The sequence below is a fragment of the Ictidomys tridecemlineatus genome, chromosome 15 (genome assembly GCF_052094955.1).
Source record: "Ictidomys tridecemlineatus isolate mIctTri1 chromosome 15, mIctTri1.hap1, whole genome shotgun sequence".
NCBI classification, from domain to species: domain Eukaryota; kingdom Metazoa; phylum Chordata; class Mammalia; order Rodentia; family Sciuridae; genus Ictidomys; species Ictidomys tridecemlineatus.
Genome location: NC_135491.1, coordinates 17,787,043 through 17,925,175, shown reverse-complemented (window position 1 = coordinate 17,925,175; position 138,133 = coordinate 17,787,043). Strand labels below are relative to the sequence as shown.

At 53.3% G+C, this 138,133-nt stretch overlaps 6 protein-coding genes and 2 long non-coding RNA genes across 16 annotated transcripts in view; 5 read left to right on the top strand and 3 right to left on the bottom strand.

The window, feature by feature from the left end:
* Positions 1-2,784, bottom strand: part of Znf792 (zinc finger protein 792) — a 7,616-nt gene extending 4,832 nt beyond the window's left edge. For 2 of the 3 annotated variants that reach the window (XM_021730039.3, XM_021730041.3), the window contains exon 1: positions 2,215-2,784. In XM_021730039.3, coding sequence (XP_021585714.1) covers positions 2,215-2,247 — 33 coding nt within the window. In that variant the 5' untranslated portion in view covers positions 2,248-2,784. Of the gene's footprint in view, positions 1-465; positions 1,900-2,214 lie in introns of all 3 variants that reach the window. The other variant, XM_078033104.1, reaches the window with a different exon arrangement.
* A 40,894-nt stretch (positions 2,785-43,678) lies between these two features.
* Gramd1a (GRAM domain containing 1A) lies at positions 43,679-63,590 on the top strand. 3 transcript variants are annotated; one of them, XM_078033106.1, is made up of 19 exons: positions 43,680-43,843; positions 50,416-50,626; positions 50,714-50,734; positions 51,189-51,273; positions 51,389-51,492; positions 51,565-51,660; positions 52,535-52,615; positions 54,027-54,139; positions 54,305-54,455; positions 54,925-55,123; positions 56,259-56,402; positions 57,910-58,028; positions 58,107-58,249; positions 59,581-59,684; positions 59,764-59,937; positions 60,037-60,124; positions 61,210-61,317; positions 61,398-61,518; positions 63,129-63,590. In XM_078033106.1, the coding sequence occupies exons 1-19, from the start codon at positions 43,836-43,838 to the stop codon at positions 63,225-63,227; spliced, it is 2,169 nt and encodes a 722-aa protein (XP_077889232.1). In that variant the 5' UTR covers positions 43,680-43,835; the 3' UTR covers positions 63,228-63,590. The 3 variants fall into 3 exon arrangements, with proteins under 3 accessions (XP_077889234.1, XP_077889232.1, XP_077889233.1); XM_078033107.1 differs by lacking the exon at positions 50,416-50,626; XM_078033108.1 differs by lacking the exons at positions 61,210-61,317; positions 61,398-61,518; positions 63,129-63,590 and adding an exon at positions 60,866-61,186 and having other exon boundaries at positions 43,679-43,843.
* Positions 63,591-65,369: 1,779 nt separating this feature from the next.
* On the bottom strand, positions 65,370-66,356 carry LOC120887949 (uncharacterized). 2 transcript variants are annotated; one of them, XR_005731367.2, is made up of 3 exons: positions 65,960-66,355; positions 65,652-65,734; positions 65,370-65,542 (listed from the first exon to the last, which is right to left on the bottom strand). It is a non-coding gene; the product is annotated as an uncharacterized LOC120887949 (long non-coding RNA). The 2 variants fall into 2 exon arrangements; XR_013431196.1 differs by having other exon boundaries at positions 65,652-66,356.
* Positions 66,357-66,413: 57 nt separating this feature from the next.
* On the top strand, positions 66,414-74,918 carry Scn1b (sodium voltage-gated channel beta subunit 1). Its single transcript, XM_078033220.1, has 6 exons — positions 66,414-66,805; positions 68,367-68,533; positions 69,296-69,536; positions 73,696-73,837; positions 74,139-74,210; positions 74,295-74,918. The coding sequence occupies exons 1-5, from the start codon at positions 66,766-66,768 to the stop codon at positions 74,203-74,205; spliced, it is 657 nt and encodes a 218-aa protein (XP_077889346.1). The 5' UTR covers positions 66,414-66,765; the 3' UTR covers positions 74,206-74,210; positions 74,295-74,918.
* A 775-nt stretch (positions 74,919-75,693) lies between these two features.
* Hpn (hepsin) lies at positions 75,694-91,678 on the top strand. Its single transcript, XM_005330613.5, has 14 exons — positions 75,694-75,713; positions 76,096-76,252; positions 76,811-76,880; positions 82,123-82,224; positions 82,310-82,351; positions 86,967-87,096; positions 87,164-87,286; positions 87,399-87,439; positions 87,711-87,876; positions 87,963-88,153; positions 90,457-90,552; positions 90,734-90,876; positions 91,007-91,171; positions 91,357-91,678. The coding sequence occupies exons 3-14, from the start codon at positions 76,865-76,867 to the stop codon at positions 91,393-91,395; spliced, it is 1,254 nt and encodes a 417-aa protein (XP_005330670.2). The 5' UTR covers positions 75,694-75,713; positions 76,096-76,252; positions 76,811-76,864; the 3' UTR covers positions 91,396-91,678.
* Positions 91,679-106,078: 14,400 nt separating this feature from the next.
* On the top strand, positions 106,079-107,560 carry LOC120887954 (uncharacterized). The gene is made up of 2 exons (XR_013431198.1): positions 106,079-106,488; positions 107,380-107,560. It is a non-coding gene; the product is annotated as an uncharacterized LOC120887954 (long non-coding RNA).
* A 17,858-nt stretch (positions 107,561-125,418) lies between these two features.
* Fxyd3 (FXYD domain containing ion transport regulator 3) lies at positions 125,419-130,730 on the top strand. 2 transcript variants are annotated; one of them, XM_021730036.3, is made up of 8 exons: positions 125,419-125,590; positions 127,761-127,813; positions 128,925-128,957; positions 129,049-129,072; positions 129,873-129,947; positions 130,027-130,063; positions 130,349-130,386; positions 130,509-130,730. In XM_021730036.3, the coding sequence occupies exons 2-8, from the start codon at positions 127,774-127,776 to the stop codon at positions 130,526-130,528; spliced, it is 267 nt and encodes an 88-aa protein (XP_021585711.1). In that variant the 5' UTR covers positions 125,419-125,590; positions 127,761-127,773; the 3' UTR covers positions 130,529-130,730. The 2 variants fall into 2 exon arrangements, with proteins under 2 accessions (XP_021585711.1, XP_077889359.1); XM_078033233.1 differs by lacking the exon at positions 125,419-125,590 and adding an exon at positions 125,842-125,955.
* A 911-nt stretch (positions 130,731-131,641) lies between these two features.
* Lgi4 (leucine rich repeat LGI family member 4) overlaps positions 131,642-138,133 on the bottom strand; it is an 8,317-nt gene continuing 1,825 nt past the window's right edge. For 2 of the 3 annotated variants that reach the window (XM_005330611.5, XM_078033147.1), the window contains exons 4-9: positions 136,965-137,036; positions 136,668-136,739; positions 136,310-136,479; positions 133,927-134,091; positions 133,335-133,840; positions 131,642-132,679 (exon numbers count right to left, since the gene is read on the bottom strand). In XM_005330611.5, the coding sequence (XP_005330668.1) occupies positions 132,365-132,679; positions 133,335-133,840; positions 133,927-134,091; positions 136,310-136,479; positions 136,668-136,739; positions 136,965-137,036 (1,300 nt within the window). In that variant the 3' untranslated portion in view covers positions 131,642-132,364. Of the gene's footprint in view, positions 132,680-133,334; positions 133,841-133,926; positions 134,092-136,309; positions 136,480-136,667; positions 136,740-136,964; positions 137,037-137,311 lie in introns of all 3 variants that reach the window. The other variant, XM_078033148.1, reaches the window with a different exon arrangement.

Here is a 138,133-nt window from a genome sequence, read left to right as displayed (position 1 = left end):
TGATGGACTGAAACCTCTAAAACCATGAGATACAACAAACGTTTCTTCCTTTTAAGCTGATTACCCCAGGATTTTGTCACAGCGATGTAAAGCTAACTAATACATCCCACCATCCCACAGCAACAATTGTTGCTGGCAACAATTCCAACTAATTACCTACCCCTGAGCCCATTCCTCAGCCTGACTGAAAATCCCCAGGTTCCATTAAGGGTCACTACAAAATTCTGGTAAGATCAGGGGGTGGATAAGGACAGCCCAAACCTCACTGGAGCGTTACTTCTCTGATTACCAACTCTCAATATCCATCTCCTATCTATGTCACTTGCCAGATGCTTTTATCCCACACAGCACCCCTCGCCATGACCACCACTCTTCCTCATCCATTTTTGTGATGCCAAACAAGCCAACCCTGATGCCCAAGCAAGATGTCCTACTCTCAGTTCTCCAGCCACACCTTACTCTTACCAGGATTGTCACCATGACCTGAAGATTCCATCCTCTTAAATCTGCCACCTATCTTCACTCTTGTTGACACATGGATGCCACAATTTGGATGTTTTGGAGAGGAGAGAGAGAGAGAGAGCCCCCCCCCATGAGAAAAGCAAGGGCTATTTCTTCAGAGCTGGCTAAACCAAAGGAGTCAGCCTCCATTGCTGAGGGTTTGGCAGAGGCTCAATGGGAGGCAGAACTGGGGGAAAGCATTATAATGGAGAACAGGGAGAGCTGCAGGTATGCCCTGACTAGAGGCAAAGGGCGAGGCTGGTGGATGTTGTTTGTAAGTGGACTCAACAGAAGCAGGGCGGTATGTATGATGGGTCGGGGGAACACATTTGGCTTTTTGTGTTTGGTCCTAAGTTGGACACAGGAACAACAATCACAGTTGTCAGTTATTAATCAAGCCTGGACCACACAGGTGGCCAATTGTCACTGAAGTTGTTACTTAATTAGCTGGACTAACACTAGAGATGGCAATCTGGCTTCCTGCAAGTCTGACTTGCAGCAGGCTGGCCTCCTGGGGTGTGTATGAACATGAGGGGGTGGTTTCCTGGGCAGGTTTCGGGACAGAGTGCCACTTTTACATATGGTCTGGCCATAGTTCAGTTTGCATATTGTTCTCATGCCCTTAATTAACACCTCCCCCCACCCGAACATATATTATCCATCCACTCAGAATCTCAGGAACATCAGAGATTCAACATGGCTAAAACCTAACCTATTTCCACCAAAAATTCTCGCTAGAACCAACCTTCTCTCTCAGTTAACAGATCATTCATCCTTCCTGCAGCTAAATCCCAGAACCATGGTGTCATTTGTCCTCCTTCTCACCTGCCCATCAGAAAGTCTGCTGAGCAGATCCAGAATCCACCTGCAGTTCTTCTACTGACCTGGACTACTGTAGTGGGCTACTCCTTGGCCTGCCTGATGTCCATCCTCACCACACATTCAAGTTTCCATTCTGAATCCACAGGGAGTCTGGTTAAGATCCAAGTCCTACCACCTTCATCTGCCGCAGTCGGCCTGGGCAAAATAACCCAGAGGTGACAAGCAACTTGAAGGTTATAAGGGGAACTACTTTATTGCGAGTGAACTCAGCAGGAACTGAGCAAGAACTCAAAGTAGCTGGCACCCAAGGTGGAAGGAGCCGCTTCTCTGCGGGACAGCAGAGGTACATATACCCAAATAATTACACACAACTTAACTCAGTTAACATTATCTAGATACAGCAGTCAGCCAATAAGGAATCCTCATCATCTTAATGGCTCCCTGGCATTGCTTCACAAACCACTCCTCCTGACAAACTGCCAGGCACCATCTTGACTTGATTTGCATCCCCAACATTCATCCTCTGCTCTAAATCCTCCAGGGCTCCCAGCACCTTCTGAGTGGGCTGCCTGGTTCCTGCAGACACAGAAACAGTAACCTCACATTTCCTGGCTCCCAACTCACTGCACACAAATACACACACCGACCCTCACAAACACTTGTACATGCAGGTTCCTGTGGGCTGAAAACCCTTTCTCCCTCACCCTTCAGAATGCAGAAATGGAAACTGCTCTATGTAATTCCTGGCCTGCATTCCAGGACCCTAAGCCTGGAATGACGTTCCCTGCCCCCCCCCCCCCCCCCCCGTTCTCTGACTCAAGCAGGGAGAGGAGCGCCAGGACCAAGAGGGTGGGGATCCCACCACAGACGGGCTGAAGACCACCTGCTCACCTGCCCGGGGTCCATCAACGCCGCCACAGCCATCGAGGCCTGGGAAAGGTCAGAGGCAGGTGACAGAGGTGGCTCTCAGGGACTCAGCCCCCCCCACCATCTATCCTGCCAGGCCCGGGTGAGACAGGACCCGGGCTGAGGGTGGCGCTGCGGTCCCCAGTGCCCCCTCCCTAAGCCGGTAAAAGGCGCACGCGGCCCAGGCCGCCTCTGCGGGTCGGAGAGCGCGCCGACCTCCAGACCCCGGCGGACACCCCAGTTCCAGGGGGTCCCGGCTGGTGCAAAGGCGGGACGGAGGGTCCGAGCTTCCCTGTCCTTCCTGCACGATGCGGAAAAGCCCCCGGGCAGGGTCAGCGGCTAGGCCCCACGTTCCCACCCGATCCAGGGTCTCGGGCTGCGGGGACTCAGAGCCGACACCGGGAAATGACTCGCGGGACGGTCGCGCAGGAAGTTCCGGCCTCCGCGTCCAGAAGTAAAGCCGCTCTCCTGCAGCCCCCGATGCACCAGCTGAGCCCCAGGACCCGGTCTCCGTCCCGCCCAAGGCCCCGCAGCGGGGGCGGGGCCCGGGGAGGCTCCGCCCCCTACGCCTTGCAGTCCGTGTTTTCCTCTTAAAGGGACCGTTCCCAGCGCTAGGTCGCACCCAGGACGGATCCCCCGCCCGTCCTGCCGGTGTGGGTATTGGTGAGCCCTTCACCCCTCACTCAGGGACCTAGATTCACATTGAAAACTGAAGTTAATACCTGATTGGCGGATCTTTGTGTACGAATATTAAGTATTCTAATTCAGTCCTTCTCAAACCAGGACATTGGCATCGCCTGGGAATTTGTTGAAATGCAAGTCGGAGACAACAACCCAAACTTAAAGACTCCGAAATTCTAGGAATGGGGTTCAATGCCTTAACAAACCATCTGGGGCGATCAAGCAATCTTTGATTGCTCCAATTTGAGAACAGGAACTCTTTAAAATCTAGTATATATAAAATGGGGAAAATAACACTACTCACATCTAATGGGTAACAGGATACATGGAAGGTACATGGTTTCTGCTTTATATAAAAGTTACTGCTATCATCATCATCATCATCATCATCATCATCACCATCATCATCCCAAGACTCACAAACAGGGCTGTGAAAGGGCAGTAAGAGACCCTTCTCAGCAAGGTCATTTAGAGTATTTGTCAAAATATAAAATACAATGCTCTCTAACTCAGTAAATACATAAAGGCATAAGGTTGTATTTTCTAATTCTTTTATGAGATGCATTTATTTTTTAATTTTTAAATTGATTTTAAAATGGTCTGTGTTTATTATGTACAGTATGATATTTTGGAAATAAGCATTGCAGAATGGCTGAATAGAGCTATCTGGCATATGCATTACCTCTAAGAAACTGGAGCTTTGGGCTTCATACAGTCACTCTAAATGGGTGCTGAAAATGGGCCACCCTGCCATGTTGTTGGTACAAAGGACCATCTTATGGAGGTTCAGGAGAGGAGCTTACATTGCCTGGGCCTTATCTAGCACCCTAACCATCCTGGTGTCCCATTAGCTTCACCTCCTAATACATGCCAGATTGTCCCCTTCCCATCACCTCCAACACTACCACCCTGGGCCAGTTCACTGTTAATGTACTCCTGAACAGGGGAGTGGACACTTCCCTGGGACCCCCATCAATTATTGTGTTCTTCATACAGCATCCAGAGTCATATCACTGGTTAAAACCCTTCCTTGGCCTCCAAACAGAGGTAGAATAAATCCAGATTTCTCATTGTGATCCACAAAGCCCTGTGATCTGGCCCTGCCCTTTCCTCTCTCCCTTCTGGACACACTGTTGTTCACCTGGACCCTGCAATAAACTAAGCTGTCACCTGCCTCTGCATCTTGGCATGTCCTGTCCTTTGCCAGGGAAGTTTTCCTCTTTGAAACCATCTGTTCAGGCATCAAATCACCTCATTTCCTGTCTATTCACCTCATTACTGCTCTATATCCCCTATGGTACAATTTAATTTTTTTTTATCTCTGTTCTTAACTTATTTTGCGTTGCTATAACAAAATACACTAGGCTAGATACTTTACAAAGAAAACAGATTTATTTGGCTCATAAATCAAGTCCTGGGAAATCCAAATAGCATGATATCAGCATCTGGCAAGGGCCTACCTGACAGTGTCACAAAGGGAAGCAGCCATGTGCAGAAGGGGCCAACCACATGGGGTGGCCTTGCTTTATAACAACCTACTCTGTCTGGAGAACTAATTCACAATTGTGAGACCCAACCTACTCAAGAAGATCAACACTAATCTTTCCTAAGGTTGGTACCCACATGACTAGTCATCTTCCACTGGGCTCCACCTCTTTAAGATCTATCACCTCTCTTTACTATTACAATGAGGACCAAGCTTCCAACACCTGAACCTTTGGGGAACCAATCATGTGCAAACTGTAGCACCACTTTTAACATGAGAACACTGAGGCCCAGGGATGCTGAGGGCCATTGCCAAGTAGGAATGACGCATCGAAATCCTTGCCAGCGTACCCCATGTTAAATGGACTTGCCTTGGAAATTTGCTGTGACCTTGCATGTGTGTTTGAGAAAGGTGACCCTGCTCAATGACCAGGGTGGATCCAGGATTAGGGTGTATCCTGCAGGTTTGAGGAAGTATCCGGGTCCTTGGATTTAGGGCGTTCCCGGTTTAAGACAATAGGAGTTTTAGGGAAGTTGGAGGTTGAAGATTATTGCTGCTGGGAGTAGGGCGTGCCTGCTGCCTGAATTCCCGCTGAGTTCTCGCGGAGAGAAAGTATTTAGGACGTGAATTGTGCGGGAGATTTGGGATTTCCCCTGAACGTGTTTGTAGAGGCTGGTGTGAGTTCGGGAATAAAGGATTGCTGTTTGAACCTACAAAGCTGTGTGGTGGCTCGTGATTCTGTGCCAAGCCGAGACATTGGCACAGGGAGAAGTGGCATGCAGGAGGCCATTCAGCTGGTAACCGTCATAATTGACACAGCTGGAATCACAGTTTACCCCCAAAGTATAAATTCTTTCCCATTAGACCATTCTTTGCCCTCTGCACCTGCCCCCTTCCATACCCAAGTTCCAATTCCCCTGTCCTTTGTGTTTCTGAAGGCCACAGGATTCAGTCCTAGTGGAAGTGCTGATTCCCTGCGCCTTCATGAGTGTTGCCCACACTACACAGTGAGTTCCCGCCCTGCTCGAGGCCAGGCCCCATGCTCCGCCCCCAAGTGTTCCAGCTCCCTTCAGTGTGCCCAGGACACAGCGTATGCCCATGTGTGTGAACAGAGGGGTCTCCCGTGATTCTTGTCCATTGTTCCAGCAAGTGCACAGCAGATCCCTTCAACCAAAGACAGGACAATAGATGGGGAGAACCAAGTGATGAGTCTTTTGTCCTGTGGGCATCTCACTTCTGCTTTCAGGACAAGTGGGAGCCCAGTTGTCTAAGAAGGGTTTACAGTAAAGAGATTATTATTTTTATATATTTCTGTGTAACATATTTCTACCTTGGGATAATACTGATCATATCATATATCTTGGCAAATACTTCTAAAGAAAATCCCAAGGAAAGAGCCCCCAAAATATTCCCTGGTAGAAACCTATATGCACCTACATATTTTTGTCTGGCCAGGCTGTTAAAATTCTGGTCACTTTATTTTACAGCAACACGTCACATAATCTTCTATAAGATTAAACCATGACAGTCTGGCCCCAGATAGCTGTAGTTTAACCCATAGAAAAGGAACAAAGTGAATTTGGAAAGAAGAGGTGAAGTACAGGGGGTTTTTAAGACAGTGACACTATTCTGTAGGATACTGGGATGGTGGATACAGGACATTATGCATTTGTCAAATTAAAAAAGTGCATGAAACTTTATAGTATAGAGAGTGAATTTTTTTTCTAGGGCTAGATATTGAACCAAGGAGCCCTCTACCACTGAGCTACATCCCAGCCCTTTGTTTTTATTATTTTATTTTGAGATAGGGTCTTGCAAAATTACTGCGGTTGGCCTCCAACTTGTGATCCTCCTGCCTCAGTTCCCCAGTTGCTAGGATTACAGATGGCACCACTGTGCCCAGCTAGAGAGTGAATTTTTTTATATACCTTTATTTTATTTATTTATTTTTATGTGGTGCTGAGGATCGAACCCAGTGCCTTGCATGTGCTAAGTGAGCGAGTGAGCGCTCTACCGCTGAGCCATAACCCCAGCCAGAGAGTGAATCTTAATGTATGCAAATTTGAAAAATCACTTAGGTGGTCATGAGATCCCAGGAAAGAATGCAGACTGTGATAAGAGAATAACTGCATTGCACATGTATGAAACAAGTTCATTGATGAGGGTGAGGGAATAAGTGCTGACCTAAGTCACTCTTAAAATCAAAGAAGTCTGTAAGACTAAACACTAAAAGAACTGCATATCCGCTATACTCTAGTTGATAAAGTTAGTTCCCACAGAGTATGGGTTGACAATCCTAATACCCTAGGTTTCCAATACATCAGTCAGGCACTCCTCTATAGCCTGTCTCCCACCGGTGTAGATGTTAATGCTCTTCTTCTTACCCTTGTGAGAGTGATTGAGTTCCACTGTCTGACCTGAGTTGCTTTCAACAGAGACTCATCCCATGAAGAGTCTCTTTAGAAATCCGCGCTGGCATATCTGCCTGCATTGTTCTTTCTGAAGTACAGAGATTGAGGTCTGGGTCTGTAAGGGGAATCTCTTAAAGGTCTGGATGAGGAGGAGTTAAAGTATTGATGCCTGCAATGCGGTCACGTGATTGCTCTTCTTGTTAAGAGAGAAAAGCAACAGGGTTAGGATTCTGAACATCGGTGGAAAGGAATGTGAGAGGGAGAAAGCAAAAGAATCCCAAGAGAGGTAAAGTGAGGGCAGGGCTTGTGGCTCAGGGGTAGAGCGCTTGCCTAGCATGTGTGAGGCACTGGGTTCGATTCTCAGCATCACATATAAATACGTAAATAAAATAAAGGTCTATCGATAACTAATAATTTTTTTTTAAAGAGAAGTAAAGTGAGAGGTCAAAAAATCTTGGGTGGGCTGGGCACAGTGGTGCACGCCTGTAATCCCCAGCTACTCAGGAGGCTGAGGCAGGAGAATTGCAAGTTCAAGGACAGCCTCAGCAACTTAGCAAAACCCTGCCTCAAAATAAAAAATAAAGAGAACTTGGGATGTAGCTCAGTGGTAGAATGCTTCTGGGTTCAATCTCTAGTAACACACACACACACACACACACACACACACACACACACGCCTTGGGTGTTTCAGTTAGGAGGAGGATGAATGTTTGAGACAGCTCAGGGTACATGAATTTCAGGCTAAGACAAGATTGGTTTGAACCAACTTAACTTTCCTGTTGCTTCCGCTACTCACACACGTGCTTCAGCTCTAGGGCTTGGAGATTAAAACAAGGGTCGTCTGCTTTCCATTAGGCCTCTGAGATAGGATGTTGTTTTCTCTTATAAATGAGTAGGGAACTGGGAAAGGAATCATTTGGGAGCCTCAAAGAGGGAGTAGAGAAAATGGGGAGAGGTTTTTCTTTTTTTTTTTTTGCCACCATAGAAGTGGTGAGTCCCGTCACAGGAGTTCAAGCACAGTGAAGGAGTTAAGAACACGCATCCCAAAATACACCAATTGGGCAGATTGATTATTTCAAGCTGAAAGCACCCGAAAAATAGTACTTCAGAAAGAGCAATCTGCACAGTCATGAAATTCATCTAGAAAAATAGGAGACCCAGAATAGCTAAAGCAATCCTTAACAAGAGGAGTGAAGCAGGTGGCATCACTATACCAGACCTTAAACTATACTACAGAGCTATAGTAACAAAAACAGCATGGTATTGACACCAAAACAGACTGGTACACCAATGGTACAGAATAGAGGACACAGAGACTAAGTCTCCACAATTTCAATTATCTCATATTAGACAAAGGCACCAAAAACATACGTTGGAGAAAAGATAGCCTCTTCAACAAATGGTGCTGGGGAAACTGGAAATCCATACGCAGCAAAATGAAATTAAACCCATATCTCTCACCATGCACAAAACTGAACTCAAAGTGAATCAAGGGCCTAGGAGTTAAACCAGAGACTCTGCATCTAACAGAAGAAAAAGTAGGCCCTAATCTCCACCATGTGGGATTAGACCCCAACTTCCTCACTAAGACTCCTATAGCATGAGAATTAAAACTAAGAATCAATAAATGGGATGGATTCAAACTTAAAAGTTTTTTTCTCAGCAAAAGAAACAATCTGTGAGGTGAATAGAGAGCCTACAGAATGGGAGCAAATTTTTACCACTTACACATCAGATAGAGCACTAATCTCTAGGATCTATAAAGAACTCAAAAAGCTAAACACCCAAAAAGCAAATAGCCCAATCAATAAATGGGCCAATGGGGCTGGGGATGTGGCTCAAGCGGTAGCGCGCTCGCCTAGCATGCGTGCGGCCTGGGTTCGATCCTCAGCAGCACCACATACCAACAAAGATGTTGTGTCCGCCGAGAACTAAGAAAAAATAAATAAATGTTAAAATTCTCTCTCTCTCTCTCTCTGTCCCCCTCTCTCTCACTCTCTCTTTAAAAAATAAAAATAAAAAAAAAAAAATAAATGGGCCAATGACCTGAACAGACACTTCTCAGAAGAGGATATACAATCAATCAACAAATATATGAAAAAATGCTCATCATCTCTAGCAATCAGAGGAATGCAAATCAAAACTACTCTAAGATATCATCTCACTCCAGCCAGAATGGCAGCTATTAAAAACACAAACAACAATAAGTATTAGTGAAGATGTCGGGGGAAAAGGCACACTCATACATTGCTGGTGGGACTGCAAATTGGTGCAGCCAATATGGAAAGCAGTATGGAAATTTCTTGGAAAGCAGGGAATGGAACCATCATTTGACCCAGCTATCCTATTCCTTGGTCTATACCCAAAGGACTTAAAAACATCAACCTGCAGGGGCACAGCCACATTAATGTTTATAGCAGCACAATTCACAATAGCTAAATTGTGGAACCAAACTAGATGCCCTCAGTAGATGAATGGATAAAGAAATGTGGTATATATTCACAATGGAATATTACTCAGCAATAAAAGAGAATAAAATCATGGCATTTTCAGGTAAATGGATGAAGTTGGAGAATATAACACTAAGTGAAGTTAGCCAATTCCAAAAAACCAAATGCTGAATGTTTTCTCTGATATAAGGAGGCTGATTCATAATGGAATTGGGAGGGGGAGCATGGAAGGATTAGACGAATTCTAGATAAGGCAGAGGGGTGGAAGGGGAAGGGAGGGGGCATGGGGGCTAAAAAAGATGGTGGAATGAGGTGGACATCATTCCCCTAAATACATCTATGAAGACAACAATGGTGTGAATATACTTCATATACAACCAGAGATATGAAAAATTGTGCTCTGATGTGAATATAAATGGTGCATTTTGCTCTCATATATAAAAAATTAGAATAAATAAATAAATAAATTTTGAAAAGAGAAAGAGTGATCTGACTTTCCCTGCAGCAGGCCACACTGAAGCAAGCCTTCCCTGTACCCAGATGAGAAAATAAATCTTAACACCAGAGACAGCAAATTGACGCTGCAGTGGAATTGTACGAATGAATTGAACTAAAATAATACTTCCTCCAGGAGCTTTGCATCTCTTCCCCTTCCCCATATATTTCTAGTGATTTCCACACTATTTAATATCCCTAGCCCAAGCCCCTTTGCCTTTCCAGTTCTTTATCATTTCTTGGTTTAAAAGGTATAATAATATCTTGTTAATCTGGTCATTTCTTTGGGTCTTCACTGTCTTGTGGAGGTCCCCAGGTATATGTAAAAATATATAAAACTTGTATGCTTTCCCCCTGTTAATCTGTCTTGGGTCAGTTTGGTTCCCAGGCTCAGCTGAAGTTCCCAAGTATGAGTTAAGATGGGTCAAGGGGATAATTAGTCTCCCTTACAATAAAAATGGCAGGGGATGTGACTCAGTGGTAGAGCATCTGGGGGGGGGGGTTCAATTCCCAATCCTCGGTATCGCAGAAAAAGAGAAAGAGAAAACAAAATACCTGGGAGAATCAACTTACAAAGAGGAAAAGTTTATTTTGAATCACAGTTTTAGAGATGTCAGTCCCTGACCAGTGGCCAGGCGGCACATCATGGTGGGGAGCATCGGGGAAGAAAACGGCTCGTCTCATCCTCGCCAGGAAGTAACCGCAAAGAAAGAGGAAGAGGCCACACACCCACAGTCCTCTTCAAGGACACACTCCTGAGGACCTAAGACCTCCTACTGGGCCCTGCCTCTTAAGGATTCTGCCTCCGCCCACTAGTAACATATTGAGGAATGAGCTTTTAACATGTGGATCCTTGAGGAACATTCCAGATGCAAAACCACAAGCAGAAGATTAGACACCCACTGGATGAGGGCTAGGTTTCTTTCCATTTCTTTTTCCCGTGTGTGTGTGTGTGTGTGTGTGTGTGTGTGTGTGTGTGTGTGTCCTTGTGCACATGATATGCTAGAACCTGGGGCCTGGTAACATGATAGACCATCACCCCACAACCAAGATACCGCCCCAGGCCCTCCGTGGGTAGAATAGATGTGTTTAGAAGATAGAGGTGGAAATAAGAAGTCACTCCAGTCTGAAACCATACCGTACCTCAGGTTGTAGGGACTACTGGGTTAGTTTAGGGACAGGAGTAGCGAGGTCGGTTTTCATCTTTAAACTCTGCTTCTCAGATGTGCCCTGTGCCTGTCATTCCATTAGCCCCAAGTGAGCCAGGAATGTGAACAAGCATGTCCTGCAAGGGGATTGCCAAGGACTGGGGGAGTGGAGAGGGATCATGAAAACCTGGATCATCTACTGGAGACGAGGGAGAGGGGAGTCGGGGACCTCAGGAGTCAGTCCCTTGGATAAGCATTCCAATTGGAAGTGGAATTTTTGCCCAATAACTGAAAAGAGGGTTGTAGAGCTTAACAAGAAAGCTATGTTGGACGTGGTGGGGTCTAAGAGGTACAGAAAGGGGTCTTGTGGTCAATGATCTAACCCCACCAGGGGTGGTTTGTGGACTTGAGAATTATAATGGGCAACTGTGGGATGTTGAGTATGGAACAGGCGGCCCTGGCATCCACCAGAAGGGAAGTGGGCACTCATTGGCTGAGTTCATGATTCCACCCTGTGGATTCAAGGGCATTGGACATCTTTACCGATTAGTCCAAGAAGGGAGTAAACAGTGGAGATTGTAACCCTAAAACCATTCGGAATTACGTAAAAAAATTTTTTTTTCAACTTTTTCATGGGCCAGGAAAGTCTTTAATATAGCGGGTTAGTCAGATTGAGACCAAGGCTGAGTTGCACGACTAGGAAGGCGAGTAAAATAGTCTGTCGGGTACAGATTCCTCAGAAGGGAATCAATGGGACTCCTACTAGACCATTACAATTATCCTTTAACTTCTTTTAAAATTCACAATCTTTAGCCCCAAATCCCTTTGCCCTGCAGTATGTCTGTAAGTATATCTCTATTGAAGATTTTGGTGAAGTTGAGGCTAGTCTAAAGGCCTGGGAACAATTTCTCTTTAGTTTGTCTTGGTTTGTTTTAAGTTGGAAAGACATACGTTTGCATTATGTAGATTTAGTTTTATCAGCCAGAGTATCCTCATGATTCTGTGCATGGATATCAGAGATAAGGACATTTTGCCAATTAAGATGATATTTTTGAAAGCTGGGAACAATGGTGCACACTTATAATCCCAGCGGAGAGGCTGAGACAGGAGGATCGCAAGTCCAAAGCCAGCCTCAGCAAAAGTGAGTACTAAGCAAGTCAGTGAGACCCTGTCTCTAAATAAAATACAAAATACGGCTGGGGATGTGGCTCAGTGGTTAAATGCCTCTGAGTTCCATCCCTGGTTAACAATAACAACAAAAAAAATTGATGTTTTTTAATAAACTCTTGTGGTCCCACAAGAACCTATGAGCAAAGTGAGTATTTAAAGCAAACACCATGTGACCACTTAAAGTTAGAACCAAGTCACTCTTCCAGAAGTTCTCTAAGAGGTACCTGCAGTCAGAAACTAGTTCTTCTCTTTGTTTTCTGTACTCTTGAATCTTGGATCAACCTATTTTAGTTGGAAAGACCCTAGGGATGGAATCCAAGAGCGCTTCTCCAATTTTCCTTAGCTCTGGGGTAGGATTCGGGTCTATTTTTATTTCATTGTTAACCTTCAGTGACACTAACCCATTGGCCTTTCCAAACTATAGGGAAGCATCTTCAGGATCCACAAGAAGGTGGACGAATTGATCAAGGTAATAAGTACCAGAACAAGACCTTGAGACTATTCTGACTTGTATAGAAAATTTCTCTTTTCCCTCTCTTTTTCATGGGGCCAGGAAAGTCCTTAGCTTCGATTGAGATGAAGGCTTTATAGTGACTTGTTTGGAAATTGAAGTCCTTTAATTGCCCCTCTCTGGAGTTTGACCACTAGGTGGGTGAATTAGTCTGTTTTGCCATGGTGTCTCTTGTCCGCTGCTCTCTCTCATCAGAGCTCGTTCATGCCTCTTGACCTTAAATACCACACATTTCCTGCTGAATTCCAAAGTTACGGCACCGGCTTGTTCCTGTGCCCTCTTGGCCTGTGATTCCACTGGATATCTCTCAGTCCTCTCCAAGTGAACATCTCTCCTCCCAATCTAGTCCAATGCTTTCCAAAGAGAGAGGTGAAAAGAGATAGTGAGACAAAGGGCGGGGGGAGGAGAGAGAGAGAGAGAGAGAGAGAGAGAGAGAGAGAGAGAGAGAGAGAGAGAGAGGGAGAGAGAGAGACTGTGAACCTCAGAAAATGACTTATTGAGGGAGTAGTCCTGACCCCGTCCTACAAAGGACAGCCTCAGTAATCCAGGCGCCTGATTCCAAGTACTGGAAAGGGGGTCCCCAGTTCCAAGTGCTTTCCTAGCTAGGACTGAGCCCTATGGAACACAACATTTAAAGATCAAGTGCCACACACACAAAGGTACCCTGCAGGCTGGGGGTTCATGTGCAATTGCCTGAGCTCATTGTCCTCACCCAAAGGGGCACTTGACTCGCCACCCCCCCATCCCTTTCCCTCCTCTCCCAGTGACCGTGCTCAAGCAGCGCCTGGAAGATTCTACATCACTCAGTGTCTGTGGGAGTCCAAGCTTCCATAATCTCCTGAAGGAATCCCTGAATCAGCCGCCTCCTTAATTCCTTACTCAATCTCCCAGCTCTCTTTTCTTCCATTAATAGCTTGCAACTAAATGTGCAATAAGAATTGTAATGCATTCCGCTGTCAAAAAATAGCTTGCAACTATTCACCATCTGACTGTAATGAATCCAGCGTGAGTCTCCCATGCCTTGTGCCTTCTGGGCCTCCCAGGCACAACGATCTCACACGCTGCTTAGCTGGCCATCCCAAACCCAGGGCCACTTTCCTCTGCCTCCCACTGCCATTGAGAGCAAGGCCACCCACCAGTGGTAGGCAGCTGCCGAGTCTTTGTCCAGTCGCCTGTGGGAATGCCCTTGTTGTGGGAGGGGGGCTGTTCCCTTCAGCCTCAGGGTGGAAGACTGAGGCCACAGAGACCTTCAGCCTGAAAGCAAATGACTTTATCAGCTCAAGGACGACCCCCAGGTCCCCTCTTCCCATGGTTGGAGTTGGACATGGGGAAAGTGAAGATGAGGTCTAACCTTATTCTGTACATTTACTGGGTGCCCGAACCTATGATGGAAATGCATGCAGGGAAATTAATTATTTGCAGGAAGCCATCTGTGAACTGTGCATGAACTAAAACGATGTTGAAGCCATTAGGCTGGGAAGCCTGGTATCGGGAACTCCCAGCAGCAACCCTGCTGGTTTGAGAACGCCTGGTTCATGTGGCGTCCTACCTGGTTCATGTGGCTCCGTCACAAGTTCAGTACAGGATCAGAGATGGGACGACCCACTGGAGCCCCCAGCCTCTAGGAGATGGGTGTGGCTTGCCAAAATGCCAATCAACCTCTTTACTGTGAGCCCCCCCCCCAGAAGCGAGCACCAAGACCCCTCCTACTTAAACCTTATCCCTGCCTTTGATGTCCTCCTCCTTAAATAAAGGATCAGAGCCATTTGTCAGTTGTTCAATTCCAGCTCCTATCAGGACTGGAAGACTTATCAGTGCTCTCCTTTTTATCTAATTTCTGGATCTGTCTCTATTTCTTTTTCTTTTTTTTTTTTTTTTTTTAGTTTTCAGCGGACACAACATCTTTGTTTGTATATGGTGCTGAGGATAGAACCAAGGCCGCACGCATGCCAGGCGAGCGTGCTACCACTTGAGCCACATCCCCAGCCCAAGTCCCTATTTCTTACTAATTATTTCAGACGTTTTACTTCCCAGGCGGCTCACACCTCCTGAGCAGGAACCTACCCTGGCGGGGGTGCTGGTCACCCGGCAATAATTATTTACAAGGGAAAAATAGTAACTTTACAGTAAGAAATCCAACAGACGCCACCTTAACCAAGTGATGGAGTTCACCGTCACTGGTAATGTCACGCCGACACCACGGAACCCTGGCTCTGATGCACCTGGAAGGTCCCTTCCCTCCACTCCCAAGACATCAGAACCTCCATCGAATCAAAAGAAAACATCAGATGAGCCCAACCAAAGAAGGAGCCCTCTACAAAATACTTAACCGAGACTCTTCAAAACGTTCAAGGTCATGAAGAAACAAGCAAAGTCTGAAGAACTATCACAGATTGGGACAAGGACAAGAAAAGGCGGTGTGGGATCCTAAACAGGACCTCAGCTGGTCAAATTGACACAAAGCCTAGAGTTTAGTTAACAGAGCCATACTAAGGTGAATTCTTTAGTTTTTGCTTAATATTTTTGTAGTCATGCATGATCAGGGAAGCAGAGTGAAGGGTACCTAGGAACTCTCAGTGTTCTGTTTTTTTGTTCCTTTTCTATAAGTCTAAAATTATTTCAGAATAAAGTGAGATACAGAAAAAGAACCTGTCGTGGAAATGTGACTGTGGGTGTGGGGAGGAGGGATGGTACCATATAAAGGGGAATGGTGGCGTGGGGGGATGTTTAGGGGAGTCAGGAGAAAGTCTGGCTTGGAGTTCACTTGCTGAGGGTGAACAGCAAGCAAGAAATCCTGGGAGAGCCACCCGGAAGGTTCTGGAGCTCTGAGGATGGGACTGAAGATGGAGACATGGGAGTTGTTGGTCTCTACAGGATAAACCCCAGAGGAGTGAGATGAACAGGGAGGATGGATGGAGAGAGGAGCCAGGAAAGGCAGGCGGAGCTGTAAGGAATACTAGGATTTAAACACAGGGTGCATTTAGTATTCTAGAAAATAAGCATCTATATTCGTATTTGCTTCCAGATGATAAAGAATCCAAATATGCTAATCGGTGCTCTTCCCGCCCACAGAAAGCCAGCTTCACACCACAGTGTGAACTGGGATTCATTTAACTACCCCCCATTAGTAATCACGTAAACTGTACATCGTTTTCAATCTTTTGTACCATGGGGTGTGGGGGGATGCTGAAGTGAATAGCAATACCTATGTTCTACCTCACATTTGTGAGTCTCTCTACAGGAAAAATTTCTAGCATCATAAGTCTTGGTTAAAATCCAAAGGGATGTATGAGTCAGCCTTTTGTTTCTCATCAATTACAAGAGAAAGCAACTTATCGTGTTATAGCAAAACCAGACCTGATTGTGAAATGAGATCATAAAAAGATTATAGCAAGAAACCAATGCCTGGGGGAAGGGGCAGTCCCCTCCCCTCTCTCCGCCTTTCTCCAGGAAGCCTCATTAACCCAAATAGCTGCCCAGGGAGTCCAACTTCTCCCTTTTGAAATGTGACAGATATCTGTGAAAAGAGCCCTTCCTTCTTATCTCGTTCTGTGAGTGTGCTTCATGTTAGAGACACAGCACCACGCCTTCAGCCTAGATTAGGAATTTTTTTTTTTAAGAGGAAAAAGTCTCAATGATAGGACGGGTCTAAGATGACACTGAATAACCTATCAGTGTTGTCAGAAACTGTGGATCAGAATTTAGAGTTGTGTATTCCTGGAGTTCTCCTCCTCCTCTCCTGAGCGCTGCCTGCTGCTTCTTGACCAGTCTGTGTCCCCCAGCAATAGGAGAAAGGTTCCTTTGGGCTCACGGTTTCAGTTCATGGTCAGCTAACTCCATTGCTCTGAGCCTCAGGGAAGGCAGAACATCATGGTGGCAGGAACATGGAGCAAAGGAAGCTGTTCAGATCATGGTGTCCTGGAAACAGAGAGAGAGAGCGAGAGCAGAAAGGGATAGGAAGAAGACCAGCTCTTCCAGGACATGGCCCCAAAGACCTACTTCCTTCAACTAGGTCTCAGCCAGTAGTACTGTCAGCTACAGACAGATTAATCCACCAAATGGGTTGATCCACTGAGGAGATTCAGAGTCCCTGTGACCCATGCCTAAAAGCCCCACCTCTGAATCTTTCTGCATTGGGATCAAACTTTCAACACAAGACTTTGGGGGACATTCCAGGTCCAAACCACAACCCTGCATTTCTAAATATTCCCACACTGCTTTCTCTGGAGGTACTGGCAAGTTCTGTTCCTAGCAGCGGTATACCATGACGTCTGTTGGCCCACACCCTTGCAGCAAACATTATCAAACTTTTTAAATCATGGCCAATCTGATACATGAAGAATCATGTCTTGTAGAAGTTTAAATTTGCTTCTCTTTTTCTTTCTTTTTTTGTTCTTTTTAATATACATAACAGTAGAGTGTATTTTGGCATATTATACACACATGGAGTGTAACTTCCCGTTCTCATGGTTGTACATGATGTGCAGTTACATTGGTCGTGTATTCATATATGGGCACAGGAAAGTTATGTCTAACTCATTCTACTGTCTTTCCTATTCGCCTCCCCACTCCCTTCCCTTCATTCCCCTTTGTCTAATCTAGTGAACATCTAATTTTACCCCTCCCCGCCCATGAGTCTGCATTTACTCAGAGAGAACAGTCGGCTTTTGGTTTTTTGGAATTGACTTATTTCCCTTAGCACGACAGTCTCCAGACCCATTCACATGCCACAGTTTCATTCTTCCTATGGCTAATAAATTTGTTCTTCTCTTAAGATGACTGACGTCAAGTGGCTTTTCTTATGCTGAAGAAACATTAGATTTTTCTCTTTCTGAAAAGAAAATATGATTTCATCATATTTTGATTTCTTCCTATTCTTTGCACATTTTATAACAGGATTGATAATTTTTTCTGGTTGATTTTTAGAAGCTCTTTATAAAGGTGGAAAATTAATCCTTTGTGCTATGCGTATCAAGTGTGTTAAAGAATATGTCATTTGTGTTGTATTTTGTTTATGGTATTTTTTTCAATATGAATAACTTTATGACATCATACTGAGGCCACTCCAAAGCTGAGATTAACTCTAAAAAGTATTCCCCCCATATTTATTTATACTATTTTGTAGTTTTCATGTTTGATGGATAGATCTTTGCAACATCCAATTTGGAATGGATCCTAATTTGTGCTGATGGTATACATGTCTTGTTCTCCTCTTTAACCTCACTTCCTAAGACACTGCCTGAAACATACAGTCACTCAATAAATACTTAAGTGTATGGGTAATTAACACCCAGATCTGCTGACACATTGTCCTCTGAAGCTGTGGCTCTTGTTGCTTTACTGCAACTCGGGGATCCCCAAGCTATGCATCTCCCATTTTCCTATTTCTCATAAGAAGACTCACTCAGAGCTTTTCCCCATAAGCATTGGAATTTTTCGGAGGGTGAGAAAACTACTGATAGCCTGTCTTCACACAAAGGCCTCTGACCGGGAGACCACCCAGGCTCCCAAGGTTGCTGTCTACGGTTATGCTGCTGCCTGGATCCTGGGACCTCAAGTGCCTCTAGCCTTGCTGAACCCTTTTTCATACTCTGGGGTGATAACTAAGGCATGCCTCGCTCCAGAGGACAGAAAACAACCTCTTCCATGTTTGGCCATGGAAACCACTGGACACATGAAGCCAAGGTCAGGGAAAATTTCCGTGTCTGTTTGAGAGCCGAGGCAGGTCTGCCCTTCTTGCTGCGCAGTGCTTGGTTCAGATTTACAAAATGTAAATTTAAAATGTGATGTGTGAAAACAAAAGGAAAGACAGATGGTGTGAAGGCAACTTTTGTGGGAAAAACAACTTGAATTGTTACATAATACAAGGTGAGGGCGAGAGTCAAGAAAGGAGGCCAAGAGACCACGCAGAAACACCCAGGTGCCTCTACTCTGCTCTCCTTCCAATAAATCGGAGCCTGGGCATCCACGGGGGCTGCTCCTGCACTCGGACTTTGGGGTCAAGATTCCTCAGGGGGTTGTGCTGGGCAAGACCTCTCAGATTTCCAAAGTTGAGAAGCCTAAATGGCCCTAATCGGGAGGTTCCTAATCCCAACTGCCACAAAGAGAGAAAAGGCAGGAGCGCTAAGGAAAGAAAGTTCCTGATGGGGAGGAAATGGCCTTTCCTGTCACCAGAAGAGCCAGTGCATCCTGAGGAAGCCACCAATTTTGCAGAGCCTGAGTTCAGCCCAGAGGACCAGGAAATGAATGTGTCGTGTTCAGGGATGGAGAGGGAGGTGGAGGCTTTAACGGACTCAGAACCAAACCCAGGCTGCAGGGGAGAAGATTCTATAGGGATGAGGAAAGGACTCAGTGTTCCACAGGAGGTTCAGCAAACACAGGTACAGGCACCAGGAAAGAAGTCTTGGGGTCCAGGGTGTAGCAGGAATGCATATTTCATGTGGGTTCAGACTGGTACACGGGGTGAGAAACCTGGTGTGTGCTGGGGGTGGGGTGGGTACGACAGGGCACTGGGCAAAGAAATGACTCAAAGGAGGATAGAAGAGAGGTGAGGTGTTATTCATCTATTACTGCACAACAAACTATCCTAAAATATGGTGGCTTTCAAAACACATTTGTTGCTGGGCAGTGTGGCGAGCACTTTCATCCCAGCAGCTGGGGAGGCTGAGACAGGAGGATTGCAAGTTCAAATCCAGCCTCAGCAGAAGCAAGGTGCTCAGCAACTCGGTGAGACCCTGTCTCTAAATAAAATACAAAATAGGGCTGGGGATGTGGCTCAGTGGTCGAGTGCCCCTGAGTTCAATCCCTAGTATCCCGCCTCCAGAAAAAAAATAACCCCCTTTGTTATCCCTCAGTTTCTCTGGGTCAGGAAGCCAGGCGTAGCTTTTTGGCATCTTCTGCCTCAATCAAGCCAGGACGGATGTCTTATCTCATGAACAGGAGGTGGGCATCAGAGGAGGCCTTCTTCCAGGTCTGCCTGTCACAGGTGGGGAAGCACCCGGAGAAAATAGCTAAAGCTCTACTTTTCCCTGTGTCTAGACTGTTCTTGAGCGCTACTTAAGGAGATAACCTTTTAAGTGAATTAAATGGCAAAAAAAAAAAAAAAAGAGAGAGAGAGAGAACTTACAAAAATGTTAATCTTTCCCAAAATTTTTAGAGTCAATTTCCAAATATTTTATAATAACCAGGATTGATTTCTTATGAAACCACCTTTTAAAAATAATGATTAATGAAACATAGGCAATTCACCTTGGTATGGTTTGGATGTGGTTTGAGTGTGTTCCCCAAAGGTTCATGTGTGGAAGTTTGGTCCCCAGTGTGTTGTTGGTGGTGGGAGCTGTTGGGACCTTTAAGAGATGAGTCCTAGGGGCTGGGGATGTGGCTCAAGCGGTAGCGCGCTCGCCTGGCATGCGTGCGGCCTGGGTTCGATCCCCAGCACCACATACCAACAAAGATGTTGTGTCCACCGAAAACTAAAAAACTAAAAAATAAATATTAAAAATTCTCTCTCTCTCTCTCTCTCTCTCCTCTCTCACTCTCTCTTTAAAAAAAAAAAAAAAAAGAGATGAGTCCTAGTTGGAGATAGTTAGGTCGTTGGGGGGCCTCATGAGAGGCAGTTGGTTCACAGAAGAGCAAGTTGTTATAAGAGCAGGATCAGCCCCTGGATCGCTCTCCGGCTCCCTGTCTCATGGTGTGATCTCTTGCTCTTTTCATTGTGATACCATCTGCCATGAGGTCCCCACTAGAGCAGAGCCATTGCCAGGCCATGTACCTGAACCTCCCAAACTGAGCCTCCTGTCTTTACAAGTACCCAGCCTCAGGTATTAAAGTACAAAGACTTTGGCCTTGCCTCCTGTTGGAGTAGGCGGCTGGGAACAGATCCATTTGGCTGGACTAGAGAAAAGTCACTATGCAAGGTCACTGACCAAACCTGTGCATTTGTGATTCTCAACTTTCCTGTGAAGACTGTAAAACTCTTCATTTTCCACTGCGGTGTGACAAATTACCGCAAATCTAGCAGCTTAGAACAACACCCATTTTTTATCTCCGTTTTGTAGATCAGGAGTCCAGGCAGGCTTGGCAGGGCACTGCTCAGTTTATTGCAAGGCCAAAGTCAAGGTGTCCACTGGCTGGGCTGGAAGGGATGAATCCGTGAAGATCCCAGAAATTGTTCCTCTATCAGGACTTCCAGCATCAGAGCTTCTCTGCAAGGGGCTGCTAGGAAGGTTCTGGCCACCAGAGGGCACCAGAACCACAATCCTGAGGCAGCTGTCTGTGTTTCTGCCCACTTTTGCCCAGTGTGTGTCTGGGTACCAGCAGCATCTGCAGAACCTGGGATATTGTTAGAAATGCAGAACCTCCCACCCTAAGACCAGACCTGCTGAATCAAAATCTGCATTTTATCAAGACTTCCAGGTGTCTCATGTACACATATAAAGGGCGCCAGAGTTCAGTAGCTCTCAACTTTGGGTTCGTGTTAGAATCCCCCAAAGAACTTTTACAGTTCCACCCTCTAGAGATTTATTGGCCTGGGATGTGACCAATTGTCACAATGCCCCTGGGGATTCTAATGTGCAGTGGAGGTTGAGAATGGCTTCAAGTCCAGCCTAGTGAGCTCTATCAGACTTTTGCATACACACGGAACAGAAGCGTGTGTATAGACAGGGGGAAAGAAAGCCCTATCCTCAGGGATCTCCCAGGATGCAACGCCCCAGACCTCAGGGACCTCCAGGCTAGAGTGAAGTCAGGGCAAACGTGAAATGCTGCCGAAGGGTTGTCTCATATTCCAAGATTCAAGGCACATACCAGCTGCTCAGCAGGAATTCCAGTTCTTCCTCTGGGTGATGGTGCTGACCACCAGTATCCTGTTTGCTTATCTCACCTCCCCATCTCCACTTTGGGCTCCTTGAGAGCACAAAATGTGTAAATCCCTCTGCATTGCAGTGTTTGCTCAGTGAAACCCCACCCACAACTGCTATGTGACCTGGTCAGACACCGGCTGGTGATGGAATGGAGTTGAGTGTCAAGAAAGAATGTGCCTGGAAAAGGCAGCTACGGAATGCGAGCAGGGACTTTAGAAAATATTTGTTCTTTCCCAATTATATAGCTCTTTCCCAATGCACATTTTTTGTACATTGTTTCGTTTTCATGATACCCATCTGCACTCCATTAGTGTAGGTCAGCTGCAACAGATGAGGAAGATTGAGTGACCGGGAGGTAAATGGAGGGACTGGAATTTTCAGGATGAGTCAGGCAGAAATAGAACAAGAAATCACTTTCCTGAATTTCTTAATTTCCTACATGCTATTTCCAAGAAATAGCAATACCCATCTTCTGACCTCTCTTTCCCCATCATTCGGGAGAATTTGTGGGTATTTTGACTTTGTATTTTCCTTTTCCATTCTCCTCCCCCAAGCAGAGGGTTTTCCTTATCATTCTGGAATTCTCTGTTGACCTCTTAGCAAATGTCCACTGACTTACTTGATTTCTCATTTTCGATAGTGGATTCGCCAGGTATGGAGTACATTCTCAATGTGTGCTAGCAACAGTGATAAAAGACTCATTTCAAGGGCTGGGGTTGTGGCTCAGTGGCAGCGCACTTGCCTAGCATGTGTGAGGCCTTGGGTTCAATCCTCAGCACCACATATAAATAAATAAAATAAAGGTATTGTGTCCATCTACAACTAAAAATTTAAAAAGAAAAGATTTCATTTCAAATTTTTTGAATGTGTCTTTATCGTGCAATTCCCATTGCGTCTCTAGTGCTGGACCCAAATGCTTGGGGAATGAATGAACAGTGAGTCTAGTAAAGGGATTTGTGAAGTTAAATCTGAGGGAGGGAGCAGATGCAGAAATTTTATCTGCAGCAAATCTGCAGGTCACGGTTCTGACCCCTGAACCAAGAGCTGGAAATATGGCGTGTGAAAAAATAGTGTCAACACCATGCGGTGGTTGCTTTTCTCTCCTCCAATAAAGGACAGCTCTTCTGCATCCTGTTTCCTCTTCCTGACCCTCTCTAGGATATATTTCCTGCTCAAAGGAAATGCTGTAATGTTCCTGTAGCAGTCAGTGAGACTTTGTAAACTGATTCAATAAGGGCTTCCCTGGCTCCTCGTGTTCTTCTGTCAGATGCCCCTCCTCCTTTTGAGGTCCCCCAACAACTCTCCTCCCCTGACATTTGCGGTGTAGAAAGGATATGATTAAGCACCCCACCTTCCACCACTGGTTTCTGCCTTGTCAGGATGCTCTTAGGCTCCGCACCTGCCCCTCACCAACCACCTACCCTTGTCCTTTCCCATTGCCCTCTCCATCATCCCCCACTTTCCTTGAGAACTGGCTCTGGGGCTTGCAGTGCATGTCCAGGGTGGAGCTGTGGCCAAGGGTATGGCTCCTGTTCAGCCCTGTCTGGCATCCTCCGTGCGGTAGACTTTCTGAACAGACCATGGGCCCGTATTCAGGGCCTGTGAGCAGCCAGTGAGGACAGGGGAAAGAGGCTCCCACGGGTAGACGTTGACGATTGGTGATAAGAAGGCTGAAGAAAGAGTCATGGGCTCTGGATGGCCTGCCTCAGGAGCTGCACACACTGTAAAGGTTTTATGTCTCCATTTTCAGATCACAAGGGAAGAAGTTTCCAGGAGAGTGTAGACAACGAGTGTTCTGACTGGATCAAATTGAGACAATTTGAGGTTGAGTCCCAAGATAATGAAGGGGTCCAAAGAGCCCCAATTTTTACCTTTATGTGGCCCCCAGGGTATTTAAAATCTCCTGATTCTTCAAAATCCAAGTCCTTTTCCTCATCTTGTCTTGGATCTCATCTGAATGAGGTAGCAAATATTTACTAAGAATTTTTAGACACAGAATTTCCCTGTGCCACCAGGGAAATGTGGGGGGTTGTGGGTATACATATTTGTTAAAAGTATACACTCAAAATGCATACATTTTATAGTATATAAACTATACCCCAATAAGTTGTATTGAAAGATTGGCAACAATATCGGTACTGTCAAAGATGGATAATGTACACAGGAACAGGTCATAATACTTTTCTCTCTACTTTTGGGAGTGTTTGAAAATTTCTCTAATGAAATGTTAAGAAGAATTTACTCTCGCTAGTACATTTAGTTTGGGAAAGCCATGGGTCACACTTGAATTTTTTAATTTAAGAATCACACTTGAATTTTTCTTTTTACCAAGCAATACACTGAACATCAAGTCTGTGCCCAACATTTTGCCAGGCACACAGAGAGTGTAACCAGGTGGCACCCTGTTCCTGTCCTGGTGGTGTGCATAGGCCGGTGGAAAAGATGGCATTTAACACATAATGGCCCAGGTAAATGATGACTTTCCTGATCAATAAAAAGAATCAGGATGCCACTAGATATTGGAGAAGGACCAGCTTGTCCAGGGTAGTCAGAAAGATTCCTAGAGGAGGAGTTAGCACAACTGGATGCTGAAAGATGAATAGCGTGTTCATAGACAAATATTTGAGCGTATTAATTCAGTAAAGTTTCATGACATTGTATCACCATCAGAGGAAAGGGGGACAGTAAAGCCCCATGTCCCTGGATGCCCCCTTTCTCAAAAACCTAGCCTAGTTGAGTGACTAAAGAGAACAAGCCCGGGCTGGAATGTCAGATACATATTATCTTGAAGGACACTAGCTTTGTCTTGTGCACATGGGAATGAGAGCAAATTAGTGTGATCTGTAGAAGGCTACTTTCTTGCATTTACACCGGGACAGTTGCTTCTTGGGATGCTAGTCAGAGGGCAAACTGAACAAGCTAATGCTAATGCTTTTGCTGCTTCACATCCAAAACGGTGTCAGTGCTGACCGCTGTGGAACTGAGAGCACTGGGAAAGTAGAGGGGTCTCTCGTCTAGCCTGCTGCCCCGGACAGGAGGAGGAGGCGCTGGTTGGCCAACACAGTGAGGGATGGAGGTGCTGTCTGTCTGGCCTGTCACCACCAAACACCTCTTGGAGCCGTCACTGATCTCTTGTAAACTTTCCCCAATAAATCACATGTCTCCCACGCTGTCTTCAGGCACTCTCTCTGGCCTTTCAGCAACAGGGATGTGGGCATGATAGGCATGGATGCTATGTGACTAATACCAACTATGTTTTCCTGGGAACTCTGATCAGGAGGTTCCAAATGGTGCTGAGCATTTATTATGACTCAAGATGATTCGTCCTCTGACACAAAACCTTATTTCTTTGGAAACTAAGGAGAGAGATATCTTGGAGAGAATTATTGCTGAGGTGTGTGCAGTGGATGTCACCTGTAAACTAGATGTTAAAACATAGTGAAGGGCTGCCGTTGTGGCTCGGAGATAGAGCGCTCGCCTAGCTTGTGAGAGGCACTGGGTTTGATCCTCAGCACCACATGCAAATAAAATAAAGGTATTGTGTCCACCTATAACTAAAAAATAAATATTAAAAAAACAGTGGATATTCACGAGGTATATTCAAAGGTTATGCATGAAGCAGAAATGTTGCAGCCATTCAAAAAAAAAAAAGTACTTTGGGAGTGGGAAAGAAGGTGGTGAGCCTGAAACTGGACTTTGAAAGGTGGGTGGGTTTTGCACAGGAACAAAGCGTACTCTAGGCAGGCTGCATCACACAGGTTTGGAAGAGGAACTGCAGTGATATGGGGGGGAGACCGAGTTTTCTCCCACACTGAAGACCAGGGGGAGAGATGGCTGGGTATTAAAATAGATTGGGGTTTGTACGGGGCCTTTGAAAGCAAGACAAGGTCACTGGAATTCACTGCCAATTGTCCCTGTCCCTGACCCAACGTTGGGTGTGTGAATGAGTAGGACCTGGGAGCCTTTCAGTACCAAGAAGCATCTTCTTTCAAACTTGCTACAGATCAGATCTGGCTGGGAAACTGCAGTCTGGCTGGAGGCGAATGTGGTCAGAACCTGAGCATCAAGTGAAACAGCGCTCACAGCTCAGCAAAGCAAGCGCAGCCGGGTGGAAGGACCGTTTTGCTTTCTGGAGGGATCTTCAAGCTCTGCCTGCTTAGGCCGCAGACAGGAAAGCTCACAGAGTCCTGCAAACAGGTTCAAACAATCTGCCTTCACCCAGAAGCCGCTCCTAAGGACCCGGACTTGGTGCATAGAATCCACAGTGACAGACGGGGGCAAAAAATAATAATAATGTCATCCACATAAATTGTCATTGTTCCTTTCTTTTCAAAATAAGGGCTGTCAGGCACCTGCAAGACAGAGGGACCTGAACTGTATTTGTTTTATAATATTTATCTTTTAGTCGTAGTTGGACACAATACCTTTATTTTATTGATTTATATATCTCTGTGGTGCTGAGGATGGAACCCGGGGCCTCTCACATGCCAGGAGAACTCTCTATCACTGAGCCCCAACCCCTGAACTTGTATCTTTTTAGTGAGGAGCCCACTCTAGAGATAGCTCATCCACTCTGGAGATAATGGCATTAATCCATCTCTTAATACTGTTGCAATGGTGATTAGATTTCTCATGGGTTTTGAAGGGTGTAATTCCTCTCCCACACACATATTTCCTTCCTCTCATCCATCCTTCCAAAAGGATGAGCAGCATCCTTTGTTATTCCATGACTTTTATTAAATCCATATTCAGTGATATTCTTGTGCTTAGGGTAATGGCAGAGTAGAGCAATGTAGGGTGCTATCCTTAGATTTTTAGTGGTAGATGGACACAGTACCTTTATTTTATTTTTATTTTTATGTGATGCTGAGGATGGAACCCAGTAGATCCTCAGAGCTGGGCAAGGGCTCAGACACTGAACTACAGTACCAGTCCCCTTGTGTTTCTTCATGATGCCACCTTTTTGTCTTTCTTTACAACTGGAGTTAAAATGTGCCCCTCCCCCACTCCTATGATACTGGAACTGAACCTCCCGTATCTCTGCTCTTCTGTTCCAAAGCTGTTCCAAAGCTGCTCTCTGAGCTCTCTGGGACTTCCCTCTGCCACCTTGTTAGGTTGGCCTTTGTTTTCTGTTTACTATCTTGTTTCGCTGGAAACATCCTCTAGAAGCTTCTTGAAGAAATAGTGCTTGGAGGCAATTTTTTTTTTGAGACATTGTTTGCCTGAAAATGTCTCATCTTGTTTCCATTTGATTGATCGATGCATAAGCTAAATAACACTTTCTCCCCAGAGCTTCCAGTAGCCTTCCATCCTTTACCTGTGATCTATTTTTCCCTCTCTGGAAACGTATACAGTGACTGTTCTGAAATATTATTGTCCTATTGTAACAATTGTGCAGAACACTCTGTAGGTCTCTTCCAATTCTGTTCAGCTGTAGTGAGTTTCCCAGTAGTATTTCTTTAATGCGTTCCTCATAACTGTATTTTCTGTTTTCTATTTTTTGTCATTTCTGGGTTTAGCTTCTAATTTTCTTATTGTTTTTTTTTTCTTACTATCCATTTTTTGTTTTATTATTTTTAGGGAGTTTTCCTTTTTGTTTAACATTGTAGTTCATACACCACTGAGGAAGCACTCTTCATTCCTAGTTTGCTAAGAGATTATAGTCATGAATCCATACTGAATTCTCTAGAATGCGTTTTTGGCATCTTTTAATCTATTAATGTGTTGGATTACTTTTATTGATTTTTCTATATCAAACCATCCTTACAAACCCACTGCAAATTTCAGTCTGCTAAATTGTTGTTCAGTGTTTGCATCTGCTTTTGAGTAGAATTCTCTTTTTCACAATGAAAATTGACAAATTTGTCAGATTTTGATATCGAAGTAATACTAGTCTCATAAAATGAGTTAGAAAATTGTGGGCTGAGGACGTGGCTCAGTGGCAGAGCGCTCACCTGGCACGTGTGAGGCACTGGGTTCAATCCTCACCACCACATACCAATAAATAAATAAAATAAAAAAAGAAAAAGAAAATCTTTTCTTTCTGGAAACAATGTGTTTTAGACTGGAATTGCTATTTTATTTAATGTTTGGTGAAATGTCCTGTTAAAAAATTTTTTGGCCTGTGTTTTTATGTTTTTGGTTTGATAGGGTGGTTGAGTGGAGAGGTAAGAATTTTTAACCAGTAACTCATTTTATTTAATTTCCTTGTTACATAACTATTGCTATTTTATGTTTTTTCTTGAACCCATTTTGGTAAATTCCTAGGAATTGGTTCATTGCCCCTAAGTTTTCAAATATATTCACAAAAAGTCAATCATACAGCCTGTAATCCCAGCAGCTCAGGAGGCTGAGGCAGGAGGATCATGAGTTCAAAGCCAACTTCAGCAAAAGCGAGGTGCTAAGCAACTCAGTGAGACCCTGTCTCTAAATATTAAAGTACAGAATAGGGCTGGGGATGGGCTCAGTGGTCGAGTGCCCCTGAGTTCAGTCCCTGGTACCCCCCCCAAAAAGTTGATCATACTCTAGTTGTCATTTTAATATCTGTGAATAAGTATCTTTGTCCCTTTTATTCATTTTTAATTTGGTTTAATTATGCCTTTTCTTTCTATCAATCTTTCCAAAGTTTTGTCAGTTTTGCAATGAACAGTTTTGTAATAAAAAGAATATATTCTTGGGGCTGGGGTTGTGGCTCAGTGGTAGAGCGTTTGCCTAGCATATGAGAGACTCTGAGTTCAATCCTCAGCACCACATGAAAATAAATACTATAAAATTTTTTTAAAAAGGAATATATTCTTTCCTTGTTGGGTGAAATTTGTTGATTATCTTAGAATCATTATCTCTTCCCAGTGAACTGAACTCTTATGTTGTTAGGTAACGGCTTTCTTTACCTTTAAAAAAATTTTTTTTTTTGCTTCAGCATTTTTTTATTTGTTATTGTAGCTGTACAGTCTTTGTTGGTGGTGGTTTTTTGCTGATAAATCTTCTTCCTTCTTTTTACTTTCAACCTTCCTTTGTTCTAAGGCGTCGGTCATTTGTCTTATCAACAGCACAAGCCTAGTTTTTTTTTTTTTTTCCTGCTTCTGGTTTGGCGTGTGTGTCTTTTAACTGAATTGCTACTCCATTTACTCATATTCTAATTGCTGATATGTTTACTATATTTCAGCCACAATATTTTATGCACTTTCTCTTTATTTCATTTCCCTCCAGATTTCTTATTTCATCTTTTGTGACTTATTTTTGATGGAGGGTTTTTCTTGTCTATCTTTATCCCTCTAGGAATTTAGAAGTTACACGTTCTCTATTATTTTAGATGCATGTTTTGGGCTGGGGATGTGGCTCAAGTTCGATCCTCAGCACCACATACAAACAAGGATGTTGTGTCCACCGAAAACTAAAAAATAAATATTAAAAAATTCTCTCTCTCTCTCTCTCTCTCTCTTTTTTAAAAAAATAGATGCATGTTTTGCCTATCAAAGTTTTTCATCAGGGCTGGGGTTGTGACTCAGTGGTAGAGTGCTTGCCTTGCACATGTGAGGGCCTGGGTTCCACGTTTCCCAAGGGAAGAAAGCTATCACAACCCATAGAAAAGGCCTTATTGAAAGCCTTCCAGTACCAAAAACCAAAGAGGAGCTTCTCTCGTTCCTGGGTCTGACAGGCTATTTAGGGCATGGGTACCAAATTACTCAATACTTGCCAGACCATTGTATGATCTAGCAAAGGGGAACAAGCATGAGCCCTCGTTACTTTCAGCCGAACCACATTTCAGAACCCTCCAGAAGGCCCTCTTACAAGCACCGGCTCTACACCTGCCAGATGTTAATAGGCCTTTCACTCTCTATGTCCATGAAAACAAAGGACAAGGCTTGGGGGTGCTGGGACAAATGTATGGGCCCACTTTTGTTCCAGTGGCATACCTCTCAAAACAGATCCAGTTGTCCAGGGATGGGCTCCTTGTCTCCGTGCCCTAGCGGCCTCCTATGTTTTATTAAAAGAATCACAAAAGCTTACCTTTGGAGCCCAAATCACTGTCACCTCCCCTCATCACCTCAAGGACTTGCTAAAGTACAGAGGACTGCAAACCCTCCTTATCTGTCAAATTTTCTCTCTCTTGGTCTCTTTCCTCTGCGACTCCTCCGTGTCCTTCCAAACCTGTGCCCCTCTCTACCTGGCAACTCTGATACCCATTCAGGGTCAAGGTCAAACACAGTCCCCAATACATAAATGCAGGGAAATTCTAGAAAACTTCCTCCCATGCCCAACTAATATCACTGAGGACTTCTAGACCAACCTGATGACACCTGGTTCACTGATGGCAGCTCCTTTATGCATGGGGGGATCAGGAAAGCTGGATATGCCATAGTGTCCCTATCACGAGTCATGGAAGCCAATCCCCTGCCTGCAAATACCACCTACCTCAGCACCACATAAAAATAAATGAACAAAATAAAGATATTGTGTCCACGTAGAACTAAGAAAAAAAATTTTTTTAAGTTTCTCATCAATCCTTTGGTTTCTACGAACAACATAAGAACCTTTAACTTACCATTATCGTGGATTTTAGGTCTATCCTGCTTTTTTTTTTTTTTTTTTACCTGAAATGTGTTTTTGTGCCATCACGGTCCTGTTAGATTTGCACCCACATTTGTCACTTTTATTGCTCATTATTCCATTCTGTGTCTCATATTTCCCTCTCGGATATGGCTTTTCTTTCTGTTGAACTCAATTCTTTAAAATCTCCTTTAATAAGAAAATAGGTTTAGCCAACAATTTTCAGTTTTGATTCCTGAAAATGTGTTTATTTCCATTTGCATCTTTGAAGGACCAACACGGATGCAGTTCTAGACTGACAGTTGTTTTCTCTCAGTAGAGTGAATGGAAGTATCATCCTCATTCCCACTTTTGCTACTGAGAAATCCACAATAGGTCTAATTTCTGTTTCATTGGTGATTTGTCTTTTATTTCCAGCTACTTTCAAGATCATATCATTGTTTTTGGTGTTCTGTGGTTTTTAGGTGTGTTTTTTTCTTCTTATTTCTATTTATTTTTTATTTTAATGAGATTCTATTTCCATTCATTTCACTTATTTACTTTTTTTAAAATCTAATTGGGCTTCCTACTTAACACACTTTTTTTTTTTTTGTTGGTACTGGGGTTTGAACCCAGGGTTGCTTTACCACCGAGCCACATCCCCAGCCCTTTTTATTTTCTGAGACAAGGCCATGCTATTGCTGAGGGCCTCACTAAGTCACCAACAATGGCCTCTAACTCATGATCCTTCCACCTCAGACTCCCAAGTCGCCGGAATTACAGGGGTGCACCATGGCACCTGGACCAACAGCACTTTTCAAAGAAGTACTCTTCATCTACAACTTTTTAAAGTTTTTTATTTATTTATTTATTTCCAGTTCCTGTGTGTATCCTTCCTTCTCCATCTTTCTAGTGAGAAATTCCAAACACAGAAAAGCTGAAGGAACTGTTCATGGAACACCATCTAGATTCTGCCACTGACATTTTTCTATACTTACTGTGTCTTATTTTTTATGCATCTAAAGTCAGTTGCAAACCGGCTTTATGGGCCACCACGCCTATAATCCCAGCAGCTTGGGAGGCTGAGGCAGGAGCATCATGAGTTCAAAGCCAGCCTCAGCAACTTAGCGAGGCCCTAAAAAACTGAGCAAGACCCTGTCTCTAAATAAAATATAAAAAGGGGGGGGGGCGGGTGTGTGGCTCAGTGGTTAAGGCTCTCTGGATTCAATCCCTAGTGCTAAAGAGAATAAAATGAAAAACTAAAGTCATCTGCAGACATCAAACCCCACCTAAACCCACCATTACGCATTCCTCTTTCAGTTTCCTCTGGCTCATGAAGGAGGGGAGCTCTTCCAGAGCCAACTAACTGGGAAGCTTTGTACGGGGCAGGGGATCGTTTCAGTTTCTGTCCAGCAGGAAGCCTCCCTGGTTCCAGTAAAGTTCCCAGTTCCGAGGAGTATGTGTCTGTGAGTCCTCTAACCTTCCGTTGCCCCAACTGGCCAGAAGCAGGAAAGCCACTCACCCCAGCCTCCTCCCTGGCAGCCGGGCTGCTTCCCGTCCAGACAAGAGTGTGATGACTCTTCCTCCTGTGCAGCCTCCCTGGCCCGGGGCCTTGATGGTAGCCGGTTCCAGAAGGTTCCAGGAGGTTCCAGGCTGCCAGGCTGTATATCCCTCTCTTCTTATTCCAAACAAGTGGCTGCTGGTTTGACCATCAGGATGAGCTCTTTGAACTTTGCCGGCTTAGTCTGAGATCCTAACTACGGACACTTTTTCTTCCCTTCTTCTTGAACCCTTGAATTTCATTGCCTTGGTAGCCCTCCTCCAAGGCCATATGTATGTCTTATTAGGCTGCAAGTGGAGAATGCATAGCATGTAGGCTTTTGAGTTCTCCCCTATGGACCGGTGTGATTCCTCAAAAAAAGCATATGGCAGTGTTTTTATTTGCCAAAATAATAATAATAATTAACATAAAACTTTTAATATCCTGGGGATGGAGGAATGGGAGGTCAGGAGGAAACTTTTGGGAATAATGGATGTGTTGGTTAGCTCGACTATGGTGATGGTTTCATGGGTATCCGCATCTGTCAAAGTCACATATCAAATCGTATAATTTAAATATGTGCAGTTTATCATACATCAACTGTACTTCAGTGAAGTTGCTAAAATAGTTTTAACATTGTTATTAAATTGTTAATTATTTTAAACTCTTTATTGAGGTAGAACATACATTCAATAAGATGCACAAGTCTTAAACATACAGTGTTAATTAGGTTTTCATATGGATACCAGCAATACTTAGATTAAAATTCTTTGAGAATGTTTGCAACACCTTAGAAACTTCCCTGTGTCCTCGCAGTCATTATCTACCAAGGGTGAGCGCTGGGCTGACCCGGAACACCACAAATCAGTTTTTCCCATTTTCAAACTTCATATTAATTCTGAGGTTTGTGTCAACAGTTTGCTCATTTTTATAGCCATTTTACATTCCATTTTCTGAATATATCACAATTTATCTAATCATCCTATTACTAACAGACATCATTTCAAATTTTGGGCTATTATGAGGAAGACTTCTAATGTCATTCTCATTCATGTCTTTTAGGGACTATTTACAGTCTTTTCACTTGGGTGCTGTAAGAGATTGAACTGTGGTCTCAAAAGAAATGTCAACATTCTAGTCCTCAGAAACTATGACTCTGAGGTTATTTGGGAAAAGAATCTTTGTAGATGTAATTAAGGACCTTATTTTGGATTTTCCCAGTGGACCCAAATCTAGTGACAAGTGTCCTTCTAAGAGACACAGGGAGGAGGAGAGGTCATGTGAAGACAGGTCACAAGTTGAGGAAGACCTGCCGGCAACAGAAACTGGAAGAGAGTTTTGACAGAAACACAGCTCTGCTGACATCTTGACTTTAGATTCCCAGCCTCCATGATTCTGAGATAGTAAACTTCTGTTGTGTTAAGCCACCAAGTTTGAGGTAATTAGTTATGGCAGACCTAGGGAACAAATATAGATGTTATTTAAAATTTACTAACATCCATTTATATTTGTTTTTAACGTGTACTACACTCATACTGAAAAACACATTTTTAATTAGGTGCTATTTTTTCCCCATTTTATAGTCAAAGAAACAGAGGCACAAGTCTACATAGCCTCCGTGGTGAAGGTACATTTCTTTCAGGTAACCAGGAGCCTAATTGTTATCCTCAGTATCCTCTCCAATGTGAATCTATAATTTTATTCTGCCACAAAAAATACTCAATTATGAGTCAAGCTTGAGATTAGTACACACAAATTTTATTTTCAATTGAAATGAGATTTCTGGCCTTGCTTTCGATACAGTTCTGGATGCCTGGAAGTCCAAGAGCGTCCGATAAGGGCCTTCTTGCTACCTCATTATATAGTGAAACATGTCACATGATGAAACAGCAAGTGTGCTCTCAAACTGAAGTTTTAAAAGTATTCCCAATGTCAGACAAACTTTTTCTTCTATTTCTGGAAACAAGCTGATGTTTTGCTCAATATGCAAAAGTGTTGAGAGTAGCCCTGTCTTAGTCTCTTGTGTGCTACTAACACAGAATACCTGAGACTGGGTAATTTATAATGAACAGAAATTTATCTGGCTCATGGTTCTCGGATCTGGGAAGTCCAAGATCTAGGGGTTCCCGGTGGCAAGAGCCTTCTTGAAACCTTAACTCATGGAAGAAATTGGAAACTTCTTAAGTTTCTAACACATTCAAACTATAGCAGGCCTCAGTGCATTTGTTAACATGGCTGCAAACCTTGTCAGTCACAGTGTGGGACTCTACTCTGAGAGCCATATTCTACCTAGAGGGGCCTATTCCTTGGGCAGCCTGTGCTTCTTCTGCTAGTATGGCTAGTTCTCCATCCCTGTCTTTTTTCCAGGTCTGCAAGAACAAGTCCAGCTGTTTCCTATTACAATATGCTATACGAGAATTTTTAAAGATTTTTATTTTCACAAAGCAGAACCAAAATATGCATAATTCCAATACATAGAGCAGAAAATCAACCAACCAACCAACCAACAACAACCACAACCCCCCCACACACACACAAACTATACCTAATGAAACCTGCCCTGTTTGGAGGGTTTTTCTGACAACCTGATGGTGGAACAAAATGGAATCATTTCAGTTCCAGGTTCTTTGTTCCCTTTCCAAATACGCATGCATCACCTTCTCATTTTCAGGGTTTTCCCTGGGGCTGGAGTTGAAGCTCAATGATAAAGTGCTTGCCCAGCATGTGCGAGGCACTGGTTCTGATTCTCAGCACAGCATATGAATCAATAAAAGAAAGGTCCATCGACAACTAAAAAAATATTTTTTTAAAAAAAAAGAGTTTTCCTAATAAGCAGTATGGAAAAGCACCCAGAGCTAAATAAAGCCAACATAGAGAGCTGACAAGTATTCTAGAATTCCTGTATTTCTCCTAGCTTTATTTCCCCAGCACCTGGTTCCCAGCGTCTTGTATAACGTGGTTGTTGAAATCATGAACCATGGACGCTTAGTCAAACACCCTCTAGGGAACATATAATAGTAGCTTCCACGGTGATTGGGTACTTAGTGTGTACTCAAAGCCCAAGCCAAGCATTTTACTTATATTATCTCATTACAGCCTCTCAAAACCCCTTGAGGTGGGTAATAAACTCCATGCTTTATAGATGAGGGTTGTAAGCTCACTGACTGCAGGGACCAGATCTGTAGATCTGTGGTCTAGTTCCCCTTTTCTAGAAGAGCAGCTGACAATGTGTTTGTCACTAGGAGAGGAGAAATTCTAAAAAAATATATTGCAATTGATCAAAAGACCCTCCAACCCTCACTATTAGAATGGACTCTCTACTATGTTGGAGGTTCCTGGAACAGAGTCCAGATGGGCTGACAGGTGGGATGGAAATTCCATTCATGATAAATCCCTCCAAAAGAAAAATTTTACATTTGGTTTTGACAACTCCTTGTGGAAATACACCCCAGTGGTCAGAAAAAAACAACTTTATTTAGGTTTGAGAAGCAGAGTGAGTCATGTTATTTTGAACTCTATCTGGGTCTTCTCAGACTTTTCAAGATAGCAATAAAATATATATAATGAGACCCCAAATCGAAAAGTAGGTGCTGGGAAGAAAGGTGGGGAACAGGAAGACATGCATTAAGTCCAATCTTTAGTATTCTGGTTCAAAAAAATAAAAGGAAAAAAAAAATCTTCATTCCTGCCCTGGTGCTAGTTCCTTGGGCAACTCAGTGTACACCAAACTTCCTCTGCAGATAGCCCCAAGTTCAAGGACAGGAAATGGCCTTGAACCTGGAATCCCTGCTGTGAGAGTAGCATCTCTTCTCTTCAAGATGACAGAGGACAAAGCAAATGTTGATAGAAGCAAAAACCCAGTATCACTCAGAGGTCACTCCGGAGGGTGGCTGGGAGGGAACTGTCCCATAGGAACATGTCAGTTTTGTAGAACTGGAGCTCAGTGTAGCCAGAAGGGTCAGAAGGTGAACCAAAAATTGAGGAGAGGACATCAGAGGAGCTGGGGCTTTCCAGGGAGGAGTGTGCGTGGGACAGGGTTTGGTCCACATCAGACGACTGGGGGAAGAAACCCCAAGTAGACAGAGAACGTGGGCGGGATTTGATGAGACTGTGGGTACGGAGGTACTGAGTGGGTACATTCATGGAACAAACCAGAAGTCACCGTTCTTTGGAAACAAACAGACACAGACGACAAGACAGCAAATCTTTGGGGGGACCTTTAAGATCCAAACTAGAGCACCCCCCATTCCATTATCTCTGCCTTTCTCACCTTCAGGGAAGTCACAGGGTCATAAGACTGCCCAACAGAGTCCCACCTGGGGTGGGGGTGAATGGTCCAGATTTTGTGCTATTTCTATAGATTTTTCCACATGAAGTTGATGCATAGACAGGGTCTGTGATGGTGGAACCACTTTCACTCCTTTGTGGGTGCCCAACAGAGTGTGGGTCTGTATATTTCTGACAAACAATAAGCGTTGAGTAATGTTTTCACTCCCCAGATACATCAAGATTTGCTGCACCATCTCACCATAGACCCAAAGCAAGAGGCCTACAGATCATCAACTGGAACCTCCAAAACCGTGAACCCAAATAAACCTTTTTGCTTTCTCCACTGAATCTCTCAGGTATTCGTTACAGTAATGGGAGGCTGACTAACATAGAAAGGGATGTTTTTCAACTCACAGAGCATTTAGGGTGGGAAGCATGAGGACATTCTTAGGTAACCTTTCTCTGTTTGAGATTTCATTTCCACATATAAGTGCTTTCCCATGTTTCCAAGATCACTGGATTCACATGAGTTTTCTTCTTTCCGTAGTCTCAACTCTGAACTTTACTCAAAAATCTGCCTGCCGATGCAGAAGGTCGGGAAAGGTAAAGAGAACACTGATTGGAAGCTCAGTTTCCCCCTATAATTCAAACCCTAAGAAAGAATCTTGAGTCAACCTTGATGATACCTGAAGGTACTAATCTTGGGCAAGGACAGAAGAGGGAAAAGATGTGCCAGGTGAAGCGAGGACAGATTGGACAGCTAGACACTGGGGCTAGGTGATCTCCCCCTACCTGCTGCAGGTTCCCAGGGTCAGCTTGAGCTCTGCTGCATGCTGCTTGATGCCTCCATCAGAGGTCCCACGGGCATCTCTAGATAAAACTCTTGGCTGTTTATTTTGCAAAACATTCCAATTCCCTGCTGCCCTTTCAGTCGCTAAACCCCAGGCTTGGGGGATTTAGCTGGGTCCCACTCCTAAGTATGGACCGACAGGCAAGGGCCACACACATTTGAGGAAACTTAACCAAAATACATGGACAGCGACCCCATGTGGGCACTTTGGAAAACTCAGTACATTCAGGACAGGTGGAGCATCCCTTATCCAAATTGCTTGGGACCAGGAGAGTCTTGGATTTGGAATTTTGAAAAATTTTGGGTGGCAGGGGACGACTTTTAGGGAAACAGTTATCTAGCAGCGTGTACAGTGACTTCACTTGGGTGTCCTTGACCTAGGAGGACATCAGGAGGTGGCTTTGGGCCAGCTGGTGCCATCAGGCTGGGAAGGACCCTCCCCCGGGAACACCAGCTCACCGTAGGCCACAAGAGGTCTCCAGGGCTGCACAGGGAGGTCATAGGGTGCACCAAGTGTCCCTCCATCCCCTGGTGGCACGGGGGTAGTGGATGCAGTTCTCCAAGGGCACCAAGGTCCAGATCTTGCAAGTGCGCTTCCACTGAGCCCCAGCCCCAGCCCACAAAACTTATTTATGGTTTCATATATACCTTCTCCACATAGACCGAAGGTAATTTTAGACATTTTTAAAATAATTTGGGGCATAAAACAAAGTTTTGTGGACCATTAGATGTGTGGCCTCTTGTCTGTACTCAAGAATTTTCAGATTTTGGAATATTTTAGATTTCAGATTTTCAGGTTAGGGATGTTCAACTTATACTTGTAAAGATATCAGTTGCTGGATAGCTTAATAGTCAAATTCTCATTATTGGATTTTTTTTCCTTTTGAAACTTGATAAACTGAGTCTGGAGTAAGAAGATAAGACTTATCTGATATCAAGACTTATTATAGGGCTAAAGTAATTCAGATAGTTTATAGCTCAGGGCTGGATAGGAAACCAACCTGAGCACTCACAGATGGACTCCTACAGAGGAAGCAGGGTTGGCCGGGCAGTCGGTGGGACTCTGGTTCACCTAGGAGCATTCGTGCCAGCTCCATTTTCATAGCTGAAAACCCGACACAAGCCAGTGTCCATGGGCAGGAAAAATGGATTCACTGTGATGCATTCTCACAATGGAATACTGGACTGCAGTAAAAATAGATGAAGTAGAGTTAACCTGCAACCACACAGATACATCTTAGAAATACAGTAGACTCTCCCCATCTGTGGTTTTGCTTTCCAGGGTTTAAGTTACCTTCAGTCCAAAAATATTAAAAGGAAAATACCAGAAATAAACATTTCACAAATTTTAAGTCGTGTACCAGTAGCATGATGAAATCTCACAGTCTTGCTCTGTCCTACCCAGGATGTAAATTGTGGCTTTGTCCAGTGTATCCATGTTGTATATGTTACCTGTCCATTAGTCACTTAGTAGCCATAATCGTTATCAGATCCGCTGCCGAAAAATTGGTACTTGTGTATAGGATTCTGAATATGGATTCAGAGGTTCCAGGCATCCACTGGGGGTCTTTTAATGTATCCCCAGAGGATAAGGGGCACTACTGTAATGTTAAATGAGAAAATCCAGTCCTAGAAGATGACACATGACCTATGTACATATGGAATACATGACCATTATAACTCCACATCATATACAACCACAGAAATAGGCAGTTATACTCCATGTATGTATGATATGTCAAAATACATTCTACTGTCATGACTAAAAAGAACAAATTTAAAAAATTTTTAAAAGATGACGTGATAATATTTCATTTGATTTAATAATTTATTTTTGGTACTAGGGATTGAATGTAGGGGTGCTTAACCCCTGAGATACATCTTCAGCACTTTTTATTTTGTATTTTGAGATAGGTTATCACTAAGTTGCTCAGAGCCTCACTAAGCTGCCAAGGCTGGCCTTGAACTTGTGATCCTCCTGCCTCAGCCTCCCTAGTCACTGGGATTACAGGGTGTACCATTATGCCTTGCAGATATGATTTCATTTTATAAAACTCAAAAATAAACAAAACTTTAAAAATACATTATTTAGAAATACATACTAATGTGATTAAAATTATTAGAAAGATAGTGGAATGATCTGGGCGCAGTGGAGCACGCCCATAATCCCAGCGGCTTGGGAGGCTGAGGTGGGACGATTGCAAGTTCAAAGTCAGCCTCAGCAATTTAATGAGACCCTAAGCAACTTAGGTTAAAAAAAAAATCAGAATGCTAACTTTCAGATGAAGGGTAATAAAGATTTCTGGAAGAGAAGCAAAGTGGTATGAGAAGTGGCCTAAGGCAGTCACGGGTTCAAACTAAGAACAGGGTTTGGGCTCATTGTATTGTTATATATAAAAACTCACATCCATGATGCAGATTCCCCTTTGTATGTGTCAATTATTATGTAATAAAAATGGAAAAGGAGGAGAAAAGTACCCAATGTAAGCCATGTGGAATGCAGGTCGAGGAGAAGGAACTGTACTGAAGGGAGATGGGGGTCTCGGAGATGTAGGAGGGGACCCAGAAATCCTGGCCCACAGAGGCTGAGAGCTTCCCAGAGGGGAGAGGGATGCCCTGGGTTCAAGGCAAAGCAGGAAGACGAGGCTGGCAGATGTGTTGGATTTGGCCACCAGGGTGGTCCCCGGACCTGGAGGCGCAGTTCTGGGGAGCGGAGGGCAGAAGCTGTTGGCCACAGTGTGGCGGGCTGCAGGCCCACACAGGGGCGGACCACTACGGGCCTAGGATGAGGATGACCCTTTCTTGAAGGGACAGTCCAGAAGGGAAAGAGGAGGTGGCCTTCCTCAGTTCCTCTGGAGTGCGAGCACCCCACCCCCACGCCACTCTCCCCTTTCTCTCAGGAACAGCTGGCCAGAGGGTAACGCGACTCCAGCCGGACATGCCATTCCAGCCTGAAGGTCAGGAATCTCTGGCCAACCGGGGCTCGGAGATAAAAGGAAGGGCCAGGTCTCCTTCCCTTACCCTAGAGCCTGAGACCTGTGAGAGGAGAAGAAGAGGCGCCCACAAGGTAGGGTCATGGGGTCCTAGGGTCTTGGTAAGGTCAGGCCTGGCCTCTAAAGGTCAACGCCTTCCCCAGACCCAGAGGGATCCTCAGGGGGTTCCACGGGCCCTCCTTCCCCGGCTCCCTGGGAGCCTTCGCTGTGTGAGGACAGGCAGGCTCCTGTCTAGCCTCCCCAGACCCAAGTGGCCTCCAACATCGTACCGCAGTGGCAGGAACTGGCCAGGCTTCCTCCCTGGCTCTGGAGGCCGAAGCAGCCACCTTCCCCTTGTTTGTCTTGGGAGGGGCAAGTGCTGGGCAAACAGGGAAGGGAAATCCTGGATTCTGCCCCTGTGTCCCACTAATCAGCCATTACACAGGCCTGAGGCCTCTAGGGCCCACTCAGGCCTGGTTCCTTCTTGGCCCTGTATGTGGAAAGGACGTGGGGTTTGGCCTGGAGTGTACACAGCGCCCAGGGCCTGGTTTTAGTGACTACTTAGCAAAACTCCCAGCCCAGGGACGTGGACACATATTTGCTGAGCACTGGCTTCATGGGTGCCCTGGGCTGGGTGCTCTGCATGACCAAGCTCTCTGACACTGTCCACTCATCCGAGGATGTTGAACTAGGACCTTTAGTGTCCCGAAGAAGGAACAGAGGCTCAGGGTTATGAGGGAAGAGTGTTGGAAGAGGTGAGAATCCCACCCAGATCTCTGTGACACCCCCCCTCCCCAGAACTCACTTCTCTGAGCGAACCAGGAAGGGACGGTGCTAGGGGCTTGTTGGACAGGGCCTCCTCCCTTCACCTATCTTTTTCTTCCTACCCCACAGGCCACATTGCTGTCCACAAGCCTCCTCATGGCTGAGCTCCTACCCCTGCTGTCCTGGGTGCCCCCAGATTCCCAGGGCAGTGCCCAGGACTCTCCTGTTCCTTCAGCTGAGCATCGGGCACAAAATGAGAGATCCCAGGGCCTGGCCCCCGAGTCATGGAGGTTCCTGGAGGTGCCCACCATTCAAATAACACCATCTAGTGACGGGGAGTCACCCCCCTCCACCCCAACCACCCCACGCTTGCAGCGACCGAGGACCCCAGACCTGGAAAGTCTGTCTCAGGACAGGTAAGACCGGGGCAGTGGAATGGATAGTGGGTTTTTTTTTTCCCCTCTCCCTCTCTACTCATGTTCAAGGGTGGGTTGCTTGTGGGCTGTCATTGCCTAGGTGGAGGTGGGGGGAGTACAGGTTAGTGAGGGTGGCCCCACAGGGACCTGGCTGGAAATGATGAAACAGTCGTAGTAGAGTGTGCATTGGCACAACTGAATGCTGCCTAGCAAGACTAGAGTGGAACCCACCCTGCCCCCCCCCCCCCCGCCCTTTGACACACTCAGTGTTTTTCAAACTATGGGTGAGGACCCACGTAATGGTCATGAAACCAATGTGGTCAATTGTGATCCCACTTTGTTCCCACACAAAAATAATATAGAATTGAAAGTTACACCTCATATGGGGCTTAGCAAGCGTCAGTGTGGTTTCCTGCAACTTCTGTGACATGACATATATTCCTAAGTGTGTGCCGGAGGCAATGCGAGAGGTATTTCCTGCTGTAGCTCACAGGCCAAAAAAAAAAAAAAAAAAAAGGTTTAAACAAAACTTCTGCAAAGAAATCCTACCTCTAGTCTAGGGAGACAGGAACTGGGAGGTCCAAGGGCACAAGGGGAAACTATGATGACCTGAATAGAAATACTCAACGTGGTTTCTTCCAACAATGGACACTCCATAAGAGCTGAAGTTTATGAAGTAGAGCGGTGTGCATGGGTGTGCAGAAACCTCAGAAATACTGGGGATGAGGAAAAGCAAGCTGCAAGACAGTACTTTAGGAGCCCGATTGTGTATCTTTTTCAAAGACACCGAATGATAGGCGATGTTGTTGGTGGATGCATCCTGATGCGGGAAAAGGATAGGAAATCACATGGGAAGGACCAACGCTGGCTTTGAGGCAGGTGGCACCTTGGGGTGCCCAGGCAGAGCAGGTGGGGATGGGGAGCTGGGCCTTTGGCTGTAACTTTAATAGATAATTTCGTCTTCTCCTTCTTTTGTAAGGATCTCAAACAAAAAAGTCAAATGTCCACATCTATTGGATATGGGTGATGGAGACCTAGATGGCCATGATAATTTTTTCCTGTTGGAAATAAACCCTACTTAAAAGTGTGAAAGCATTTCAAAAGAAGAAACAGGCAAGGAGGGCAATGTATAAAGAGGGCAATGGGACACAGGAAAGGGTGGAAGAAGGACCTGCCAGACATCAAAGGAGGAGAGGCAGCCATGGAAGAATGGGGAAGAGCTTTCCTAGGCAGAAGGGGTAGCAGGAGGAAGTTGAGAGGCAGGAGGCCTAGGGCAGGAAGGTGCCTGGAGAGAGAGAGAGAGAGAGAGAGAGAGAGAGAGAGAGAGAGAGAGAGAGCGCCAGAGCGCAGGGAGTCACCGTGGCTGGGGGAATGAGCCAAAGGGAGACCTAGGAAGAGGCAGCTACAGGTGAGAGAGGCCAAGCACAAGGGCCGTAGGGGCCAACCTGAGCTCTTCTTGGCTTTTACCTGGGATGAGGTGTATGTTAGGGGTGGGGTTGGGGTTGAGGTGTCCCTGAGCCAGGACTGGACTGGAACAGGAGACCAGGGATGGATGAGGCTGGTGTGATAGTCTGGGTAGGAGTAGGGGAGAGGATTTTAGATTCTGGATAAGGTTTGTAGGTGGAGCTGACAAGGTTTGTGATATTTAGGGTGTGGGTGTCGGTTAAAGAGAGGGGTGAAGGAAGACTCAGAGGTTTGGGGCTGGCCATCAACAAATATAGGAAACACGGTTGTTTGTGTTTTGTTTGGATGGGGGTTGGAGGTAGGGAAAGGTTAAGGGCTGGAAGGGATGGGAATGGATGTTATTGTTTTTTAACATTTTACAATTTTAAAATTTTGTTCTAATTAGTTATACTTGACAGTAGAATGTGTTTTAACACATCATACATAAATGGAGTATGACTTCTCATTCATCTGGTGGTGCACGATGTAGAGTTGACAGGTCGTGTAATCATATGCACATAGGGTGATAATGTCCCATTCATTCTACTATCAGAGAATGGAGTTTTTTCAGAAGAGGTAGGGATAGCCCACCCTGAAGAGGGGTGGGGAACAAGTCCCTCTGCTGGGGGCCTGAGCCTAAGAGTTGGGAGCTGGGGTTCATGTTATGTGTTTTTGGTCAAGGAATTCAGGACACCAAAAGACAGCACCTTGCAGAGATGGGTGCAGGCTATGGCTTCCAAGCAAGGGCCTGACCCATGTCACAGTTGGGTGGCTTGCAAATCACTTCCCCAAAGGTCAGTATCTTCCCCAAACCCAGAGGCCGGGCTTCCCATCTCTAAAAGCACTGTCTGTCGGGGAAAGCCCTTACCACAGAGTCAGTGGGATGCCCAGGCCCGGGGTAACTTGCTCAGGGCCACAGCACTAACAAGAGACAGAGGGGACAAGCTTCTGACTTAGACTGGAGGACTAGGACTGCAAAGTCCCCAGAGACCGAGGACCTGGAGTCAGAACCGAGGCTGAGAGACTGGGAGGGGGAAGGGAGCCCCACCCCTTCCCGCGCTCTTCGGTTTCCCCCAAACCACCTACACACCTCGGCTTCCCAGCACTTCTGTGCCACCTTCGCCCCACCCCTCCAGTTCCTCCCTAGGGTATGGGTGTCGGTTAAAGAGACGGGTGAAGGAGGACCCTTTTCTGGGTGCCAGGGGAGAGGGCGCCCAGTGTGTCCCAGGCAGTTACCATCCGGTGTTCGGTTTTAGCAGAGCCTCTGTGTCCCCTTCTCTCGCTGGGTCCCTGTCCTCCTCCCCATTTCCGACCCCCTGGGTGAGCGGGGCTCCCCCAGCTTCTCGGTCCTCTCCTAGGCCGCAGCGGGTCGCTCCCGCCGTCCCCGCCCGGGCAGGGGGCGGCGCCGTGACGCGGCGGGGCGGGGGCAGGAAGGGGGTGTCGCTGACGCCGCGGCGGCCTCCGGCGGCTCCGGCCTTTTGTGCGGGCGGCGGGGTCGGGTGGGGGCGGCGGCCGAGGCGGGCGAGGCCGGTGCCCTGCGGGGTCGCCCAGCTCAGCCAGCCCCGCTCAGCCAGCCCTGCCCTGCCCTGCGGCCGGGCGCGCCGCATCCATGTTCGAGTAAGGAGCCGGCGGCCGGGTCGGGCCGGGAGGAGCGGGAGGCCGCCGCGAGGGGTGGCGGGTCGGGAGCTGGTGCACGTGGGCGCCGGCCGGGGCGGCCCTGGCCGGTGGCGGGGCGCGGAGGTGCGGGGGGCTCACGGGGCAAGGGGTGCAGCCGGGGATGGAGCGCCGACGGCGGGGAGGTCCGCGGTCGGGGTGGCCGCTGCTGGCCCGCGCCGCGCCGATGTGCGGGGTTCTGCGGGGGGCCCGGGGCCCTTCTTGCGGGGAGGGTCCCCAGGCCTGCATGGCTCGGCCCTCGGGGGCCAGGGGCAGGCGCGAGGCCGGCCGGGTCTGTGGGCCCGGGAAAGAGGGAGGACCGTGGCCAGTCCCCGCCAGCCGGGCCCACAGGCCGCGCAGCCCCGGCAGGCCCGGGACAGGGTCCCCTGGGCGCGCCCCCTCCCACCGTCCTCAGCCGCTGCTGGGGTGGGGGCTTCTGCGTGGCCCGAGGACCCAGCGCCGAGATCCGCTGGGGCCGAGTGGGCGCGGAATTGAGCTCCTCCCGGGGTCTGGCCACCGTGTGCAATGATGTTTCCGATCTGAACTGCGTCTTGCAAGTGTCTGCAGGTCTGTCTGGGCTCTTGGCGCGTGTGAAGCAGCTGTGATCCTTTTTGGAGGTATTTGTGTGTGTAATTCAGCATAAATTCCGTCTGTGGCCCTGGGTGCTCCCACAAGTTACCTGTGTGTGTCTGATTGTGACTGTGTCGTGTGTGTCTGGGTCTTTTCACCTGCTGCTGGGACCCACCATTGGTTGTACAGCGTGTGATGTGTTTTCATTCCATCTGTGACTCCATGAGCAAATACAAATGACCTGCTAGGGACTTGGGAGTGTTTACCTGCAACCTGGGGCTCCTGTGCCCTCCTTGGTTGTTTGTGCAGGAATTTACCATTAATTCCATCTGTGGCTCCAAGTGTCACCGGGAGTTCCCAGTGTGTGTTCCATAATGACTCTAGTGTGTGGACATGTGTCTGGGGCTTTCTGTTGCACCATGACCTACTGTGTTCCTATGTGCCTGTAATTTAACTCTGAAACTCTTATTTAGCTTTGTATGCAAATGTAAATTACCATTATTTAGCTTTGTATGCAAATGTAAATTACCAGTATGTGTCTATTTCTGACACTGTGTGTCTGGGAGATCTGTTTCTGTCGATGTGACCCTCTGTTTGTGCCTGTAATTTACAGTTCTATCTTTGGATGACTTTCCATACGTATCCATTTGTAACATTGTTGTATATTGAGTGGGGTTTTCTGTGTGCCGCTGAGACCCTTTGTGGCTTTGTCTGTGTCAGGAGAGAGAGAGAGACCCCTGGTGGTTCTCTGTGGGCCTGGGACCCTCCTTCCTGAGACCTTGGGTGTAACCTTGACTCTCTGGAGGCAGTAACCGTGATAACTGATGTTGTCCCCCTTGGTTTGTAAAGCATGTCCTACACATTAATTCAGTATCTGGCCACTGTGTTGTCAAGATGTGCCCACAGCCCCCTGGACAGTATTACTCCGGAGTCCTTCATGGTGTGTGAGTGTCAAGGTTCTCTGCTGTATCAACAGCCGCTGACAATTCCATCCCTTGTCACTTTAAAACTGGCCTTTGCTTTGTCTTTCCTGACAGACAGTGAGACCATAAGGGCAGGAAGTGCAGGCTGACCAAATGACTTCATTTACCTAGGACTGTGTGTGTTAGCTGGGGGCCCAGGGATTGTTGCCACGTAGCTTTCTTTGTGATTGTGGAAAGGTTTTTGCCTTTGATGCTTTCCTGACATTTTCTTGAGGCTGTGTGTGAATGTCATTTATCTGGGACTTTCTGTGGTTTACGATGTGTTTCTGAGCCCTCTGCAGTTGCTGTGTTTGTGCAAGCCTACGCCTGTGTGTGTGTGTGTGTGTGTGTGTGTGTGTGTGTGTGTGTGTGTGGCTTTTCCAGAACTTTGTGTGTTGCTGTAGCATATTTATAATGCTGTGGTTGTGTGTGTTTGTAATTGTTCTGGGACCCTGGCTCTGTGCGTGACTATAGCATATCTGTGACACTACCATTGTGTGTATGTGTGTGTGTGTGTTTGTGTGCATATGGCAGACTTTGCAGTTTGCCCAGGACACTAGCTGTGTGTGACCTTCCTGAGTTTTCGGCACACCTGTGTATGCATTGCCCCTCTCTGACCAGAGGCATCTTCGGGCAGCCCCGGAAGTCTGAGGTGAAGTGTCTGCAGTGGCAAAAAAACACACTTCCCAGTCCCCGCCCCTGTAACGGTCCTCTAGCTGCTTGGGCTCCTCCCTTCACTCTCTACTGCCAGCTTGGTTGGGCAGACCCTGGGCTGGGCCTGCCCTGGGGCACTTCCTCATTGTCCTGCCCAGGAGCAAGAACTGGGGTGTGGGCCTTGCCCTGTTTGTGTGTCTAGAACCTGTCCCAGGCACCCTGCCTCTAACCTTGGCTTTGGGAGAGTAGGGCAGGGCTGTGTTTTAGGCCAAAGGTGAGAAGATCGGGGCTGGAGGAGTAGCATGATCACCCCCCCCCTCAGAGCCCTTCCCCATTCGCCAGTACCCTCAGGGTGAACCCCACAAACTCCTGACCAGGGTTCACAGGCCTGGGCCCTCCCCGCCTCCCCCAGGCCTGCTGGCCGCCTCACTCTTCCTCAGACTTGCCAAGCTCAGTCCTGTGCCTGAACTTGATGTTCCTGCACCTAGAACTGTCTTCTCCGTTCTCCCACTCTGCCAGATCTGCTCTCTGACCTCATGACCCCAGCCTTGCCCAGCAAGGCCTCTGCAGACTGTCACCAAAGAAACCATCCCCGCTCCTAGTTGTCCTGTCCTGTGTCTCTGTGGTCCTCGCCTATGAGCGTGTAGCAGAATCTCCCGGGGCCCACCCTGGTTTCTGATTCTGGAGCTTAGGACAGGGTCCTGGAATCTGCATTTCCAACAGCTTCCCGGGCTGCTGGTGCTGCCAGTGTGGGGCCATGCTGAGCAGCGCTGCTCAGGAGCACTGGCCAGCGTCTGAGGTCATCAACCTCATTATATGCTTTCTTACTGATTGACTGGGTTCCTCAGCTGGCACATTGTCCCTACAGAAGGATCTGTGTGTTCCCCGACCCTGCTGTGTGTCCCCAAGTGTCCCTGTGTGTCCCCAGCGCCAGGTGCAGTGTAGGTGCAGAGCATGCTTAGACAGCAAATGACAGAGGCTCCTGCTGCCAGCCTAGGTGCATGGGAGGCACTGTCAGGGTCCATGCAGCATCGTGGGCAGAGGGGCCAGGATGGTGGCAGGGCCCCTTATCTGCTCGCTCCTGAAAGAGGGAGAAGAGACCAACCAACCAAAGTGTCTCTATATGCTGGGCTTTATGTGTCACTATTTTTTCCCTCCAGGTAACCCTGTGAGGTGGTTACAGTTGCTATTCCCATTATATAGCAGAGTAAACTGAGGCTCAGGAAGGTCCAGATAGCAGCCTGCAGTCACACAGGAAATGGCAGCACTGAGACTGGAAGCCCCTAGACCTACAAGTCCAAGTTCTGCAACTTATACGCCTGGTTGAATCCAAGTTCTGGGAGGGAGGTGGTGGATCATTCACTCAGACCGTCCGTAGTGCAGATCTGCACAGGGCACCTACTGTGTGCCAGGCCGAGGCCAGGCGGTGAGATGAGAATCCTGGGGAGACACAGAGGTCTGCTGCTGAGGAGAAAGAGAAAGCAGAGAAGGGGATCAGGGGTGGGCAGTGTGGTTTCAAATAGGGCACAGGGCTGGGGGGAGGTGTCCTGAGATGTGTCCACCGAGAAGGACCTGAAGGAGGTGACATCTGGAAGAAAAAGCATTTGGGTTGCAGGGGAGGGAATACAGGTGACATGGGTCAAGAGGGACCAGATCCGGGCTCTCCTGGGGTGAGAGGTGGCCTGAGTCCGGTTTGCACAGGTTGGCTCTGGCTGCAGGTGGGCACAGACTGGATGCAGGGACTTAAGCAGGAGACCAAGGAGGAGGCTGGTCCAGGAAGAGTGGCAATGGCCCGAGCCACCATTTGTGTTTAATTTATTCATATATTCCACAAATTCATTTCACAAGTATGTGACTGCTTCATTCTGCATTGTCCTGAGCAAGGCTGGGACAGACACTGAACAAAGCAGGCACCAGAGTAGCCCCAACGATTGCCGTCAGGAAGCCAGTAGACCTGTGGGGGGAATGAGCTGACATCAGACAGTGACATCAGACTGATAGGCACGTCAGGCGAGGGACAAGGGGCACTGGAGGAGGAGAGGGTGCGTGAGCAAGCCTTGAAGGACACATAAGAATCTGCTGGGCAGAGAAGGGCAAGGGTGGGCTGGACGAGGGAAGGGTGTGTGCTGATGCTTGGTGGCAGGAGAGGTGAGTTGCTAGAGCCCCTCCTGGTGGAGGGAATCCCACCTGCATCCCAGGACAGATCACTGCCCCAAGTTGGAATCCCACCCCTGAAATAAACCAGCTGCCGGCCCATGTGGTTCACGCTGCCTCCTCTATGAAGCGGGAATGGTGATGCGATCAGGTGCACAGGATTGTTTGAGGAATAATAAAATTAAGCACACAGAGAGCTGACCATAGCTCCTGATAAGGAGTCCACAGTGAATGTCCCTTTAAAGTTCCCGATGCTTACCCCACAGCCTTTATTATTAGTCTGTATTTGCGCAGTCATCCGAGCGCTCTGTTTGTCTAACATCTCCCCACCCCCAGGTTAACTCTCCAAGGGCGGGAGCCACAGCCCACGGGCTCTGCTCCTGCCAGCTCCAGGCAGCACCGGATCATTTACCCAGTCACCCATGTTTATTGTGTGTCCCATACAGTTTGGGGTGCTAGGTGACAAGTAGCAACCAGGGCCTCCTGATATGCACGTCAGGCAACGAACCAGGGTGAGTGTAGATAACATGGGGTGTGACTAGGGAGGTGCCATGCTGGGCTGAGTGACCAGGAGGAGGAGCATTGGAGATGAATGAGATGAGCGGGCGATGCCCAGGCTGTGGTGGAGGCGACCAAAGATGCAGAGGCCTTGTCATGGGAATGAAGTTTGAGAGCTTAAGGAACAGAAGGAGGCTGGAATGGCTGGGGCAACCAGGAGAGGGGAGGCCATGAGGTCAGGGAGGTGACAGGACCTGGTCACTGGGGCTTTGGGTCTCAGGGTGAGGACTTGGTTTGAACCTGAAGTGAGGTGCAGTCAAGGCAGGGCAGGGCTTGGAGCAGGGAGGACCCTGATCTGACTCAGGTGGTCACAGCCAGAAGAGGCTGCAGTGGGAACAGACTGTGGGGGCAGGGACAGGAGCAGGAGACCCAGGTGGAGGCCGCTGGGTGCCCAGCAGTTGGGGATGGAGCCTGGAACACAGGGAGAAGTGGGTAGAAAAGAAATAATGGGTGGTGCACACCTGTAATCCTAGAAGCTCTGGAGGCTGAGGCTGGACGATCACAGGTTCAAAGCCAGCCTCAGCAACTTAGTGAGTCTGTAAGCAACCTAGTGAGACCCTGTCTCTAAAAAATAAAAATAAAAAGGATTGGGGATGGGGCTCAGTGGTTAAGTACCCCTGGGTTCCATCCCTGGTACCAAAAAGAAAAAAAGTAGTTTTACTTTTTTTTGTATGTGCGTGCTGGGGATGGAACTCAGGGCCTTGGGAATGCTAGGCAAGTGTTCTACCCCTGAGCTACATCCCCAGCTCTGGAAATAGAGTGTGGCGGTGGATCCGGTGGGACTTGCTGACAGATTGGAAATGAATGTTTGGGAGAAAGAAAGAAATTAAGAAAGATTCTTAAGTTTTTAGCTTGAGCAACTAAGTGGAAAGTCACTGTTGGATAAATATTTGTTGTATGAATGGATTAGTATGTATTTTAAAAAAAGGCTAGGTGCCGTGGTGCAGACTATCATCCCAGCTACTCCGGAGGCTGAGGCACGGTATCACAAGTCCAGAGCCAGCCTGGGCAATTTAGTGAGACCCTGTCTCAATATAAAATGAAAAGAGCTAGGGATGGGAGGATGTACTCAGTGGTAAAGCACTTTCCCGCTCAGGCCCTGGACTCCATCCCTAGCACTGCAAGGGGTTGGGGGGAAGCAGGTGTTCTTGAGCTCAGACGGACCTGGCTCTGTTAGAGGAACTCATACTTTACACATAGTGATTTGTTTAACCTTCCAAACCACAAGAAGAGGGTGTGCATTTATCACTCTCTGGATGGTAAAGGAGGTAATGAGGCACAAATGGATAGATGAATAGATGGAAGGGTGGGTGGATGGGGGTTAATGGGCCCATAGATGGGCCTTTAAAAACAGGCCTGGCAGGGCGTGGTGGTGCACGCCTGTAATCCCAGCAGCTGGGGAGGCTGAGGCAGGAGAGTTGCGAGTTCGAAGCCAGCCTCAGCAACTTAGTGAAGCCCTAAGCGACTCAGTGAGACTCTGTCTCTAAATAAAATGACAAAACAGAGCTGGGGATGTGGCTCAGTGCTCGAGTGCCCCTGAGTTCAATCCCTGGGGCCCCCTCAAAAACCAAACAGAAAAGAAAACCTAGGCCCATCCCCAGCCCGTTTCCCTCAGCACCCCTCTTCTCTCCACCCCAGCACCACGCCCCACTCTGGCCGGAGCACACCCAGCAGCTCCCCATCTCTCCGCAAGCGGCTACAGCTCTTGCCCCCAAGCCGGCCCCCTCCTGAGCCAGAACCAGGCACCATGGTGGAGAAGGGGTCAGATAGCTCCTCAGAAAAGAGTGGCATGTCTGGGACCCCCAGCACCCAGAGCCTGGGCAGCCGGAACTTCATCCGCAACAGCAAGGTCGGCGTAAGCGCCAGTTGGGGGCACAGAGGGGTGGCAAGGTGGGTGACCCGAGGCCTCATCCTAACTCCTCTCTTTCCCTTGCAGAAGATGCAGAGCTGGTACAGTGTAAGTATCTGGGCAAGGGAACTTGCTAGAGGGGGCAGGAGGGAGGGGGCCATCTGCTGACCTAGAGCCCCAGGTTGAAGCAGTCAAGGAACAGGGGCTGCAATTAGCAGACCAGAGTCACACCCTGTGCTGCTAGTTATGTGCTTTGTGATAAAGGGCATCAGTTAACACTCTGGGCCTTTCAAACTCTCCTTAAGAAACAGCCCTGCCTTACAAGGCTGAAGGGGACAGTCAATGGGAGTTGGTGATGCTGGCAGTACTTGACATAGGATCTGGCTGATCTAAGAAATCAGAAAATGACATGTCGTGGGCAATAGAAGGCAGAAGCAGGTTAGATGCTGAAACTTCAGAGCGCCTAAGAGGCTGGGAAGACTGAGGGGGCTCTGGAAGCTTTGTGGGGCAGAGCTGGGGGTGGGTATCCCCATCCAGGTTTTCTCTCCCAAATTTCCCCTAGATGCTGAGCCCCACCTACAAACAGCGCAATGAAGACTTCCGGAAGCTGTTCAGCAAACTCCCTGAAGCTGAGCGCCTCATCGTGGGTGAGTCCCAGCACCCCAGACCTGGCCCCACCCCCTTGACCTGTGTTCCCAGCCTCTGGGCTGTGAGAACAGCAGCCAGGTGACTCCAGTATCTTCTTGTCTCTCCCGCTCTCAGATTACTCCTGTGCTCTGCAGCGTGAGATCCTCCTTCAGGGGCGCCTCTATCTCTCTGAGAACTGGATCTGCTTCTACAGCAACATCTTCCGCTGGGAGACCACGGTGAGCTGATGGGAGGGAGAGGCCTCAGCGTGGCGGGGCCCTGGCCCCTTCTGACCCTCCTGCCCCCTTCAGATTTCCATCCAGTTGAAGGAAGTGACGTGTCTAAAGAAGGAAAAGACGGCCAAGCTGATCCCCAACGCCATCCAGATCTGTACAGAAAGCGAGAAGGTGAGTCCAGGGACCCAGTGATGGGGACCATGTAGTCACTGATCTCAGCATCTCCTTGCTCCCCTGACCCAAAGCCAATCAAAGCCAAGCTCCGTTTCTTCCGGACCCCAAACCTCTCAGGTCCATCACCTGCTCTTTATTCTCCCAGCCCCTGCCATGGCCAGGCTCCCATCCTCTCTGACCTGGATCCCTACCTCAACTTCCTGTCAGATCCTTTCCTCACACAGCTACACAGGGACATAGTGAAATCCTTCCCTCCCATGTCTCTAGCAACTCAGATGTCCTTGCCCCTTGGACGCCCCTCTGATGCTCCATCCTGTCCTCTGCATTATTGCCTCAGGGCCAGTTCACTGGAAGATGGCTAGGCTAGTCCAACCACTTGCAGGACAGGAAGCGGGGAGGGCAGGGGAAGACTTCATAGCAAACTTCCTTTGTGTTTTGTGGATCAGCTGACCACCTCAGAGACCAAGGGGGCTGGGAAAGTGCCCTGAGCTGAGCCTGTCTAGAGAAGGGTCTGTCTCCCACCCAGACTGTGAGCTCTGAGGAAGAGCCATGGGCTGTCTCCACCTTGTGGTGACCTTGCAGGTCTGGGCACAGGATAACTATTTTGTGGAATGAATGCAGGGACTTATGAGTGGGTACATCAGGACAGAGCAGCAGGGATAGTCCTGAATGAGGATGGAGCTTCCCCTGGCCCTGCCCCATCTCTCCCCTGGCCCTGCCCCATCTCTCCCCTGGCCCCGCCCCATCTCTCCCCTGGCCCCGCCCCATCTCTCCCCTGGCCCCGCCCCATCTCTCCCCTGGCCCCGCCCCATCTCTCCCCTGGCCCCGCCCCATCTCTCCCCTGGCCCTCACACGCCCTTCTTCTCTGCAGCATTTCTTCACTTCCTTTGGGGCCCGTGACCGCTGCTTCCTCCTTATCTTCCGCCTCTGGCAGAATGCACTGCTGGAAAAGGTGAGCCTGGTGAGGCCTGGGGGAGAAGCAGGGTGCCAGGGGACCATGGAGCCAGGGATGCCAGACCTCGGGGAACAGGAGGAACCCCCCAGCTCTTCTCCATGGACACCAGGCCTCATATAGCCTCATAGGCCCATCCAGGGACAGCCAAAGGCTTCTTTCAGGCCTGACTCTGAAGCTGAGTCTCCAGCAGAAGAGAGGAGTGGGTGTAAACCAGTCATTATTCATCCCTGGGGCTGGGGAAGAGCTCCGCACTGGACAGCATCAAGGTTCTGCTGGTGGGAATGCTGGGTGCTCCTCACACAAAGGCTGCTGCTGGGGGCCGCAGCACCTTGGAACATCCGCACCCCCTCCTCCAGCTCTGCTGTGTGCGCCCTGCCATCTGAGGACCTCTTATGGGGGGGGGGGAGCTCCAGCTGTGGTCACCCCCAGAAGCAAGAGTGCCAGAGAATCCACTGAGGATCCTGAGGGGACAATGCAGAGTTAGTGTCCAGAGAGGCCAAGGGCAGAGGACCGTCATAACTCAGGCCCTGCAGTTCCAGCCCCATCACTGATTAGTGCCACCTAGGGCAAGTCATTAAACCCCATCTGGCCTGTGGGGACCGCCCCTACTTCACAACACCCAGAGCTGGGTCCGGAAGAAGCGCTCGGTGACGTCAGTTTGTCTGAGGTGGGTGGGCCGGTGGCTAGCGCCAGAGCTCTCCACAGCCTCCTGGGAGCGCATCCAGCACTGCCACTTCCCAGTCAGCTGACCTTGGCGTATTACGGTGCACCCAGCTTAAAATGAAGACGGTATCTTAGTGCCCACTTCCCAGATCCGTTTTGAAGTCCTGGTGGGTTAGCGGACGTGGGTTAGCAGAATGCCGGGCTCCTCATGGCACACCAGTGGGTGCCAGCTGCTGCCACCACTATCACTGTTATTATTTCATCACTGTTGTCATCCAGCCACTCTGAGCACAGGCAGCTGAAACCCGAGGGCGTCTGAGGACACCTGAAGAAAGAGTGGGGGCACTGTAGCCATCGTGGGTGGGAACATGAGCTCTGGAGTCTGGCTGCACTTGAATCCCAGAGGCAACTGGGATTCACTAAAGTGACCTCAAGCATATAACTTCCCATTCTTGGGCCTCCTGGACTTCTCTGTATTCTCCTCTGTAACAATGGAACCTTAACTGGCCAGAGCCTTGGAGGACTTGATAGGTCAGAAGTGTAGCGCCCAGGCACAAGGTCTGGCAGGCATGTGGCTTCCCTGGAGATGGGAGATGGGTTTCCTGCGCGAGGGGCGGGGCCTGGCTCATGAGGTCATGCTGCCCCCTTGTGGACGTCGGGGGAACAGGAGGCTGAAGACTGGTGGGGAACCTAGAAGGGAGGGCTCTGGCTGTATGTGAGGTCAACCCCATTCCTTCCTACCCAGACGCTGAGTCCCCGCGAGCTCTGGCACCTGGTGCATCAGTGCTACGGCTCGGAGCTGGGCCTCACCAGCGAAGACGAGGACTACGTCTGCCCCTTGCAGCTGAATGGTCTGGGGTGAGTTGGAGATGGAGGGGCTCCAGGGTTTAGAGACCAGATGGGGCTGTGTGCAGAATTCCAGGAGGGCCAGGTGGACTGAGGTGGGCGTGCAGGGCCTGGGAGGCCCAGGAAGGTGAATGGGGGCTGGAGGATCAGTGGTCCCACGTTTTCCCTTCACTACAGGAGCCCCAAGGATGTGGGAGATGTGATTGCCCTGAGCGACATCACCCCCTCTGGGGCTGCCGACCACAGCCAGGAGCCAAGCCCCGTGGGATCGCGCCGTGGCCGCATCACCCCCAACCTGTCCCGGGCCAGCAGCGATGCAGACCATGGGGTGAGCAGGAGGATAAAGGACAGAGGAGGGTGCTGACTGGGCGAGACAATGGAAGGATGGCAGAGAGGGACTAAGATACAAGGGCGAAGGAGGGGAGGGATGGAGGTGGGAAGATGGTCAAGGAAAGTAGGGCTGGATAGGGGAAGAGAGACAAAAGGAAAACGGGAAGGGTGAGAAGCAGAAGGGGCAAGGTGGATGGGTGGATGGATGGAACAGGGACAGACAGATGGACAGGAAGGGAGAAAGCATCCCAAACAACCGTGGTTGGAGCTAAGAGGAGCCCTCATCTGGGTGTCCCCGGGACCTCTCAGCTCAGCCTGAGCCCCAGGTGTGCACACCAGCTCCCCAGCATTGGCTTCACTGCCCAAGGTCTTAGCAGTGTCTCAAATCCTTGCAGCCAGTGTGCACCCAGGGAGGTCCCCAGGCTGGGATCGGGTGGGGCAAGGCTGTATGAATCCTTTGTCTGCAGGCAGAGGAGGACAAGGAGGAGCAGACGGACAGCCAGCCTGATGCCTCCACCAGCCAGACAGTGACTCCAGTGGCAGAACCCCTGAGTACAGAGCCCAACCCGCCTGAGGAGCCCACTTCCCTGGGCCCCTTGGACTTGCTGCCCAGGGAGGAGCTGTTAACCGACACTAGTAACTCCTCTTCATCCACGGGGGAGGAAGGTGAGGAGGGAGTGCTCAGTTCATTCCCTTCCTCACACACAACAACCCTTTCTCAGGAGAGTGAAGCAGGAGGGGAAGTATTGGCTCATGGGACTTAAAAATGCAGGAGGTAGGCAGAGATGGCATTCAAATGGCATTGCTAGAAGTCTCTCTGTCCTGAGCTCTGCTTCAAAGGCTGCCTGGCAGGAAGAATAGGAGCACAGACTTGGAAAGCAGGTTGCTGGGGTCCAAATCCTGGTTGACCTAATTTCTAACCAGGATTATGTAATGTGGGCACATTGTCGAACCTCCCTGAGCCTTGATTCTCCTATCTGGAAAATGGGGAAAGCAGTAATAATGCCCACTTCCTAGGCTTGTCGTTAAGGCTAATTAAATGTTAGTACGCGTTAAAGTGCTTAGGCCAGTTATTCTGTTCACTTTTTCTGTGCCAAAGAATTGTCAAGGTATCCTTTATTCTCATGGGGGCAGACGAGCCCCTGCCAAACCTAGTGTTAGAAATGACGAGGTGCCACAAAAAATCAAACACGTGCCAGAAAGTGGGTGGGCAAGGCAAACCTTTACTTTTGGCAGAAGGCGCGCTACTGGAACCCGAGCGCCTGGGTGGGCGGCTGTAGATCGTATCTAACCTACGCAGGGCCGCCCTTCACTCTAATTGGAGGAGTTCGGGGTTACAATCTACGTGATTGGTTAATTTTAGCTTTAGGGCGGGCAAAAGGGAAGGGCTACAATTGGATCCAATTAAGCCTTTACTATGTTCTATAAAAGGACCACCAGGCTTTCTATTTCTCACGCTAGCACAAAGGGAAGGGGCCTGCTTTTCCCAATAGCTACAGCAAGAATCTTAGGATTGCTTCTGATTGGTTCAGTCTGGCGAGTGGGCCCACCCCCAAACCAATCTTTGTGGCTGATTGGTTGGCCTGGGTAACCCACACACCCCTGGACCAATCATCACGGCTGATGCCCCTGGGCGCCAAGCTGTGGCCGAGGGGCTGAGTTACACTCGGGGTCTGAGTTCTCTTTGGTCCTGGAGGATAGATGTGCATCCAGCCCACGAGGCCTGAAGTGGGGAGGAGCGGTCACCCAGAGAGAGGGAAGAATGGGACCTACATCGCCCCAGCCCTTCTCTGTCTCCTAGCTGACCTGGCCGCCCTGCTTCCCGACCTCTCCGGCCGGCTCCTCATCAACTCCGTCTTCCACGTGGGAGCCGAGCGGCTGCAGCAGATGCTCTTCTCGGACTCAGCCTTCCTCCAGGGATTCCTGCAGCAGTGCAAGTTCACAGGTCAGGGGCGGGCCAGAGAAGATGCCAGGCTCACCCAGGTATAGGAGAAGGGGGAGGAAGGCCAGCCGGGAGTCGGGCAGTGAAAGCAATGCCCGTGGCCCTGGGCACCGAGGCACAGTCCTGTAATGCCGGCCTCGACAACCAGACCCTATCTCAATAAATAAAATAAAATAGCATCTGTGAGAGCTGAAGTGCTTCAGCCTCATACCAGCCTTGTAGCCTTGGGCAGGTTCCCAGTCACTTTGTGCCTCAGTTTCTTCTGTTTACTGTTCACAGCAGCAGCTTATTGGGTTCCCATTAGAACTAGATGAGTTAGTGCTAGGGTAGTGCCTAGAACACTGGTATATAGTAAGGGTCTAGTAAATACCAGGATACGATCACAATGACTACTCGTGCAGGGCTTGGAGACCATGAGAGACCAGGGTAGATTAACTCCTGTCCGCAGTGCCCAGGATCTAGTGGGAACGGCAGGAAATGCACAAATAAGTACACCTGCTGCAGGTGTGATGTGAGATCCGGGCGGGGTCTGCAGGCAGCTGTGTTTTGAGGGCAGTGAAGGGGCTGCTAGGACATGAAGCTGGGAGGAGGAACTGAGGAGGGTGCTAAAGGGAGAGGGCAGGGGAGGAGGACAGCGAGGTCAGAACTCCTCTAAGACTGGAGGCAGACACCACGGTCAGGGCTGGAGCGGTGAGAAGGAAGGGTTGAGGTGAGACCTCTGAGCCAGGCTAGGGGAGAGATTCCAGCAAGCGGCACCTTAGTCATATGGTAACTTTTCCTTATTTCTTGTTTCCTCTGTTGAAAGTGAACAGTGTAGATTCCCCTGTGGTCCCAAGGACGGTGGGTGCCCTGTGTTGGGAGTAGCCGGGCCTCACAGCACTAGCTTCCGTCCTGGGGATTGGTACATCAGGCAGAAAACTCAGGCAGATAGGTTATGGTCCGTCTTGGCTTTAACCAAATATCCCTGACCAGAAACGGAGTCCGAGGGCAGGTGCCAAGTGGGAGGCTGGGGAGGAACCCCGGGCAGGCAGGAAGGGGCCAAACCAGGAAGAGTCCCCGGGAGCACTGAACAGATGGTGGAGCTGACCTTAGGGAGGTCTAGGACTCCAGTGGGAGCCCGGAGGACACTGGGATGGGGACCCAGGGCAGACGGGCTAAGGCCAGTGGGGCTCCATAGGGTGAGGAGGCAGGAGGCTTCCGGGGAAAGGTACCCAGAAGGCTGCAGGAGCTTAGATCTGATGCCCCGGAAGGAAGCCAGTCTGGGTCAGAGGGGGAAACTGAGGCTGCAGGTGTAGATGGGATGGCCCCAGGAGGGGTCAGAAGAGGGCCCAGCTGTAACTGTCACGGATTCCTAAAAGGAAGGCAGGGTAGGTGGCAAGATTCGGACTTGAAGGAAGGACAGCGGTTGGGGACAAATCTCCAGGAAACCGAAACCCTCAAAAAGACTGAGTCTCCTACATCCTGAGGGCAGAGGACCCCAGAATGGTTCCATCATTCTTTTCCTCTTTAGATGTGACCTTGAGCCCCTGGAGTGGGGACAGCAAGTGCCACCAGCGCCGTGTGCTGACTTACACCATTCCCATCAGCAACCCGCTGGGCCCCAAGAGCGCCTCTGTGGTGGAGACACAGGTGGGCCCCGTGGGGTGGCCAGCCAGGTAGAATGGCTCCGAGGGGTGGCTCTGAACGCCCTCCTCCCTGTCCTTGCAGACGCTGTTCCGGCGCGGCCCGCAGGCAGGTGGGTGCGTGGTGGACTCGGAGGTGCTGACGCAGGGCATCCCGTACCAGGACTACTTCTACACGGCCCACCGCTACTGCATCCTGGGCCTTGCCCGGAACAAGGCGCGGCTCCGGTGAGTCACCCCTTAACCTGGAGGCCTCAGGGCCCTACTCCAGTCTCCCCACCCTGAGTCAGCTGCAGATCTCACCTTGGAAGAGGAACAGAAGTGTTGGGTCCCTGAGACCCAGAACTCTGAACAGCAGAGCATAGAGAGGGTGGCCCTGGGAATGACTGGTCCCATCTGCAGGGGGTGTTTGAGCAAGAGAGGGCAAGTGAGTGTGCAGGTGAACAGCTCACTTGTTCACCTGTTTATTGAGCATCTACTGTGTGGCCAGCCTATTCGAGACCGTGGGGCTACAGCAAAATCAAACAAAAACCCCTCTCTTGGGGAACTCATGTTCTTGGTGGGTATTGGCCAATAAAAATGATAATGAGCCTGCAGGACATTCACTAGTGATAAACACTTTAGGGAAAAGCACCGTGGGCTAAAGAGCACGGGAGGCGCTGGACCAGCAGAGATTTTACCCTGAGTGTGCTGATCAGGGGAAGGTTCTCTAAGGAAAGAATATTTTATAAGCACATGAAGGAAATGAGGGCTGATGGCAGTGCAAAGGCCCTGAGGCAGAAGTGTGGGAATGGCTAGAGTGGAGTCAGTGGAGGAAGAGTAAGAGGTGAGATCAAGGAGATGGCTTCATGGTCCTGGTGAGGTGCACTGGGTCAGGGCTCTGAGCTGGGGGACCCTGACCTGACTCAGGTGTTCACAGGCTCCTTCTGGTTGCAAGTGGGAACAGATAACAAGGGCAGGGACAGGAGCCAGGGGACCTGACAGGGAGGAGGCGGCCACGGTGTTCAGGCAGGAGCAGGTGGAGGCTGGGCCAGGGCGAGGCAGCCCACGGGAGGAGAATTTAGATTCTTGGACAGATGTTTGTAGGAGGAGGTGACAGGGTTGGCTGAGATGGAGTCCACGTGTGCATATGAAGGAAGGGCAGGGTCACGGGGACCCCTGGGTGCTTGACCTGAGCCCCGGAAGCACAGAGCTTCCATTGACGGAGGCGGGGAGGCAGGCAGGAGGGTCGGGAGCTCAGCTGAGGACGAGCTGGGCTGTCCTGTCCCGCATGTGGAGGGGGTGCGGCAGCCGATGGGGAGGCCCGTGGGGGGGTCTGGGCCAGGACGTCAGCATGAGTGGACGAGGCTCAGGCAGCGGGGAGAGTGGCCACGATGGCTGGCACGGTCAGAGCCTGGTCAAGGCCAGGTTGGCGGGGAGGTCCAGGAAGGTGAGTGGGGGGGGAGGGAGCGCATCTGTGTGTCTGAGTGACAGAGGACCCTCTCTGAGTTGGCGGAAGAACGGAACTCCCCAGGGGGTGGGACCCCGGCCCTGACCCTCTTCCCCTCTCTCTGCCCCAGGGTGTCCTCAGAGATCCGCTACCGGAAACAGCCATGGAGCCTCGTGAAGTCGCTGATTGAAAAGAACTCGTGGAGTGGCATTGAGGATTATTTCCACCACCTGGGTAGGGGCCGAGGGCCAGCCGGGGCGGGTGGGGTCGTGGCCGGCTGGGTTCACTTCCAGAGCCCTCTCTCCTTTCCCAGAGCGGGAGCTCGCCAAGGCCGAGAAGCTGTCCCTAGAGGAAGGCGGGAAGGAGGCCCGGGGGTTGCTCTCGGGTCTGCGGAGGCGAAAGCGGCCCCTCAGCTGGAGGGGTCACGGAGATGGTCCCCAGCACCCGGATCCAGACCCCTGCACCCGGGCTGGCATGCACACCTCGGGTGCGTTCCTTCGGGGCCTGCTCAGGCAGGCGGAGGCGCTGGGGGCCCGGGCTGGGGTGGCTTTGTGTGCCGTTATCTGACCCTGATGCTGTCTTACAGGCTCCCTCAGCTCCCGCTTCTCAGAACCGTCCATGGAGCAGGGTCCTGGGGCAGGCATCCCCAACGCCCTGGTTCTCATCAGCATCGTGTGAGTAAGAGAGGCCTGGATCTACAGGCTGCTGTGGGACCTTGAGCAAGTGCTTGGCCGCTCCGGGCTTTGCTTGGTGCTCCTTACACAGTGTAGATGCTCAGTTTGTCATGGAGAAGATTCTCTGCTGGAAGAGCCGAGGCCCAGGGGGCTATGGGAGGTCGGAGTCACTCGACCTTGATGGGGGCGGGGGTGGGAGATCGGCACCAAAGGCTAAAGAATCAGCCCAGTGAGCAGGGAGAGGTGTGCAGGGGAACGAGGCCATCGGTGCGTTTCACTCCTGTGTCCCTGACCAGCTCTAAGCCGGGTGGAGGTGGGGACACAGCAGTGACCACAGCCCTCGGGGAGACAGACCTGACGCAAGCCCAGGGGGTCAGGACTGGGTGGGGAGGCAGTGGGAGGGCAGCACCTGCTTCCTCCAAGGCCCCACAGAGGGCAGTCGGGGTGACTTTCCTGGGACAGCACAGGATGTCTGAGCTGAGACCCGAGCAGGCAAGGCCCACGATCAAGGTGGGGAGGGGACAGGTGCTCTGGGGAAGGGAAATAAGGCCCCTGGGATTCAAGCTGACCCTGGGAGGGAGGGCAGGGGGCTACACTCTCAGCCGTTCTGGGCCTCAGTTTGCCAGGCCAGTTCAGGCGCAGCCATGTGGCCAGCCTGTCCCAGCACTGCCCAGGGCGGGGGAGGGGGCGGCCGGCTCGGGCTCATGGCTCTCACCTCTTTGCTCCCCTCACTGCTCCCAGGATCTGTGTGAGGTAGGGTCCCACGTCTCCCACCTGCCCTCCCCTCCCTGTGTCTCATCCCCCTGCAGCCTCCTCTCCCTATTCCAGGCCCCCCTGGGTCCCCAGGGATGTGGCCTAGGGTGGTGGTCAAGGGCATAGGTATAGCCAGGCCTGGTTTTGAACCCCGACTGTTTAACTACATACTGTGCATCCCTAAGCCTGTCTCTTACCCTCTCTGAACCTCAGTTTCATCCTCTGAAAAGATGGAGGTGTAGTCTTAGGCCCCCTTCAAGGTGTGGTTGGTGGAGGGGTGTCCAGAGCTCAGTGCCTGACTTTTGGGCACTGACCTCTGACCCCTCCCCCAGCCTCATTGTCCTCATCGCCCTCAATGCCCTCCTCTTTTACCGCCTCTGGTCCCTGGAGAGGACGGCCCACACCTTTGAGTCGTGGCACAGCCTGGCCCTGGCCAAAGGGTAAGCGGGCAGTGTGAGGATGCTGGGCAGCTGGGCAAGTTGGGGAGGCCGGGGCTGTGCTCAGGCCTCTGTCCCTGCAGCAAGTTCCCTCAGACGGCCACCGAGTGGGCGGAGATCCTGGCCCTGCAGAAGCAGTTCCATAGCGTCGAGGTGCACAAGTGGAGGCGGATCCTGCGGGCGTCCGTGGAGCTCCTGGATGAGGTAGGGCTTCGCTCCCCCAGTGGGGGAGGGGGGGGGAGGCGGGGCTGTGGGGCCAGATGCCCTCCCCTCCCTGGGCCTGAGTTTCTTCCTCTGCAAAATGAGGAAGCCATTCCTAGTCTCCACCTCACAGAGTCGCTGGAAGCGTCTGTGGGATGGAGAAGGAATTTATTGGTTATTATCCTGGAAAAAAGTCCAGGGGGCTCCCTTCAGGCATGGCTAGATCCAGTCCCTCGATAGTAATAAGAATCCATCTCAGAGCCTCTCTTGACTGTGCCGATGCTCAGGGTTGGCTTTGTTTGGGGCGTTTCCTTTGCTGCAGGATGATCAAGGTGATACCTGCCACTCCAGTGGAGAGTTCACTCTCATTGGCTGCTGGGGTTATGGACCCACCCCCAAAACAATCACTGCAGCCAGGGCTGGGCTAGATTCCGGCCTGTTTCTCTTGCTCCCTTCTGGCAAAAGGGGTCATAGCGTCTGCAGGCAGGTGAGAGGTTCTCCAAAAAGGGAGTTGACCCAAGTCCCCACGTGGTGCAAGGCAGGATCCAAATTCTACTGTGTGATCTTGTGCAAGTGTCTTTACTTTGAGCCTTGATCACATAATCCATGTCACCTCTTGTGAGGATGGAGTGGGTTAACATTTGGAATAATGCTGGGCCAAAAGTCAGCACTTCATAGGTGTGTGCTGTCAGTCATGCAAGCTGAGCACCAGGCGCACAGTAGGAGTCTAATCAGCATGCCCTCCCCACGTGGTGAGGATGCCCCCCAGCATACCTGGCCCCAGTGGACTCCAGCAGGCAGCTGTGGTGGGTCAGGGCAAACGTGGGGTCCTGGGGTAGGTGCCCTCAGTGTGTGTGAGGGGGTGATGGGAAACAGAGAGGGTTCTGAGGTGATCAGAGCCAAAATTGCCAGTCTATCACCCTTGTTGCACCCTGAAATCATGCTCCCAAGAGATGCCCCCAAGGCTGTGCAGGACATGATGGGGAAGAAATTAAGGCTCAAAGAGAAGGAGGGCAGAACTCTTCCATTCTGCATTAAATCTTTGATGATTTTTCTCTCTCAAATTGCCGTTGAGTACAGAGTTGACTTTGAAGATTGATTGTAGCGGCAGATACAGGCGGAGCACTTGCCCAGGCGGGGCTCCCCTGGGTGCTGAGCGCGGGTGACACTCCTGGCCAGCCTGGTAGGGATGCTCTAGTTTCCCCTCTGGTAGCGAGTTAGGAGGTACGCAGCATCCTGGGGTTCAGGGGGTCAGGAGCTTGCCCAAGGTCACAGGGGAAAGAATCATCCTTAACATACCTTCGGCACTTCCTGTGGGCCAGGTTCCAGTGTTCATCCTGTCCCTGAAATCGTCCCATGAAACAGGGACAACACTGACCCACATTTCAGATGAGGGACGTGGGCCCAGGGCAGTAACAGCAAAGCCGAGATGGAACCCCAGGCCACCTGACCTCACGCTCACTCTGAGACCATCCTCTGCTGCCTCAGAGAAGTTAAAACGGGGTGCAGCGTGGCTTTAGTGGCCTGTGTTGGATAGGGGCGTGGCCTCCCGGCCGCAGGACGGGGTTGACATCACCCTCTCAGTGCTCACCTGCTCTGCCCCCTCCTGGCAGATGAAGTTCTCGCTGGAGAAGCTACACCAAGGGATCACAGTCTCGGACCCGCCCTTTGACACCCAGCCACAGCCACGGTCTGATGACAGCTTCTCCTGAGGGCACCCGGCCACACAGCTGTCCCCTCAAATGGACAGAAGGACACAAAGAGCCCCGGTGGCCACTGCTGGCACGGTGTGAGCGCCGGGAACCTCCCGCCTGCCCCTCCCAGTGGCCCTGCCGAGGGCCATGCGGATGTGGGGACCACAGAGCAAGATGCACTTTAGACCAGCGTGTGCAAGCCCAACCGCCATCGCCCGCCCGGCCAGGGAGCTGGTCTGGCCTTTGGCGGCCCCGCACTAACTTATTTTGCCTGGCTGGGGTTATGGGGGTACCCCCTGGGGTGCACGATTTCCTCAGCTCTGGGTTTAATGTATTATATTTATTTGGGGCTGACAGAGTTCCAATAAAGGGTTGGAAGTAGCTGTGCCTGTGCCTGGAGGGTCCCGGAACAGGTGGGGGCTTCCCGTCGCACTCGGATCCCACTGTGGTGGGGAGGCCATTTCCTGGGGCAGCAGGTGCTAAAGTCATTGAGGATCCCCCCTCTCCAGCAGCTTACACCAGCTCTGCACCATCCAAGGATAGACTCATCCCCGTGTCTGGGCTCAGCTATTGCCTCTTAGCAGTCCTGTCCCCTGGAGCAGGTCAATGACTTTGAACGTGTTTCCTCTTTGTAAAGTGGGCATAATAACAGCACCTTTCTCTTAGGATTGTTAGAAGTTATCGGATCTCAGATTTAACCACAGGGGAATCTCCTGGAGAGCTGCTACAGAATACGGGTTTCGGACTCAGTGGGTCCCGGAGGCCTGAGCTGCGGTTCTAACACTCCCAAGGTGAGGCTGACAGTGGTCCTCCAGGGACCACACCTTGAGAACCGCTATTATGAGAACCCAAAGAGTTAATCCATGTTATTACAGGCCCTGGCACAGAGTAAGTGTTCAATGAACGTTATGCTTATTGCAGAAAAGTTGAGAGGAAAAAAAGGAATACCAGATATGCACCATGCTCTGTGCTGAGATTGGATGTTCATTTTACTCTCACAGTGACTCCTTGAGGTAGAGGCAAATAAAGATTTACAGTATCTGAGGCCACCTGGCAGGGAGACAGACTCCACGCCTGGCCTCTAGAATCCCCGCATTTACATGCCAGGTTCTGACCTCCTTTAGGATCCCCCAGCAGCCCACCCAGGTGGAGGTTGTTTGGACCCCTGTTTTATAGCTAGGAAAATGGACTTAGAGGCACAGTCTCCTGTGCAGTTAGAACCAGATCCACTCATCAGACCCTGTTCTGGTTTCAGACTGAGGAAGCCCTTGAGAGATCTTTGGCATGCCCTTGCAGAACTGGGGATTAAACCCGGGGCCTTGCACATGCTAAGCAAGCACTCTACCAACTCCAAGAATCATCTTAATCGAAAACTTGGAGCAGGAGACTGGAGGAGGTGATTCGCAAGTTGCAACAGGCGGTCAGCCTTTCTGTCTTCTAGTGCTATAATTATGGCCAGTCAGCCACTCTGTACCTCAGTTTCCGACACCTGTAAACTGGGCATAATGACATACCCACCTTGTAGGAAGAATTAATAGGAAAGTGCTGAGGTCAGCGTCGAGCCCATAGCAGATGAACAACAGCTTACAAGGCTTTTAGGAGGTGCCCTTGTCCTTTGATAAAGACTGTCCTTACTGTGCCTCTACCTACCATCCCCCACAGAGGAAGAACCTAGTGAACAGCAGGAGGGTTATTTTCTGCTGGGGAATTTCACAGCTCAGGGGAGACTGGCGTAAAAGCCCAGACCACAAAGGTGTCCGGTATCCCTGGCTTCCTGCCCCTCTGCTCTGGACCTGCCCCGCACCCTGCTTCCTCTTTCCCCTACAAAGCTGGACCAGGGGAATTCTGGGACTCTGCTCCAATGGGAACTGGAAGGTAGGACCTGGGAAGCTACCTGTCATCAAGAGTCTCACTCCCACCATGACCCAGAGCCCCACCCTTGTCCTCTCTGTTTGGCAAAACTACTAGTAGCACAAGCCACCCATCCTAATAGCCCAGGCTGCCCATCATTGCCAGGGCAGCTTTCCAGGTCCGCTTTAGGCCAGCTACATGATGACCCTGGGCAAGGGAGTGAACCTTCCCCAGCCTCAATTTCCTCATTTTGTAAATGGGGGTGATAGAACTTGCTGCAAAAGTTTGGGGAGGCAAAAGTGGGTTCAGTGAATTGGAAGGGTTAAATAAGCACTGGTGTTTATTCATGTGACAGATAATGAGTACCTACAATGTACAGTTCAAAGTGCTGGAGATGGTCCTCACTCTGGGGAATCTTCCATTACAGGGTTGGAGGGACAGATAGCGAACAGATCAACTGTATAAAAGCATAGGTAGAGACACTGAGGAGAAAAAAGAGTAAAGAAGGTCAAGTAGAGAGACGTTTACCTTGAACAAGATACAGAAGATTTGAGAAGCTTCAGGAGGTGAGGGACTGAGCCCTTTAATCACCTGGGGAGTGTTTCCGTCCAGGCAGAGGGAAGAACTAGGGCAAAGGCAGGAAGGAGCTCTGCTGTGCTGGGGTGAGAGGGGACCTGGATTGCCGAATGGAGTGGGAGGAGAGAGGGGTAGATGACGTCAGAGACTTTTAAAGAGAGGGGCGAGGGATCATGAGAATGGCCCTCCAAAAAAAAAAAAAAAAAAACCCAAAAAACAAAAGGGCACCTCCAAACCCCCAAGTCTCTTTTCCGTGTTGGACGCCAGGGTGCCCCCGGTTTGGACTCCAGGGTGCCCTTCCAGTATATTATTTGTAGCCCTACCCTGAACTCCGCCCCCATGTCCACTTGGGTCCCTCCATGGTGACTTGCAGGCCTGGATATCAGGAACCTCAGGGCCAGGTCACTTGGATGATCCAGCCACAACCCCCTCGAACTCATGAGGATGACCTCCATCCATATTTTGGAGAGCCCGTCCGTTCCCCAAACTGCCCGCTAAGTCCTCTTGTGTGTCCGGAGGTGACCTTTCTCAGACTCGGAAGATGAGGGATCCCCAGAGTCGGGCGGGGTCTCAGACACACAGACCACCGTCCCCGCGCCCAGAAGCTGCGTTCCCTGCGCCACCGGAGAGGCCAGCGCAGCGGGCGCCTCCCGGGCCGCTGCGGCAAAGGCTGGGCGGCCGCGCCCTCCCCCCGCGGTGATTCATCCCGCCCCCTCCCTCTCCTCCCTCCTCCCTCTCCGGGCCGCCACCGCCGCCGCCGCCGCCGCCGCCGCCGCTGCAGTGCGCAGGAGACCGCCGTCCGCACCCCAGCGCGCCCGAGTCGGAGCCGGGCCGGGGTCGGTGCACCTGGCGGATGCGCCCGGCTGTGCGCGCCAGCGCAGCAGCCCGAGCAGCGGCCGCCGCTCGCGCGGCGGGGATGCCCGGACGCCGGGCTCCGGGGCTGGGCCCCCGGCGGTAACCGGAGCGGGGGGGCCGCGCCCCCCCTCCTCCCCCTCGCCGGTCCCAGAGCCGCAGCTGCTGCGCCCGCGCACTCCCGGGGACATTCGAACCTCCGCCCGGGCCCGCCGCCGCTCGCCCCGCTATTAATACCGGCGGCCCGGGAGGGGGGCGCAGCGTGCGCAGCGCAGCGATGGGGACGCTGCTGGCCTTCGTGGTCGGCGCGGCACTGGGTGAGTGCGCTGGGGGCGCGCGCGGCTGGGGGCGCAGCCGGGGCACTGGCGGGATTGCGGGATTCGCGCTCGGGACGCCGGGCGGACGCTCCAGGGCCGCCCCCTGCCCATCCCCCGGCCCGCGAAGTCCGCTTCAGAAGTTGTGCGCGCGGGGAGCGGGGCCCCGGAGGGTGGTGGAAGTGCGGTGGGCGAGAGCCGGCGGGGACCCGGTTGGCACGGCCTCGCCGCTGCGGGCGCCCAGCCGGGGGCGAGGAAACGCGGAGTCAGCTGCTCCCAGAGCCCCGCAGGCTGCAATGTGACACCCACAGCCGCGGGAGGGGGGGGGAAGGCGGTGCCCGGAGACTGGGACTAGAGACTGAGACTGGGAGAGATGGAGACGGGAGGGAGGGGGCCAGAGACATGGAAGGACATCGAGTGCTCCTCTGGGAGACTGGGGATGTGGGGCTAGAGTGGGAGACCGAGGGATGAGAGAGAGAGAGAGAGAGAGAGAGAGAGAGAGAGAGAGAGAGAGAGAGAGAGAGAGAGAGAGAGAGAGAGAGAGAAAGAGAAGTGTGTAAGCAAGGTAGAGAGAGAAACTTGAGAGAGGCAGAAGATGGGGAGATGAGGGAGGGAGATGGAGCCAGACCTGAGAGAGAATGCGGGGTGGAGTTTAAAAAGGAAGAAATATCCAAAGGTGGCTACAGAGACCTAACAGAGTGACTCTGAGCCTACAAAGAGGAGAGGAAGTCACGAAGTCAGGACCTTCAGAGAGACCCCAAAGAGGAGCTTGGGAAACAGAGACATCAGGGGAGCAGAGGAGAATCCCTGAAGATACAGAGAGGAGGAGACTCAGGGACCAGGAAAAGACCCAGACCTGAAGCTGGAGAGCACTGGGAGGCAGGGAGGGGGTGGCAGGTAAGAGGGGAAGGAGGGACCCAAACAGCCTGGATACAGTGGAGGTGCAAGGCCCTAAGGGAGGAAAGAGCCTTTGAGAAACTAATTGGTGGGGTGGAGGTCTGGAGGGGAGGAAGCCTGGGGCAGAGGGGACAGAGGGGCTGGCTCACACAGGGGCTCGTGGGAGGAGGGAGCAGAGCTGAAGCCATCCCTTGTCTTAAACCATGCCTGGTTTTGCACAGCGGTCGGGTGGTGGAAATGGCTCTGCCGCCTTGAACTTGTAAAGCAGCTGGGATTCTCGTCCAGCCACCTGGATGGATGCTTTGGTGCTTTGGGCAAGGGACCTTCTGAGTGAGGGGTAGTTGGGTGGCACAGGCTGAGTTACTGACCACATTGACAGAACTGTTTTCTGGACCTCCTTAGGGATTCTGCACAACTACTAGAAACAAAGATGATCAGTTCTTTTACTAAACAGAGAGGTAAACTGAGGCTCAGAGCTGAGTGATTGGCCAAGGTCACACAGGGAGGGAGAGGCAGAACCTGCTTGGCACATGGGTCGGTTGATCTGTAATCACTCCTGAGGGGAAACAGATGGTTTCTGAAGGCCCTGGGAGTCAGCAGCCAGTGAGCCGGGCATCGCCTAGGGTGACCGGCGCCTCTGCTCGACTTGAGCCTGCTGTCCCCGCAGTGTCCTCGGCCTGGGGGGGCTGTGTGGAGGTGGACTCAGAGACTGAGGCTGTGTATGGGATGACCTTCAAAATACTGTGCATCTCGTGCAAGCGTCGAAGTGAGACCACCGCAGAGACCTTCACCGAGTGGACCTTCCGCCAGAAGGGCACTGAGGAGTTTGTCAAGGTGTGTGGGTGCCCGGGGTGGGCACGGAGGGCAAGTGACTGTGTGTGGAGTTGGTGGGGCTGGCTCTGGAGGCAGGGGTTGTTTGATTGCTTGTCTTAATAATAACAATGTGGCTAGGAGTGATGACCTGGATTCAAATTCTGGCTCCACCACTGACCAGCTGGTGCCTTTGGGCAAGTCCCTGGGCCTCTCTGAGCCTCAGTTTCCTCCTCTGTAATGATGGGGTGGCAGAGGTCTTCTGCCCATAGAGCTGTGTGAGGGATAAATGCAGTCGGCATATGACTGGCATGAAGTGAAGGTCCCTGGAATTATTTGGCATCAGCAAAAATGTTGTGAATAGTCATCATGGAGAAAAAACAGAACTTTTTTTCTTTTTCTTCTTCTTTTTTTAACATCCTTTATCCTCTGTGTTTGGAATTGCCTGTGGTGGGGGCATGTGATACCACTAGAGAACTGGGGTCCACAGCAGCTGGGATCAGGCTGCCCTGTCCCTGCCTGAAGTGCGTGTCCAGAGGCTGGGGAAGGATGGCAGACCGTGAGGGGCTTGGGAGGGTGACGGAGGGTGCATGTACCTCAGGACTAGAGGCAGAGTCAAGGTCTCAGCCGTCCCAGATGCGATCCCAGCCCCTCTGCGTTCACCCGGCCCCAGGTTAAGGTGACTGAGTCCATGTGTGTGCTATCTGTGTCACGGCAAGGGACAGAATCAGGGGACAGGGCTGGGGGAGACGGGCCCAGGCAGTGACCCCCACCTCCTCCCCCAAGATCCTGCGCTATGAGAACGAGGTGCTGCAGCTGGAGGAAGACGAGCGCTTCGAGGGCCGCGTGGTGTGGAATGGCAGCCGGGGCACCAAGGACCTGCAGGACCTGTCCATCTTCATCACCAATGTCACCTACAACCACTCAGGTGACTACGAGTGCCATGTCTACCGCCTGCTGTTCTTTGAGAACTATGAGCACAACACCAGCGTTGTCAAAAAGATCCACCTTGAGGTGGTGGACAAAGGTGAGTGGGCCCTGCCCGCCCCTTCGCCCCGTGGCCCACCGTGAGCCAGATGGAGGGACAGATGGCAGATAGGGGCCTGGCTGGCTCCGTGCCTGGGCCAGCCAACCGCCCACAGCAATAGCGGGAGCGTCGTGTCCATGTCTGTGCCTGTCCCCACCCCCCACCCATCCCCCTGTGTGGCCCCCCAGCTCTGGACTCCACTTCCCCTCACCCCACCGGAGAGGTCACAGCAGGCTCCTCCCCACAGACATTGTAGGTACCAAACCTAGCTTGGTGGCCTGTGCTGTGTGACCTCCTGCAGGTACCTTCTTGTCTCTGAGATGATAGGAGTGCCCCCCTTGGGGGGTGTCCTTTGAGCCATTCCGATGTCCCTGGAGTTATGAGGGTCGAGCGGGGGCTGGAGACCGGCTGCTGTCCTGCGCCTGGCTCGCAGCGGGGCCTGGTGCTGGAGGACAAGGGTCGGGTTCTGATGGCCCATAGCCTTGGTCCTGCCTGGGTCTGACCTGGCAGAGGACGTCACCCAGAGGAGAGCGCCTCACATGCCCCCAGCGGCTTGCTCAGGGGCGTGGCCTGACTCAGCAGCTCTGTGTGGCCCACAGTCGTCTCCAGTGCGTTTCCGAAAGTGGGGGGTGGGTGCCATAGGGCTGGGGGCCCCAGTGTGGGCAGCAGGGTCTCCGGGGTTTGTCCGCCGTCTCTAGGGTTCGGCTTCAGCTGCCTGAGACCCCCGCTCTGCGGGGGCTCCACCCCTTCTCTGGCCCGTGCTCTGATTGGCATGAGTTGGAATTTTCCAGGGCCCTGTGGCTCACTGGCTTAGTCAGGAAGCTACTTTAGGCCTGGAGCCAGCAAAGAGCCACGGCAAGTCCGTCCCCTGGGACCGCAGCACACACAGCCTCAGGTCTGCACGCATCGCGCTGCGCTCCCTCTCCAGGAGACCTGCTGGCCTGAGCGCCTCCCCCGAAGTCCCTCCCTGAGCCCTCCCGCCCACCCTCGGGGCCAGGGGTTCTTATGCCCCCATTTTGCAGATGAGAAAGCAGAGGCTCAGGGAGGGAAGATCTCACGGCCAAGGTGACAGAGTCAGGACCTGGATCTGAACCCAGCTGCTCCTGGGTGACGATCGTTTCCGTTCCTGGCATGAATCACCGCACTCCCTCCTCAGCCGGAGCCTGCGGGACTCTTTATATAATTAGCATTTTTACGTTTCCTATCCAAGTGGATCAGCAGAAGGCAATTCAGAAGATGTACAGGAGCCACTCGGTGGCCCACGTCACCGTGTGGGGTGGGTGGTCAGCCCTGGACACGAAAGATGGAGTCACAGTGACATAGGAGTCTAACAAAGACGCCCGGCCTCCTGGCCTCTACAAAACCTGGCTTATTCCTCTACCAGGAATCAGTGCCGAGGAGAGGGGGAGGCAGGTGGGGAGGCTCCAGGAAATGTTGACCCCTGTTTTTTTCCATCTTGGCCATGGACCCTTGCTCAGAGAGCTGTCCTCACCTGCTTAGCACAGGCCCACCCGTGCCCTGGGAACAGTGCTCTTCCTCACATTATCTACCCTATCATGCCACCTTCCAGAGCCTACGATTTTAACAATATTTAACAGAACATAGAGTCCTTTGTGCTGCCTTCTGGAAGTCCATGTTTTCAGCATTAACACCGTATTCTAGTGCTTCCTATCCACCCTATTAGAGTATGGCTTTTTACATGCCCCCTCTTAGTATTTTATTTTGTACTCTCTATGATATTGTTTTTTTGGGGGGATTTGTTTGCTTCTTTTTTTCCTTTTGGTACTGGGGGTTCAACCCAGGGGTGCTTTACTGCTGATCTACATCCCCAGTCCTTTTTAAAATGTTTATTTTATTTTTATTTCTTTAGTATGAGACAGCGTCTCACTACATTGCAGAAAGTCTTGCTCAATTGCTGAATCTGACCTTGAACTTGCCATCTTCTTGCCTCAGCCTCTGAGTTGCTGAAACTGCAGGCACGCACCACCAGGCCCGGCTGGACCGCACATTTCTTGTCATTCTCTGTGGGAGAATGACAGAGTCTGTGGGACATTTCCCACCGTGATCTCGTGTTGTCGTCCTTGTCCACCATGCTGTGCTCCGGTGTTTAAAGACATTTCCGGTGACCCTGTAGTACTGTTCAGTATCACCTGTGGTGCTGCCCTGCGCTCAGCACTACCCATGGTGCTAAAGTCAACATGATGACCCGCTGTAGTGTTTTCCATTACTGATGATATCTCTGTATTGTTGGCATTCCTGGCCGTCCCGTGTCTTAAAAATCATTCCTACTTTCTGTCTTGCTGCACTTTCAGGGTTAGCGATCAACCTGTATTGCCTCCTGGTAGTGGCCCCTGAGGAATGAACCGAGTCAGGTCCAAAGGAGGGGGCTGCGGGCTGGGCCTGTGATCCCAGCAGCTCAGGAGGCTGAGGATCACAAGTTCAAAGCCAGCCTCAGCAACTTAGCAAGGTGCTAAGCAATTCATTGAGGCCCTGTCTCTAAATAAAATATAAAAAGGGCTGGGGATGTGGCTCAGTGGTTAGGCACCTCTGGGTTCAATTCCTGGTACCAAAAACAAAACCAAACTGGAGACTATCTGGCCTGCAGAATTGCACCAGGGCTTCAGATCTGGGGGCCCCTGTGTGGGCAGGGCCGGCAAAGCTCTCGAGAAATTTGGGGTGTTTTAAGAGATCAAAGGCCTCCCCAGAGAAGGTGCCTCTGGTCCTCTGTGTGACTCTTTGTCTTGGCTACTCATCTGTAAAGTGGGCCAGTGGCAGTCCCGCCCCTCTCCTGAGATGTCCGCGGGGGGTTCATGGAGACCATGTTGTTCGTGCACAGCAGCTGTGACCCCCTCTTTGGTCGCGGAAGGGTTACAGAGTGGAGCTCTAGCCCTGCGTTTGGTTGCACTGGAGGTTGGTTCCTGGCTCCGAGTCCCAGTGTAGCTGTGTGCCCTTGGCCTAGCACCTGTCCTTCTCTGGGCCTCAGCAGCCTGGTCTGGAGGGGGGCGACAGACTGTGCCTTTCCCCGACCCAATCTGACTGGGAGAGGGAAGGCTGGTTCCTGGTTAACCTAGATCTTCATGGGCACAGAGCGCCAGGAACAGCGGGGAGACTCCAGGGACTGAGATGTATTCAGACAGTGAGGGGCTCAGGTGGTTCCTGCCCTGGGGAGCCTGGGAACCCCAGCCTGGGGCCTGTCCCGGGGGCCAGGGAGGCGCTCAGATGAAAGCAGCGCAGAGCGGGGCCAGGAGCGGGCCATGCTGCTGGACCTGGGTGAGTCCCGGAAGCTCCCCAGGCTCCCCTGCAGGGGGGAGAGGGGGGAGGGGAGCGTCCAGCCCGCCCCCTCCCTCCTCTGGCCCAGAAAGCCTCAGGGCCATCTGCACGGGGTGGAGGAGCAGGGGCAGGGCTCTCAGGGAGGAAGACCCCAGGAGGACAGCAGCCAGAGGAAGAGGCCACCCAGGAGGGGACCAGGGATGTGCATGGCCTCCTGTGATATCCGGCTGAGGACGCCAAAGTGGCCTGTGACTCTGGTCCCCTGGCGGAATGTGTTCCCTTTGCAGTTTAAATTTAGGCTCCATGAAAGGAAGCTGGCCCAGGCAGGGCCAGTGCTGCAGCAAGGATGTAGGGCTTCCGGAGAGTAGCCAACACTTCGCGGTGGTTTTGCAAGTCCTCCAAGCATGGCAGGGAGGGGTGTTAACTCATTTCCTCTTCCTGGCAACCCCCGGAGAGGGTATTAGTATCATCCTCATTCTACAGAGGGGGCATCAAGACTCAGAGAGGTGGAGTCACTGGCCCAAGGTTGCACAGCTAGTAAGAGGCAGGATTTGCATTCTAGCTGCCTGTGTCTGGACTCTCTGCTCCTAAGCAGTACGCAGTACGGCCCCAATTGTAACAGTAATAATCATAATAATGACTTTTTTTGAGTGTTTTGATAGGTTGAGGACTAGTCTAAGCATCTTTAAAGCTTATTTAATTCTCACAGCACTTCCATGGAGGTATTGTGGTTATGGACGTTTTGCAGATGGGGAAATGGAGGTCCAGGGAGGTTGAGTCACTTGCTCAAGCTCACACAGCAAGTGCGTCACACACTTGAAGGTGTCCTGTCTCCTGAGGTGGAGACAGGTGCCTCAGCTGCCACCTGAACCCCACCTGGTCCCCGCAGCCAACAGAGACATGGCGTCCATCGTGTCTGAGATCATGATGTACGTGCTCATCGTGGTACTGACCATATGGCTCGTGGCCGAGATGGTTTACTGCTATAAGAAGATCGCGGCTGCCACGGAGGCTGCTGCGCAAGAGAATGCGTGAGTGGGGTGGGAGGGGACGGCCAAGGCCACCGAGGCGCCTCCAGACTTCCTGGAGTGGGTGTGAGCTGCATGGGAGGGGTGGGGGGCAAGAGAGCAAGCCAGGGTGCCACCTGTCTGTGCTCCCCAGAGCCGGAGCAGGTTGTGAGGTTCCAGATCCTTCTTCCCTTACACTCGGGAGTCCAGCCCACAGCCCCCTCCCCTCTAACTCAGGGGCAAAGGCCTCAACCTTCCTCATTCTCCTGGGAGGGGGGCCAGACTGGTGATCGGGGTCACTGAATACCTGGCCTCCCCCCCACAGCTCGGAGTACCTGGCCATCACCTCGGAAAGCAAAGAGAACTGTACTGGCGTCCAGGTGGCCGAATAGCCCTGGTAAGGCCGGTGGACAGGGACTCGGGGTCCCCCAGAGTTTTGGCCTACTGGGTCCCTAATTCCCTATCTCTCCCTCCCCTCTAGGTCCTGGGCTCTGCCTCAAGGAAGAGCCAGCCCTGATGGGGGACAGCCTGCCCCCAGAGGGGGCTGGTCACGAGCCTCAAGAGTCCTGCCAACAGAGCCGCCAGGGAGGGAGGGGGCAGGGGGACTGGCTCGGCTCACACCCCAACTCGGCCTTCTTCCTCTTGCCCCTTGCCCACCCACCGCCATGCATGATGGGTAAAGCAATACTGCCGCTGCCCCTCCCCCTGCTTCTGCTGCCTGTTTGGGGAGGGGTCGGTGAGGCGGGGGCAGCGGCTCCGCACCCCTTCTTCTTGCTGATTTGCACACATCGGCCGCTTTGGACGTGCACTGCTGGGCCCAGCCTGTCCCTGCCCCGTCCTTGCCCGGCCCTGGGGGAGGGGTCGTGATGGGCTGGAACAGTTGGGGCAGGTGGTTCTGGTACCCACTGCGACCCCAGCATCATTTCCCCTCCTGCTTCCTCCGGCTGGACCTGGGGTCCCCTGTCCCTGTAATGCACTCTTGCCCCGGCCCCACCCGCCCTCTCTCACCAGCCTTGGATCGTGGCCACTTAGAAAGGGGCCCATTCTGCCTCGTCTCTCTTTACAGAAGTAGTTTTGTTCATGAAATAAAGATTCTTGGACTTGATTCCCCGTCTGTCTTGTGAGTGAGCCCAGGCACCCGCTCTGCCGGGGGGCCCCCCAAGTCCCAAAGCCTGAGATTGCCCTGGGATCCTCCCTCCCAGGAGGCAGCGGGGACCTCAGGGAGTTAGGGACTCAGTGGGGAGCCTACGGAGCCACTTAGAACTTGATTAAAGCCTGGTTGAGGGGAGTCATTAGCTCAGTGGGGGCTGAGAGGCGGGGGAGGAAGCCGGAGCCAGCAAGGAGGAGCCTCTGAGCCTTGGGGGTGCAGGGAGAGAGATTGGGGGCCGGCCCCAGGCAGGCGAAACCAGTGTCAGCTGGGCAGGGCCGCGGCTGGGGTCTGTGGGTTGGACTGGACAGGGGCCCTGTGGGTTGAGCAGGTGGACCTAATTGTGCAGGGATGACCCATCTGGGGTGAGCGGTCCTGGTCTGACGGCGGGCAAGTGGCTGCTGGCGACCTGGCCCGTCTGGGTGTTGATCTGGCCTGGGGTCTGACGTGGATGGCTCTTGGTTGCTGGCGGGACAGCGTGTATCTGCTCTGGCCACTTCCGGCCACTTGGCCTGGGCCTCAGCACTCAGTGTAGCCTTTTCCAGGCCAAGCCCCCATCCCCCTACCTAGGACTTTCCCGGCTCCAGAGGTCACCGCGGCAGGCGGCAGGGAGGCTGCCAAAGCAAACGAGCCCCCGTGACTTGTAGGAAAGCAGCTGGGGGAGGGGGCTGGCGGGAGGAGCAGGACCCTGCGGCAGAGGCCAGAGGCCGCCCTGGGCCGGGGACAGGGAAGGGGTAGAGGCGACAGGTGTTGGTGAGGGGACGGAAAGGGGCTCTGAAAAGGGAGGGGGCTGAGGTGGGAACCGGGAGAGGGACAGGGGATGGGCGGGGCAGGGGCAAGGGACAGGGGATGGGCGGGGCAGGAGAAGTGGCAGTGGCCAAGTGGGCTTGGGACAGCCAGGCCCTTCCACCTGGTTCCCTCGGATCCGGGTCCGTCACCTTGGGCCGCCTGGCTCCCGCGCCCCTGCGCCCCTGCGCCCCTCTGCAGCTCCAGTCCGGCGGGTTTGCTGGGGCTGCCTGGTCCAGCCCCTGTCCGCCCGGCCCCACCAGCCAGGTGGCCTCTGGGGCTGCCAATCCCCGGGCCCGGCCCCTCCCCGCCCCTTCCCCCGCCTCCCGCCCAGCCCCCTGCTCCTCAGGTGAGGCCGCCTGGCCTAGCAGGCCCCACGCCACCGCAGCCACCACCTCTGCCTCCCGGGCCACCCGCTGCGGGGCCACCATGCCGCTGCCCCGGCCTGGAGACTGACCCTCAACCGCACCATCTCGAGGCTCTTCCCCCACCTGCTGGACCCCAGGGTAAGGACCAGGGACCCCAGACTCAGTTCCAATCCTGAGGACAGGGGTCCCCTCGCCTCTACCCAATTTGATGCCCACGCCCCATCCAGGGGCTCCCAAGGACCCCAAACATGACTGTCGGACGGCTTCCCAAGGACCCAGGACTCCAGCAGCTCTCCCATCAGACTTGGAGACTGGGCCCCCAGGTTTCTCCATGTCCAGACTCTGGAGTCCAGCCCTCAAATTCTTGCTTCCCCTCCGCCCTCTCTTCCCTCAGACCCCAAGGGTTCCAATCCCTGTTTCCTCCCACCCGGATCCATCACACCTGGCTCCCACACCCCTGCACCCCAGGCTCAGGCCTGGGGGCCCTCAGCCCTTCAATTCCAGGAGTCCCCATGGCACTGGTCAGACACTGACCCCATCCTTGAACTCAGCCCAATCTGCCTCCGTGATCACGGCATGCTCTGGCCAGAGCCCAGTCCCTCCAGCTTCCCTGGATGGACGCCTGGGACTGGGGGCGCCAGTGCTGGGCTGGGCTGGGCTCCCCCAGGCCCTGCCTCCCTGTTCATCTCCCCACAGGTCCCACCCCGGCCCAGGAGGTCAGCCGGGGAATCATTAACAAGAGGCTGTGACATGGCCGAGAAGGAGGGTGAGTCCCCCCCTTTCCTGAGCCCCCACTTGGGCTCTGCCTGGTGCCCTTCTGCTGTGCTCTCTCCTCAACCTTCCACCCCCATGGAGCCCCCATCTCTGGTCCCCCCTCCCAGGCCCGTCCCCACCCCCTTCTGCAGCCTCGTCCACCTGATTAACCATTAACTCCGTGTTCTGTGCACTGGTGCCACCCCCTGGCTCCCTGCTACCCCGGATGACCTTCCTGGCACCTTGCCTCAGTTTCCCCTCACCCCCAGTGATTTCTCAGCTCACCCTGAGCCTGTCCTCTACTTGGGGAATGGTGACATGGGGACAGGACGCTGCTCTGCTGCCGTGGTTAAGGGCCCAGATGTTAAGGTCAAACACACGGGGCCTTGCACTTGAATTTGCTCGGGCCACTTTTTTGCTGTGTGGTCTTGTGCAACTGACAGCATTTCTCTGCACTTCAGTCCCCCTTTCCCCTGCCCCCGGGGTCAAGTGTGGGTCCAATACTCCCTCCCTGAGGTAACAGGGAGCAGGGAACACACCAGGCACCCGCATGGGGGCTCAGGATGTAAGACGGGTGCCATAAACAGCAGCTGTCGGGACAGAGGTTGGAAGACCCTGAGTCCCGGGGACTCAGGACCCCCAGTGCGTCCTCACATTCCTCCTGCTGCCTGGCTCTGTGGGCTAAAGAGCAGAGGGAGGACTTTGGACTCAGCCCAGAGGGATGGAGAGAGAAGAGGAGCTGAGAAGTCACCCTGGGGATGCTGGAGAGAAGCCACCCCGCCGAGTGGATGGCATTCAAGGGCTCGAGGCAGCCCGCCGCCTCCCTCTCAGCCTCTTCCACACTTGGGGACCCAGCTGAAAGGGCAGTCTTTTCTTCCAACCCTACCCCAGTTGGGATTGACTCCTCCTCTTCTTCCTGGAGCCAGGCTACCTGCATTCAGTCCCAGACAGCAGCACTTTCTAGCTGTGTGGCCCTGGGCGAATAGCTTACCCTCTCTGGGTCTCAGTTTCCTCTGTAAAATGGAGATGGCATTTGTATACATGAGGGTACTGGCTGACATGACTAGCCCAGACTCTGGCCTCCTCAGGTCTCAGTCCTCAGTGTAGATAGCCACTCAGACCCTTAGACCCCAAACCATTCAGCTGCCATTCAGAGTGAACCAGTTCTCTGTCACTCAGGAGAAAGTGCCGGGCACCCGGCTGAGCAGGTGGGTGACAGAGCCTGGCTCCTTTGAGACAGTTCCTTCTTTCCGGATCTGAAGGGTTCTGATGCTGGACCTGCTGGCTGGGTCACTGGGGTGGGTGTCTGTGCCTCTCTGGGACTCCTCTCCTCATCTGTAAACAGGATGACATGTGCCCAAGGCTCTCAGTGCTTCTGGGGACTGGGGAATCCGAGGAGGTGACTCCTGAGTTCAGACTCAAAGGATGAGGAGGGGTAGGTAGCGTGTGCCAGCAGGGGAAGAAGGCGGCTGAAGCCCGGGTGGCAGACTGCCCCGCGGCACAGCGAGCGCAGCTGGTGCTGCTGTTTCTGGAGGTGACGCAGGAAAGGAAGCCGTGGGGGAGATGAGTGCTGCCACTGGACCAGGCTCTGTCCCTGCTGGGTCAGGAGCAGGGGATTCCTTGGCAGTGCTGGGTCTCTCCACAAGGTGGCGCTGGCGGCAACGCTTCGTGCCTCTAGTTGGTGGTATAAGTTCTGTGCTCCCCTGGCTCTAGGAAGCTCTGGGAGGTGTCCCATAGGGAGCCGAGCGCTGTGTGGAATTTGGGGAAACACATCCAACCCTCAAGTCTCAAAAAGCCACACTTTATCCTACAGGGCTGGACATGTCCGGCTGAGGGACTTAGCCTCCATTCTGGGGGGGGGGCACTAGGGAGTCATGGATGGTTCTAGGTTAAGAAGGGACGGGTTGGATTTGGCATTTTAGGAAGGTTCCCCAGGCTTCCTTGTGGAGGGGGACCCGAAGGGGAGACAGAGCTCGGTGGTTGGATGGGACTGAACTGAGGCGGGACCAGGGGAAGGGAAGGAAAGGTGGACAGGAGGGTCACTTAGGAGGACTGGCCAGCTTTAGGGAGAAGGAAGTGTCCTGCAGTTGAGGGCCAGTCCTGGGGAGGAGGGCCTCGGGGCCTGGGGGGAAGAAGAGATCTGGGGAGGCCTTGGGGCCCTATGGGACCTGGGGGGGGGGTGAGAAGTAACTAGGGGGCTTCAGGGGAAGATGCCCGAGAGGCTGCAGGACCCCTGCCCGGGGCTCAGAACACAGTCCAGGGCGGAGGACAGAGAGTGCTGAGGACAGAGGCAGGTGAGACAGACGTCAGACCCAGGAGGAGAGAGAAGGAGGAGCTCGAGGCCATCTTAGGAATCTGGATTCCAGGGAGTGGACAGAGAGCCTGGAGCAGAGCCTTGGAGGGGTTCCGGGAACACAGTGTGTGTGGTCCCCAAAGAGGGGGCGTCTCAGGCAGGAAGTCCAGGTCATGTAAGAGAGGGGTTTCCACAGATTCAGATTCAAAGATGTCACCTTTGGTGGAGGCAGAACCGTCCCGCGAGAAGCTGGGGGACCGCTAGGCGACGCCCCGAGAAACAGAGCAGAGAGTCTCAGGGAACAGTGGGTCCAGGAGAGGCCTGACCCGCGGAGCACAAAGCCCCATAGCTTCCAGAGATTGTGATGTTGAGGATGTCACCTCTCAATGGCAGGAGCAGAGAGCATCTTGTCCCAGCAAAGATACCCAGGAAGGGTGTCTCTTTCACCAGGGGACCCAGGTGAGGACGCAGCCCGTCCCACCGGAGGGACCTGTTTTGGAGGTGCTCAAAGTCCTAGCATGGAAGGAGGTGCTTTCTTGTCACCCGAGGAGACACAGGTGGCATTGCTTGCTGTCCCCCCACCCAGATGCATCAGAGCCTCTAGGTCTTGCGTAGACTGCACCCCTGGCAGGCACACCCCGAGACAGAGGGCCCGGAGCCTGTAGATGCAGGAAGCCAAGACACTCCCCTGGAACCAGGAAGATGTCAGAGGCCGAGATGGGCGTGGGGACAGGCCTGAGAGCCCTCCCCACCCGTCACCAGGACAGGCAGGGGCTGAGCTGGGTCGCCTCTGCCCATGGCCTCCTGGAGGGATGCAGCATTTCCTGGTGCTGGTGGGAGCCGCTGGCTCTCAGATTCTCAAGCCACTCAAACAGTGACTCTCCCAGGAAGGTCCTGGGCCACTCCCGGCTCTGTTCCGGGTACTGACCTGGCACTCTGCCACCAGCATGCCACCCAGACACGGACGAGGGAGCTGGGAGCTCTGAAGCCCTGAGAGAACTTTCTGGCAGCAGAGCCCAAGACAGGGCCAGGGCAGGGCCATTAGTGGTCTTTTTCCTTTGGTCCTCCTAGAATCCCTAGCGGGAGAGTTGGCGTTGGATCTCCAGGACCTCTGTGCACTGGAAATACAGTTCTTCCTCCCTCTGGGCCACGAGGCCTCCCTAGCTGGCCCGGGCCTTGGTTCCCACTGCCCTCCCTCAGCCTGTACCCTTCTGGCCTCCTCCAGAGCCTCTCTAGCCCTCTAACACAGTGAGCTTGTTCTTGCCTCCTGGCTTTGCCCATGCTGTTCCCTCTGCCCACCATGCTGTTCCTTAATGTCCTTGCATGGCTGCCTTTGCATTCTGGTCTAGCTCCAAAGTCTTTTCTCCTCCTTCTCCTTCTCCTCCTCCTTAACAGGGATTGAACTCAGGGCACTCGACCACTGAGCCACATCCCCAGCCCTATTTTGTATTTTATGTAGAGACAGGGTCTCACTGAGTTGCTTAGGCCCTTGCTAAGTTGCTGAGGCTGGCTTTGAACTCGGGATCCTCCTTTCTCAGCCTCCTGGGCCACTGGGATTACAGGTGTGTGCCACTGCACCTGGCTCAAAGTCTCTTCTTCGGGAGCCTCATCCCCCTTGAGAAGCCCCCCACCTCCATTATTTTCCTCACAGCCTTTGCCACAATCTGGAAATTATCAGGTTCATGTTTAGTTGTGGGCATCCCCGCTCCCAACTCACACCCTGAGAGAGCCATCCTCTTGCCTGTTTGTCTTAACCTCTGCTCCCAGAGCCTAGAGTGGTGCTAGGGACACAGAGGATGCTCAGTAAGACAGAGAAAGGCTCAAGCTCCCTTTTACCCCTGCAAATAGAGGCTCAGAGGGGTGAAGGGCATTGCATGGACCACAAAACTCTAATGAGGTCTCAAGCATGTACTGAGCACTTGCTGTATGCCAGTGACACCATGAGAGGCTTCGTGATTATGTACTTTGGATCTGGCACCCAGTCTGCCCAGGGTTCAGATCTCAGCTCTGCCTCTTGCAGGCTGAGTCACGGTGGGCATGTGACTCGACTTCTCTGAGCCGTAGGAAAAGTGGGCATCGCCATGCAGGGCTGATACACAGACTGAATAGTTGATGTGTTTAGAACAGTGCTCGGTGCACAGCAAAAAATGAGTTGGGTCAGTATTATTTAAAAGGACTTTATTTTTTTTATTTATTTATTTTTTTAGAGAGAGTGAGAGAGGAGAGAGAGAGAGAGAGAATTTTTAATATTTATTTTTTAGTTCTCGGCGGACACAACATCTTTGTTGGTATGTGGTGCTGAGGATCGAACCCGGGCCGCACGCATACCAGGCGAGCGTGCTACCACTTGAGCCACATCCCCAGCCCTTAAAAGGACTTTAAAGTGTTGCTTTTAGAAGTGGGTGCTGGGTGGGTGCCCGAGTCTCAAAGAAATGGTGCCATTGCCCAAGATTCCAGCCAGAAGAGTGAGGCTGGCAACTTTCCAAACTTCGGTTCTCAACTTCCAGGGACCACATTGGGTTTGGGGGCTGGGGGGCGGGTCTCCCAAGCAACAGGGGAGGGGGAAATCAGCGTCATGAGCCCCGATGCTGCAGGAGCCCCTGGAAAAGTCAGCCGAAGAGAGAGGTCAGGGGGCACAAAGTGACGACAGAAATGCCAAAGCTCAGTGTCACCTGGCAGGAGGAGTCTTCTAAGAGCCAGAGGAGTGCCAGGGTAGTGGCAGCGGGCCCAGCCATGGCCCCTCCCCAGCTGGAGCCCTTGGGGAGCTGGACACCTGGTTGTCCACCTGGCTGGGGAGGGACCGACCGCCCTGCCCATTGCTCGGCCCCAGGAACCGGGCCCAGGGCACAGCAGGCTCAGTGGTGACAAGTTAGCCCTGGGGGGCAGGGCAGCTGGCCCGGTGCCTGGACCCTGCGGCAACGGGGACAGGCCTGGCAGTGGCCCAGCATGGTGTCTGTTGCAGGTGGCCGGACTGTGCCATGCTGCTCTGGACCCAAGGTGGCAGCTCTCATTGTGGGGACCCTCCTCCTCCTGACGGGCATCGGGGCAGCGTCCTGGGCCATCGGTGAGAGTGGTCCCTGTGCCTCTGACCCCCCCCCCCCCGGCCCTGCGGCCCCCGATGCCTGCCCTCACCTCCGCCTTCTCTGCAGTGACTCTTCTACTCAGGAGTGACCAGGAGCCGCTGTATCCAGGTGAGTCCAGCAGCCGGGACCCTCTGGGGGGCCCTGGAGGAACCTGCGGGGACGGTGGCTCAGTAAAAGTATTTTGGAGTGAACGTATCGGTGCACGCGGAAATGCTAATGATCATAGTGCATTTGTATCGAGTGCCAGCTGTGGTCCCAGGCATGTTTTAATAAGTCCGTCCCTTGTCCAACCCAGTGTTTCTCAGGCTCCAAATGGCTTACCCCTGAGTGCACGGGGGATTTAAATTAGGGAGTTTTGGAAACTCCCACTTTTTAAAAGTGATTAGAAAATATCAGGGTGCATCTCTCCCAGTAGGAAAAAAGTGTGGTTCGTTTTCTTGTTTGGGTTTCGTGTGTTCATCGACATGCCATCCCGTGGCCTCTTCCAGCAGCCCTGTGAGGGTGGGAATGTGGTTCTCCCCATTGTACAGATAGGGAAACTGAGGCTCCCTCATGTACTTAGCCTCAGACCGCAGCGTTCCGTGGACCATGTTGCGCCATCGGGCCTGGTCAGCACGTGTTCTGGAGGCACAGTGGGAATTCAGGGATCCTCTAGCTCCCCTAGGAGGCAGGAGAGCGAGGTTTGCTTTTGCTACTCTTTGCCCATTTTCCAGACGTGGGAAATGAGTACCAGAGAGGACACAGCTGGTACTGATGGGCCTGGAGTGGCTCACCTTGGCTGATGTAGCCATGGCTGCAGGCCCTCGGGGTGCCCGCCACAGCACTCAGGAGATGCAGAAACGGACTGTGGGATGGGGGAGTGAACCTGCCCTAATGCCTTGTGTGACCCCAGGGCAGCCGAAAGAAAGGGGGACTTGCTTGGGAAGTGTGTTTTCACATCTTCAGGCCGCCTCAGATTTCTTAAAGAATTCAGTTCACACCAAGAGCCATAATGAAGTTCCAGACCCAAAAGGCCAGCATCAGCGACCCCTCTGCCGGTGGGCACTTAGGTGATGTTTGCCTGGGGCTTGACCGGATCAGCTTTTTTTTTTTTTTTGGTACCAGGAATTGAACTCAGGGGCACTCAATTCCTGAGCCACGTTCCCCAGCCCTTTTTATTTTTTATTTAGAGACAGGGTCTCGCTGAGTTGCCTAGGGCTTTAATAAGTCGCTGAGTCTGGCTTTGATCTCAAGATCCTCCTGCCTCAGCCTCCTGAGCTGCTGGGATCCCAGGCGTGCGCTGCGGCACCCAGCTCCAATCCGTTCCTTCAGTCCTCCCAAGCGCCCCTGTTTGTAGGGGGGAACCAAGGCACATTTTGGCCAAGGGACTTACCCCAGGTCACAGAGCTAATAGGTGGCAGGGCTGTGACTTGCACCCAGGCAGCCTGGGTGGCCACTGTGGGTGACTCCCACCCTCTATTGTGTGTCAAGGAACTGCTGAATTCGTTGCCATGGTAAAGGGTAACCTCTGCCAGGTCCCAACCACAATCTTTACCCAACAGGCCTACGGCGGGCTGGGAGTTGTCATAGGTCCAGAGTTTTGTGTGGGGTGTGGGAACCTGGCACCCAGTGAGGTGAACCGACTTACCCGAGACCACTCATTGGCAGAGACATGAGATCAGGCCCTTGCAGAAAGCCCCAGGGGTGGCACCTCACAGGCTCCTGGGCTCCCAGGACGTGGGACTCAGTCCACCCCACCTCCCCCGACCTCCAGCACTCTCTGGGCTCCAGCCTGTGGGGGCCCCCCTGCTCCCCCCGATGTCCCATTCCCGCTGTCCTCGTGGACCCACCTCTTGCTCCCACTCCTGGTGTGCTTCAGGCCGGCAGGGGCATTCTGTTTACTGGTCAGGCAGTGCTTGGCGCACAGTAGGCACTCAGGACATCTTGGCTTAATAAATAGCACAAGGATAGATCACCGAGGTGAGCCAGGCTGTCCTGGGCCTTCAGCTGGACAGTCACCTGGATCTGGCCAGTTTCCAGAACCCTGGGGAATCGCGAGTCAAAACGACCCCCCCCCCATCCCTGCCTTGTTTTGTGGATTTCCCACCTCAGTCCGTCGATGTAGGAGGCCCACCAGGCGGCCCAGGACGCACTTTTGGCATGGCCTAAAATAATACAAACAAGAAGAAAACATTTCAAAGGGAGACGCGGCGCATAGACTGTGGTTTTAAAAATAACCGGAGGCGGCCTTCTGTCCCCCTCCCCTCCCCCGCTCCCCACACCTCCCGCAACACCCGTCCACGGGCTCACTCCTTTTTTCTCAAACCCCACACTTGCTGGAAATTTCTGGAACAGTGAGGCCTCGTTTAAAAGTAAGACTCCACCTCCTCCCCACCGCCTCTGCCTTGCTGTCCCAAACTCTGTTCTGGTCTCAGAGCTCAGGGAGCCGCGGGCACCACGCAGGGGAGAGGGGCACCCCCCCCCCCCCCAGCAAGAGGCCATCATGACCCCAGACCAGCCAGACAGCTTTTCAGTCCAGTGCAGCCAGGGAAGGGTCAGGCCCCGTCCACATGGAGCAGGGACTGAAGGTCGGCACGTCTGGGGTTCAGATCCTGGTTCCCCCAGTTCTTCGCTGTGTGTCCCCGGGCACGAGTATCCTTCCTGGGCTAACCCCCGCCCCCGACTGGTTGGATGGGCATGGAAGAGGTCACTAGGTGGGCCTGGTTTCCGCCCTGTCCTGGCTGCTCACTGGCTTGGTGGTGTTGGGTGTGCCAGCCCATCTCTCTAAGCCTCTCCGTCTTTAAAATGGCAGTGACTTGGTGGCTACGAGGCCTGGGTTGATGGCGGGGAAGGGAGAGTGTGGGCATAATGCCAGGCACACAGTAGGTCCTCGGCAGGGCAGGTGCTTGTTGGAAGTCCTGCCTTCCCTGGTTCAGACCTGTGGGTACCCAAGCAGGCCCGCCTGGGTGCGGCCTCACGGGGCTCCTCTTAGAAGAAGTCAAAGGCCAGTTATCAGCAGACTCGGTGTCCCAGAAGATGCCATCAGGCCACGCTGGGGGCTCCGGAGAGCACACAGAGGCCCACGGCCCATGCTTCCACAAACCCGTCCTCTCTGCCGGCCCGTCCCCACCTCTGCAGCTCCATCCTCCTGGTGGCTCTGAGGGCTTGTCCTTGACTCCTCTCCTGCCTTCACATTCACAAGTAGATCCAGAGCAGACTGTCAGCTCCACCTGCAAAACTCATCCAGAATCGCACTCTTCTCCAGCCCCCTGCTCCCGCCTGGGCCCAGCCCCTGCCCCCCCCTCCCGCCTGGGCTCCCCCACCTGCAGTCAGGGGAGCTCCAGCTCTGAGCCCCCTGCTGCACGGGGTTCCAGCTCAAAGCCCAGCCTGGCTCCATCCCATCTCCGGTTGTCCCCACCCCCACAGCCCCCACCCTGCACCCGCCCTGGGTTCTGCGAGTCCCTTGGCCTAATTTGCTGTCCCCTCTCATATCTTTGCCTGTCTTTCTCACCTCCCTCAGATCCTTAGATGCCACCTTCTCTGCAAAGCTGTCCCTGCCCACCTACTGAGATGTGCCACCTCAGGCCGTCCCCTCCCGTCAGCTTCCTTTGTCTCCGTAATCCCTTCTTCTGTTGTGACATGTGACATATTTTACTGCTTCCTCCTGTTTATTATCTCTCTCCCCAGCTCGGGGCTGCACCAGGGCAAGGGTTTGTCTGATGTGTTCATTGCCTAAAATAGCTCCTGGCACCTCTGGTGTGTTTGGTAAACAGAGGAAATGCACCTGAGGGCTGTCCTGCTCAGGTGCTATCAGGGATCCCCTGATGCATGGGCTGGATCGATGGGCCCCTGGGGACTTCAGTCTCCACATAGACTGCCCCCCTCCCCCAGCCCAGAGCAGAACCACCTCCCAAGAGCTTGCTCCCCTCCGGCCCTCCTGGGTAGCTTAGTCCTGCTTCATGTCAGGAACTGCTTTTCATTCCTGTCTCTCCAGACTTGGTGGCTTGGTGATGGCAGAGCCCAGAGCCGTCTCTTGGGTCATCCTTGTGTCCTAGCCCTACTGGGCTTGGAGCATGGTCAATGTCTGATGCGTGAACGAATGAATATTGCTTTGCCTAAATGGGAAATCATGCATCTTAGCATTCAAAAAGACAGAAAAGCCAACCTTCTTCTCCCTCCTCCTCTTCCTCCTCCTCCTCCTCCTCCTCCTCCTCCTCCTCTTCCTCCTCCTCCTCTTAACCCTAGAATATTTATTTAAATGTTTTAGGAACCTGGTGTATTAGTCAAGGGTCTTCAGACTGCAAAAGACAAAACCAAGTAATCAATTGGCTAAGCAAATGGGAAATTATGAGCTCACCCAACTCTGGCCTTTCTTTGGGGCCTTTAAAAATGTCCCCAGAATCCTCTCCGCTCTCCCCCACATGGGAACTGCCCTTTTTTCTCACGGGGGCAAAGAAGGCCCTTAACATCTGAGTGATGGGTGCAGCCACTTTGGAAAACTGGGGACCTTGGTGGGAAGGACTCTCTCTCCCGAATGCTCCAGTTTCAGTGACCAGCTTCGGAGTCCGGGGCCCAGCCGCTGGTGTCCCCAGCTCCTTGCCCTTCAGCGCCTGCGCTTGCTCCTGGGCCCTGTGAGGCCTGGGGCTGGAGCCACCTGACCTAACAGGCCAGGGGGGCTGTGGCCAGGGGGGTGGGTCGGGAGCCTGACCGTGGGACCCAGGCGGCCGGCTCTGTCACCCTGCAGTGCAGGCCAGCCCTGTGGACGCCCGGCTCACGGTGTTTGACCAGACGGAGGGGACCTGGCGGCTACTGTGCTCCTCGCGTTCCAACGCCAGGGTGGCGGGGCTCGGCTGCGAGGAGATGGGCTTCCTCAGGTACCAGGGAGCCCCAGGGGGTGGGGCTGGGGGTGGGTGGAGCAGGTCTGACCCCTGCCCTGCCCAGGGCCCTGGCCCACTCGGAGCTGGACGTGCGGACGGCAGGCGCCAACGGCACGTCGGGCTTCTTCTGCGTGGACGAGGGCAGGCTGCCCCACGCCCAGAGGCTGCTGGACGTCATCTCCGTGTGGTGAGGGGGGCAGCGGCGGGGTGGGACAGTCCCTGGCCCCGGGCTCCTCCTGTTCCTCGTCTGGACTCATTGGTGTTTCGTTTCTGGGTCCTCATCCCTGTCTCCATCCCAGCGACTGTCCCCGGGGCCGGTTTTTGGCTACCGTGTGCCAAGGTGAGACCCCAAAACTCAAGACTGTTTCCTTTAGCTTCTCCCCGGGGGGGGGGGGGGAGGGAACATGGCCCCTGAGACTCTCCCCAGGGCAGGGCTGTGGCCCTGCAGGTCCTCCAAGGGGCTGTGTCGAGACCGCAGGGTGGGGCAGGGCCGGGCTCTGTCCCCTCCGTCCCCAGGGCAGGTCTCCCTGTCCTCAGGGCTCTCAGAACCCAGGGCCAGGCCTCTGTTGGGCTCCCACCTCCCCCTGCCACCCCGATGCCTTCCCCCACAGACTGTGGCCGCAGGAAGCTGCCCGTGGACCGCATCGTGGGGGGCCAGGACACCAGCCTGGGCAGGTGGCCCTGGCAAGTCAGCCTGCGCTATGACGGCGCGCACCTCTGCGGGGGGTCCCTGCTCTCTGGGGACTGGGTGTTGACAGCTGCCCACTGCTTCCCAGAGTGAGTGTCCCCACAGCACCCACCCGGGGGCGAGGCGGTGAGGCCGTGCCTGGCCGGCCACCACCTTCCCTCCTGTCCCTTGGCAGGCGGAACCGGGTCCTGTCCCGATGGCGGGTGTTTGCCGGTGCAGTGGCCCAGGCCTCGCCCCAGGGCATGCAGCTGGGGGTGCAGGCCGTGGTCTACCACGGGGGCTACCTTCCTTTCCGAGACCCCAGCAGTGAGGAGAACAGCAATGATATCGCCCTGGTCCACCTGTCCAGCCCCCTGCCCCTCACAGGTACTTCTCGGGGACAGGGATGACTTGGGGACTCCAGAGACAGGCAGGACAAAGGAGGGGGACAAGAGCAGACTAGCATGCATGGATGGTCCAGGTGTTCGTGGATCAGGGGAATGAGTGATTGTTAACTCTGGCAGCGGGTGCAGCCACCTGGGAATGTTCTGGAAATTGACCATGTGACAGTTCCATACCTGGGGTGCACATCCAGGAGGGACACACACGTGTCTACACAACTGTGCACAAATGTTCACATCAGCATTATTTATAAAAGCCCAAAGATGGAAACAACCCACATGCGTATCATCTGACAGATGGATAAACACCACAGAGTGCGTCTCTACAGCGGACTCCTATACGGCCATGAAAAGGAAACAAGATAGGGGTTCACCCGGCACCACGGGTGAACTGGGGAGTCCTTCTGCCCATGAAGGAAGCCCGTCTTGTGTGATTCCATTCCTACGAAATGCCCAGAACAGGCAAATCCATAGAGATCAAAAGTGGGTTCATGGTTGCCAGGGGTGGGCGGCGGGACCGTGGAGACTGGGAGGATTGGTAAAGGATACAGGGTTTCTTTTGGGGGTGGTGACATGTTCTGAAGTCCAGAGTGGTCACCGGGTGTGTCTGGGAATACCCTGAAGCTGTGGACTTGCATGTTCCACGCTGTGAGGAGGACGGCCTGGGAGGTGTAGCTCACGAACGTGCTGCCCAGAATAATTAAATGAAACATGAAATCTAAACGGGGAGGGGACAGATCCGTGGACAGGTCACCAGGAGTCCCTCCTTCCACAGTTCTCTGGTTAGAACTCGGGTCCCAGCTCTCGCAGGCCCCAGTGTGATAGCAACGAAAGTCATGATACAGGGACGATGCAGTTATGGGCCACAGGAGGTGGTTTTGGTCAGTGACGGACTGCACAGGGGACATGGGCCCGTGAGCGGCCTCAAGCATCTCAGGTCGCGTCAGCTACGTTCTGGGTTATTTGCACAAAGTCACGGCACGATCCATTTCTCAGATACGGACCCCACCCTTAAGCGATGAGGTGACTCCGTAGTGGCTTTTCCCACGAGCCTCCAGGCTGGCGCGGTGCCTGCCCCGTGCCAGGCTCTGTCCTCATCCCTTGCTCACGGTGGCCCCGAGGAGCATCTCACAGAGCCCGTGGCCCACCTGCACCGGGTCCCCGCACGGGGAAGGAAACGGCTCCAGGCTCCACGGCTGGCGAACAGCAGAGCCGAGCTGGGGCTGCCTGGCGCTGCCCGTGGTGCCAGCCGGGGGCCCGCAGCATGTTTATTGTGGTCATTTTCCCTTTTGGGATCTGAGGTCCTAGTCTTTCACTTAAGGGAGGGATGTACGTCTTTTTCTTCCCTTCTCCTGAGCGAAGAGTGGAGGGTTTACAGCGTTGAAATGAGGACTGTGGGGTGGCGGGGAGCAGCCGGGTTTGAGACGCGTGGCTGAGGGCTCTGGGGACGGATCCGGGGATTTGTCGGAGGTGGGATCTGGGGCACGTGGCTTCACCGTACTGTGCCTGTTCCTCAGCTGTAAAACAGCTTCCTGGGGTTGTTGAGGCCATCGAAAGGGTTCAAACGAGAAAAGAGCTTTGAGAATCAGCAGCCCAGAGCAAATGCTCCCAAACCGTTAGCAGTTACTGCTGGGACGGTCACTTATTACTGTGACTAGTCACCAAGTACTTGCTGTTTGATTCCAGGCATATGCTGCCTCACCGGTGCTTCCGGTGGGTCATGATCATTATTTTGATTTCACAGCTGAGGCCTCTGAGTCTCAGGCAGGAAAAGTCAACAGTCAGGGCTGACAGGACCGCTGGGGAAGGTTGTGCACTGCACAAGGGTGCCACATCTCGGAGGGGCATTCTTGGTGTAGGGCTACTGTATTTCTCGTGACGACAGGTGCAAGTCAAGCATCTCGACACAGGATTCTTCCCAAAGCCGCCCTTTGGGCTGGGGGTAGTGCCATGGCTGTGGTTAACAAAACAGGCTTAGAAATTGGGCCGACCTAGGTTCAAATTCTGACTTCACCATTGATTCGTTATGAAACTTTGGTCAAGTGACTTGGCCTCGTTTCCCTTCTCTGGGGTCATGGCTGCCCCTACCTCCCGGGGCTGACGGGAGATGAGATGAACAGGAGAGCACTTAGCACACTGAGAGCTCGCCTACGCGGTGGGTCACTGTGGCCATCACAGACGCTCAGAGGGCAGGGTCCGGTGGGGGGACGTGGAGGCAGCTGAACGGGCTTGTGCTGGGCGGGGCAGGGCAGGCCAGCAGGGGCTGGACCGACGGGGTCTCTGTCACAGAATACATCCAGCCCGTGTGTCTCCCGGCCGCGGACCAGGCCCTGGTGGACGGCAAGATCTGCACCGTGACGGGCTGGGGCAACACGCAGTACTATGGTGAGTCCTGTGCCCTGTCTCATCATTAGGGAGACTGACCCGGGCAGGGGAGGGGCAGTCCGGTGTGCTGGACAGCCACAGGCCCTGGTGTGTAGAGACCTGGGGGTCTTGGGGTGGGCGCCAGGAGGAGGGGGTCGTGCATGCCCCTCGGCTCCGGCCAGCCTTGCCCCCGCACCCCCAGGCCAGCAGGCCCGGGTGCTCCAGGAGGCCCGAGTGCCCATCATGAGCACGGACATCTGCAACGGCCCCGACTTCTACGGGAACCAGATCAAGCCCAAGATGTTCTGTGCCGGCTACCCCGAGGGTGGCATCGACGCCTGCCAGGTGAGGGCTGTGTGGGGACAGCCGGGCCCCTGCTGCCCAGGGACGGAGACCAGGGCGGTGGGCGGTGGGGCTCCCTGCCCGAGCACAGAGGGCCTCCTGGCCTCCAGCCGCCTTGCCCTTCCCTCACCAGGGTGACAGTGGCGGTCCCTTTGTGTGTGAGGACAGCATCTCTCGGACGCCACGTTGGCGGCTCTGTGGCATCGTGAGCTGGGGCACTGGCTGTGCCCTGGCCCAGAAGCCGGGTGTCTACACCAAAGTCAGTGACTTCCGGGAGTGGATCTTCCAGGCCATAAAGGTGAGGTGTCCCCTCCCCACTGGGGGGACTCTGGGGTGCTAAGGGGAGGCTGAAATTTGGGGGCACCCTAGAAGAAGGCGCCCTGGGGGACAGATGGGTCGCCAGTCTTCTGCGGAAGGGAGATGGCTCGTGGGACTTTGGGGGAAGCCCCTCGGACCTCGGAAGCCCCAGCTGTCTGTCCCCAGACTCACTCCGAAGCCAGCGGCATGGTGACCCAGCTCTGACCTGTGGCGGCTCCTCGCAGCACACCTGTCCGGGGCCCGAGGTTGAGTAGCTTCAGCTCCACACGACAGGATCCACGCTGAGCCCAGGAGGGGATGCTCTTCCTCTGGGACCAGTCCACAGGCCCAGGGACGCCCTCCTCCAAGGTCCTGTCTTCCACAGTGGGGGGCCCACTCTGCCTCACCCTCCCGACCCTTGTAAATATTGTTCTGCCCTCTGGGGGCTCCTGTCTGGAGGCCCCTGAGGACAGGATGCTGTTTAAATAATAAAGATGGTTTTGATTAATGCGGCCTCCGAGTTTGCAAGAGTCAGCAGCGACGAGGACATTTTGCGGGGAGGGAAGAGAGGAATTAGGGCCTGGGGTTTATCAGGTAGAGCGTGTGATCCCCCACTTTCCACAAAATTAAGATTTTTTTTTTCAAACACAGTGACACCCACCTGTAATCCCAGTGACTTGGGAGGCTGAGGCAGGAGGATTACAGATTCAAGGCCAGCCTCAACAACTTAGGGACACCCTGTGTCAAAATAAAATAAAAACTGGTCCTGGGATATAGCTCAGTGGTAGAGCACTTGCTGAGTATGCTTAGGACCCCCAAGTCAAATCCCTAATATAGCAAAAAAGAGAGAAGATTTTGACCAGTTTGCTTAAATGGAAATACCCTGGGGGCATACTGGCTTCAGGTACTGCTGGATCCAGTTGCCCTCAAATCTACTTTAATTGTGTCAGCTTCATTTCCAAGCAGCCGCTCCTACCCACAGAGACAGGGACCTCCACCTAAACTCCAGGCTTAGACCCCTCACCCAGCTTTGTAGCTCCAGCCACAAATGTTTCTTCCCTAATAGCAAAACAACAAGTCCCAATGAGGCCCAGGTCTCTTGAACAGATTTGATGGTATGTTCTCATTGAATCACTCTGCACCTGGTGCATGTGGGGGTGGGGTGGGGGTGGGGGGGGATGCACAGGGGGTTGTCCTTCAAGAACAACGTAAGCTGAAATGAAGACTTGTTTCCAGAAAAAGTGGACATCAATGCCCAGTGAGCAAAAGCACATCTTCTTTGGATCAGCACAGAAAACAGGGCCTTTTGGGTGGAGGTGGGGTGCAGGCCTTGTGATTGCAGGCCCTCACCCCTACATCCATGTGGGCTGGGGTCAGGTCCCACCTTTTCTTGGAATGAGGCTCCCCAGCCCGTATTTCTCTCTCTCTCTCTCTCTCTCTCTCTCTCTCACACACACACACACACACACACACACACACACACCCTCTGGAGCATCTGCAGATCTTTGTGATGGCCAAGAGGGCCACCAGAGGGCGCTGTTGCTTGTACATGGCGAGAACACGTTTCCAGCCTAGTGCTGTTAAAAACCAGCAGAAATAATGTGTCCGCCTGTTTCTCAATATTTTAAAGGATAAAAATTATAAGGCATCAACCTCAAGCTCCCAAGAAATTTCCTAGAGTATAAATAGACCCCCTCCCCCCAAAAAGTCTTCTTTGAAGGACTAACAGAACATCCATTTGGGAAATGCTCCAACCATGTACCTGTCCCTGATCCCCAAGCCTTAGTGAGGCTGGTCTCCACCACTGCCGATCAGTGGAGTCTCCCAACCCTGTTTCTCAACTTGGAGAACCTGCACACAGACTTTCCAAATGACTGCATGTGGCTGCACTGTCCTAACCATGGTATTTGGAGTGTGATTTGAGATTTGACTTGCACATTGGTTTGTTAGAAATGTACAGAGTTAGAGGAGATGACTGGAAATTTTCAGCTGGAAATCGTGCTGTACATGTGTTTAGTGAAGTTTGGGGACTCTGGGGGAATGTGACTCACCCCTGGTCTAAACAGATATGTCTATGCCCTGGTTGGGGGAGTGGGCCTGAGCAACAGGGGGCACTTAAGAGGTCATGGACCTGCCCTGGTGTATCTGAGGGGATATGGCCCTATTCTAGGGGATTTGACAGAAAGTTGGACATGTGTTAGTCTGTTTTCTGTCGCCATAACAAAATACCCAAGACTCGGTGCTTTATAAAGAAAAGAGGTTATTTAGCTCACAGTTTCAGAGCTGGAAGTCCAAGATTGGGCAGCCGCATCCACGCAGGCTCTGGTGAGGGTCTCACAATGGATGCTTCACGATGACAGGGAAAGATCACATGGGAGATAGTGAGAGACCAGGTGGGGGCCAGTCTTGTTCTTGGGGTCTGCCAGCACCCTTGCTTTCTTGGAGTGGAGTGGGAAGGGGGATTGGGACTCCCTCAAATCCGTTCACTAGTTTTCTTAGGATGCCAGGAGTCAGTGGGCTTCAGGTTCTCCTCTGACTCCCACCTACCTCGCCACCCATCCCAAGGAGCCAAGGAAACCTAAAGATCATTATAATGACAATCTCAACACTGCTTCAGGGTTCTGCTGGGATCTTGGGCTTCAAAAGTCTGGACGTTAAAAGCCCTGTCTTCTATGTCATGCTGTGCCTCCCGAGTCCGATATCGATCCATCTACAGAACAAGTGTAGCCACATCGGGACCACAAGCAAGGCCTGGCCATCAACATTTCGCATTTATATCTGACACTCCCCCTTTCAAATATAGAGAAGCCTTCTGGGTGTCCCTTGGGGTGGAAAGCTCTGTAGGGGGTTGGTTAAGTTGGCATTTTTGCAGTCAAGTCGAAGGAGAAATGTATAGTTACTCTTTCATAATAGTTATTTAACAGTGGAAACACTAAAAGATTAACAGTGGTTGTCAAGGCCGGTAATTTTATATTCAGAAATAACCGCTGTGAATGTTCAAATAGTGGTGTAAGTAGGGCAATGGATTTTGGTTTCTGCATGAGAGGTAATGCTATTTCAATTATTCAGTGATTAAGTGAGCTGCTGCTCTGGCTCTATTTCAGCAAAACAAACCACCCTAAACCTAGTGGTGCAAAGTAGCAACCATTGTATTAGGACTCATGGACTCCACGGCTCAGTGTTGGATAGAGGGCGGAAGGGACAGCTTACTTCTGCTCCATTATGCTCAGGTTCTTAGTAGAAAACCTAAAGGATAATGACTTGGGGAACAGGGACTGGACCATGGAGGCTTCTTTACTCATAAATCTGGTGCGTGGGCTAGAATGGCTAAGAGGCAGGGATCCATTGGGACTTCCAATTCATTGTCTGTCCAAGTGATTTGGGCTTCCTGCTGTTATGGCTGCTTGCAGACCTTTGGACTTCTCACAAGGCAGCCTGGGGCTTCAGAGCAAACCTCTGCATTTTACACCACGGCCTCACTGCCACAAAACTTCCCAGACTCTATAATAGGGGCAGAGACCCCACTCTTCAGTGGAAGACACATCAAAAAATTCAGGGCCATTTCTTAGAACTGCCTTTGGTACTTATAGACCAGAGGAGCAAGTTGATAGCTGACAAAACAGAAATGATCCCTCACTAAAAATTTGGCCTGAAAGATTTGCGTGCTAAAGTTGCACATAACAAAAATTATATTCTTTATAAAGTAAGCCATCTCAGGTATTTTGTTATAGCAAAGGAAAACAGACTAATACACGCCCAACCTAGCAGTACATGGTCCCATTTGTTTGTTTGGTTCAGAGGTTCATTCTATGATAGGAATGTTCAGCTTCAGGCAAAGCTTGCTTTTAGCACTTAGTCAGCATTTGGCCACAGTATCTATTTGTTGTACCATATATAATAATTTTTTATACTCTCATGAATATTTTTTTTAGCATTTTTTCTGTGCCAGGCACTGTACCAGGAGCTCTCTGTATGTTCCTTCAGTATTTCCTCAAATTCAGATGTTTGAAGGTGCTGATTTTAATTTTGCTCTTCATTCATTCATTCATTCATTCATTCATTCATTCAATTAATATTTATGAAGCACCTATTGTGTTCCAGGCACAGTTCTGAGTGATGTTGTTTTATTTATATTTCTCTTCCTTTTCATATTTCTTTTTCTTTTAACCTCGACTCTGACAGTAACAGGTACGAAAGTGTGGATTTCGTGTGGTAGTGGCAGATACATGTGTTTTCAATATAAATCAAAATAAAAAACGCAAGCGAAGGAGCACTGAGACGCTATTAACAAACGTCTCCTGTACTCTCCCGGGTTCCTGCTCCCAGGGCGCCACACCGCGGGAATCACTTGGTTCATCCCCTTACAATCCGGGAGGCAGGGGCTGGGGGGCTCAGCCTCCTTCAGGGGGCTCCGTCATCTGTCTCAGGTGCCAAGCTGAGCCTGGGACCCGTGAGGAGAGCGACTCTGCCCAGGGCCACCGGGCAGGCTGACCCCCGCACGTCTCCAGATGCGAAACTGTCACCCAAAGATGCCCCTGGGTGGGCGGGAAGCCAGGACCCTGCTCAGTTTCGATGGGGCCAGAGGGGCCCTACAAATAACCTGGCCTAGGCAAGCCTCTGTCCCACCTGGCGTGGCCACGAGAAAGGCCAGCTTAGGTTGGGGACTGCTTTGGAGGTGAGTCCCCCACTGCCTAACGGTGAGCACCTTCTGGAGGGAGAACCTCTGCGAACCTCCGCAGGTGCGCAGGCCTGAGCCCCTTCCTGCTCCCTGTTCACCCTCCAGGTGAATGTCCTCCTGCCACTGTGTCCCCTGCAGTGTCCCCTAAATGCCTAAAGGCTCAGCCCCCATCCTTCTCTGTGGGAGCCCAGCCCCGGGGCCCCGGGGGGGCCTGGTCTTCGCTCCCCACACGCCCCCCCTGTTCCCAGGAGTCTGTGAATTAATCCGGAACCTGCAGGAGAGGGAGCTGGCAGGGTCCCTGGGGAGCACAGGCGCTGGGTGACCTCAGCCTCCCGTCAACCCTTTCGCCAAGTGATGCCTCGGTTCTTCCTTCTGCAGGTGGCTTGACTGGCCTCGGCCACTGCAGCCCCCGGGAGCCTGTGGCAACCCTGCGGCTGGGGAAGCCCTGGACACCATCGGTCCCTCTTCCTTCCTGGCTGCACCTCTCACCCCCAGGCCAGCCCAGCCCCAGCCACACAGGGTGGGCCCAGCATGGCCCCTGGAGGCACGAGCAGTGGGCCACGGGGCAGAGCTCCCTGCCCACCCCAGTCTCCACCTGGGCCCCACCTCAGCCCTGGGACATGCCAGTCTGGCCACCCAGTCCTGGGTCCACCTTGAGGCTGTGCTGTTGGGTGCGCGGGAGTGCGGGCCCAGGGAGCGCTGTGGCGGGTGGGCTTGGCTCTTAGCTGATCCCCTGGTCCCCTCTTCTCAGTGACATGGAGCAAGGAGGTCGAGGTGAAGCCAGACACACTTCCTAACCTGGAGAGTGACCTGGGGCAGGAGGGGAGGGCCCTAGGGGTTTAAAGGGATGTGGCCCCACCCTGGAGTCCCCAAGGAACCTGACCCTGTGCCTGAGAACTAAGGGAACACAATTGACCCTTGGGTCTGAGAGGCATCCGGGTGGGACTGGAGCAGCCTCCAGAGCGGTGGTGACCCCAGCCTCACTCCTGATCCCTGTGGGGTGCAGCACGCGGGAGGCCCTCTCTGCAGAGGATGGTGACTTCTCTGAGCTGCTGCTGCCGCACCCCTTTGCTCTGAGTCACACACAGAACAGTCTACGTGAGTCCCTGGCCACGGTGCCCCCAGGCTCTCTTGTGCCCAGCCCCACTCCTGACCCTGTACCTATCCGTGTCTTCCTCCCTCCTGGGCTTCATCCTGGGCCCTCCTGGGGTGGGGCCTGTCCCTCCTCTGCCCCCCAACCTGAGGACACTCCCTGCCAGTCTGTCCCCCTCCCCCAGGCCTGCACCAATGGGCTGGTGTCCTCTGGGGTCCTGTGGCCCTGTTCACACCTGGGGCACTTCCCCTGGAGACAGGCCAGGCCTCTGCGGCCCTGATCAGGGCTGTGGGTCCACTCTGAGGGGGGGCCATGTGTGGTCCCACGGAGCCTCCAGCCAGGGGCCAGAGGGACCCTACAAATAACCTGGCCTAGGCATGCCTCTGTCCCACCTGGTGTGGCCATGTGAAAGGCCAGCTTAGGTTCGGGGATCCAGCTTAGGTTCTGGGGGGCTGGGGCAGGGCAGTGAAGACCTGGCCTTCCCTTCCCCAGCCCCCCAGCCCCCCAGCCCTCGAGCCTCGTTGGAGGCCACCTGGGACCAAATTCCATTTTTTAAAATTTTTATTCTGATTAGTTATACGCGACGGCAGAATGCATTTCAATTCACCGTACACAACTGCAGCACAACTCTTCGCTTCTCTGGTTGTTCCCGAGTCCCACCATATGTGCACTCACCATGTCCCTAGGGTGATGATGTCCATCCCACTCCACCCTCTTTCCTGCCCCCATGCCCCTCCCCTTCCCCCCTCCTTCCCCAAGTGAAGTAAGACAAAGGCCGAAGCTTCCCTCTGAGAAGTGAATGCTGACCTGTAATGGGGGGGGGGGGCGTGGGGAGAATGGAGGAACCGAATTCTTTTTTTAAACATTTTTTTAACTTTTTATTTTTAGTTGTAGGTGGACACAATACCTTTATGTGGTGCTGAGGGTGGAACCCAGGGCCTCACACATGCGAGGCCAGCACTCTACCGCTGAGCCCAGCCCCAGTCCCCCCACACCCCCCCGAATTCCTTTTGATGGGGTCCCTTGTCCCCAGGTGAGAAGGAGGTGGCCTGAAGGGCCAGGCTGAAGACTCAGGCCCAACCACCGAAGGCTCTGGGCTCTAGACTAGTGGGAGACATTGTGGAGGAGAGAAGTGGAGATGGAGGGGGAGAGGGAGAGAGAGGGAGAGAGGGAGGGAGGGAGGGAGAGAGGGAGGGAGGGAGGGAGGGAGAGAGAGAGGGAGAGAGAGAGAGAGAGAGAGAGAGAGGGAGGGAGGGAGGGAGGGAGGGAGAGAGAGAGGGAGGGAGGGAGGGAGGGAGAGAGGGAGGGAGGGAGGGAGGGAGAGAGAGAGGGAGAGAGAGAGAGAGAGGGAGGGAGGGAGGGAGGGAGGGAGAGAGGGAGAGAGAGAGGGAGAGAGAGAGAGAGAGAGAGAGAGAGGGAGAGAGAGAGAGAGAGAGAGGGATGGAGGGGGAGAGGGAGGGAGGGAGGGAGGGAGAGAGAGAGGGAGAGAGAGAGAGAGAGGGAGGGAGGGAGGGAGGGAGAGAGGGAGGGAGAGAGAGAGGGAGGGAGGGAGGGAGGGAGAGAGGGAGGGAGGGAGGGAGGGAGAGAGAGAGGAGAGAGAGAGAGAGAGGGAGGGAGGGAGGGAGGGAGAGAGGGAGGGAGGGAGGGAGGGAGAGAGAGAGGGAGAGAGAGAGAGAGAGAGAGAGGAGAGAGAGAGAGAGAGAGAGAGAGGGATGGAGGGGGAGAGGGAACAGGCGTGGAGGAGGGCTGGGGAGCCAGGCACAGGGCGGCAGACAGGAGAATGTGCCACCAAGGAGACAGAGGCCGGTGGAGAGGGAGAGAAGAAGGGGCAGAAAAAGGGAAATAGAAAGATAGAGACGGGGTCGGTGGTGGGAGGCCACCATGGGCTCTGGTGGAGCCACCTGCTTCTAGGTCCAGGTCCACAGAGGCCCCAGCCTCTCCTCCGGGACCAGAGAGTCCCCCCCACCCAACTGAGCCTCAGACCATCCTCTGACCCACGTGCTGGACCCCAGCCCTCTCCTTCCTCAAACCCTAGGCCTGGACACCCCACCCAGCCCCACTCTGCTGCCCAGTTCCTGCCCCTGGGAGCCTCTCTCTGGAACAGCAGTGCCGCAGCCTCAGGCACCGCGGTGGGCAGGAAGGCCGGTCCCCTGGGCCAGCAGGGTACATCTGCAGGCCCCTTCCCACGCGGCCCCTCCCAGAGCCTCCTGTCATCGGGCCCCCAGGGCCATCTGCACAGGCTCTCAGCCGCAGCTCCAGCCCGCCATTCATCCTGGCCCTGCTTCCTGGGGTCCACCTGGAGTGGAGGGAGGAGAGCCCCGGTGCCTGAGGCCCTGGGGCCGAGGGTGGCCACGGCAGGACGTGCTGGAGAGGCCCAAGGCCCAAGAAGGCAGGGGCTGGCGGGTGAGGCTGGGAGCAGGGCTAGAGGATGTACCTGTGGCAGGCGAGGGGACAGAGGGTCCAGTGACAGGTGGACAGACAACAGGCAGAGAGAGGGACACAGTGAGAGACCTCAGGCAGGTGGACAGGAAGGTAGGCCGTGCATATAGACAGAGAGAGAGTCAGACTGCAGCAGCACCTGTGTGACCAGGACAGCTGCCGAGGCAGAAGGAAGGGAGGCAGAGGGACAGGTGGACAAATGGCAGCAGATGGCAAGCCACTCGGAGGACTGGCCACGACAAGATGGCCACAGGCAGGTGAAGCCACCCAGGGTCACATAAACGCAGTCCCCCCAGGGCCTCTGCGTCACCTCTCCCTGCCCTTGCCCTCGTCATTCACCCCTGCGCTGGTTCCTGCTCAGGTACCCAGTCGCCGGTCATCAGGTGACCTGCGGGCTGAGGCCATGGCTCCCTCCCCATCCCAGGTCCCTCTGGAGGCCCTCCTTGCTTTCTCCTTCCAATGCGCAGCTGAGGACCCAGTCTGAGTGGCCCCAGCTTGTCCACTTAGGCGGCTGAACACCTGGCCAGCATCCTGCCCATGACCATGAACGTGACTGGACTTGACGAGCCGTCTCCCCCGCTCCTTGGTACCTTCATTGCCATCTCCTGGTGACCTGTTCTCCCTCCCCGTCCTGTTCTCTGATGGAACGGTGCTCCTCCCTGGCTGTGGCCCGCCCCGTGACTGGCCCCAGGTCTCCGGGCAGTTCTTCCTGCTCCACCTTCCTCTACGTCAGTGGTTCTCCACGTGGCCCCGACCAGCAGCCCCAGCCAGGAGCCTGCTGAAGGCGCCTTCTAGGGTCCCGTCCCAGACCAGTGAGGGTGGCCCCGACTGTGAGTTGGGGGGCCCTCCCGGGGTTCGGTGAGCATGTGGAGCATGTGGATCTCATGAGTCTCCACCACCTCTTTGCCCCTTTCTGGTGGATTCTTCACACCCATCCCAACGGGCTGTGAGTGTCCCAGACCCTCAACCTCTCTGGCCATTATCACCCCATTTCTCAGACACCCAGCACCCCAAGAACCTACAGGAGGGTCATTATCTGCTCCCTCCCCCCAACTTCTCTTTTCTCATTCTCTTTCAAACCCTTTTCAGTCAGGTGACGTCAGCCTTCAACTTCACGCCACCAAAACCTACCTACCTTCCTTTCTTCCTTCTTCCTTCCTTCCTTCCTTCCTTCCTTCCTTCCTTCCTTCCTTCCTTCCTTCCTTCCTTTCTTTCTTTCTTTCTTTCTTTCTTCTTTTTTTTGGGGGAGTATGGGGATTTGTGAGGATGGCCCTAGGCCTGAGCCTAAGCAACTCCATTTTAAAAACTCCAGTTTGAAACCTGCAGTCTCCCCAGGCACACCCACAGAGCAGAGCCCTCCAGTGTGGCCTCAGACAGGTCACTTCCCCCCACCCTGATAACAGCGAAGCCCCTGGCAGGCGGTCCTCCCCTGATAAGAGGGAGAGGCCAGAAGATCAGGGTGGAGACCACCAGACCAGATGTTTCTGACCCCAGGGTAAATGACGTCATGGAGAAATCTGGTGGTGGCTGATGAGGATTGAAAGGGGGTTCAAAAGCCCCCAGATTTAGTATAAGTAATAGAGCTGATGAACAGGGATTCAGCCAGCAGAAACAAGGAGCTGGAGCTGGAGAGCCTGATGAGGACCTGGCATCCCATCACTGTCATCGTTGCCTGATCCTCTGTGTGATCCTCACCGCCCTCAAACTCTACCGCCTCGTCTGGACCCTGGTGAGAGCCGCAACTTGTCCCTGCGGCCCTCTCCTCAACCAGTCGTCCACTCCACCCAGGAGAAGCCTGCCTTGGTCCGGACCTGGTTACCGCGGTCTGAGTGAGTGTGCATCTGCTGGACGGAAAGCCTGAGGCTTGAGACTCTTGAGCTGAGCACGCAGAGGGAAGGTCTGTCACTAGCCTGGCATGATTCAGTGTGTCTGCTGTGCTTAGAGTTAATTGAGAATTGTTTGCCGTGAACTGATCATGTCTATGGCAGTACCCAGCATTAAGGATTGTCATTTTCTTGATTAAGAACCTATAGAGTGAAATGGTATTGAGTGATTTGAGTGAATAAAGCATGGAAAAGGGCAGAAATGTGTGGACATTCTTTATTTCTCCTCCTTGACTGCATATATCACAATTTTGCCCCCTTGTGACAGGATTGAACCCAAGGGTGTTTAATGGCTGAGCCACATCCCCAGTTCTATTTATTTTTGAGACAGGGTCTCGCTAAAGTTGCTTAGGGCCTCCTTAAGTTGCTGTGGCTGGCCTCAAACTTGGGATCCTCCTTCCTCAGCCTCCCTAGTTGCTGGGATTCCAGGCATGTGCCCCCACACCCAGCCCAGCAAAACCTTTCTTAATGAGGTCCCGCATCCAGAGGTTCCTGCTCAGCCTACATCCTGCCTGATCAACCGTGGGTGCTGACACAGGTCTGTCCCTTCCTCAGCTCCCAGGATGCCACACCCTGTGGGCCTTACTCTTTCAAAGCAGGGGTGCCTGGGCCTGCCCGCACCTCCCCCTCCCTCATGCCCTGGGGCATCTCACGTGGGTTTTCTGCTGCACTTGGCCCATTGGCTTCCTGCATCCCTCAGGAGTGTCACCCACACGGGGCCCTGGTCTTCCCCGTCTTCCTAACTCGTGCCTTGTTATCCCAACTCCTACGATGAACGCACGGAGGGTCCAGTGACAGGTGGGCAGACAGAAAGCAGAACAGGCAAGGGGATGGACAGGATGGCAGGCCACCAGGCAGAGGGACAGGATGACAGGAGGCTCTTCCCGCTGATGCCAGCACCGTCTCCTGTCCCTGCAGGTGGGTGGGAATTTTCGCCCTCTGCCCATCTCCATCCCTGGGACTGGACTTGATGTCCACTCAGGGGACACAGCCACTTGCCTGGCCGTGGGCACAAGCCTTGAACGGTGGATCTGGCATCTGGAACTCATGGTGCCGGAAGCTGAGCTCACTGTTACCAGGGGCCTGTGTGGCCTGCGGCTGTGACCCTCTGGGGACGGATGGAACCTGAGCTGTTCCGCCAGCCGGAGGCGGCAGGGTCCTGCGGCTCAGCCCGGCTGCGCTGCCCTCCCTGAGAGGCCAGGCCTGCAGGCCCCAAAGCCTGCGGGCAGCTCTCAGACCTGACCGGCCCCTCTGCAGTGTGCACTGGACCCTCGCTGTGGGCCTGTTGGTGGACAGCTGTGCCGAGGAGCTGAGGGTGGCCAACGGGAGCCTGTGTGTCCTCTGACAGGCACTTTGCCTGGGCTTGTCAAGCTGCTGACATTCCTGTGGGCACCTGGTATGTCCTGGCTTCTGTGGCCAGCTGGAGGAACGGACGTAGCAAAAAGACTAGTGAGACCTGGGCCCAAGACTACTACATCCAGTTGTTCAGGCTGTGAACTGCACAAAAAATATCTAGTCATACCTTGGGGTCTGACAGCCCTGGGGGAGGTGGGTTTTGGAAGAAAACAGCTCTGGGGGACTGATAGGCCATTATCCTGCCCTGGGGGCCTGGTTCTGACCCTGGGGGTGGGGATGGTGGTCCTGATGCTGATTATCTCCCCCCCCACCCCCACCCCCGTCTCCTTGCTCTAGATGCATTCTGCCCTAAAACAGCCATCAGGAGACAGTGCTGACCTCTGCAGGGCCAGCTGTCCACGTGAGGAGGCACCTCTGGCCTGCCACTGCCCCTGACTGAGGGCTACTGCTCAGTGGTGCAGTGGTGTCCACCTGGCCCTCTGGGGCTGCCCCTGGCTGCGTCCTGCCTCTGGGGTGCCACAGCTGTGTGAGTGCAAAGAAGCCGGGCAGCCACCACTGCTGGCCCCAGGCTTGAGCAGAGGGGACAGCATGCCCCCTGCGCACTGGACCTGGCACTGAGGAGTCCTGAGAGGCAGCAGCTGGGTGTCAGGTGACCCCCGTGACCACCCTGGTGGTGGGGCAGCCCTCACAGCCCAGGGAGCCTGCTGGCCCAGGGACACGGGCTTCACGGTGTGGGGGGACAAGGAGTGCTGAGCCCCACGGCCAGCGGGGCACAGCGACAGAGGAGCATGTCACGAGTGACGGTGACGGTGGACACCCTTGCGGGGGGTCAGGTGAGCCTGCGGGGGCACTGAGCCCCAGTCCCAGAAGGGCAGGCTCAGGCTAAGGGGGACAGGGTCCCACCCCAAAGGTTCTGAGGGAGTCGCAGAGTCCAGTGACGTCACGGTCCCATCTGTGCCCATCTGGCCCTTACACCTGGCTGGTGGCCTGGAGCATGTCCACCTCCGTGGTTCTGGGGCAGTGCTGCAGACGGTCACAGGCCTCCTGGTCTCCCAAGACAGGCGCATGTCCATCAAGGTACCTGGGACTTGCATGGGCACCCGCTGTGGCCTGCATAGGATCCCAATGGCTCCCCACTGTCCCACACAGTGGCCTTCATGCTCAGCAGGAAGGACCGGCCCTCTCCAGCTGGCTGCTCACTTATGGGCCCTGCCTCTCTGTGCCCACATGACAGAGAGGGCTGGTATTGGTCAATGGCCTTCAGTGGGCTGCTGGTGGCCTGGGACAAGCCCGTGGAGGCATGGAGAGCCGTGTCTGCCACCTCTGTGCCGCAGGAGGTTGGTAGCAGACCTTGTGTGAAGCCCTGGGACCTCTGCCCAGCAGTGCCAGGCCCGGCCTCCCCTGCAGCCCTGGAGCGCCCAGCAGACTGCGGCCAGGGGCACCTGCTCCAGGTCCCATCGTGCCCTTGGCCTTCCCCGCCCTGCCAGCCAGCGCCCTTCGGCTTGCAGGCTATAGGAAGCCACGTGGGCACTAAGCGGGTGGCTTGCATAATTCATGGCGGCGGAGTGGGCAGCAGGCCTGGCTCCACCAGGCACTCTTGGCTTCAGCCCCACCCAGTCTCTCGGTGACACCATGTTGGCGCCACATCCAGGAGGGCTCTCTCTCCCTGAGTACATCTGGCGGCCACTCAGGTTTCTGCCCAAGAGGAAGCACAGTCTGTGTGTCCCGGAAGCCGCAGTGCAAGTGGGCGGACTGGATGGGCTCCTTTGCAATCGGTCAGGAGGCCAGGGGAAGGAGGCCAGAGGAAGGAGGCCAGGGAATGATTCTCCAATCAGCTTCTGACGGCCCCCAGCCTCTGCCCTGGGGAGATCACCTGGCAGAGGCTGGGATGAGGTTCGGCAGAGGCCATGGGTACTGGCTGGAGCCCAAAGGACAAATGTCCACTCGCCACCCCCGTCCTTACCCCGCTGCCAAGTGATCTTTGTGAAGATCATGAGGCAGTTTTCCAAACGTTTTGGGGTGGAAACCCACAGTACCAAACACAGTCAGGGGTGAATTTTCTATTTCTTCTGTAACAAATTGCCACAAACTTGGCAGCTTAGAGCCACCCAAATGTACCATCTTGCAGACTGTAGGTCAGAAATCCAACGCGGTTCTCATCAGGGCAAGTCCAGCTGTCACAGGGCTGCGTCCCTCTCTGGAGGCCCTGGGGAGATCACTGCCTCGCTCCGCAGCTCAGCGGAATTCGTCTCCTGGCCGATACAGAACCCGGCCCCTGTTTCTTTGCGGACTGTAAACGGCGGGGGTGGGGGGGCTGTTCTGGGCAGGAGGCCCCCGCCTGCTTTTTCAAAGCCGCTGTGGGTGTCCAGTGTCTTCTTCCTCTTTGTGATCCTCTTCTGCCTCCTCCTTCCACTTTTAAGAGCCCCTGGGACTGGGCCCATCTGGACAATCCAGAATAATCTCTCCCCTTTCAAAGTCTACAACCTCAATCACGTTTACAAAGTTCTTTTTGCCCGTGTAGGACAGCACATTCGCAGGACCTAGCAATCAGGCCAGGGACATCTCTGAGAGGTCATTATTCCACAGACCACACCAATATATAAAGTGTCCCCAGACAGGAAGGAGGGCTCGCACACTTTCCATTGCATTCTTTTCTTACTCTGTTTCTCGGTGAAAGCAAGGGATGCCCCACTTATGTTCAGCATCAAGGACGAGAACATGGACTGCCTTGGTGAGCCTCTTAGCATCAGCACTTTCTAGCTGTGTGGTCTTGGGCGAGTCGCTTAACCTTTCTGTGCTCACTTTTCCTTTTAACAACATAACAGGAGTGAGGTTAGTAGTACCTACCCTGGTAGGTGGTTGTGAGGATCTGATGAACAGCTCCTGGCAATACAGCGAAAGCGATGTAAGTATGAGATGTTATTATTAAGTTGATTTTTACACATCCCATTAAAGAAAGACCCTGCGTTGTCACTCAGCCACCAGATGAGGACCCCAGCGCTGCCCTGAGTCGCTGTCGTGGGAAAGGCCTGAGGACAGCCCAGCCCAGCCACTCCCTGGTCCAGGAGGCAGAGGGCCACACAGCCAGCATGAGGCAGGGAGGGGTCGCTTAGGGTCTGACCTCACACTGGGGGATGCTGTGGACGTGACAGTGACAGAGAATGGCCCAGCCTGTCCTCCCGGGGCCCACATGCTGTCCCCAGACAGGGACGGCCCAGGATGTGGGGGCTGTGGTGGGGAAGTCAGGGAGTCAGATAGGAAACTTGGGGGTACGTTGGAGCCCGGAAAAGGAGCTGGCCCTGCCTGGGGAGTCAGGAGGCGTCCAGAGGAGGGACATCTGAGACGAGGCCCGAGGGACAAGTCAAAGTCAGATGGTAAGGGAGAGGCAACTGTTCCGGGAAGAAGGGACGCGTCCTCAGAAGCCCAGAGCCGAGTGCAGTCAAGTCAGAGAGGGGACGGCTGGGGAGAGGCCTGGAACGGCAGGCCAGGAGTGAGGACTGTCTTGAGGCTTTGACCCCTGACCCCCGGCACTCCAGGCCAGTGCCTCCAGTCCCACGTGCCTCCCAGAACAGGAAGTGAGCTCAGCGGGCCCCAGACAAAGGGAGGGAGCGGCCACCGCAGGCTCCCAAGGCCAGGGGAAGGGACTGACGGTGGGCGGGCTGGGGGACAAGCCCTGGGCTCGGTCCACGCTTCCTGGCAACAAGGCGATCATGAACTGAACACCGGCTCAAGTGCCAGCCTGGGGTGTGGACACTAGGGACACAGCAGTGACCAACACAGACAAAATCCCTGCCCCGACGGAGCCGCGACCCAGGGGAGAAGACAGAAGGCTCCCAGGAAACACAGAGACTAGACAACACGTCTGCAGGGTGAGGCAGGGTCCAAGGGAGGGCCCCGGCCAGGTCACAGGTGGCAGGGGGCACTTCCCTGCCCGGGACTCCCGGAGCCCAGACTGAAATGAACTTGGAGATGAAAAATTCCCGGGTCCCTCCCCAGGTCATTTCTCCTCCCTGATGTCCCTTGTTCATCCCCGCCACACAGCACACACAGACTCACACACCCTCTGCAGCCATCTCTCCCCCACCAGGTCTTTTCCCTAATCTGTGAAAACCCCAGAGCTGGTGGTGGGTTTGTCCTGGTCTCCACGGGGTCACTGGCACCTGGCACGTGGCCTTCAAAATGATGAGACTGCACTAGACTCCTGTCCAAAGCCATCTGTGGGTGCCCGCTGCTGCTGGAGTGAAACTTGACCTTGGTGCCTCCTCCTAGAGACCCCCCACGGGACGCCCGCCCTCTGGCTCCCTCCCTCCAGCCACACCAGCCTCTCCACGGAACATTCTAGAACTCCACCCCCCACCTCTGCATTTGCTCTTCCAGCTGCCTGGAGTGCCCGTGTCCAGAGATCGACCACGGGGCTGGCTCCACGCCTCATTCAGGACCTGCCACTTCTGAGAGGTGGCCTCCCTGTTCATGGTACCCAAAGAAGCCCCCTGAGCTCAGTCCCTCTTGATTACAGGACCCAGTTTCTCCATCTGAAACCATCTTTTCTTTATTATTCATTCCTTACACACTCCCCCCTCTAGGTCAAGGTCAGCTCGCTGGGCCAGGCGATGAATATTTCAGCTGCTCTGGGCCTCGCTGGGCTGTAACTACTCAACTCTTTGAGACATCCCTGGGCTCAGGCAGAGCTGGTCCACGTGCTCAACCAGGGCATCTGGAAGCTGTGTCTGTACCTGGGCTCCATTTTCATTCCGTTTCAGCCATGGCCAGTCCACCTTGGGAGGACAAAGATGGCGGTCAGCTTAGCAAATGCCTCTGGAGAAAGAGCATCTTTTCCTGAAGCAGCCATCCACCACGCAGGAGCAAACACCCTGGATTAAGTCAAAATGTCATCACGGGCACCAACATTTAAATTTTACATGATTTTCACACTTCACAAAATATCATCCTTGTTTTCCTTTGGTCCCCGCCGACCATTCAAACATTAGAAAAGCTATTCTTAGGTTGTGGACTGTGACTCACAAGTGGTGGGCCAGAGGGGGCCCCAGGGGAGTAGCTTATCAGCCTTTGCTCCAAAACAGCTGCCCCCTGAGGTCACAGATTTCTAACTGTCTGGGTCACTACGGCATCCCCAGTCTCTCGAGTGCCCCTGGCATGGAGGGGCTGCCCAGTCAAAACCAAACAAACCAACGCTACAGAGAAGGGCTTCGGTACATGTATTAATTCTTTCAACAAATATTCATCGAGGGTGCCATGGAGCTGGGCCCTGGTCTCTGTGGTGCATCTAATTCTGTCCCTCCAGAACTACCCTGCGTTCCTCACAGTCACTGTGAGCTTGGTGGCTCCTCCTGTCTGCTGCCCGACAGCTGCCCCATGCTGTGCCAGCAGGGCACCAGTGTGACTTGGCTTTGTGCTAGTGGCACTGACTGCTTGTCCCCCATCCAGTGAGCCTGCTCCATGGAGGGCACTTACCACCTGGCTGGGGAGGCCTGAGCAGGGAGCACCGTGAGAAATTCTGCCCTCCTCCATGGGCCTGGGTGAAGCTGTGGGACCCTTAAGGGCACTTTTGGGTGCTGCACACTGTCCCCTGGCACCTGCCATGCAAATGGGCCCTTGCACGTTATCACCTTTGACGGGAGTCCCGTAGAGCTCCCAGGTAGCTGCGTGCCTGTCCTGGCCAAGTCTGTGACTCTCTGGCTCAACGCCCTTCTTCAGAGTAGAACTGGGCAAGGACAGGCCCAACCTCCCTATCACACTCATCTCAGAAGCACGACCCAGGTCCACCTGCAGAGGGACAGCCCAGGCATGGCTCAGGTAAGTGATGGCTCTGGAGGCAGGGGACATAGGGTTCTTAGGAATCCAAGCCCCTCACCAAACCCACAGCCCCAAAGGAAAAACTTCTGTTCTCTCCAGTATTCCCCATTACCCTCTATCCTCAATGACACACACTTTTCTGTCTGTATCCATCAGATGCATCTAGTTTAAAATGATGGAAATAGTCTTTGGATCAGCTTAAGGAAAAAACAAGGAATTTATTGGTTGACAAAGTTGAAAAACAATCAGGACATCCCGGGGTTCAGGCAGGGCTGGGTCCAAGGGCTCAACCAGTGCATCTGGAAGCTGTGTCTGTTTCTAGGCCCTATTTTCTTTCAGTTTCAGCCATGGCCAGTCCACCTTGTGAGGACAAAGATGGCGGCCAGCTTAGCAAATGCCTCTGGAGAAAGAGCATCTTTTCCTGTAAAGTCCCAGGGCTGGCCCTCATTGGCTCAGCTTAGGTCATGTGACCATCTCACATGACTAAGTCTCTGTGGACTGACTGGCTGGGTCTGGGTTATGTGCTGGGAGTTAGGCTGGGGTTGACTTCCTTCCTGTGAACCATAGATATTGCAGGGACAATTTCTAAAGGAAATCCAGAGCAAGACAAAAAGAACGCTGAGCAGAAAGAACAAGAAGTGGTTATTATTGTAGTTCTATCTTCGTCTCTTCATTTAAACATATTTTACATGCATTTGAGCACTTACTATGAGTCATGTGACATTGACCCAGACCAACGTGGTCCAGCTCTCCTGAACCACAGTCTTTGACTCGGTCTGCTCCTTAGGTGAGTGGTGAGACAGTAGCCCACCTGTAAGCTCTAGTGGGGACAGCCTTGTCATTTCCTGGAATGGCCTCTTCCTCATGCTGTGGTTGGACTTCCGCCTGTGGCTCACCACAAACCTCCTACAGCCTCACCTGCCCGCCCCAGAAGGGTCACACCAGTGGGTTCTGCAGCAATTTCCGTGGCAACCTAGCAACGATGCTGAATCCCTTGTCACCTTGGGGAAGCAGAGCAAGGCTTGTGGGGACGACTGTGGAGCTGCCTGTCCAGTCTGCAATAACCAGGAGCAGACTGTGTCTGCGAGGAGGCAGTGTGGGCTCCTGCAGGACCCCCAGGGGCCCCTTGTTCCCTGCCACAGGAGATCAACCTGGATCCATGTAGATCCAGCTGTGTCGGTGACGTGTGTCTTGCTGTGACTGCATCCTCTGCTTGGCCCTGCAGACATATGCTGCAGTCTGCCAGGGTACAAATGTCACCCTTGGGCACTGGAGAAATTCTTCCTTCTGTGGTAAGTCATGGTTGAGCCGGACATATTCTGGATATTACATATGGTCTTGCCAGTGGATCACAGACTGAAATACTTCTAGACCCCTGAGTTGCCCAAGTGCCACCAGCCACTTCCTGCATTCCAAAGCCTGGAAAGACAGGGGCTCCCAGATCTTCTGGGTAAGCTCGAGATCTTCTAAGGGGTGGAGCCTATATTCTACTGATTGCTACATTTTTTTTTGGTGGGGGCACCAGGGATTGAACCCAGGGGTCCTTTATACCACTGAGCCACATCCCCAGCCCTTTTTATATTTTATTTAGAGACAGGGTCTCACTGAGTTGCATAGTGCCTCACTGTTGCTGAGGCTGGCTTTGAACTCATGATCCTCCTGTCTCAGCCTCCTAAACTGCCTGAATTACAGGCGTGCACCACCGCACCCGGCTTTATTTATTTACTTTTTATAAAACAAGCCTCAGATGTTGGGTCAATCTGTAAATATTCCAACATGATTCTCTAATAGATTGGACTTCAGAAAGAATAAAAATTACTATGATTTACTCACACCTAACAGAAGGAGGAACAATTTCTTGGTAGCATGAAAAACCTAGTCCTTCTGATCCTCCTTCAAAAGTTTTTCTTTCCTTCCTTGTGCCAGAGCTGTTGCTGGCTCCCGGGTGCAGATGCCCCCACTCCCCAGGTTCTAACATTATTGGGGCAATAGGGGCAGGGCAGGTTCTCTGGGGACGGCAGCTCCTTGGCTCAACCAGGGCACCAAAAGCCTCCACAGAGCCATCCTGAGGGGTCAGGACACCCCTAAAGCCAGGCCCTGTCCGTGATCAATGTGAGTGTCTGACACTCAGCCTTTGCCCCTCAGAGGCGCTGGAGTTGGGGTAGAACGGGGTTCATGCAGCGGGAAAGGCAGACGGGGGCTCTTTGTGAAGTAAGAAGTCAAGTTCACCCGGGCCCTCAGCATGCACCTCTGCCCCAGTCTCCTAATTTAACTTAACCCTCAACACAGGTACGAGGTCGGTATTCAAGAGCCGATTTGCCAGAGGAGGGGACTCAACCCCAACAACAGGAGCTGGTGGCAGACAGGTCAGGGATTGGAAGCCCCCGGGCAGGGAGCTAAGAGCTGCGAAGCCCAGAGCCCTGTCCTCCTCGCCTGCGTTTCCCCTGCCTGCCCAGCTGCGAAGCTTCCAGAGCACAGCGGCTACCAGCTCTGCGCACCAGGGGCTCCGCCTGCCCAGCTGTGCCAACCCCACTCGGCCCTGCCTGCATGGAGGGCTGTTCTTGTGATGTGTGCACCGTGGACACTGCGCCTGCGCACACGGTCGCCGCACCTGCCAAGTGAGCCAAGGGCTGGGCCTTGCTCCAGTGAGTGGGACTGGCCGTCCCGGGGGATCACAGAACCCCAGGACACGCTAGGTTGCCCAATCCAGGATGGCACGCTGGGAATTGATCGTTGTCTCTGTGGTTGCTGGAATTATTGATCTACTGCGATTGATGTTTATTAAGCTCATTCTCAGTGCACAGCCTGAGATGCTGAGTGCTTAATATTATTACTATTGTTAGCATCACTGGTTTTTAAAAATTAACTAGTATTTAATGGGTTCCTACTAAATAGTTGGCCCCCAACTCAACAATGTGATGGTACAACAATATCAATAAAAAAACCAATAATTACAACAGTTAATATTATTTAGCATTAATACATATAAAACTGTATTAATAATACAGTTTTAATAATAGTGAGTTACTATGTTGATGTAAGTGAGTTACTATGTTGCTGTTATTGTTGTCCTTATTTCATTTCATTTTATTATTGTTTTTTGGTACCAGGGATTGAACCCAGTGGTGTTCAACCCCTGCGCCACATCCCCAGCCCTTTTTATTTTTTATTTTGAGACAGGGTCTTGCTAACTTGCTGAGGCTGACCTCGAACTTGCCATCCTCCTTCCTGAGCCTCTTGAATTGCTGGGATTACAGTGTACACCACCACGCCTGGCTGTTTGTGTTACTTTAATCACCAAATTTTGACCCCTGACCCTATGTCATTTCCTATACTGCTACTACTAATTAAAATGTATTGGTCATTTAGTTGGTATCCATGTCCAGGCTAAGTATTTTAATAGTAGTTATAGTAATAATAATAATAAAAATAATAATAATGCATGGTGAGCATTATTAAATGATAATGATAAGATTATAATGCTCAGTATGTCCTAGGCATATATTATGATTCTGTAATAATCATTATACACACACACACACATATATTATATAATGATAATAGCAGCAAACATTTTTGGTCACTTACTACGTGTATGATTCTGTCACCATAGTAACAAGTCATATTTTCGGAGAGCTCATCCTGAGCCAGGCACTAGGCCAGCACATTCGCCACAGTATCAGCTGACGTAAGTCAAGGGCGTGCTTGCCGTGGGCCGGCGGCTGCTGAACGCCTCCCACACATGATCACACTGGCCCTCAACACAGTGCTCATTGCCCAATTGGAGAGAGAGAGAAACTGAGGCTACAGGATGCCCAGAGCCCTCCGGGGACAGAGCCAGGTCTGGACCCTTCACCACGGGGCTGTGCTTTCAGCTGAGGGAAAATGGTCTTCACAAGTTTGCTGCCTGCTTGGCAAGGAGGTGACCACAGGGTCCAGCCCGCCGTTGTTGATTGAACATCCCTGCGTTCTTGCCCAGCCCCAAGCTAAGCAGCCTTCCACCTCTGCTGTTTTGGACCCACCCCCAGCTCTGCCAGTTCAAGTCTGTGCACAGGCAGAAGATGCCAGTCTGAGTTGGGAGAGCAACCTGGCTGCATCAATGCACCTGTAGCTGCAGCTGTGACAGATGTGGCCCCTGCCCCTGCAGCCCAGCCCTCGGTCCTGTTGTGGAGATATGTGGTCTGTGGGGTGGGTGAGTGGGCTGCCGGAGCCCCTGGGGTACCTGGGTGACCATCGGAGACCCTGGCTACCTCACCTTCGATGGGGCCATAGCCCACGTCCCAGGCAGCTGCACCTACCACCTGGTCCATTCCTGAGGGCCACACCCACCGCTGGGGGCTTCTCCTCCAGTGTGGAGGTTGCCAACAGGAGTCAGTGTGTGTCCTTGTACCACATGGAGGTGGAGCTCAGCAGCTGGGGACCGAAGACACATGTGATCCTGAAACAAGGGCAGCAGGTCCAGATGAGGGGCAGAAGGGCGAAGGTCTAGCTGCAGACCTATCTAGGCCAAAGCCTTAGATGTACCCATGATTGTCCAGGCGGCAGCTGCCCACTGCCCCATCCATCATCCCTGCCTCCCTGTCCTTCCATGCTCCACCTCCCGTCGCACACTGACCCAACCATCCCTCCCCTCCCTGTCCCCTGTTCCTCAGATGGCCTACTTCCCTGTCGACCCATCCCTTCCTGGAGCCTCCCCGGCATCAAACCATCTCCCCAACACAACGCTTGGTATAGCCGTCAGCGCCCCCAGCCACCCCTCCCTCCAGCCCTCCCCCATCCCTCTATCCCCTATCAGCTCACCCACCGTCCACCCATCCACCCATCTTTACGTCCATCCACCTGCCCCTCCATGCATCCATCTTTAAATTGGTCCAACGTCTGTCATCCAAACCTTGTCTGTCTTCTGTCCCGCCCTGTTCTAGGCCTCACAGCAAAGATCCAAGCAGAGGCCCCTTCCCTCCTGGAGCCCGCGGCATAACTGGGAGATAGACAGCCAAAAACAAGTGTCTGACATCTCAGATAATGAGACGGCCGTTACAGGGCCAGAAAAGTAAGCTGGAGAGGAGAATGGGGGGGAGCCTGGTGTAGAGGATCGGGTCATCCCTTGAACAGAGGTAGCCGGAGAAGTGACACTGGGTAGAGGACGCTAGGGGGGGCAGAGGAGCCTGAGGGTGCCTGAGGGAAGAGCCGCCCAGGCAGAGGGGGTGGGTGCGAAGCCCAGGTGTGGAAATGCCCTTGATCTCCATGAGAAAGAATAGGCCAGGGGCCGCGTGGCTGGAGTGGAGTGGGCAGGAGGAGTGACAGGTGAGCTCAGGGAGTCGTGGAGGGGACAGGTCTTAAAGGCTTTGTGAGTCTCGGTAAAGAGACTGGGTTTTACAGGGAATGGTGGTTCTCACCTGTAATCCCAGCGGCTCGGGAGGCTGAGGCAGGAGGATCACCAGTTCAAAGCCAGCCTCAGCAACTTAGCAAGGCGCTAAGCAACTCAGTGAGCCCCTGTCTCTAAATAAAATACAAAAAAGGGCTGGGATGTGGCTCAGGGGTCGAGTGCCCCTGAGTTCAATCCCCAGGATTTAAAAAAAAAAAAAAAAAAAAAAGATTGGAGCTTTTACCTAGAAAGAGGTGAGATTTGGAGAGGCGCTGGGCTGAGGGGGCGTGCGGTCTGACTTGGGTGTTACCAGGAGCCCTCTGGCTTCCTGAAGGGGACACTCTTGGTGACTGGGGAGCAGGAAGGCTGGAGAGGAGGCCGATGGGGTGGTTGGGGCAGGAAGTGGCAGTGGTCAGAATCAGGGAGGAAACAGAGGAGGGGAGGAACGTTCTCAAGGGCCCAGGTGTGGGGTGAGAGGCAGGGTGGGTGTGGCTCGCTGTGTGGCCTCAGCAAGCTGAAGGTTCCAGCTGCCCCCGCTGGGGGTGGGGAGGGGGGAGAGGGCTTGGGGTAAGACCCAGTGCTCAGGGGGGCAGAGGAGCCTGAACCCCAGGCCCTAGGGTGCCTGTGCCTGACAGCTACATGAACGCCCTCTGTGGCCTGGGTGGGGACTTTAGCATGGATCCTCAAGATGACTTGGGTGTCTCCGAAGCACGTGGTGCTCTGTGCCCATGGGCCTAGCCCCTCTGTGCCCACTGGACAAGGCAGCCCTGTACCAGCCTTCTGTGAATGGCTGGGTACCATGAAGGGCCCCACAGGGCCTGCGGTGGAGATCTGGAGCCTCGGTGCCCTGGGAGAACTGCACCCACTACCCCCGTGCCACCAGGGGATGGAGGGACACTTGGTGCACCCTATGACCTCCCCGTGCAGCCCTGGAGACCTCTTGTGGCCTGCGGTGAGCGGGTGTTACCGGGGGAGGGTCTTTCCCAGCCTGATGGCACCAGCTGGCCCAAAGCCACCTCCTGATGTCCTCCTAGGTCAAGGACACCCAAGTGAAGTCACTGTACACCCTGCTGGCTAACTGTCCCTCAGAAAATCCTACCTTAACTTCAAACCCTTCAACAATAACGACTGAGCACTGTTGAAGCAGTCAGGATAGGCTGGGTTGTGCTGCAGTAACAACTGGGCTGTGCGTGACCAGGGGTGTTTTTCTCATCTGCGGATCTCACAGTATTCTCCTGGGCACCCGTCAAGTTCACTTCCTCCCTGTGACGCCACCCTAGCAACATAGGCACCTCAGCTCTCCAATTCCTCACTTTCAAAGTCCCCCATGTCACTTCTGCTCATAGCCATCATCCCAGCCAGGGTGGGTTAGGGATCGGAAAGTGAGGAGGCTCACGGGCACTGTGTGGATGCTAAGTGACTGTGCCAGGGGCGTCATTCAGTCCCATGTCCTCCTGCCCAGAACTATTAGTATTCTTGTTTTACAGATGAGGAAACTGAGGCACAGGCAGGCTCAGTAGCTTGTGCAAGGCCTCCCAGGGTCCGTGGGAAACTGTGCCTCCTGCTGTCTTTGGGATGCGGTTGAGCTTTTCAGCTGAGCAGCAGAGTCGCGCTTCCCACCGATGCCTTCTTATACTTCAGGAGCTCGAGGGGTGCAAGTCCCACACGTGCTGGGCACTTTCTCACTGCTCTGTAAGGGCTCAGGAGCCCACATGGCAGGGGGACCAGGTAGGCAGAGGGGTAGAGTGGGCTGGGGGCGGGCAGCGACGTGGGACTGTGTCCTGCTCATGGGGTTGGCACTGTGCCTAGGGGGAATGCAGCCTCAGGGAGCCCACAGGCTTGTTCTTAAGCCCAGCCCATCACTTCTTGGCTCTGTGACTTCGGGCGAGTCACTTGACCTCTCTGGGTCTTCATTTCCTCATCTGTAAAGGAAAGGGAGTGAAAGGCTTGTTAATGTGGCATATGAAAAGCAGGTGCCCGGTGACTGCTCAGGTGCAGGTAGTTCTTTCCATTGATGAGATGATAATGATTGTTTGCGGTTTCTAGCTGACTCAGGGAATTCAGGAAGAAAGTACTGAGAATTAAAGAGAGAATACCTAGCAGGATATGGAGCAGAGCCTGGCATGCAGTTGGTGCTCAAGCAATGTCATCTCACACCCATTATTAACTCCATTGCCACCACCACCAGCAGCATCACCACACCGCCACTGTCATTACTGTCACCACCTCACCATCTCTATCCCCACCACCATCACCACCACCACCAATATCATCACCACCACCATCACCACCACCACCAACATCAGCACCAACATCATCACCACCACCACCACCAATATCATGATCACCACCATCACCAACGTCATCACCACCACCAACATCATCACAACACCACCAATGTCATCACTACCACCAACAATGTCATCACCATCATCACCACCAACACCATCAACATCCTCACCACTATCAACACCACCGCCAAAGTCATCGCCACCATCACCATCACCACCACCATCATCACCAATGTCACCACTACCACCCCCATGAACACCACCACCACACCGCTAACATCACCACCACCAATATCACCAGCACCACGGCTGCCACCGCCACATCACCACGCTACCTCCCTGATGGCCCTTCCCCTGGCCCCGAGGCCTGCCCTGGCCGTCTCAACCCCCCCCCATCCTCCCTCTGGGGGAAAACGTCCTGGAATAGTAGCGCTGCCCACTTACGTGCCCCGTCCTCCTCCCTCCAGAGCTGCTTGCATTCCCCACAGTCACCTGGGCTTGGCGGCTCCTCCTGCCCCAGCTCCTGCGCCCCAGCTCCTGCACCCAGCCTGCCGCCCGACACCCTGCCTGCAGGGATGCCCGTGGGATCGGGCTTGGTACCTGGCGCGACCAGCTGCCTGTCCTCCCGTCCCGTGCTGCTGCTCCATGGGCAGCAGGTGCCCCTGGCCGGAGAGGCCTGGGTCGGAGGACACAGTGAGAAAGTCTGCCGGGCAGGCTCCACCACGCTGCCCACGCTGCCCACGCTGCCCTTCTCCCTGAGCCCTGGGTGGAGCTGCGGGACCTCCAGGGCATGCTCGGGGCCTCCGCTCTCCCCTGGCACCTGCCAGACAAAGGAGCACTTGCTTATTGCCACCTTCAACAGAGGACAGTTACGTTCCCAGGCACCTCTCCCCTGTTTGGGCCAAGCCCTGGGGCTCCCCAGCTCACTGCCCTTCCCCAGGTAGGAACTTGGGAAGGGGAACAGGTCCAGCAGCCCCACTGCGCCCATCTCAAGGACATCTATCCAAGTCCACAGGACCCAGGTTGTCTGTGCGCAGAGAGCCTGGCCTGCTGAGCTGAGCACGCACCTCACTCTAGAGACTCCCAACCTGATTTAAGCTAAAAGGAAAAAAAGCATCTGGCCTGGCACAGTGGCATATGTCTGTAATCCCAGGGGCTCGGGAGGCTGAGGCAGGAGGATCACAAATTCAAAGCCAGCCTCAGCAAAGTGTGGCATTAAGCAACTCAGTGAGACCCTGTCTCTAAATAAAATACAAAAAAGGGCTGGGATGTGGCTCAGTGGTTGAGTGCCCCTGAGTTCAATCCCTGGTACTAACAACAACAATAACAACAACAACAAAGCATCTGCTCAAACTAAGTAAAAATCATAATCTATCCTAGTGAAAATGCAGTGATTCTAGGTCCACAAAATCCCTCTATATACAGTCTTAATTGTTTTGGTTACAAGTAACAGAAAATCTCATTTAAACTAAGTTAAACTTTTAGATTACATAACTTAAAATTCCAGAAGGATTATGAGATCAGGTATGGTTTGATCAAGGTATTAACTTGATTTCTCAGACTCTTTTTTACTGGATGGTGGTCTTTTCTAGTAGTAGCTTTGGCTGTAGGATGGCTTTTCATATGGCGGAAAAACAACTGTAGAATTACCAAGCCTCAAAGGTATAATCTTCACTGTCCAAAATCCAGATCTTTTCTGAAACCAAGTGTTGAACAAAATTCTTATATTTCACTTTCATGGGACTCCCCTGAACCAATCTCTGTGGCTCAGAGGTCACCTTAAGCCTGTCCCAGTCTATTCTCAGGAGCTGCAGGTGGTAGAGATCCCCCACCAACACTCAGATGCCCTGTGCCAGTGGGCAAAATGGGGCCCTCTATGGTGTCCTCTGTCCCCAAACCAGTCCTGCTTGTTGTAACAGTCTTCACAGAACATAAAGGCCCTGGTAAACCTTCCCTCTGAGACCTGACACTTTTGTCTGGACCCACGGGGTGGCTGTGTTTTCCACGCCCGAGGGCCCCTGCCTACAAGCCTTCCTTTGTTGGCTGTTGGAAAACACACAGCCGCACCCCTCCCACTCCACCCGCTTCCAGGAAGGGCACCAGCTTTCGGAATTAGTCACACTGTTAGCCTCCCACACAACAATCCCATTGAATCCAAAGGGCATCTCTGCAGGGGGACTGCTATTATTATCTCAATTGTGCAGACGGGGAAACCGAGGCCCAGGAAGGAAGCCGGGCATTTTTTTTTTTTTTTTGAGATCACACAGTGAGAAAATACCAAAGCGAGCATGTGTACTCAGGTTGTCTGGCTCTGAGTTCCTTTCCTCTCCACCTGTGGGCCTACTGTGTGCTCCCAAACCTGTGCTAGACTTAAGGAGGATGGGGAATCTGAGACATGTATTATGGGGCCCGGGATACAGTAACTTTCAAGTATGGTTTTTCACCAATTCGCTCAGTAAAGTTTTCTGAGCACCTACTATGCGCCAGGCCCTATGCTCTGGTGCTAGGGAAACGGCAGGAAATAAGACAGTCCAGGTCCCTTCTGCAAGGAGCTACACTCCAGAGGAGGGAGAGACAATAACACAAGCAGTGCGTGTTTATTAGTCAGTGCAAGGGGACATGGTATTTTAGTGCTATAGAAAAAATAAACTGAAAACCAATGTATAAATTTAAAAATAAACTTAAAAATAAATTTAAAAAGGCGAGAATGAGAGCAGGCGATGGGATTCCGGGGAGAAAAATGGTCCTAAGTTTCGTGGCCGAGAGGTGCCTCACTGAGAAGGGGACGTTTGAGCAAAGCCAGGAAGAGATGAGGGACCCCCGTGCACCCCAGGAGCGGTGAACCCCGTGGTGTGGACAGTGAGGGCCAGGAGCTGGGTGGGCGGCGTGAAGGGCGGAGCAGGTGGCTGTGCAGCGCCCCCCCCCCACCAGCGAGCCAGTGAGTGAGGGGAGGAGGGCAGCAGGTGACCAGGTGGGAGAGCGCTGGGAAGTCACTGCTGTGCCCAGGGCTTTTGCCTTCCCTGGGAGTGAGGAGCAGCCAGGGCAGGGCTCCCACCTGGGAGGGCCCTGATCCAACCTGGGAACAGGAGGAGCAGGGGGCAGGGAGGAGGGGATGGCGGCTGGTCGGGGTGGAGGCAGGGGCTGGTTCTGGAAATCCTCTCGGAGGTCTTATCTGCTCTTTGAACCTTGCTGTCTGTTCTGGGGACCCTGACAGTTCCAGGGGCCCTCGTTGTCCCTTTATCACCCCACCCCCACCGCACAGGGATCCTGGGTGGGAATCCTCACTCTGACCTTTCCTGAAGGGTGTGATTTGCCCCCAAGGGACAGAGCCTTAAGGGCCACAGTCTCCTCTGCAGGGAGAATAGCGAGTGTGCCAGGATCTGGTGTTCCAGTTGGCACCCCCAAAATGTTAAGAATGGGCGAATCTCGGAAGGGTCTCTAAGTGCGCTGTAGGGCTCCTGGCTCTCTGGGTGCAGCACCTGCACGCCAAGGCAGCACCAGGGGACAGGGGCCGCTGAGCTGGATGCCCCCAGGATGCCAGTGGCCCAGGAGCCAGCGCCTCCCCTGGCAGGGGGTGCCAGGCAGCTCCCGGAACTGCAGACTCACGGCCCGGCCTCTGCAGCCAGGGAGCCTGCCAGCCTCAGCCTGAGCACGCAGAAACCTTTTCCTGCCCTTTTGACTTGCTCAGGCCTCTGAGCCTCGGGGACCCCGGGAGAACAATGCTGGGCAGCCCAGAGCGGGGTTGTCACCCCCAGCGAGGAAGGGGTGGACCCGGGCACTGAGGGGTCACGGCCTGTGAATTGATCCAGGAGGAAATAAGACATTATGTTGGGGAGGCGCGGACACAACAGAACACAGACTTTTATCCACAAGGAAAACAACCCGTGTGTAATATTTGGTAGGTGTATAACATGCATAAATGCGTAATTTCTTACATTCAATTAAATTCTGTTTAACTTTTAGGTTACCAGATTCTAAATTTCCTTTTCCCTCCATTCTCTCGGAATTATTTTTTATCTTGTGGTTTTATTACTTTATATTTTTATTGATTTTTTTTTCTCAACGCTGTGTTTGAATATTTTTGACTACAGAAAAGTTACATAAGCCATATAACGAACTTAAAGAGCCTTCATAGATTCACCAATTCTCCATATCTTGCCTCCTTGGCTTTATTTCTATTTATATATAAGGTGTTTTGTTTTGTTTGCTTGTTGGTTTCTAGATTCTTCTATCTCAAAAATCTTTTCCTGCTCACTTGCCTGGCCTTACAAGAGATTCAGCCAGGCACAGTGGTGCAAGCCTGTAATCCAGGCAGCCTGGGAGGCTGAGATAGGAGGATCTCAAGTTCAAAGCCAGCCTCGGCAATGGCAAGGTGCTAAGCCACTCAGTGAGACCCTGTCTCTAAATAAAATACAAAATAGGGCTGGGGATGTGGCTCAGTGGTCGAGTGCCCGAGTTCAATCCCTGGTACCAAAAAAAAAAAAAAAATCATTTTTTCTTATAGTCAGTTGACAAACAGATGTTTTTCAGAAGGGAATCATAAAACATGAGCAGGCATGTCCTCAGTGGTACCATCTCACCTCAAGTGGGCAGATATACCCTCTCTTCCTGGACACAGGACACCAGCCCCTGGGAGTCTTTGCTGTGCAAACCACCCCCAGATGCCCCCCCCCCCCGCCCCCGGGGCTGGATCTGTCATGGCGGCCATCCAGGTGCAGATGGGATTAAGATTGGAGATGACAGGCGCAGTCTTGGGGCCAGAAGGACCCTTGAGTCTCCTTCTTCCTTACTCTCTCTTGTAAAGTCTCAAACTAAGAAAAGATGGGGCCAGAGTCACTAGGGAGACGGACTTGACCCTTCAACTACTGCCGCTAAATGGGAATGTTTATAATTTATAATGAACAGAAATGGATTCAGCCTACAGTTCTGGAGGCTGGGAAGTCCAAGAGCATGGTACCGGCATCTGGTGAGGGCTTCTTGTTGCATCATCCCATGGCAGAAGGTGGAAGGGCAGGAGAGGGTGAGAAAAAGTGAACAGGGGTACAGCCTTGCTTTTAGAATAACCAGTTCTCACAATAACTCACCCACTCCCACAATGGTGGAACGCATCCACCTCTCATGACCTCATCAGCTCTTAAGATTCTCCTCCCTCAGCACAGCTGCCTCCGGGAATAAATCCCAACTCCGTGAACTTCGGGGGACACAGTCAAACCACAACAACTTGCGAGTTAAAAGAAGCCTGATAACTGGATTCAGTTATGGGGCCCGGTGGAGGCGGGGGCTATACGTAGGGTGGTCAGAGCAGGCGGCAGGAGAAGGTGGCATCGGTGCCTGGAATTGAAGAAGTGAAGCAATGAACCAGGCAGACCCCAGGGGGAGGCAGAGGGAGGCAAAGCGGCCAATCTCTGGGGCGGAGACACCACAGACATTCTGTGGAATGTTCTAGAACTCGCCGCAGGGAGGCCGAGGTGTCTGGAGCAGGATGAATGACACTGGGGGAGGGGGACGCTGAGCCTCTCCCCAGTTGGCCTACCCCTCCAGCTGGGGAGCTCAGAGCAGTGGCCCCAGGGCCTTTTCCGACCAGATGACACATTTCATTTGTCCTACAAAGTGTTAAGAAAATTCAAAGTCAGCTACCAATATTTAAAAATCCAGAGATTTTCATCATAAAAATCTACATTTCTAGCTTGTTTTGTCAGGTTCTGATCTCTGTGCAACATGGGGGTGGGTGGGTCTCAAGGAGGTCCACAGATGCTCGGTCACCTCATGGGACACCTCGTGCATGGATGGCTTACAGAAGCCAGGCTGGAGTAGCCATCGCCACACCCGCCTCAGGTGGCAGGACAGGGCCTCCTGCGGCTCCTACTCTTCTCCCAGAGGTGCTGACCCCTGAGGCCACAGGGGTCAGCTGCGTCGAGCCTGACAAGCCACATTCGCCTGTCCATCTGTCTCTGTGTCCCCTTCCGGCCCAGGAAGTGGGAACTTGGAGTATCACTGGGCCTCTCCGCCCCTGCCTGTCCTGGGTGGGGGCATCTCTGGCTCCACCCCTGAGGCTGGCCCGTCCAGGACCAAGAGCCCACACAAACAATCGGCCCTAAACAAGGACCCACCAAATTATTGAATGAAAATTAGTAAAATTTTGAAATCCATGACTGCCTACACCGGATGACTTTGATTCTCTGCTTTAGTCTCTAGTCCCCGAAAACTTTGCAATGTTCAAAAACTGCATGAAGATTTGTTTTTTTCTCATTTGCAAGAATTTCCAGGATTCTGAGTAATTATAGGCTAGCCGAGTCTCCATAGGTCCTTCGGGAACTGAATGATTTCAAAAGCAAAATGGAAAGGGAAACACTTGAAGTCCCTTTGTTATCTACATAATATACATCCATATGTAAAATATGTTATATGTACAGTCAGCCGTTCGTGTCTGCCGTGCTACATCCACGGATTCAACCAACCACAGAGTGAAAGTGTTCAGGAAAAAAAATTGCATTTGTATCGAACAGGTACAGACTTTTTTCTGGTCATTTATTCCCTAAACAAAACAGTACAACCACCATTCACATAGCATTTCCATTGTATTAGATATTGTAAGGAATCTAGAGATGTTTTAAAGCATGTGGGAAGAATCTCATGGGTTCTGTGCAAATACTACTGGATTTTATATTTAGGAACTTGAGCATCTGTGCATTCTGGTACCCAAGGGGCTTCTGGCTTGTTAGGCACAGATGCTCAGGGATGTCTGTGTGCTCATTAAATATGTCTGAAGTCAAATGAGCCCGGAAGACTCTCTCCCAAAGAGACCCAACCCCGACAGGAGGGAAATGACCACACCTAACGCCACTCCCCATGGGCTTTGCCAGGGACCCGGATGTCTGTGTACACAGGGTCTCAGCATCCTCCTGGCCACAATCCCAGCTCTGGCCCAATGCCCACGTGGCTGTGGCACGTTCAGGTCCAGCCTAGGAAGAGTTTTATGATTGGCCTAAGTTGAGCAAAAAGCCCTATAAACACACGCACAACAGAACCTAGGGTCCCCCAGACTGAAACCTGCTCTTAACTGTGTCTTGAATGAACTTCATAATTTAACATGAATCTTAGCTTGCTTTTAATATTGAGAATTCACCCACAAGATTCAAATTGATTGCCTCCTTCCCTCCCTCCGTCCCTTCCTTCCTTCCTCTTTTGTACCAGGGATTGAACCAGGGGAGCTTAACCACCGAACCATATCCTCAGCCCTTCTTTTTTTTTTTTTAATTTTATTTTATTTAGAGACAGGGTCTCACTCAGTTGCTTAGGGCCTTGCTAAGTTGCTGAGATTGGTCTCAAACTTGTGATCTTCTGCCTCAGCTTCCTGAGTCACTGGGATTACAGATGTACAACCCGAACCTGGCCAAATTTCTGACATCTATGGAAAATACGGTGGTCATTGGGTCATTGGCTGGAACTGTAGAGGCAATTTTCTAATGGTTTTAATTAACCTTTTTTTTTTTGAGATGCACATTTCCAAACATAAAATTCATAAAATTCCTTGTAAAGGTACAAGGAGCATATGATGAGGAGTCTTTTCCATGATGTCCTCCTGCCTCCCATGTCCCCTCCCCCGAAAAGCCATGGGGGCAGATTTCCAAAGATGCCTTACAAGTGTATGCATGCAAACGGTTTTCTCCTTACAATGATGGCACACTCTGCAGTTTCCCTGTACTAGCTTTTTCCCTTAGCAAGGTCCCTGAGAGATATTCCTCCATCTACTGGGACTTGCTCCGACATTTTTGGATATGACAGGGGTCTCCAGTTTGCCCAGTGGCCGTGGTGCTTTACGGTTTCACATCTGTTCTGCTTCACTCCTTCGGGATTCTTGCCTGGCCTCTAGCATCTGAGCCCGCAGACGGGTAGAGATGAAGGACAGAGCAGAGCGCCCTTCCGGTCCCCACCCACTTGCCGCCACTCCCTGATGCCTGCAGTTCCTACACTTTCCAGCAGAGGGCGTCACCACCTTGCTCCCAAGCCCACCAAGGGGTTTTCTCAAGGAGGTCCAGCCTCCAGGAGGTCCAGACTCGACGTCCAGGGAAGAGATGCTCTCTCACTGGACACAAAGCCTCCCTTAGCTGGACTCAGATCCTTCCGCCACCACCCCTGTCCTGCCCCTGTCCTTGTTCCTCTGCTTCTATCTCCCCCACTCCTCTGTTTTGAGCTGCGCCCTGACTGTCCCTCCCTCCTGTGCGGACGGGCCCCTCCCTCACGGGGGTGGCGGGAGCTTGGTTTAGTCTGGGGCCCGGAATTGAGAAACTGCTGGAGGGAAAATCCTAACAGAAGGCTTGTATCTGGAACAGCAAGGCTTGCCCCTCCCTGATGAGAAGCGGGGTTCCTCTCCCTGCCCCCACTTCCCTGAGTCGACCCCAAATACCCTTTTCCTGCCCTGCTTTGCACACTCCCAAGAACACCCGCTCCCTGGCCTGGGGCCTGCCGCCTCCTCCCCTCCCCCACGGGGGTGTTGGGGGTCGCCTGGAGTCCAGCTGGTGGCCAGTGCAGAGCCACCCTTTCCTGGCCCTGCCCCTCCCCGTGACCCCAATCCTCTGCCAGCCGCTCAATGGTGCCTTGTTCTCTCTCCAGCCCCCAGACAAAAGTCCCTCTGTCTAAGAAGGCCGAATTAGGGGGAGGGGGCACCCCCAACAGGGACCATGTGGGGGCCTCTACAGACCCCAGCCGGAAGGAATGCTGTGAGGCGGGGTGACCGGAGAGAGAAGGACAGGGCCTTGCACAGGGCAGGCCACCTTCTGGAGTGGGAGGCAGCCCCCCACCTAGCACTGGGCTGTGGACCCAGGAACCTTGCTCCCAGCACCTTGGGAGGCGCAAGAGCCTGGGAGCCTAGTCTCCCAGGGCAGGCTGGGGGTGGTGGCCTGGTCCGGGCACCCTTATTTGGTGTTCCAGTGTCTCCTTCACATCATGACCTTGGTCATATCAGCATCTTCTACTGACCCTCAAATGGTGTCAACAAAGACATATGGCCTGGAAGGGACTTTAAAGTCCCCATAGTGACCAGTAATCCCTCCCCCAAGCAAAACACACCATCCAAGCCAAAGAAGTTGGGTTGCTAGGTGGATGGGTCACCTCTCTCCCTAGCCTTGCCAGATGGGGGCTCTGCCATCAGAGACCCCAGAACCTTCCCCCTCCAAGATCTCTTTCTGGTTTCAGGAGATTAGAGAAAGTCCCACCCCTAATTCAAGGGACCAAGTTCCCAGCCCATCCTGTTCTCCCTGCACCTCACCTGAGGTTGCTGAACCCTTGGTGACCTGTGGCCGTGACAGGGGAGGGGGTGGAGCTGTCTCTTTAAGAGCAGGAGTGGGGTGGGGGAGCCCCCAGCCTTAGGGAGACCGGCTGGTTCTCTACCTGCCCAGGTTTGCTCAGGGCGTGGCAGCTGCAGATAGAGGCAGAACTAGGACTCCACTGGCAACTGGCTTTCTCCCGGAACCTCAGCTCTGCCACAGGAGCCAGCACCAGGTGAGTACCAGGGCCCCCTCCCGCCAGGACCCCTGAGGACCTTCCCCCTCCAAGGTCCTTTTCTGATGGCCAGAGATTGGAGGAAGCCCCCTCCCTTCCTGTGACCATCCCCCTTCATTCTCCTCGCAGGGACTGAGCCAGGCAGCTGGGGCAGGGTGAGACATGTAGGTGAGGTCTGGAAAGACTGGCGGGGTCTGTGGGACCTGGGGACGTCTGAGCGGAACAGAACTGTCAGGATTGGGGTGTCAGGGTGGCCGGGTAGTTAAGTAGATGGCGGGTATTTCAGGGCATGGCGGGAGGCGTGTGGATCTACAGGCCTCCAGGAAAAGGAGAGGATGCCACCAGGGGATGCCGGAAAACAGAGAGTGAGTTAGACTTCAGGGACACGGAGAGGAGGGGTCTTTCTGCACACCCCTGAAGTCGTGGTTGTTGGCCATCAGCTCGGAAGAACAGAGGGGACAACAGCGGGCAGGTGGCAGATGCAGCCCTCCAGCTGGTGTGGGACCCCCATGGCCGGGAGGGTGCAGCTGAGGGTTCCATCAGCTCCCCCTCCCCAGTCTTGGGTGCAGGGTGATTTCATGGGTAGGGGGGGACCGTGGAGCCTGGCAGGCCAGGGGGTGCTTGGAGAGAGGTCCGTGGTGAGAGGAAGAGGAGAGCCCCAGCAGTCCCAGGATGTGAAGCATATGGTATCAAGTGGAATTCTCAGGGGTGACAGGGTTTGTGACAGCAGCGTGGGATCATGATAGTGCCAGCTCTGTCAAGCTGTGAAGGTGATCTAAATGAACCATATCAAGAGCAGAGGACCGGGCCACGTGGGGCGGGCGCTCCGCAAGCACCAGCTATTATTGCCAGTGTTTGTGTCATCAAGGAGTGACAGAACCTCGAGAGGCAGCGTTAGACAACACGCAGATTGGCTCCCCCGCCGTCTGAAGTCCTGCCACTCCAGCTCCCCGCAGATGCTTTCTGGGGGTCTAGATGTTTGAATAGCGCTCCCCAAAGCTACAGTCTCTCTTCCAGCAAGCAATGAATGCTCCTGCTAAAATGACTGTGAGCCCGCGTCACAGGGGAGCTGCGTGCAACATTCCCAGGCCAGGGAGGTGGAGAGGGAGATAGAAGAGCCTGTGAACATGCAGGATAGACCTGTACCCCCCAGTTGACGAGCATGTATGCTGTCATCAGTGAGATGGGACATGACGGTTGGCCTCAGGGGTTGCTGGGGGTTGAGAGCACAGCGAGGTCTCTGGGCAGTGTCCAGCACACGTGCGGGGATGGTAGAGCGGGCGGGGCTTACTGCAGGTACCCACGGTGGGCACAAGATTGACACTGGGCCAGGGAGGGAGGGAAAGCGTCCCAGGTGCTGGGCAGGCCTATCTGTGGAAGAGGGGCCCGCGGCCAGGGACGGGGAGGAAGGTATGGGCCAGGGAGCAGGGCTGGGAAGGGCCAGGAGGCCAAGGCTGGGGAGGATGGGGGTCGAGGACAGGACTAAGTGGGGGCCGAGGTGGGCAGGGTACCGTGGGACAGGAAGTGGAGCTGGGCTGCCCAGTGCCAGCCCAGTCTGTCCTCCCCAGCCCCCTGTCCCAGCCTGGCTTCTCTCCTCCCTCCACCCTGCCCTGCAGCCCGAGGGGAAGCTCAGCCCCCGTCTGAGGCCTGCAAAGTCTGGGCAGAGCGGGGCAGGCTCCGCGCTGTCTACGGGAGACACTCCCCAGCACCCGGGCCTGCTGCCACCTGGCTCCTGACACCCGCTTTCCCAAACACCCCGAGGCCCTGACAGCCCGGGAGTTAGGAACAGCCACCAGGGAGCCAGGCCTGGTTGCGATCCTGCTTCCTGGCCAAGTGACCTGGGGCACCAGCGGTCACCTCTCAGAGCCTCAGTTTCCCCACCCAGAAGGTGGAGAGAGAGCAGGCCGGGCTCCCTTGCTGAGTTGCCAGAGTGACTCACTGAGGGCCTTCGCTCCCTGCCCAGTGGGTTGAGGAGCTGTTTCCTCATCGGGCCTGAAACCGTCCCCACCCCCACTTGACTTTGGGCCTCCTTCCTGTCTCAGCCCGGCCAGCCTCAGGGCCAGGCTTCTCTGGGCGGAAGGCAGGGGAGGAGGGCGCTAGGAGCCAGAGGCACGGGACGGGCATCCTCGTGGCCCTGCTCACGCTGCGCCTGCTCCCTGGCCTCCTGTAGGTCCGTCCTCGACATGCAAGAGGTGGCTCTCAGGCTGCTCGTCCTCCTGGCAGGTGAGTCCCGGGCCGCTGAGTCGTCTTTTCCCCTGGACCCCAACCAGGTGGTGCCAAGCCGGTGGGTCTACGCGGGTCTGCATTTTTCTACCTGGCCTGGGGAGCTGGTCACTGTTAGGGACGTAGGGTCATATCCATGATTTCAAGGGACACACCAGGAAGGTCAAGGCCTCTCTTAGCAGCGGCTCACACAGCTAGAAAGCCACCGTCTTCTCCATTCCCCTGTCAACTATCAACCTTCTGAGGGGACAGGGCCTCGGGCTGTGTGGCTAAGGCACCCCTAAACTATTTCAAGAGGCTGCTGGCAGCCGAGCCGAGCAGTAGAAATGACCAGAACACTCCGAGCCTCAGTCTCCCCATCTGTCAAAATGAGGAGAGTAAGAGCACCCGTTGGCGGAGTCATTTCAAGGATTAAGTGAGTTAATATTTGAAAAGCACTTAGAACCGTGCTTGGTACAGCATGCACGGGGCGTGTGCTTCAAATATGATTAAAAATAATTCATCTCCCTTCAGCAGCGAGTTTGAGGTCCAGAGCTGAGGCAGTCGGCTGCTTGGAACAGAATTTAATCCTGGTCCTTTGCTTTCTTTTGCATTTTTCTTTCTCTGTGGCTTTGGGCAGGGCTGGCATTCCGTTCAGGGTAGGCATGGAAAGTCGCATTCGAGTGTATTTAAGTCGGTAATAGGGAGTCACTTTGCAGGGGATGGTGAGCAGATGCCAGCCCAGGTGTGTGGGGGGGGATGTGGCAGAATCAGGAAGGGAGGTGATGGATATGGCTGGCTTGGGGGGAACCGGGCCTTGGGAACCAAAGCCATATGTCGCCTTGATAAGAAAAGTCCCCCCACCTCTGCAGGAGGTGTGGATTAGCCATGTGTCTGGAAACAGGCAACTGAACGGTGGCCCAAAACCACCCAGAGTAGAACCTATTTCAGGTGACAAGTGGCTGGTGTGACTCAGAGGCGTGGGGGTGAGTGAGCGAGTCCATGTCTCCATGATGGGACACCAAGGCAGCGAGACTGGGTTGGGACTCCCTGTGCCCCAGGGACCCTCTCCCAAGGCCCCCTGGACCTTCCACACATCACCATCTCCCTCCTTCCCTCTGGTCCCCACCAGGTCTGCCTGCACTGGACGCCAACGACCCGGAAGGTGAGTCAGAGGTCCCCCATCCACCCCTGGGACCCCTGCGAACTGCTGTTGTCCTTGATTCATGTTCTTTTTTGTTTTTCTTTCCTTGCAGATAAAAACAGTCCTTTCTACTATGGTGAGAGCTGGTGCCCCGCATCTTGGTCTCCTCTCAACCCCCCATGCTATTTTGTGTCCAAGTCCCCAGACAGGGTGGGTGGAGGGTCAGATGTGGGTCACAGGAACAAGAGGCGTCAGCATGGCCTAGGGGAAGATTCTCATCCAGCAAGGTAGTTAGATACACTCAGAAAGCGAGGGCAGACCACAAGAAGCCATTAGGTTCAAACCAACTGTTAGGAGAAGGGCTTACATGAAAGACTTCCTGGAAGAAGTGAGGGACTCTACCCACCTCAGCATTCCCCCACCAGGTTCCACTGTTCTGCTCCCCCTTGTCCTTCTGCCCTCACCTCCTCCACTGTCCCTCATTCCTGCTCCAGCCACACTGGCCTCCTTCTGGTCCTCAGACACAGAACTGCCAGCCACAGGACCTTTGCACCTGTGGATCCTCCTGCCTGGAGACTTCCTATCATATGTCCACACGCTCTTTTCTTCACCTCCTGCAGATGGCTGCTCAGTTGTGGGCTCCTCAAAGAGCCCTTCCCTAACCACTGTCTCTAAAACAGCTGCCCTCTGACTCACAGTTCCCAGCTCTGGCTATTTTCCTTCAGATCATTTTATCTCCACCTGTCCTGACAAGAAATACCTTGTTTGCCTGGGTGTAAACTAGAAGGTGTGCACCGTCAGGCTTGGCTTCTGTTCTGTTCTCTATCCCCAGTGCCCTGCACATGGTGGGTGATCAGTACCTATTTGTTAAGTGGATGGGGCGATGGATAGAAAGGACCCGGGTTGGCCTTGAGGTCTCCTCTGATTTTCTCCCAGATTGGTACAGCCTTCGGGTCGGAGGACTCATCTGTGCAGGGGTCCTGTGCGCCATCGGCATCATTGTCCTCATGAGTGAGCGCAGGGGCTGACGGGGGCAGTGGGCGGGGCGAAGCCTGGAGTCCCCTCCCTTGATTGCTCACTGTCCCAACAGGTGGAAAGTGCAAATGCAGATTCAGCCCAAAGCCCAGGTAAGGCGGTTCCTGCCTGCTGGCCTCTTGCAGAATAAACACTCTTCAGGGGGAAAGAGCCTCTCAAGTCTCCCCCAAGAGGATAAGACTCAGGGTTCTGCCACGCCTATTTCTAAGGTTCATGGTTCATAGCTAATAATTCCCCAAAGGGTCCCAAATTCTGAAATGCTTTAGTTCCTGGAAAATAGCCAGGAAGCCAGGTCTGGCTGAGCAGAGACTCCTCTCACCTGAGGGAGAGGACAAACTGGGGTGGACGTGAATCTCACCACCTTTTTTCCCCCCTAGTCACCGGCCAGGGGATGCCCCACCTCTCATCACTCCAGGTAAGACAGGATGGGCGTGGACTGGGGGGAACAGGGGTCAAGGAGGGGCTGTGCACACACATGTACCCTGGGGACAAAGAACTCCATCCACCCCTCCAGGCTGATCCCATCCCCTCTCCTAGGCTCTGCCCACAACTGCTGAGGTTGGACCAGCTGAAGGAACACGAGGGCCTGTCTTTGTCCCCAAGTCCTGGCTGTCCACAGGAGCCCGAACTCCAGGGTAACATCCTCCCGCCCCTCCCCAGGCTGCCTTGCTGGGGCCTCGCCTCACGGCTCACGGGAGGGAGCTCTTTGTTCAATGTTTTAATACAAAACCTTCCGGCCTGCCGCCTGGACAGCCTGCAGACTCGCCGTGTGTGCCTGGACGAGGGCGGGGCCTGGACGAGGGCGGGGCCCGGAGAGGGCGGGGACTGGGCGAGGGCGGGGCGGGACCTGGAGAGGGCGGGGCGGGACCTGGAGAGGGCGGGGCGGGACCTGGAGAGGGCGGGGCGGGGCCGGACGGGGCGGGCCGGGGCCTGGGGGAGGTGGCTGCGGGTTGGCAGGCAGCTGGCGGGTGGATCTTAGCTGGGAAAGCCTGTCCTCTGCTCTTTCTCATAGCCTGCTAGAGGGCACGGGGCCTGCTCTCTGCCTCCAGGCCGTGGGAGCCTTGTGTGCACTTTAAGATGTTCCAGTGTTAATGGGGGACACTTTGTGATGCAAGAGAGCCCTAACCCCTGGATGCTGGGCGCTCAGGTGAACACTGGGACCATCCCAGGAAAACAAGGATAAGGAATTATCCCACCACCAGGGAGTGCTCAATTTTATGATTGTAACAGTAAGACCCCTAGGGTCTCCTCACTGGAGAACTTTCCAAATGTCCCAATGAGACCTTTAAATGATTCCCTATAACACCCTTAATAGTATCTAATGGCCACACGATGTGAGAATCTTCTCTGAGCCTTAAACTCCAAGGAGTCTCCCCAGTATCCAACCTAAATGTTCCCACAAAATGCCCCAAACCCTTCAAAACATCCAAAAATATCTCCTACAATGTCCTGGGACATGACCTCTAAATAGAGACCGCAGTAAACTAGTGACCTGCCCTCTGATCTCGCCCTTCTATCTCTTGAACATTCCATGAGCCCACTCTCCTTAGAGACCCCGTGAAGAGCCAAAATGCCTTCCCCCTGGCCATGACGGGACTCTAGGGTCACCCCCAGCCCCCATGCCATTCACAAGACCCCCTCTCCCAATGACCCCACAACAACGGGCAGGGTAGTTAGTGCCCAGCACATTTATTGAACTCGTACCTTCTGTCCTTTCCCCTGTCGCCCTTCGGGGAGGGGTACCCGCGCTTCAAGTGCGCCTCTCCAATCCCAACTTCTCCCCCTCCCCACACCGCTCCCGCCTGCGCGCGCACGCGCAAGAGGAACGAAACGCGAGGTCACCGCCACTGGTAGCAGTCGTGCGCCTAAGCAGCTGAGAGAAGGAACGGATCTGGCAGGAAAAACTGCCCAGCAACTGTGACGTCACGGGGCCGGGCAGGACTCCATGAAAGCGATTGGCAGGACTGAATTTGGAAGGGAAAGGAATTCTGTCTTTGGAGCTTTCGCAGGGAGCAGATTGGGTGGGAGTCGTTGAGGGAGAACTTCCAGACCTCTTGGGGCTCTGCGCATCCCCCCTTGACTTAGGTGTTTGGGCTCCAAGCAGTGCCCCAGCCTGAGCTTCCAAGTCACCAAGAGCGGGGCATCTCTCTCCCGCCAGATATTGCTTCCAACTGGGAGGGCAGTTCAGGCTGGGACTTCCATGTCTCCCAGTGGCAGTTCCTCCAAGAGGTGGGCTAGGGCTTGGACCTGGAGCTGATGAACTTGGCCTGTGGTCAGCATCTCACAGGTTTGGTCATTACCCCAAGTGGGGCCGGAAGGCCAGCTAACGGGTCATCCAGATGCCCAAGGCTCCCCACGCCAGCCCTCGGCCATATCTAGAGTCCTGCCCAGTCTCAGGCACTCAGGTCCAGCTCATGATGCTGGTAGATCTGCGTGGGGCCCTTGAAGCAAGCCGCAAATAGGAAGCGTCTGCCCGCTAAGGTGACGTGGGCAAAGGCGCGGGGGGCCACCAAGGCAGGAGGCCCCAGCTCCTGCAGTGGCTCCAGGAGCCCCTTGTCGGGATCAAAGCGAAGCACCTGGCTGAAGGCAAAGTCGCTGCCTAGGATGGCCAGCTGGTCCCTGGCGATGAGCAGAGGCTGGAAGACGTGGGCGCCCCGGGAAGGGAGCTGGTGCAGCAGGCGAAACATGGAGCCGTCCCAGCGCATGACCTGGGGAGAAGGTGGCCAGTTAGGGCCTGGGGCCTTGGGAGGGGCAGGTCTTCCTGTCATCCTGAGGGTCTAGAGAACTTGGAACGCTTGGAAACAGGCCCCTACGTCCTCAAATTCCCACAGCTGCTTAATCCTATCAGTGTGCGCCCAGCTGCTGGAGCTGCTAAGTCAGAGTTGTGAGCTGTGAGCTGACCCTGTGCTTTCCCTCGGCCCCACACTGCACGGATCAGCAAGGCTACAATAGCTGCATATGCTGTCCACTCCTGTTAACGCACCTTGGCCGAGCCTCCACCCTCTCCAGCCTCCTTCCTGGGCCCTAGTTCCTGACCTTGTTTCCAGTCTGTTCCCCACCAGAGACCCTTGCTCTGGAAAGACAGTGCTAGAGAGGGAGGGCAGGACCCACATCTACATCAGGCTCAAGGGAGCCTTGTCAGGATGCGGGGGACAGGGGCTGGGGCTAAAGTCAGTCCTGAAGGGTTCCAAGATGCAGAGCCAAATTTAGGGGGCAGAATCACAATCTTGGGGAGTGATTTGGACACAGATAGCCTTGAGGGGCCACAGTCTTGCAGTCACCGTTGGGACAGAGCTCAAAGGCCAGCATGTGAGGCCAGATCAGTTTATAGCCCCCCACCCCCTGCACTGGGCCCAGCCTCACCATAGAGTCCCCGATGTATCGTGTCAGGCACAGGAACACATCCCCCCCAGCCTGGAAGTGACGTGTGGCATAGACATCCTCAGCCTCTGGGATGTCCGTGCGCCTCTCGAAGCGGCCACCGAACCAGTGGAAGAGCACGGGCCTCTGTGAGGCCGAGGCCAGCAGCAGGTGGGGCCGGCCGTCTAGCTCCAGGGCCTCGGCGTCCGTGTCCCGGTGCCAGGCGTGCAGGCTCTGGCGTGGGTAGAAGCCGGGCCCGTCCCGACACAGCAGTGTGGTGCTGCCCGCTTTGGAGGCATCGGCCACCACGAAGCAGGGCTGCCCGTCCAGCCAGAGCAGCTCCGCGTCATTGGGCCTCAGCAGCCGCCGGGGGGCCAGTGCCTGCATCGGGGCCAGGCGCAGGTCGGGGCCCGGCCGTGCCCACAGCTGGGATCCTCCCCACAGTCGGGCAGCCAGCACGAAGAGGCGCGGGCCCAGCACCAGGGGCTTGCAGGACACCACGGAGGGCGCTGAGGGGGAGCAAGCAGGCTATCAGGTCCAGGGACAGAGGGCCAGGTAGTCGGGGGACAGGGACAGGGACAGGGCGAGCACTCACCTGGCAGCTCATCCTCCGTCCGGAAGCGCTGCAGGCCATAGTCCCAGGAGAGGATCAGGCAGCGGCCAGCGAAGGGCTGGGCCAGGATGATGTGGGGCTCCCCCTGGTAGGAGAAGGCCTCCACGCTCAGCGCCGACTCCCCCACCATCTGGAACCAGGACAGCTCTGGGGGCGGCAGGAGAGAGTCAGGTAGGCCCCGGGGACCCCAGGGTCCTCATTGCTGAGCCTTGGTTTGCACAGCTCTGAAAGGAGGGCCCCATTCATGGCGTTCACCCACAGGGACATGGAGAGTGGAGTCCTCTTATCTATGGCAGGGTTAACTTGGACTGCGTCCTGATTTTCTAAGCTGAGTGGCCTCATCAAATGATCCCTCGGAAATGGCTACTTAGTCATTCACTGGCCTTCACGACATTCCAGTGAGGTACACTCTGTTACGATCCCTAGAGGTGAAGCAATGGAGGTTCAATGGTCCAGGCAGCCTGTGGGCTGCCCAGCTGGAAGCCACATTATCCTGGCACCCCCCAGGAGCACTCTCCCTGGAGGTTAGGTGTGGTCATGTCAGGACCAAGTCCCGATGGACAGGAGCAGAAGCGTGATGCATGCTTCACTCGCGGGCGCAAACCTCATTCCCCTTCTTCTCGTGAGCTATCGCATGGAAGCGTCAAACCTGAGTTCAACCATGGAAACAAGGACACACCCAGGAGCTGCTGCACCCACCTGGGCAGCTCACCTCCGCTCACCTCCGCTCACCTCTTCAATTCGTGGTATTTCGGGCTTTTTGTGACAACCACTTAGCTTTAATGGTATCTGGCCTAGCAAGGTACTGGTCGTTAGTGGGTGCCATGCTGTGACTCCAGCGTATACTACGTCACCCTACAAGTCCAGATCCCAGGTGCCAAAGTGGAAGCAGTGATGCCCAGCCAAAGAGGGTTCCTATAAAAATGCCCATCAAATCATGTCCATGCCTGGGCCACATCCTCCATGGCTCCCCCCTGATCGTACTCTCTGTGCCTTTCAAAGTCCTCCATGGTGGGGCCCCTGCCAGCTTTGACCTCGTCTCCAGTCTCTCCCTTCAGGCACCACCTGGTCTTTTGATCCTCAAACAGCTCTAGGCTGCCTCAGGGCCACCATTTATGCTGTCCCCTCTCCACGCAGTGCCCTTCCCTCTCCTTTTCCAGTAGCTAAATTCAGATCTAGTGTCTGTCTTCAGAGAAGGCTTCTCTGACTCCACTCTATAAGACAGAAAGAGCTCGCCTCCCACACGACTCCCTGTGTGATCAGAATGTGTCATCTGTTTGTTTGCGCCATACTTTGGTGGATCTCACGAAGTGTTCGTCGAATAACTGAATCAAGAGTGAACGATGGGCTGGGGATGGGGCTCAGTACAGCGCTTGCCTAGCAGGCGGGAAGCCCTGGGTTGTATCCGAGGCACCCCCTTCCCCTTCAAAAAAAAAAAAAATAATAATCGCTGAGCTCAGTCCCCTTTCTCTGTGAGTCCCACTCACCACAAACATGTCTCACAGTAGATAATGTCACGATCACTGTTGTTATATTAATAGCATCTGTGTCAGGACACTTCAAATGTCCACTCCTCGGGGAAGCCCTTCCTGACTCCCACTCAGCTCTGTGTGACCCCAGCCCTGGCTCTGGACTCCCTCAGTTCCCATGGCCTCGGTCCTGGCCTTATTTCTCTGACTGTGCTCCCCCATCCCACCCCAGGCCCCTCTGCCTCCGACTGCCCGCCCTGGCCCTGATCATTCAGGGCAGTCACTGTGTGGGGCTGGGCGTGGGCTCTGGGAAGCCAAGACCCGGGCTGTCTTGTCCCTGCTGTGCTTTCTGCCTTGGCCGGTACCCACAGAGTCACCAAAATGTATTTATGGAAAAGCAAAAGGAAATAGAAGTGAGGGGATGTGGCATATGCAGTTTTTAGCACAATAGAAAGAAAATGTTGGGCTGGGGTGTAGCTCAGGTGGTAGAGCACTTGCCTCGCATGACAGGCCCTGGGTTCAAGCCCCAGCACCACCATCAAAAAAAGAAAGAAAGAAAAAAAGAAAGAAAGTGTTTTACAAGTAAGTGACTTTATATTAAGGACGATGAGAGTGATCATTTGAGAGCTCCTGCCCCAGGCCTTGGGTCCAGTGCTGGGTAGGTGGAGACATATCATGGAATCCTCGCAGCAATCCTATGTCACTGTTTATTATCCCCATTCTACAGACAAGGAGACTGAGGCTCAGGGTGGTGATGCCACGTGCTCGGGGTCTCGCAGCCAGGAAATGGCAGGGCAGGGAGTGAGGTCAGCTCCTCAGGCCGGCAGCCATTCCCCGTCTCCTGCCTTCTCCTGGGAACCCTGCAGTCCCTCCCTCCCCACTGGGAAAGCCCCCACCTATGGCTCTGCACTTGAAGGTCTTTGGGTCGAGGTGGCGGAGCTGCATGTGAGTCAGGGCAGCAGGGCCTGCGCAGGTCCCCGTCCCCACGCTGGCGTTCACGGTCGGCAGCCACTGAAGCAGCCAAAGGATGCGGCAGTCGCACTGGAACGGGTTCCCACGGAGGTCCCTGGTGCAAGAGGCCAGGAAGGGGCTGCGACCCTCGGAGGCCACGTACCCTGCCCCCTCCCCTGGGGTCCCCAGATGGCATGGAAAATGCGTCAGAACCATGGCAACCCTCGCCAACCCAGCCCCGCCCTCCACAGCGCCAGGCCCCGCCCCCAGCCCTCCCCCGCCCCCCACACCCCGGAGCCTCACACATGAGTCAGGGTTTCCAGGCCCCGGAACAGGAATCTGGGCAGGACCTCGAGGTGATTGTTGGCCAGGCTTCTGGAGGGGACAGAAGAAGGAGCCATCCGCAGCTGCCAGGAGGCGCTGTGTCGGGGTGGGGGTGCCGGGGTGGGGATGCCGTGGAGGAGCGGGGTGCCATGGAGGAGGATGGGTGCCATGGAGGAGGAGGGGTGCCATGGAGGGGGGTGCCGCGGAGGAGGGGGTTCCCGTGGAGGGGGGGTGCCGGGGAGGGGGTGCTGTGGAGGAGGCGGGACGGGCACGCACAGGTGTGTGAGCGAGCGGAGTCCGCGGAGCGCGTTCTTGGAGATGGAGCCGATCTCGTTGTCCTCAATGAAGCTGTGGAGGGGAGGCAGGGTGAGGGGAGGCCCATCGGGCAGGGGACTCAGAGGCCACGCGGGTGCTGCATTCTCCCCAGCATCTCGGGCAGTCCCAGGGAAAGCCTCCCCACCAACCTGTCCCCCCTGAGGACCTGATCCACGGTCACCGGAGCCAGCCTCACCACGGAAGCTGTCGCCATGGTCACCGACATCAGCACTGGTCCCACTATCATCTCTTATGAACAGTACCAGTGCCTGCATCTCAACACCCATGCCACCATCACCATCACCTACCCTACCACCAATAACTGCCATCGTCCCCAGCACCACACAGGCCACCAGTATCGCCACACAACGTCCATCGTCAACGTCCATCATGGAACCTCAGGCAGACGACACCGATGAACCTCACCAGCAACCAGGCTTCACGACCAACACCCCACATCCTGCCACCACCCTCACCAACGCTGCCTCCATGATCCAGCATCAGCACCAGCATCGCCATTATCCCCAACACTCTGGTCACGCACCGCCAGTGCCATCGCTGTCACAGCTTGTATACGTAACGACACCTCTGTCATCGGTGAAAACCCCAGTACCAACAACACTGTCATGAACACTGACGCCAGCGTCCTGCTCCAAGCCACCACTGACACCAACATTAGTGCGTACTGACCAGTGCTCATGGGCCTGGTGACCATCTCTAGCACCGCCCCGAAGGCTTTGATCATCAGTTCCACTAACAGAACCATCACCATGAGGTTTGCCGTGTTTTGTCAACAGCACTGACACTCCGTCGTCAGTGACAAGGCCACCACTTCCACTGGGGACAGCAACGGCATCCCTCCCTTCACCACTGCCATCACCAATCAGTACGGCCATCATGCTGTCGCCAGCTCCTTACTCAGAGGTGTTTCCTGCTCACTTATTTCCTCCCACTGGCATCCTCCCGAGTGCCCTCGAGTCAGGAGGGGCCAGAAACGGAGCCTGTCTATCTGGGTGCACAGAGAGCAGCCTGAGACCACACAGCTGATCTGGAGTCCTCACACGGCCCCAGGAGCAGGTCTGAGGGCCCTTGTCCAGACACCTCCTCTGCAGACCCACAGTCCCTACCGC

Bases quoted from the DNA above. Each gene is read 5' to 3' on its own strand.
- Hpn (XM_005330613.5), top strand. The intron at 82,225-82,309 runs GTGAGAGTGGTC...CCTTCTCTGCAG, and splicing joins GGCAGCGTCCTGGGCCATCG to TGACTCTTCTACTCAGGAGT. The intron at 82,352-86,966 runs GTGAGTCCAGCA...GTCACCCTGCAG, and splicing joins CCAGGAGCCGCTGTATCCAG to TGCAGGCCAGCCCTGTGGAC.
- Gramd1a (XM_078033106.1), top strand. The intron at 51,274-51,388 runs GTGAGTCCCAGC...TCCCGCTCTCAG, and splicing joins AGCTGAGCGCCTCATCGTGG to ATTACTCCTGTGCTCTGCAG. The intron at 56,403-57,909 runs GTCAGGGGCGGG...TTTCCTCTTTAG, and splicing joins GCAGCAGTGCAAGTTCACAG to ATGTGACCTTGAGCCCCTGG.
- Fxyd3 (XM_078033233.1), top strand. From the start codon at position 125,861: ATGGCGGGTATTTCAGGGCATGGCGGGAGGCGTGTGGATCTACAGGCC. The intron at 127,814-128,924 runs GTGAGTCCCGGG...GGTCCCCACCAG, and splicing joins GCTGCTCGTCCTCCTGGCAG to GTCTGCCTGCACTGGACGCC. The intron at 129,948-130,026 runs GTGAGCGCAGGG...CTGTCCCAACAG, and splicing joins CGGCATCATTGTCCTCATGA to GTGGAAAGTGCAAATGCAGA.
- Scn1b (XM_078033220.1), top strand. From the start codon at position 66,766: ATGGGGACGCTGCTGGCCTTCGTGGTCGGCGCGGCACTGG. The intron at 66,806-68,366 runs GTGAGTGCGCTG...CTGTCCCCGCAG, and splicing joins CGTGGTCGGCGCGGCACTGG to TGTCCTCGGCCTGGGGGGGC. The intron at 73,838-74,138 runs GTGAGTGGGGTG...TCCCCCCCACAG, and splicing joins GCTGCTGCGCAAGAGAATGC to CTCGGAGTACCTGGCCATCA.